Source organism: Crinia signifera, chromosome 7, assembly GCF_055691185.1.
Source record: "Crinia signifera chromosome 7, ASM5569118v1, whole genome shotgun sequence".
Taxonomy (NCBI): domain Eukaryota; kingdom Metazoa; phylum Chordata; class Amphibia; order Anura; family Myobatrachidae; genus Crinia; species Crinia signifera.
The window spans coordinates 131,338,404-131,470,302 of NC_139223.1; the positions used below are offsets into that span (position 1 = coordinate 131,338,404).

Below are 131,899 nucleotides of genomic sequence, written 5' to 3' on the forward strand. Positions count from 1 at the left end.
TAGGGTGTCAGCCAGGATAGATTTACTGCTTGATATTCGGGCTGCACGCAACATCTGTGATCGCGGCAGACCCCTTTTCAATAGAGGAGGATGACAACTGGAGTTTAATAGGAAAGTGTTCCTATCAGTGTCTTTGTGGAACACCGATGTACTAAAGGTGTTACCCTGTTTTGATATCTTTACATCCAGATAATGAATTGATGATGCATCCATGGTGGATGTAAATTTAATTGGGGTATCTTGGATGTTGATATTGTGGATAATGTCCCTTAACTCCTCTTGAGTGCCGGTCCATAGTATCAGGAGATCGTCTATGTAGCGGCAATACATGAAGATCTTGGCTGAAATCGTGGCATCATCAAAGAAAAATTGTTGCTCTTTTTCAAACATATATATATTTGCTATGGCCGGTGCCACTGGGGATCCCATGGCACACCCCGTGGTTTGGATGAAATATTGGCCATTGTGGATGAAATAATTGTGGGATAGCGTGTATTCAAGAAGTTGGATAAAAAGTGGAATAGGTATAAGATTGAATTTTTTCCGTATCAGAAAAGCCCGAGTAGCTGCCAATGCACCTGAGTGTGGGATAACAGAATAGAGGTTTTTGACGTCCAATGTGCATAATTGCAGGTCTGGAGGTGGAGCTGGTAGATTCTTCAATTTATTTAGAAGCTGTGTCGTGTCTTTGAGAAATGTCGACTCCTGTGTCAACAATGGTTGCAGAAAAGAGTCCAGCAGGTATCTGCGTGTCCTTGCGGGCTTCACAGGTGTCCGCGTCCCCTCGCGGGGGTAGCTGCGCTCGCCACGCTTCGGGCTCGGTGGCTCGCTGCGCTCGCCACACTATTCTATTCTCACTCCACACCCTAGTGGATAGTAGGGCATGAAAAGGTCGGAGGACGCGTACCGCCGCCCCTCGCGGGCTCGCTACGCTCGCCACGCTTCGGGTTGGCGTCAATAGCGGGGTGGCGTTAACGGTGGTGGGGGGGCCATGAAACATTTATTTTAAAAACATATTGGCCAATTTCACATTGTAATTTTATTTTAACATTGCTGTCTATGGGAAATCGGGTCCATCGCGTCTTTTAACATTACTGTCTATGGGAAATCGTGTCGGAAATCGGGTCCATCGCGTCTTTTAACATTACTGTCTATGGGAAATCGTGGGCATCGCGTCGCGGCTCCTTATAACGGCCACGACCGACGCGATGCCCCCGATTTCGGGCGCGATGAAAAAATCGGCAGCCCGGATAACTCACAAGTACCGATTTATTTGTTGTATCATGCAAAAAAAAAGGATTTGCAGGTTGAATACGTGAATTTGCTTTTCATTTTCTTCTGTTTAAGGTTTGAATGAATAGGTCATAACTTTATATATAGTGTCGGATGCCTTTATTCAAGAAAAGAATATGAGAATTTGCTTTTCATACCCCCACTATCCACGTCGGCGTGGGGTTGATTTAATATAGCGCGGCGAGCGCAGCAAGCCACCGAGCCCTAAGCGTGGTGAGCGCACGCGGATTACTTTACATGTTTTCCACGTCCCCTCGCGGGGCTCGCTGCGCTTGCCACGCTTCGGGCACGGTGGCTCGCTACGCTCGCCACACTATATAAAATCAACTCCACGCCGACGTGAATAGTGGGGGAATGAAAAGGTCGGCAGGACACGTTCCGCCGCCCCTCGCGGGGCTCGCCACGCTTCGGATTGGCGTGGATAGTGGGCCAACGCTGCACTTGCAACGCTATGGGGTGGTTTGGAGACTGGGTGGGTTACTATGGGGTCGTATTAATTAGTAATATCGCATCGCGCGCATACTGTGACACTAAAAGTGCACATGTGATGCGAAGCAATTTCCTTACGCAGAATAGCCCACTAAGCAAATAGCTTAGTGGGCGCCCAACTAACATATAAGTACCAGTTAATTCACAAGTCATGTTGGAGACGATGCATGTGGGTATCTTAATCTTTGCACATGGACGCAGGCTACCACACCAGAAGAAGTGCTCAGTTGCACATTTTAAGAGATGCGATGCGAACAACAGACGCAATGAGTGCATGCCGCAGAGTCCGTCTCTGAATCTGGTTAGTTAGGCAAGTAATATAATAACGAGTTCAATCTAGCCTAGGGATGGCCATCACATTGCATTGTTTCACTACTATCAATGCTTTTCTTTCAATGGTAGCAGTTTTACCATTCGATGCTTTCCAATGCTTGCTGCCATCAAATGGTAAACTTTCCATGTTGTTCCGATGGTTCCCTGCAGTGCTTCTGCACATGCACAAAAAAACACGGTTTTTTTTTGCCAATGTGCAAAAAAAGGGCTTTTTTTTTTTTTTTGCACGTGCGCCAATCATATGATTTTTTTCGATAGAATTCTTTTGACACGATGGTCAGTGACCATCGCATCGAAAGTTTTGATGGCGGATGACCAGCTATCATTTGACGATGGGCTTCTGATGTCCATTCCGAGTTCAATCAACAAAGAGTTAAACGCATCATTGTCGCAGTATTGCTGCATCTGTTACCTAGACAACGCACAGGCGTGTTTCTTCCATGGGACTCACAGGTAGGCAACATGCCCGGGGGCGTGGCCTTTCGGGATCTGAACGTGCTCCGTCATGACGTCTTCCTGCGTTACGGTCCGTCCGTTCTGCGCTTCGTCATCGCCGTGTGTCTGGATCGCAGTGACAGCCGCCTGGCCTTGGGAGAACTCCAGGCCGGCGACATGCTGTGGTTTCAGGGCTCCATACCGGAGGCCATTGCAGCGGCCAAACAGCGGAGCTCCGTGTTTGTCGTATTCGTAGCGGGTGAGGAGACAGATGACGCTGTGCTGCAGCCTATCAGGGGCCGTGTGTCCGGCCGGCTATACAGTATATCTGAATCTAGAGTGATTGGGTCTAGATGCTGTGCTTGTCTGTAGGGATTGGGGTCGTGTGACAGGTGCCCACCTTGGGGCAGGGGTGACCTAGTGGAGTGGCAGGTGACTGCCTTATCGCAGGTGTTACAGTTTAGGGGGGCCGGCCTGGATTTGGGGCAGGCATTGTTGGGTGGTAGGGGTCCTGATTGGGTATGGGTAAAATCCGGAATCGGATAAGACACCGGAATGCCGGACTGGACTTCAAACTCTGCTTTCCGGAGCATGTAGTATCCGGTCCGGGGGTGTCCTGTCCGGGGGTGCTCCATCTGATGGGGCTGCTCTGACACCTGTAACCTGGGAGAGGAGAGGGGGGAGAATACAGCCTCACCGCATGGTCCGGGGGTGTAATAAAAACTGGAACGGTCCAGACCACACGGGGAGGCTGTAATCTCCCCTTCCCCATGTCCCTGGTGTGAGCAATCACAGGCATCCCCCCGGACAAGACACCCCCCGGATGGGACACCCCTCGGACCAGACACTATAAGCTCCGGAATGCAGAGTTTGATGTCTGGTCCGGCGTTCCGGTGTCTTATCCGGGTCCGGTTTTTACTTAGTCCCGTCCTGATTTGTGGCAGGGGGGACAGTGTGGGTTAAATGGCCTGCTTTGGGGCAGGCATTGTGGGGTGACAGGTGTTTTGCAGTGGGCAGTGTTGGAGCGGTAGTGCTCTTGGAACCAGGTAGTGATTATTATTTATAAGGCCTCACAAGTGCAGTACAGTACATATGGCACGCATTAGAACAATACAAGGTGATGGGGTTACATGGGAAGAGTGGGGTTTGGGAGTAGAGGATCAAAGGGAGTGTGGGGGCTGGATTCAGGAGTCAAGAGATGGGGGGGGGGGGTCTTGGGAACTGGTGGATGAGGAGTGTGGGATGTCATGGGACAAGGAATATGGGGTATTGGGGGGGGGGGGGGGGGAGGGAGGGTTGTGGGATGGGGAAAGTGCAATGTCAGCTGTGTTTGGTATGACAGGGGTGTACACACGTTGCGATTATTCTAAGCAATTTTTACTACATCACTAAAATCGCTTAGGTTCGCTTGAATTGCCCCGTGTGTACACAGGCGATAGCGATGCGTCGCCCTGCCAAATAGTGCAGACAAGAATATTCTTTCTACACTGTGTATTTGTCCTCGGCTCCCTTGGCTGGCAGGATGTAGTCCGCCATCTTTCTGATGACTTATGCCGCCCATACACGCTGCGATCCCGGCGGTGCGATGTGTGCTTTGAGGTGCGCGCTCCCGTGGCACCTCATCGCACAGTACAAAAAGTATGTGCTGCACATAGTTTTTGTACTTGCTTTTCATCGCATCGCATGCACAAGGCATGCAGTGCGATGTGATGGATGCTATTTAAGCCCACAATGCACGCCGGGATATCAGCGTTTATGGGCAGCTTTAACTACATCTTGATACACACGGGGCTCAGCCAAAATCGCCTGTACTAATCCCAGCGTGTACATGGCTTAAGACAGGCATGTCCAAACTATGGCCCTCACACTGTTGTGAAATTACACATCCCAGCATGCCTTGCAATAGTTTCAGCATTAAATAATAGCAAAACTGTGGCAAGGCATGATGGGACTTGTAGTTTCACAACAGCTGGGGGGCTATAGTTTGGACATGCCTGGCTTAAGGATAACTGTGCTTGTTTCAAGACTTTCATTTGTAGCACACAATGCAGATAAAAGTCCCAGTGCCTGAGTGGTGACTATGATTATATTTGGGTGCTTTTAGTGAATGTTGTTAATGCATTTCAGGAAGCTAAGCTGCGTATGTGTAATTGTCATTTGTATCCAGTTACTAATTTATGGATTAATATGCTTATTCTGTTGAATATATTTTAAAAAGAAATGAACTCTATATTTTTCATAGTTTGGTGTAAAAAATGTGATCCCGGGTATAGGGTAGCACAGTCTACTGCCATTGAAATGAATTAACTGTCACTTGTTGACTTGTAATAGTGGCTATTACAATAATCATCCAACTTCTAAAAGCAGAAAAAACGATCCCCATTATTTTTGCCATTTTAGAAATTGTGCTGTTTGAACAAATCTGGTGCAGCAATGGGCTCAGCACACAAACGTCCACTGTTCAATCTTATTTCATCTACCTAGAAATCTTTTTCGACTTTCCCATAAAGTTTGGTGTTCTGGTATTTTTTTTGTTTAAATTAGATTTTTTCTTTTTTGAAGCATCAGAATTAAACATTAATAACATCCAATTTGGATCAGTATATAAGCAAATAATCACAGTCCATGGCAATGTTTAGGGTAAAAAATAATTACAAAATCACTGTACTGATTATACATAATGTGACAAAAGCTTTAGAACCAAGCTAACCTATATCCCTTAAAAGGAAATTGGGCTCCTGGATTTAGAGTATTTTTTGTTATTTCAAGCACATGAACACAAATAACAGTTATCGGGCCTACGTGTAGATGAGCGTTCCGCTCAGATTTCTCAGCACATAGCGCTACATAGAGTTATGTGCCTATTATTTTTTTGAAGCGTCAAGCAGAACTCAGCTCTTGGGACGCCTCAACATAGCACGCTCAGTACAAGACTCGATTAGCTGCTTTGCGCATCTAAACCCGGTGCATTTGGGTATGACCTCAGCAATATCTTATGGGTCACATTAGATTGTTTTTTTTTCCCCCGCCTGATCTCTAATCTAATTGGTCAGTTTTCTAAAGGGCGTACACACATGGCGATTTCTGCCAGCGACTTAAGCTATGCTAAGTCGGGCAGTTCTACGCCTCTGTCGCTCAACACACAGAGCAGACAGCCCACACACAGAGCGAGCTGACAGCGCCAGTGTTCTCCGGGGGAGAACACTGGCGACCAGTGAGATTGATGGACACTGCTCATCAATCTCGGCCAGCGTTAGCGACGCGCATCGCTCTCGCTATAACCCCCTACACACACACCGATGTAGGGGCGTTTTCTCAGCAACTTTGGCAAACTAAGCAAAGTCGCTTAGAAAATACCTTAATATCGGCATGTGTGTAGGCCCCTTTAGTGAATCTGCAGCAATCTTATATACATTAACAAACATGTAGTCTAGCACATTTAAAAACAATATTTTTTTCAGTAAACATACCCTTACAGTATAAAATAAAAGATGCTGACTTCCCAAGGGTAATTTGAGCACACAGCACCAATGTCTGCTTGTTACAGGAGATGATGAGCAATCCAAACATATGGAGGAGAGCTGGATGAATGGTGACGTTGTTCGGACAGCTTCAGATGGGATTGTTGCTATAAAGATTGACAGTCAGAGGTTTGTAGATGTCTTTCTAGTTTACATTGGTGTTTAAAAAAGATTTTTAAGCTCACAGGCTTTATGCCGACCATAGGAACTTGGACACATTCAGAGGTTGGCGCATTTGAGTGATTTATTTGCTACTGTTGCTTTCACAGCAGAAAGTTTAGGAAACCCTCACTGCTTCATAGGCGTTTCAGAGTATAGACCGCGAGGTGTCATGGCCATATTTCGGCCTGTTTCTGCATTCTCTTTCGCAGCCATAGTTGCCATATCTTCAGAAACATACAAAGTAGGCTCTGTGCCAGCAGGGGACGTTGCAACAGATGGCGCATCAATGGCGGAGTGATTGGATCCGCCAGCGCAGTTGAGCATTGTTCAGATATGCAAAGCAGGGTCTGATTACTCTGTCACAGGGAAGTACACAAGGAATGCACAAGCTGACACTTGCGAAATATGCACCTTTGGAATCCGGTTACCTAATAAAGTTAGCGCCACCTTGTCCCCTCTCTGGTAATGCTCACTTTTTTTTGTTGTGTCGAACAACAAGTGGACACATTAGCAGTTTTCTTTCAGCAAATACGTCACTAATAGATTTCACATGTCTTATTTTAGTTAACATGATTTCTTCTGTGTCCTGTCTGAAAACTCCAGAAACTGTATGTTCCTATAAAGCCAATCTGTTTGATTATTTGGGGAGTGCCATCATTGTTTTACTTTTGCTCTTCTAAAGCACATACAAATCAGCTGCTTTATCATATTTCATTTGTTTTTCCTACAGTGAGACCTGCCTTCAGTTTTCCCAGATCTGTATCCTTTTCTTGTTTATGATTTAGTAAAGGTCCCACTTGAGTTCTTTGCAAGAACACAGGATTCCTGCAAAGCAAATAGAATTGAGTGTTCTTAAATGTATGCCTCCTCTCATGGGTTGATCAGCATAAAAGCATGCTAGTTGCTAAATTCTAGTGGGCTAAAGGACCTTCCAAGCCCAGGGGGAGGGAGGAGCAAGGCTAGGGGGGCTTGCTCCTTCACTATCCACGCCACCACTGGTTGCCTTTAGTAACCAGGTAGCAAGCGGAGCGAGCCATTGTGCCTGAAGCGTGGCGAGCATAGTGAGCCCACTAGGATCTGTTTGAGTCCCTTGTTTCGACCTTGCTCCTCCTCTCTCCACCCCTTCTCCTCCCTTGTCATGTCAGGAGGTCCCTTAGCCCACTTGAATTTCGACCTAACCTTACAGCATGTCTAAAGCTGCCCATACACGCTGCTAAGCGTGCTGAGCCGATGTGTGCTTTGAGGTGCGTGCTCCCGCGAAACTCATCGCACAGTACAAAAAGTATGTGCTTGCACATACTTTTTGTATGTAAAACAAGACATTCTTTCCCTCAGCACACTGGGTAATGTTAGTAACCAATCTTGAACACTACATGATAATAGAATTCAGAGATATTGGTTACATATACCTTCGCATGTGTATGCTATGCCCCCAAGCCGCGTCAAGGCTTCTCTGTATATTGGGGGTCCCTAGCGCTATATCTAGGGGCAGGGTGCGGCACCCCAAAAACTATCATAAGCTGGGAAGCCCAGTGCGGCATGCCAGTGAGATACTAAGTGTTAATAATTAGTGATAAGAAGCCAAAGCTATATAAAAGGGAGAGATAAATGAATGTAATTAACATAGGATAGAGATAGTGTTAGTGAGGAAAAAGTGTTAATAGAATGTAAGGGCATGCCGCACTAAAGCCACCCAGCCCAACCAGTCCAGGAGCACCGCACCCCACACCACCATTACCCTAAATTGGGTCTACGATTAACCAGCAAGGAGCCACATGATAATGGCTCCTTACTTGATATATCCAAACTAAGAGCTACCTACCTTGGAGCAACCCCAGACTACTCCATGTGGCATATCAGGACCCACATCTCCTCCTAATATGGGCTCCCTTCTGCCTCTAACAACATACATACAGATAGTGGGAGATGCTCAATTAGTTCAGTAACATTACCCAGGTGCATGAGGGAGGGGTTAATTATTAACCCCTCCCTCGTGCACCTGGGTATTGTTACTGAACTAATTGAACATCTACCACTATCTGTACATACTTTTTGTACTTTCATCAAATTGCATCGCATTGCATGCACATGCAATGCAATGTGATCCCTGCTATTGCAGCCCACAATGCACGCCCGCATCGGGAGGTGTATGGGCTGCTTAAAACTCATTGAACACATTGGGGTTGATTCTTTTCTGCACTCTGTGAATAGAGCCAGGAGGGAGCTCTTGGAGCCATTCCAATCCGTTTGTTGCTATGTTGGAGAATGCCAGTACTCGCGAATATCTAGCCCTCGAGGGGTGTCAGCAGAAATCCACTGGTTAGACTTAGCGGTGAGCTGATTCCCTGTGCTGTTTACAGCCCGCTGAATGGAATCGTCCCCATTGACAGCCTAGATATGATATACAGTACCTGAGATTTCATAATCTGCATACATAAACACTTCTGAATGTTATAGTTTTAAAGCATCTGGAACCACAACTCTCAAGGTCTGCAAAAACCATAAGTACCATCATGGCCTGGCAGTGTGTGCTGGGACTTGTAGTTTCACAACTCCTGGAGAGGGGATGTGAAATTACAATAATCAAGCTTGTATAATCCTATTTCTGCAGGCTCTGGGCCTAATTCCTACTTGTACACAGTGCTGATCACGCAACTGAGCAATGGTTCTGGGATAAAGGGTTGGTGATGTCGAGGTCAACAATCTCTAGGTTGACCACTTATGGTGGACTGTGAGTAGGTTGACACCAATGAATGGTCACATACACTATGTTGACAGTAGGTCAACACAAGCAAAAGGTGTAAATGAACATGGTCAACACAACTTTTTCACAGTTTTTAGGTGTCTGTCGACATGGGCACGTGTAAGTGTACCATGTCCCCTTGCTATGCTTGCCATGCTTTGGGCACGGTGCCTCGCTGTGCTCAGCACACTATTATATCCCCCCTCCACATACATTGGGATGGTACAGTATTAAAAAAGTTGGTCAAAAAAGTAAAATCATGAAAAATTCATGTCAACCTTTTCACGTGTCGACCATGTTTATGTCGACCTTGTATAAGTGTCAGTCTAGTATATGTTGACCATTCTTAGGTGTTGACATACAGTACTGTCGACCATGTGCGATGAGAAGCATGGTGGCCTGGGAGAACGCTCCTTCTGCCCAGAACATCCCAGAGTAATCAGGGGAAGTAAAGGCCAGAGTGAGTCGCACTATCACTGCCCTTTATATGACTTTGTGTATACTGTATATTAATTACATAAAATGAAATGTGAGGGTGCACATGTAGTATTCTTGTGCTGATACCAAGAAAAGTAATACTAGCACTCGTTCAATGGCGAGCACATAGTGGTGCTACTCTTTCTGACTTACTGCCATCGGCAGGGTTTGTGCATGTTTCAGTGTCATGGTTCATGCTTTGGGCCCTTAACTTGCTGTTTCTCAGATCCTGTGGTGTGCGTCCCATCCAGCTTCTTCATTGGAGAGAGTGGAATTCCGCTGGAAGTGATTGCCGGCAGTATAGCGGCAGAGGAATTAATAGCAAAGATAACCAAAGTTAAACAGGTGCTGTTTGTCTGTCGTAGTTGATGCCAGTTATATTTGTCACGTTTGATCTTGGCTGCTTTGTAGAGCAGCCAGGAGCCGAGCCAATGCCGCAAAGCCTCTTATTCTGTTTCATATAGTGGCTGACATTTATTTACGGATTTATATTTGTGCCTTGCTTCAGATTTTAACTCTTTACCACATGGGCCTATAAAGCTGCCCAGGTCCTTTAATAATCAATTTATATTAAAATCAATTGCATTTAGTAAGCTAACTAGAAAAATCCCACTTGCATTCAGGCTTTGCTAATAGTTGTTAGTTTTATTAGGTATGCCGTTCAGGGGAAATCAGATGCTACCTGATGGCTGCACATACGATTTATCTTATGTGCGGCACATCCGATCCGATGCGCAAGGGACCGTGCATCGGGTCGATTCGGATGTCAAGCACCTGCGATTTGGCACAATTTCATCCAATTTCTTGGAATCCGGTGAAAACAGGCCAAATGGCACACGTGAATGGGGGTCGTTAGTAAGCCCTCGGTGATTGCAGAATAGGAAGGCAACAAAACTTAAATGAGCATGCCCATTTATATTTTTCAGGAGCTGTGTAACTAATACCCCATTCACACCACAAAACAAATTACCGGGTTAAAGCTTTTCAACCCGGTCATTTGCCGGGGAACCCGGGTTTTTTGGTGGTGTGAAAGGGTCAACACGGGTCTTAAATCCCGGCAGTCCGTCCCTGCTCTTGACCAGGATCGGACTGCCGGGATTTAAGACCCGTGTTGACCCTTTCACACCACCAAAAAACCCGGGTTTTGCAGCAAATTACCGGGTTGAAAAGCTTTAACCCGGTAATTTGCGGGTGGTGTGAATACGGTCTGGCTGCACCCAGTAAATTTACCCGGCACTTAAAAATGCCGGGGTAATTGCCGGGTGGCTGGTGTGAAAGGGGTATAAGGTGAGAGTTCCTTTTTATAATATAAGGTATATTCAATGCCCTTAAGGCAAGCTATGACGTAGCAGTGCTGATAGCTTTCTGTCGGTATTCAACTACCCCCAGTTCACTCGCCATTTCCACCTCGCTAGTTCTTTTCATCGAGGTGGAAACTGCGAGTGCGGCCATCAAAATGGCAGGACTCGACAAAAAATGCAGTGGTCATTTGTGGCGAAACTCACCGTGTAGGGGAATCCTTTCCCCAGAACATTGAATACAGCAAGCGGCTGACGAGGATGGCTTGTTTTCTTCTTAATCCTATGCTCCTCCTAATGAATGAAATCTTCATAGAAGCACAGGCTATTTCAGTGTATGAATGTGCTGATCTTGTGACCATTTCTTAGTGTGTTCTTTGTAAGTGAGGAAATGTGAGCCATCATGTCACCAAGGCCCTTTTTCTGGTTGGTGCGGTAATATCCGCGTGCGTTCGTGCCGCCAATGTTTTGTGTCTGCGCATGTGCAGAGGCGTCTCTGCGCATGTGTGAGCGGGACGTACGGCAAAATCCCGCATGAAATGTGAACACTCCGAACAGGGGGTGGAGAGGGGCGTGAAGGGCTATTTGGGCTCATTACCCTATGCATACGCCCCGCGTTTCATGGGCGTTCCCATGCAAACGCTGGGCGTACGTATGGTAATGCGGCCGTGACGCACGTGTAGGGGGCGGACATATGACATCGCCGGATGTCAGCTGCCCGCCCAGATCCCTGCTTTTGCACAGAAAAATGTCCGTGTGGTCTGAGGTTGCGGGAGCTGGTGGACCACTCGGTCCTGCATTCGATGGTCTGCAACCATCGAATGATGGGGGAGGTTCCCTGAGATGGAGGAGGCGTATTCCATGAAAAATACACGTGCGGTCCGTTCGGCCAGCTTCTTACCGCGTACGGACGGAGTTGGCGATCCGTATGGAAGGCGGGGTTTCGCACGCACGGTCCTGGCCGCATATTCGGATCCGGCCGCACCGATCAGAATAAGGCCCCATGTGACATCGCATGCCAACCAACAAAATCTAGGCAAAGTACACCCTGACTCACCAAAAGCCATCTGATTTGTCCTAGCCCTGCTCTTAGATGAATACACACATAGCAAGTATGGTACAAAACCAATTTGTATATGTATATACAGGTTTAATTATAGGTTTTAACTCGCATTCGATCAGGTTGTATTTTGTTACTATTTCAATGTAATCACTTTGTTATTGTGGATATAATTCTGCCTGCGTTCTGTTTGGATCATTGATTGTTTCCATCTACTTGTAGATGCACAGTGGACAAAATGATAGGTTACCAGAAGACTCAAATCTGTCTAGCGATTCTCAAGTGAGCTCTACTGAATTGTGTTCTGCGTCGTGTGATCTACAATCCGCAGATTTACCACCTGCAGCGACACAGCCTAATCCCCCAGTAACTCCATCAGGTCAGGTTCCCATGATGCATCGGAGTGCCATAGCAGTCCTCCTTTAAATAATGTGTGTTCATTTCATGTTTTATTGCTATATCTATTCCAGCCCAAGGCGACGGCTCCCCTGCTGACCAAACAGAGCAGCTTCAAGAAGGTGCCAGCGGTACGACATCCAAAGACTCAGCAGAAGAAATACATAGGTTGGCTTTTTCTTCTTCAAAGCATGTACCACTTTGTGTCCATATACAATTTTTCAACACATATAAAACTGTATGTATTTACAATTCCTATTTGTATCTACAATGGACACCATGAATTCAGCCTGCTCCATACTCCTTTTTTTTTATTTAAACTTGACCACCTGAAGCTGAACATTTGGAGACTTTAGGTTGAGAATGGTCGGAGTTTCCCATCTCCGCATCTGCAGGCGTAAAAAGCAGATAAGACTGCAGCTTGTGTGAGGCCTGAATCTACAATCAGGTTCAATCCATGCATTGCACATGAGAACTCGCAACCGATGAGGAAAAGGAAACTAACATTTTTTTCCTCTCAAACAGTAATGTGTCTGCAATCTTTGCCTGTCCTGTATTTTGTGTGGGCTTTCAGGAGTGTAAAGCACAGCAAGGCGCTGTTCAGGGATCCCATTCTCCCAGAAACATGTTCATTTTCCTTGTGTTGTTATTGTAGCTGTTTCCTTCCATTGGAATGGTTTGTTGCTTTTTTGTCAGTCTGCAAACAAATGTTGTAATTGCTTTATACGTTGCCCATAGCCTATATATGCTGAGCCCAGCTACATGAATGAATGGAGCTATTAGTTATTTTATAAAATAATATTTATATGGCACTTTCCTCTAATTGTATTGTCAGAAGTTGATGACTGCTGAGCAAAGCTCTTCTAGAGAGGCACTGAACCTGTGTATAGTGATTACAATCCCATTATATGCAGACACACGTTTTATAACCTGGATTAAAAGACTCCTTCCTATATTTAACCCTTTGAGTGCCAACATTGCTGTGAGCGATCCTCAAAATATCTGCTTAAAATGCCAGCGCCGCTCACAGCGACTGTTCTTTTAGTATGAATAAATAAATATAGCCAAGTGTATTCATTGAAGTTTAGTTAAATATTGCACCCAAAAAGAACAGTCGCTGTGAGCGATGCTGGCAATTTAAGCAGATATTTTGCGGATCTCTCACAGCAACATTGGCACTCAATGGGTTAATACACAATAGTTCTGAATATACAGTCCAATCCAATCTGTTTATCCCTCATCATTTGCTTCCTTTTTTACTTATGTTTTTATTTTTCCGGTAGTATATACTATATTCTTTTTCTTCTTTAGTGATTTGCATACGTGTTAAACGATACTTAGTCCTGTTTACTTTTTACTCAGTTTGCTTCAGTCTAGAGCCTGTTATTGTTACTTAAGGCTATTTATGATTTGGATTACCATTGTTTTACAACTTATTGCTGAGGTTTGCTAGTATGGCTGACTTTTAATTCTTTTAGATCGTAAACACAGATCGGACCTAGGACCGGCGCATTCACATTAAACCCGGGTCGCCCATTATACAGAGGGCGAACCGGTTTTAACCCTGTCTATTATCCAGGGTTAAATTGGCGAGTTTGGGGCTTTCACGCCGCACCTTGACCCGGCTTGTTGCATAAGCAACCAGGCAATATCCCGGCTCCGAGGTGCAGTGTGAAAGGGGCCTTTTTGAGTTTGTTTGGAATTCAATAAATATAATTAGCTGTAAACAGAATACAGTTGTAATGATTTTGATTTGTAGACATTTAATGTTTAGGTAGTGATGAGCTTTCTGGAAATCTGTATTCATTTTGTTTAGGCTAACATCACTGCTGGAGAAGAAAACAGAACAGAAAAAGAAGGATGAGCAAGAGGTAAGAATGTTCTGGCATCTGCTATTTTGCATGATATCGAGAAGCGACTCTCAGCGTGCAGCTTTGTCTATTGTACCTGTGTAAAATGTCTTGACATTTTATTTTCTTCTTTAATTTCAATTACATTATAGAAATTGAGACTTACTGTACTACTAATGCTCTGTAGCACTAGATTAGTTTGCAATATGACAGATTATCCATCCCAAAAGTAAGTGATGTGTGTGCTTGCTGGGAACCTTGCTAAATGTTGAATCATAGGCCTGTACAGTAGTTGAGTCAGATGTGCTGCTGTGGGGCTTTCCCCACTCCGTCATTGTTATAGACCACTTTTCCCCCACACCTCCAGGACGTAGACTACACGCCTGGGAGGGTGTGCAGTCTATGTCCCATATCAATAGGTGGAGGTGTTGATCAATAATATGGCGGAGGGGAGAGGATGGGAGTCGCACATAACAGCACACCAGACTCGACTCCTGCACACACCTTTGCATAGAATTATCGATCATCGCCTTTCTCTGATTTGTGCAGAAAGAGATCAAGAGAGAGATTGACAGAAGAAAAGTGGGTAAAGATATGCTGGAGTATAAAAGAAAACAGGAGGATGAGCAGGCCAAACGGGTGCTGGAGGAGAGGAACCGGGAGAAGGCCGAAGATAAAGCTGCATTGGAACGGATTAGACAGCAGATAGCGCAGGTAGCTGTGCTTTCAGATTTTTCTCCCATCGCTTGTTGTTTACCACAATTGAGGCTAGGTTGTATGGTATCATTAGATTAACGTATTCAAAAAAAGGACGTTTTATATTGAGGGTACAGATTTTTCATGTGAAATGGTTACTGTCAGAGGCAAATACTTGGATTTATTGAATGGCTTGGTCACCTGTCTTGTAATTCCATTCTAGCCTGTATTTGCCTTTATGGGCATGCATCCTGATGGTAATGGTTGTCAGATGCAGGTTGGATTTGCATGGATTGGAGGATTAAGTTGGCGGGTGTGTGGTGGGCGTCCCTGTGTCAACTGACATCAGCAGCCAAGTCCGATAATGCGGATGTTTGCTTCATGGTGCCCCTTGGTGTGTACCACGGAGGATTAGAGTTGCAGCCGGTGGCCACTTTATCGATGCAGCATTAACAAACGTTTGCAGTAGTGGCTGCGACAAAAGTGGCAGCTGCTGTAGCTTGGCCTCCACCTCTGAATCAGACCCTATATGTGCAATACAGACATAACCTGTTGCTTTAAATTACTGTTCATTTCAGCTATTTTATTTTGTAATTTTTTGTTTTAAGTTATACAACTGTACAGAATAACCAAATACAGGGTAACCAGATGGCTGACAGTCAGTCAGTAGGTTCACAAAAGCAAAAGATCGACATTAATTTTTGGGTTAAAAATTTTGAAGCTTTCTCTAAGTTACCACCCATGTGTCCTTCCGATAGGGAATGTCAGAAGTGTCCAGCAGTAGCTGAGCGATGCACCTGGCCCTAAGTATTGCGAGGGAAGCAATACACAAATTGATGGTTCATGTACTCTGGTGTCAATATTAACACCAAAATGTGCACGTGGACGACGACCTAATGACTGTCAGCCATTGTCTAGGCATACCACCTCCTAATGTATATTAGTAAATATATTTTCATTTGATCGTTTAACCGTAGTTTCCGTCAAGCATTGTTCTCCTTAGCAGCCATTTTTGCAGAGGGAACATGCATTTTGGGGAGTTGATATTTTTCTGGAGTGTACGGCTTTAGGATATGTCTGTTTTTTCAGGACCGCGCTGATCGAGCTGCTCGCTTTGCAAAGTCTAAAGAAGAACAAGAGGCAGCAAAGGCAGCAGAATTCCAGGCACGGCAGGCTGAGATGGAAGCCCGGAAAGAGGCTGCACAAAGAGAGAGAAGGTTAATGTGATCCCTTGTCTCTGTATTATACCTGCGCTACACTGTCCTATTCTTCGCTCCCTAGGAGACACAGGGCTGAGGCTGAGTGTAGGTTTGGAGTACCAGCCTAGCGTCAGCCCTTTGTCTCCTATGCATCTCAAAGGAAATTATTTAGATTACACATAAATCTCATTTATGTTTAACCTAAAGACACCGGGCTGATGCTAGATTGCTACTCCAACCCTACACCCAGCGTCAGCCCTGTGTCTCCTATGGATCCCGAAGAAAGGGATTTACCAGGTAAGACCTAAACCTCATTTACTCCTACATTCCAGGACTGTCGCCAGGATACACTTCAGGCTTCCTGATGGTTCTTCCTTCACTAATCAGTTCCCATCGGAATCGCTTCTGGAGGAAGCACGGCAATATGCAGCACAGGTAAATGTCTTCCCTTCCGGGCAAGTAAGACTGAAGAATGGTCTCGCTTGCTCTGTTATGAACAAAATGTAAATCTTAAAATCTGCTTGGCTACTGATTAGCGCCTCTGTGGAGATGTGTATAGTATATTTTTGCACAGGCATTACCTTGAAATACAATTTTTTTTTATTATTATTATTTTTTTAAAGTTAACTTGTCTCCTGAAGAAGGAACCCATTAAAGTGCCACATGTTCTCACTGGTTCTTAGTGCTCTGTGCATGTCACGGGTGCATTTCAACTTTTTGTTTTTGGTAGAAGATAGGCACAACTTTCAATTCTGTAATGTTCTAGGGTAGGCTTCCAGTCTTATCTGTCATGCTTCAGCTACAATTTTCAGACCAGCAATCTTTGCATACATTTTTGCTTAAACTATTCGTATAGATAATAAGAAATTATTTTTATTTTATTTTTTTATTATTTCTTGTTCAATAACGAAGCCCTGCTAGAGAATGATTACCTATCTGGTACTGCTTTATTTTCCCTTACTAGTTTTCAGGGTGAAGGCAAAATATGTTGCTATAAGTTTGTAATATCAGTTTATGGCTGGTGCAGAACTTCAGTATGGTTTCTGTCTTGTGCTCACAGACTGTCGGGAACACCTACGGCAATTTTTCCTTGGCAGCTATGTTTCCTCGAAGGGACTTTACCAAAGAGGATTTTGGGAAATCTTTGCTGTCTTTGGAACTTGCACCCAGTGCATCCATAGTCATCTTGCCAGTAAGTATACTGTAAATTGCTATCCTTTTTGCTTTTTTCTTGATGTTCTTAAGTCTTAAGAGGCCAAGTCGGGATCAGCTGTGAGCATTTCCTATCCGCAAAAGCTATGGCAAACTGGGATGTATAGTTCCAAAGAAGCTGGTATGGCCAAAGCTGTCTACTCCTGTAGCGGATAGTTAGGAAAGGGTTTGTTTGTGTTTTCTTTTTCTAAAACGATAGTAAATGTGGTGTACAGGTAGGGATTTTTATATCCGATGTTTTGACAAGTGGAGAAACTCTGCTTATTTTTGCTGCCTGTGCTGGGTTAGGAGGATCAGCACCGATTCAAGGGAGGGATGAGAGATGATGCCTTTTCCCTATTGCATGTTCATGAACTTAAGGAGAAAACTGAGCTGTCAAATTTGAAAATGAAAATTATTTTACTTTTAAATTTGACTGTTTCGTTTTTTCCCTTAAGTTCATGAACATGCAATGGGGAAAATGTGTGCCAAATCTTCAGCATGGTAGGCACTGGGGCAGGATGTCCATATGAGTTTGATAGCTGCAGGAAGACTATAATCCAGCAACTGCCAAACTCAGTGGCCGCTGCTTCCCACCATGTATAGTGTAAAATGTGTCAGTCGGTAATGAATGCACCTGTAGGGTGACCTGGAAAACTTGAATTGTGTGGGGTCCTGAGGACCGATTTTGAGAACCACTGGATTATTCTAATTCTATACATCAGAGTTTGGTTTTAGCCATAAGCTGCCACTTGTTAACAGAGACTGTGTGGGAAAGCGATTTGTATTACATAACCTTGGGTTCTGATTATGTATTTAGTTTTCTACTTGTCTTTTCTAATTGCAGGCTGGGCGGCCAGCACGGTCCATTGTATCATCATCAGATACTGGTGTCTGGGGACTATTGGGTACGATATTGTATCCCCTGCTTGCGGTATGGAGGTTTCTGAGCAGTTTCTTATTTACCAGCCCACCACCAGCACAACACTCAGACAGAGCTGCTTATCCACAGCAGGATACGGCAAATTCCCCAGCTTCCAACAGTTCAGAGTCAAAGAAGTAAGTGTAAATGAGGGCTTGGAGGTGTTCCTTCATGCTTGGTGTTAATGTGGACACTCAGAACTTCTCAAATATGCACAGCTTAATGCTGAAATCCTTGCCTTCTCCCACTAATTTGAGAAGTAGGGGACATCCTTATGAAGGTATAAAATAAAGGACCATTTACATAAGGCATCTTTTTGTCCAGTAATGTGACTTATTGTGCATGTGGGGGCCAGACCTCTCCGGTTTGTCCCACATGAATTTTACTGACCGCTTCTTCTTTTCTGTGTTCTCCAGGGACGCGGTTCGGAAACGAGTACTTGATAAACGAGCAGATGAATTTAAAAAAGAAGGCAAAATCTACCGGTTGAGGACGCAGGACGACGAGGATGAAAACAATACGTGGAATGGGAACTCGACTCAACAGATGTAGGAGCAGGAATGATGGATAATTATTCCGATTTTTGGTTTGTTTTGCCACATTGCGCAGTTGGGGGGCTCCTGTCTTTTAATCACAGTCATACTGCCACTGATTACTTAGCTCTATGCATGAAGTTAGGTTCCTGAATTATCATTTCTAATTAGGTTTTGTTCTTACAGACGCTGCTCCCTGTAGAATAAGCTTACCTAGTAAACACGATTTCAGGATTTCTTTTTTTGTTGGATAAAGGCTAAACCACCCCATGTCGCCTTCTCCGTTCCTTTTAGCACACTTTTTCCACTGCAGCTGGAGTTTTCCAGAAAATGGTTTTGATACTGTAATGTCTCCGCAATTTTAAATGCCATAATCCATAACTTATTTATATTTTATTGGTTGTCTTCATCGATGCAGGAAGATCCCAGCCGTTTTGCCACCAATTTCAAATGTTGCCAATAAAGTTTTTTTGTTTTTTTTCTTCAATACGTTTTTTTTTCAGGGTTCCTAGAAGATTTGTTTTTGGTTTATAATAGTTGAACTGTTCCATAAAACAAAATTTCAGGACTTTATTTTCATCTTTTCAGATGTGGTGTGCAAAGAAAATATTGATTTATATATATATATTTGTAACATGTTACTTCTATATAAACATTAATACTATAAGATTAATGACAGACTTGGTTGTTTTTTGTTTTGTTTTTCTGAGTTATTTATTTGGTTAAAGCAGATAATCTGTACAAGTAATACAAAGAAACGTGCAATAGTGAGGATTGATGAAGTTTATATTTGAGTTTTGTAGCATACAAATGGGAGTGACGTGTTTTTTCAATTACAATTTTGACAGCTTGTACTCAGTCTATTATTATCACAGATTTGTAAATGACCACAATTCTCTGAATCACTGGATTCTAATTGAGGGGTAAACAAGGAATACATGAAGCATGGACATACTGTATAAGCTAGATCAAATATATACACTCCTGGAAATAAGGCATATGGGAGAGTCCTACACATGGTAGAGCATAAGGTGGCCATACACACGCAGATTTATCTGCAGATCTGTCTGGTTGGAACAAAAACCTGGTTATGGATGAGAGCAAATGACAGTTGACCATTTGCTTGGAAATGCTGGAAAACTGACAAACTGTCACTCATCCATAACCAGGTGTTTGTTCCAACCAGCCAGATCTGAAGATAAATCTTACTAGTGTATGGGCACCTTTACACTCTAGTTTGAAGAGGGCACAGCTGAAACTAGAGGAGCGAGTCTGGCAGTTAATCACTGAGGATGGAGGCACGCTGCAGCAGATGTACTATAATAAGCCTGGTGAAGGTAGAAAGCAGAAGGTGATAACGCACCAGCCAATCAGCTGTTTAAAAAATGACTGTTGGGAGTTGATTGGCTTGGTGCCTTATGACCTTTCACTTTATCTCTTTACCAGGCTTAATACATCTGCACCAATGTACCTTGATTTCTAGTAAATTGATGTTTAGAGTTCCAACTCTGTGGTAATCCCAGCCTACATATGTGTCCTTATTCTTTGCTGCAGGCTTACCAAACGGCCCCTCTTGGCACACCAAGTTGTGTGAGAACCTTCTAGTGCTTTTTTTTTTTTTTATATATATACATCTTGGTCACACTATAATGTGACTAAAAAGCACCAAGAAACTGCTGATTGATTTGATATGTGACATATATGTGAGTGCGATGGTATAAGCTAAAATAATTGAGAAAATTTTAATTTCTTGCGCAATTTACTGTACAGAACTGAAAATACAATGATGCCCAAAGCAGCAGCAAGTAAAAGTCCAAACTCCACATATAGAGCGATTATCGCGTCTGACGTAGAGATGTCTAGTCCAAGGAAGTTAACAATATCCGCTTCTGTGTGACTGGTGCTGTCTGTAGTGGCTGTTCTGGCTGTAGCGGTTGTTATGGCTGTAGCGGTTGTTATGGCTGTAGCGGTTGTTATGGCTGTAGCGGTTGTTATGGCTGTAGCGGTTGTCATGGCTGTAGTGGTTGTTGTGTCTGTAGGAAAGAGGATTCTGTGTAAATGGTTCTTAACCTACATGTGACATGAGTTACGATGATAGGTGTTGCAGTTCAGCGTATACTCAAAAGAACATTAAGCACAAATACAGTTTGCAGTAATACGTGTTTTGTTACATTCAGAAAAAAAACATAGTAAACCTATTATCTTAGATTCTAATAGTAGTTTACTGTCAGACAGGTTGTAGCTTATGCCTGTAGCGGGGAGACATCTGGGTAAAAATCTGAAATATTAGAGCTACCAGAAAAAAATGTCTTGTATTATAATTGCTGGTATTGCTCAGTATGCCAGTTTCCTTACAAGGGAAAACTGAAAACGAATGTAAGTTGGGGGTCAGGAATAATGTTAAAAATGTTATTCTCTTACAAAAATAAGTTTTATGCGGATTCCTTTTTCAGAGAAGCCAATCATTCAGCAAATGTTTTACTCATTGGGAGTGCTGCAACCAGATTCTTACAGATTGTACAGTATATCCCTTATTGAAGATAATCAGGGCAGCATAGGGACCTCTGCATCCAGAAGCTGTCTGCTGAAGAGGCATTACCTAGTTTCAATAATAATACTAGATTCTCTTAAAATGCTGCCCATCACTTTTCATTGGATCAGTTGATTCTAGAGTGTTTTAAAGTTTGCAGTGTGGGTTAGCGGCAAAACCTTACCCTACACTTGAAGGCCTTTAAAAAGGGCCAAAAAGTCATAGCCATGTTCATGGTTTCCCAAAGTCACTGATACGTGTGACTGAAGTCCTCTTGTAAAGGTATTTATGAATTGGAAAATGTAATTCTATATAGTTCTAAAGTCTATCCAAAAGCCTTGCAAGTAACAACTGACATAACTTCTGGATAAATGCCTATGCAGTCTCAACTGGAGGAATTCTGGTAGGTTCTGGAATGGATAAACAAAATAGCTTTTTTTTTTTTTTTTATATCATGCCTCCCTCTATTATACAGTAAACTTCCTTACCTTCAGTTTCTGGCTGCAGACAGGGGTGAGAGGTATTTTTCGGATCCGGGAATCCGTTGCACTGAATGAGCTTCCGGTAATACTTTGTAGACTCTTTAGGAATACGAGACAGATTTGGATCTGTGTAATTGGTGTAGTACAAACCGAACCGCTCGGCATACCCTGTCGCCCACTCAAAATTATCCATTAGGCACCAAGCTGTATAACCGCGGATATCCACCCCGTCGTACTTGACAGCTGTGTAAAAGTAACCGGAGAGAATTCTATTTATCTGAAAGAATTTTTTTTTTTTATAAATACTGTTCATTGTCAAGTACAGAAATGTGCATTACAGTATATTAAACTGTCCCTAAGTTGCACTACTGCATATATATATATATATAATTTCTAGCAAAGTCCTGCAGAGTGTCCGCTTTATAGTGACAAAGCTACCCTCTTCCTACCTGTGATTGCTGTGACACAGCTATTCATTCTGCATCTAGCAGTACCTACTCCTGAAAAATATTTATCCTAGATGGCCCACTCCCATGCAGTACTCATTGCAGGCCTCCTATGACCCACCTTTATCTTTGTCACAAGGTTTTACCTGTTGTAAATGACATTTTTTACCTTTCAACGCCTCGTTAACATAATGCTTATAGTAATGTTCTCTCCATATGTCGTTCAGATTGGTCCCCCGTTCAGATATACCATTCTCGGTAATATAAATAGGGGGGTTGTTGTACTCTTCCTTTATCCAGTTTAGTATTCTCCTGAAACCAAAAGGCGTCACCTTCAGCCAAAGGGAGCCAGAGCCGAGCCAACTGCGGTCAGTCAAGGTTCCCACACCCCTGTATGGAGTCATTCATGCTATTAATATCCACACAGTACAAATACAGTATATTAACATTGTAATTTATATTTAGGTTAAAAAAAATAGTCCTTCAAAGCACATTTATTCCCTACTCAGTAGAGGCTGAAATTCCCATATCAATGAGGAAATGTACAACCAGTATTCAGGAGGGTTTCCAACTTGAAGCGTTGCTAAGCTACAGTCTCATGACTATTCATGCAGCCATCAAAATGGCTGCCTTCATGGGGTGAAGGCAACTTGGAGCATTGCTAAGCTACAGTCTCATGACTATTCATGCAGCCATCAAAATGGCTGCCTTCATGGGGTGAAGGCAACAGGTGGATGTTAAGTCAGCGCTTTTCCAAACCCTACATTTTCTCTCAAAATAAACATTTAACCCTTTAGACCACTAAATAAATTGGTAGATAATGATGGTAACTTTTTATAATGACAGGAGCACTGAAGATTTTATATATAAAATACCTGTATTGATAATGTTGCAAAATCTTAGCACGGTCACAAATTGTATCAGAATGTAGGAAACCAATTGATCAAAAGTTGTAGGTCATAGTAAGGGGACCATTTATCATTGCATAAGATAGCATATTGTATGGAGAGATGTGTTACATGGGGAGAAGGCTAGGTTCCCCACTGTTCCAGAACTACCAGTCTCTGCTGCCAAATTGTGTGCTATGCAGTGAATGAGTGGTGAGAGAGCTGGTGGATGGAGGAAGATATAGAGTAAGACATGTCTGCTATTGAACATAAGCTATCCAAAGGGGAATATATACATACAATATCCTGGTGGTCAAAAAGCCTTTGTCAGAGAATCTTGATATACCTTAACCCTGTTTTTCCTACCATCCTAACACACACACACACACACATCCCCCAAGCCTCACCCTATCCCTAGACAACAAGATGTGGATCTCCACAGCGCTACCTCCATAAGTGTTTCTTGATTCCTTATGTAAATATGGATCAAGACTCCAACAACATGGACAAGGAAAAAATATAACAATACAATTTAAGATTAGTGAAGGTCCATCAGGTGTTTTAAAGGATTATTCAACTCTGGAATGACCCCCTATCCACTGGTGTGCTACCATCTACACTACCTGGACTTTATCTCTTCCATTCCGGGTGGGAGAGGGATTTCCTTGTACAGTGGGAGGGTGAACGTCCTGTTATTAAGGAATAAAATTGTGACTTTTGGATGACACATATTGTCCTGTCGCTTTGGATTGAAAATAAAAGATACCTTTGGATGAAAATAGGGCACTGCCCTCTGGTGAGTTTCCATTTTCTACATTACTTATAAAGAAACCGTTATGGGAACATCTCCTAGCTAGACTAGGTGAGTCACTTCGAGATTTGGAAGAAGTTGAGATCTAGTTGATGGACCTTCACTAATCTTAAATTGTATTGTTATATATATTTTTTCCTTGTCCATGTTGTTGGAGTCTTGATCCATATTTACATAAGGAATCAAGAAACACTTCTGGAGGTAGCGCTGTGGAGATCCACATCTTGTTGTCTTGTGGTAATTCTTTTTTGGGTTTGGTATCCCAATTCTGTGGCATTTCCAGCAGCAATCTCTGTTTGTGAGCGCGAGTAACTTGTGTAATTTTTTGTACCAACTCACCCTATCCCTCCCCGCTAGTGCCTAACCCTAGCCTCCATAACATACCACCTAAACATAACCCCCTCACTGCAGCCTCAAACCCCCCCCCCCCTCACACACACACAGCCTAACCTTGAGTTCCTGCAATTTGTCTAAACTTAACCCTATCCGTAGCTTGACTCTAACCTACCCGGACATACTTACTGTACGTTCGGGATGTCTGTATTCCGGCATTGACATACAGATAACTTTCGACATTCTGGTGCCGTGTTCTGACCGCCGTCGGAATGCAGGCATTGGTATACTAAACACCAGCATCCTGACCGCATCCCATCTAGGGGACCCTATTATACTTGGACATTGCAGGCTATCTCTTGTAGAAAGTTCAGTGAGACATGCTGTGAATTATTGAAGAGATGGAACCTCAACTTATGAGTAAAACAGCAGTTGTTCTGTTGTGGATAAACGTGTTCAAACAAAGCAGCCAGAACTTGTGTGCGCAGTACAACAACCTGGAAGTGTGGGGTGATGTGCGTTTCACTTGGGCTTATTAGCAATTTCTTTGTACGTACATACAGAGCCGGCCCTAGCCTAAATGATGCCCTAGGCAAGATTTTGGCTGGTGCCCCCTAGCACCGCCACTAGTTCCGCCTCTGACCCTGCTCCCCTTTCCCAGCACCATCAACCCTCATCATAGCAGTCATAATTTTGGTGCTCCTACCCGCAATATTTTAAATAGAAACAGTGCACACATTCGGTGCGCAGCCCAAACAGGGGTGTGTTCTTGCTGGGAAGGGGCATGGCCACCCAATAGTACCCCCAATTCAAATTATGCCACTCAGTAGTGCCACTTTATTCACATTATATCATGCGATGGTGTCCCTTATTCACGTTACATCACATAGTAGTACCACTTTACCTTATATACATTACTCCTCACATTATTCACATTATAACCTTAGAAAAAAATCCTGAGAAAATATTGTATTTTAAGCACCTCCATGGCCACACTGCAACCCAGCACAAAGCAGTGTGTGCTGGGCAGAGGAGAAGAGCTGCAGCTGCTGCTGTCACTTAAGGGGAGGGGGCCCGGGGCCCCCACTGGGCCCTTCCATCAGACTTTGGCCTGAGTAATTTGTACCCCCAACCCCTTTACCACACAGTAATGCCCCTTACACATGACACATATTATTAATGTCCTTATAACCATAATGCCCCTTACACATTATGCCAACCTTTATTAATGCCCTTCATACACATAATGACACACATAATGCCCCTTACACATATGTTGCACATTAATAATACCCTTCATACACATAATGACACACACAATGCCCATTACACATATGTTGCACATTATTAATGCCCTTATACACATGACACACATAATGCCTGTTACACATATGTCGCACATTATTAATGCATTTATACATGACACACATAATGCCCCTTACACATATGCCGAACACTATGGCACAACCAACCCACCTACAGACAGCACTCGCACAGCCGCTAACACTGTGACCTCTGCCTCTGCTTGGATACAGATGTTTCCTCATATATCTTGACTCAATAAGCCATGCAGCTCCTGGCCAGTTCTGCTAACGTTGGGTGCATTTTTTGCTGAAAATTCCTCTTATTTGCATTGTTATGTGACCAGAACACACAAGGAGCTTTCGATGATTAAAATGATATGCAGCATGCCTATATTCTGTGTGCAACTGTGGCTGTACCTGCATACAGAATGCTATGTTACAGTGATTTCCATGATTACACTATTTCATATGCAGACAGGGGCGGATCCAGGATAAAATGACAGGGGGGCACCATGATAAAAAAGGGTTTGGGTGGGGGAGGGGCGGTGTTAGTGGTGCCAGTGTACATGCTAAGAGAGCGGCAGGAGAGGGTGGGAATGGAATAAAAAATAGGCCCTGGCATTTAAAGTACACAGGCCCACCATGGCGACAAAAGTGAAGGATGTAGTTGTGCGCGCGCCAAAGGCGCGCTCCGGAAAAGGATGTGTGGCCACTCAACAGGGGGCGTGTCAACACCATATACAACTTCTACACATTATGCAACAAAATACTAGACCCCATTATACTTGCCCCTTACACATGACTTGCCCCTTACACATGATGCCACATGGATTGAGACAAAATTCAAATAATGCCACATGGATTGTGTCAAAATTCACATAATGCCACATGGATTGAGCCAAAATTTACATAATAACACACACGGATTCAGCCAAAATTCACATAATGCCAAATGGATTGTGTCAAAATTCACATAATGCCACATGGATTGGGAAAAAATTCACATAATGCAACACGGATTGAGCCAAAATTCCCATAATGCCACATGGATTGAGCCAAAATTCACAAAATGCCACACGGATTGAGACAAAATTCACATAATGCCACATGGATTAAGCCAGAATTCACATAATGCCACAGATTAAGCCAAAATTCACAATACACTTCATAAACAGGGACATTGTCCACCAAAGGCTCGCATAAAACATTTACACCATAATGTCCATTACACGTTAAGTTACAAGCCATTATGTCCATTATGTGTTATGCCAAACACCATAATGCCTATTAAAAATTATGCTACATAAGTGCTGCTTCTCTACATGCTCATTGCCAAGGGGGAATACATGCTCGTGGTAAATGGGGGACAGCCGCCGCCAGGCAGAAGTGATAGTGTGAGGGGGAGAGAAAACCACCCCTCCCCCCTTTAACCAGTTATCTCATTTAACCGGCTATATCTTTGGAACCAACTGACCCATTTACATTAGACAAGTATTATATTGAAGAACTTTTGAGTGGGCTTTGAATGATTTTGGTCCAGTGAAACTGGAACGTTTGGTTCCAGACTAATCTGTCCTCAAAGAACATGAACAACATGAAATTACATTTCAAAAATAAAAAAATCGGTTTACAGGCAATATCTCTGGAAACGATTGACCGATTTGGACCAGCCTGGTATCATATTGAAGGCCCAGCGATTTGGAATTGAATGAAATCAACCACAAGCTTCTGTGATGCCAGGGTGGGAACTGGCAGCCGTTGGAATCGGGTGGGGGGCGGAATTGACGGGTCCCATATATCCTATGGGGAAAAAGCGTTACAGGTTTGCCATACAATATCTCCGGTTCCCGGGGGGCTAGAGACACAGGGCTGGGCTCGTTGGAAAGCCCTGGTCCTCAGCTACAAAATAAATTACAGGGGGGGCACGTGCCCGGGTGCCCCCCCCCCTGAATCCGCACACACAGAACATAGGCCTGCTGCATATCATTTTAATCAGCAGAAGCTGCTGATGCCCCTAGGCATTCCAAATGCCCTAGGCAATTGCCTAGTTTGCCCATGCCTAAGGCCGGCTCTGCGTACATATACCAGTTTTATATAAGACCTACCGTGTTGCCGTGTTGATATTTTTAATTCATGGTTTATGCTTTGTATCAACGTACTGTTAACTGCATGTTTTTAGCACAATCTTTCACAATATTCCAGCTCCATTGAATCTATTAAGGTTTTCTCCTTAAAGAATGTCACTAATTATACTTCATCGTACAGTACTTTGATATCTTAGTAGGAAAGACCTTCCAGTATCTGAGGCAGCATCCCCTGTTCAACCCAAATGAACAAATATGGAGTGCAGTGCACCTCAATTCAGGATCATCATTTTCAAACTACCTTTACATTTATTGGGAGAAAATTAGAATAAATATTGTTTACCTTTAACTTACTACTACATAGTTAGCTAGATAAACTTCCCTTTGGCAGATGTATTAAGCCTTAAAAAGAGATAAACTTGTGGGTGAAACAGTGATATCCAGCCAAACAGCTACTTCCTGTCATGGTATAGGCTGTGTTTGAAAACGGTAGTTAGGAGCTGACTGGACGTTTGTCTGTCTGTCTGTCTTCGCATTTACCTCTTTTTAAGGCTTAATACATCTACTCCATTGTGTGGAAACCTCTTACCTGTCTGCATCAAATGATTGCATTAATGTAGGGAATTCAAGGGGAGATACCAAGACGGTCGTATAATGATTAAATCCAAAATAGTCGTAAGTCCCCTTAATGCGTTTCTTCTCTTCTTCTGTGAATTCAGGAAGCCTGTTGATGATTAAAATATCATTGCTGCCATATTACACATTTCATTTTAGTGAATACTTCTTGAAAGCACATTGTGATGTCATTAATTATGACTTGTAAATATATAAGCTCTGAACATTGTCCTATTCATGGTGTGATTAGGGCCTTATTCAAGTTCACTCTTTCTGACAAAATTCTTCTTAGATGGACAAAAAACATGTGCACTGCAGGGGGGCAGATGTAAAATGTGCAGACAGAATTAGATTTGGGTGAGTTATTTTTTTTCTGTGCAGGGTAAATACTGGCTGCTTTATTTTTACACTGCAATATAGATTTCACTTTGAAGTAAAACCCCGCCCAAATCTAAATCTCTCTGCACAAGTAACATCTGCCTCACCTGCAGTGCACATGGTTTTGTCCATCTAAGAAGGAATTTGTCAGAAAGAGTTGACTAGAATTACCCCCTATATTCCATTATTGATAATAGTAGGTTTAGTGTCAGTCAGTAATGAATGGCACTACTGCACTATAGTGACCCATACAAATGAATGGGAGGCCGCTGATTTGCCTCCCATTTATTTGAATGGAGTTTTACTTCCTGCAGCCTGGCTCCCGATTGTGAGTATGGCTAGATAGAAGTCCGTATGTGCTTCATGGCTGCTTCCAGGTACTGTAAGTACACCTGGGGGTATATTTACTCTTAAGTGCGGGTTTACAAATGTGAAGATGTTACCCATAACAACCCGATTATAGCTTTCATATTAGAGCTTTTATCTTCTAAAAATCAGGTTGCTATAGGAAACCTCTGTATTTCTATAAATCCTCCTTTAGTATATATAATCCCTAGTGATAAGAGTGTGCACAGTCAAATGGTATTTTGTGTCTCTATATTTAAAACGGCTGAGGTATATAACCTCTACGTCAAGCATGTCCAAACTCTGCCCCCCCCCAGCTGTTCAATGTTGTGAAGGTCTCTAGTGTAAAAATCATTAAAAACACTGGTTCCCATTAGACTCCGAACTCCAGGATAGCCAATGGAAATCAAAAGTGGATCCACATCTGAACTAGTGTTCATTCTAGAATCCTGCACCTTTTTAAATCCTGAGCAGTTCCTCTTTTCTGAATGGGTTGTTGCTCTCTGCTGTGGTGCTTCTAGCACAGTGTGGTCTGTATTTCAGCATTGATATGCAAACCATATCTGTGCTAAAAGTGACACCCCAGGCAGGAAAGAGGAACTGCATGGGTTTTGAAAAATGCAGGATTCTATAATTAACCCTCTCTGAACTGTTCCCTTACATGTATCCCCCAGATTGCTGCTCATTATATCTCATGTTACATAAATGCTGCCAGTAAAAATGGTTGGTACCTAATGGGGATCATCAAAAATATCATACAAAACTAACAAGAACATATCAAGTGAATAGGATCTCTGCTTATATATAAGACATTTTAAATTAAACAGCAGAAAGTACATTAAAGAAGCACAGTGTATAAGAATGGGTGAAATAATTGTTTTTACCGAGATTTTGGCAGTGACTGAGCAAGACTTTTCTCCAGCACTCTTGATTTCATGATCTCATTGTAGTCGCCATTTTTAAAAATGGGGTTTGCAAACCACCCACCATAAAACTAAACAGCAAAGAGAAGTGTTAGAGTTACTTAGGATGCTGATGCCACTTAAAGACAAACCATTCGTTTTTTTCTTTGTATTATGCTTCCATAAGATGTTTAATTTGTGTCCATGACACTCCGAAACACTGCCATCTGTTGGCAGCGAGTGAAACTACATCTACTAGCTTTCAAACCATTTGCTTCGACCGGGCTTACTAGTTACAGAACATTCTTCAGACATTGGCCCTTATTCAGATTTGATCGCAGTACAAATTTGTTCACAAAATGGGCAAAACCATCTGCAGGATGGGCAAATGTAGCATGCAGAGAATTTTGGGTGGGGCGTGTTGAAACTGAAATCTAAATTGCAGTATAAAAATACTGCAGCCATTATTTACCCTGCACAGAAACAAAATAACACACAAATCTAACTCTCTCTGACCCAACTGCAGTACACATGGTTTTGCCCATTTTGAGAACAAATTTGTACTGCGATCAGATCTGAATAAGGGCCTATGTGTGTATGTTATATATAGGATATAACACATATGTTAGGAGGACTTTATACTGCACTTCTATTGCACTGTTTATTCAATAATGAGATAACGAGATGAATGTAATGTGCTTATCTAAAGTTTATAACCATGGACTGTATAAAGTCCTTGTGCAAAGTCCCAATTTTATAGACTGGAATCTTCTCCTGGCTCCTAAAGAAGGAATCTTCCTTGTAAAAATTACCAAAAGATGGAAGTTCTTAAAAATGCAACTTGTACTCTATGGGTTGTGCAATGAGACCCTCATACCAAAAAACTCCAGAAAGAAAGACGTTATGTAAAACATTTAATCATAACATGATGTTCTATAGCAGGCATGTCCAACGTTGACCCTCCAGATGTTGTGAAACTACACATCCCAGCATGCTTTGCAATAGTTTTAGCATTCTCCTAATAGCAAAACTGTGGCAAAGCATGCTGGGATGTGTAGTTTCACAACATCTGGAGGGCCAACATTGGACATGCCTGGTCTATAGCATTGAAATAAGTGCATTCATAACACTTTTTACACGGTGCACTTTTTGTCCTCACTTGGGGGTCAATCTTCCTTATATGTGTTTATAGGTGCGATTAAGTGAAGCGCTATTTACATGAACAGCGGCTTTGCTGCCCTAATTTACATCAATTTTATATGATTTTACTGATTTGGCATGTGCATTTTCCTCATCACATTGTAACGTTTAAATACATCAAATGTCACCAAATATTTGGCAATATATTTTTCCCTTTCCCCTTTAAAAGACTTTGGGCGAGATGTACTAAGCTTCAAAAGTGATAAAATGGAGAGTGATAAGCAGCCAGCCAATCAGCTTCTACCTGCCATGTCACAGACTGTGTTTGAAAAATGTCAGACAGGAGCTGATTGGTTGGTTGTTTATCACTCTCTATTTTATCACTTTTGAAGCTTAGTACATCTCGCCCTTTGGGTGGCTATCTGGATCATACCATCATTAATCTTCTTGCTGCATCAACGTCTTCCTGCTTGTACGGATTTCTTGGCTCCGCCCAATCAGAATTAATAGTGATGGAAATTAGGCCTTTTTGTTTTTCCCTGTATGTACTGTTGTAGAGGTGCCAGGCCTCCGCATGTGCCTTTATGAGATTATGTCCAGCTTCATACGGAGCACGTCCAGCCCTGCCAGCAATCCCTTAATGGAGTTAAACAAAATATCAGATGTTAAGCAAGGTCTGTATAATCTGTTTGGGACATATGCTTCTAGACAACAGTGGTACGCAATTCGGAAAGCAATATGTGCAATATAAAGACAGGTGAGGCAGATCATCTAAAAAGAAAAGAGCTTGCATTCAATAGATGGAGTTGAATATTCTGAAAGGAGATCAGAAAGGAAAATGATAGCTTGATTTCAGTGATTAAAGTTACAGTTGCATTCCTGCTATAAATCATAAAACAAAAGTCTGGTGTGTTAAACATAGACCAGGCTCCTCAGGGTTGCCGCCTGAGACTGGATGCACCCTCTTGATCATCAGACCAGCAATACCTCTTTGATGTTCCCTGCCGTGTCCTTTCTTCACCTCACTTCTTCTACTGTCCTATTGTACCAATATTATCCGTCGTCTCAGTCCATCAGTCTGCTCTCACCTGGCTCACCTCTTTAATCTTTCCCTATCCTCTGGGATCTTCCCTTCCTCCTTCAAACACGCTCTTGTCTCCCCAATTCTCAAAAAAACAAATCTGGACCCCAACTCTCCATCCAACTACAGGCCCATCTCCCTCCTCCCTTTTGCCTCCAAACTCCTAGAACGTCTGACCTATAATCGTCTCCTAAACCACCTTACTGCTAACTCCATTCTAGACCCCCTCCAATCCGGGTTCCACCCTTTACATTCCACTGAAACTGCCCTGACCAAAGTCACTAACGATCTACTATCGGCTAAATCCAAAGGCCTCTTCTCTATCCTCATCCAGCTTGATCTATCGGCTGCCTTTGACACTGTTGACCACCCTCTCCTGCTCAACACCCTCCGCTCCTTTGGCATCACTGGCACGGTCTTCTCCTGGTTCACCTCATACCTCTCCGATCGCTCCTTCTCCGTCTCCACTCCGAGCTCCTCCTCTCCTACTACCCCCCAGCCAGTCGGTGTTCCCCAAGGGTCAGTCCTTGGCCCTCTCCTCTTCTCCCTCTACACCACCTCTCTGGGCACCCTCATCAGCTCCTATGGTTTTCATTACCACCTTTATGCTGATGATACCCTAATCTATCTCTCCTCCCCCGACTTATCCCCATCACTTCTGTCCAAGGTCTCCGAATGCCTCACGGCCATCTCAGCCTGGATGACCCAACGCTTCCTGAAACTAAACATGGCTAAAACTGAACTTCTAATCTTCCATCCCCCGAACATCCCCTCTTCTCCCACTATCTCCATCAGCATTGGTGAAACCGAGATCACGTCCACCGACCAAACGCGCTGCCTCGGTGTCATCATTGACTCCTCCCTCTCTTTCACCCCCCACATTCGTGCTCTCTCACAGTCTTGCCGCTTTCACCTACGCAACATCTCACGCATCAGACCATTCCTCTCCACTGACGCGACCAAAATTCTCATTCACTCTCTTGTCATCTCCCGCCTTGACTACTGCAACATCCTTCTCTCTGGGCTACCTCTCACCCGCCTCGCACCTCTCCAATCCATTCTTAACGCTGCTGCTAGGCTCATCTTCCTCTCCCGCCGCTCTACCTCCGCCTCCCCCCTCTGTTTATCTCTTCACTGGCTCCCCATTCCTTTCCGAGTTCTCTTTAAACTCCTCTCCACCACCTACAAGGCTCTCTCCTCCTCCACAGCTCCCTACCTCTCTTCACTGATCTCTATCCACACTCCCTCCCGTCCTCTTCGCTCCATCGCTGACCGCCGACTGACCTCTCACCTAATCACCTCCTCCCACTCCCGTGTCCAAGATTTCTCTCGCGCTGCCCCCCTGCACTGGAACAACCTCCCGCAACCCATCAGGCTATCTGATTCCCTTACCTCCTTCAAGCGCTCCCTCAAAACCCACTTTTTTCGACTAGCCTATCCCTCCTCCTAACCTCTTTTGATCCTCCTATCCTGCCTCCGTTCCCCTCCGTTCCTACTTATCCTATTGTATTTCGTTCGTCCACCCACCTATTTTTAGTATGTTAACTCTTATGAGCAGGGCCCTCCTTCCTCACGTACTCACCCTACCTCATTACCTCACCTGTGCTCCTGTCCTGTTCTTCCCTTCCTCTACTTCATCTTCGGTCTCCTTGACAATTTTGACACCTACTTCTGAACTAATGCTGATTTTAGTTCTACCAGCTATACCCCTATTTATACTGTATCTTTCTACACACCCTGTACGTTACCTTGTAATTTTTTTTTTTTTTTGTCTGCTATGTACGGCGCTGCGGACACTTTGTGGCGCCTTATAAATAAACGTACTACTACTACTACCACTTCTTGTGGTTATTAGGGCTGTTGCTATAGGCTGGAGCACAGTTTGGGTTTACTTCTGAGTTGCGGTAATGCAAAAAGAGCAAGTAACTGTGCACATGGGCAGTCTATGTTGGCATGCCAGGGTAGCAATTACATTTATTTTTCTGCATGCAGGGTAAATACTGCCTTCTATTGGGAATGTAGGCCGTAAATGCTAGATCACTTTAGTTGTACACTGTCATTAATTTACATTTCAGTTTGGACACGCCTCACCCACAGTTACTTGTTATTTGTCGTTTCACTTCTACCTAAGACTCAGGCCCTTTATTTCCTTCTGAGGCTTCCATTATCTCCTGCTCCCTTGCTGGATGGTAAGCATATAAGGCCTTATTCTGGTTCACTCTTAAGGTGTGTACACACAGGGGCGATTTTGTCTTATATCGCGGGAAATATGGTCGCTGATATATATCGCCGAGTGTGCACGCCGAGTGTGCACTCCCGTTTTCTTAGGGTTACCACCTAGTCCCTTTAATTCCGGACACATATTAATTACACAGGTTCTGTGGCTGGCTGACTTCAAGACTCCACTTCACCTGATTTTAAACTTCCACAGAACCTGTGTAATTAACATGTGTCCGGAATTAAAGGGACTAGGTGGTAACCCTACGTTTTCTCCCCCGTAGTGATCGCTGGTCGCAGGAACATGCTCCTGCGACCAGCTGATGTCCACTGCTGGGCTCCCCCGGCAGTTTCTTTTTCGTCAGCGACCACCTCTGGTCGCTGATGCAAATGAAACACTGAGCGATATATCGACAAAACCGTGGGCACTGCAGGTGGGGCAGATGTAACATGTGCAGAGAGAATTGGCACCAAGCATCTGCACATGTGCAAATTATAAACATCGCTCCCCCATGTGAATGTGCGGGGAGGTGATGAAATCAGAATCACCTCCTAAGAGCTAAGAAATAACTGAGTTATTCTCATCAAATAAAAATACAATTGTTTGACATTTCCCTGATACATTGGGTCCTATTCTGACCTGATTACTACATTTTTTCTGATCGCTGCCCATTTGCAAGGTGATAAACAGGAAGTTCTCTGTTTCATGGGAGTGTCAGGGAAAATGCAGGCGTGCCCAGGCTTTTGGAGGGAGGGTGTGTGACGTTAGCTCCGGCCTCAATCAGGCTGATTCCATTGCAGCTGCTGAGTAAGTCCTGGGCATTGACTGCACACACTGGGAAAATAATTAAATGGTAAGGGGCTTGCGAATGGATTTGTAGGCGAATCCCAAATCCATCTATTCTTCCCAAGCCTCGCTAAGCCATTCACAAGCTTGCACGTGGCAGGATTTCACACTGGCAGGGTGGCGTATGCCTGATTGCTGGGCTTTGAAATTTAGCAGCCGTATGATCAGGCCATTGTGTCTGAAACCCCAGATCCCAGGTAAATATGTAGGTTAATACTGTATCTGTTTATTTTGACAAATAAAATGCAACAAAACCATTAGTAGTAGAATACACAAAACAAATTAAATTGTAACCAAACATACAGTATGTATAATTCTTTTAGGAAAGGAAATAATGTAATATCTGTCATTGCACATCCTAGGGTGTAGCTAGATATACATTCTACATGTAATTCTCATTTTATACATCCAGTGAAAAAGAATCCCAGACTTTGATCTCACCTGGAGCTGCTGTACCATATCCGTACCCCACATTGGCGATGATATACGGCTCGTTCAGTGTGATCCAGAACTTCACTTTATCTCCCAGTCTCTGGAAGAGCAGTTCTGCATAGTCCTTATACCTGGCCACTATAGTCTCATTCTCCCACCCTCCGACGTCTTGTAGAGCTTGTGGTAGATCCCAATGATAAATAGTTACCTACATAACAGAAACATGTATATATTCATCAATAAAATGGCTGAATAATAAATTAATCTCTTTCATTTCCTTACAGGGCTAGGGGTACTTCTTTACTTTCACGGCGCCACTAGATAGGACAGATAGGATACTAGATAGGATACGATTTTGTATGCGATTTGACATAAGATATCGCATAAGATATAGGATAAGATTTACTATCCATTTCATTACCCCACTATCCACTAGGGCGTGGAGTTGATTTTATATAGCGTGGCGAGCGCAGCGAGGGGACACGGAATGTATTTTATGGAATTGCATGCAAATGGCATGCAATATTGGGGACTTGCTTTGAAACAACATCCGTGTCCGCTCGCCACGCTTCGGGCTCGGTGGCTCGCAGCGCTCGCCACGCTATATGAAATCAACTCCATGCCCTAGTGGATAGTGGGGTAATGAAATGGATAGTAAATCTTATCCTATATCTTATGCGATATCTTATGTCAAATCGCATACAAAATCGTATCCTATCTAGTATCCTATCTAGTGGCGCCGTGAAAGTAAAGAAGTACCGGGCTAGGCTTACCAGTAAACACTCCATGTACTGGTGCTTTTTCACATTGGGTGTACATAGAGGCCTTAAAAGCAATATGTTGCCATGCATACATAAATATGTAGTAAGCCCGCACCAACACTCTTTGGTTATCTCATATCTCTGCCTCATTTGACACTCTTATCATTAGACTTTAATCAAAACTCTCACATTACCCTGTTATAAAACTTTAGTCAAGATTCTAATATTATCTCTCAACATAATCTTAGGCCCTTATACTGGTTCACTTGCATAGGCAAATTTCTTCTCAAATGGACAAAACCATGTGCACTGAAGGGGGGGGGGCAGATGTAACATGTGCAGAGAGAGTTAGATTTAGGTGGGGTTTTACTTCAAAGTGAGATCTATATTGCAGTGTAAAAATAAAGCAGCCAGTATTTACCCTGCACAGAAACAAAATAACTCACCCAAATCTAATTCTCTCTGCACAAGTTACATCTGCCCCACCTGCAGAGCACATGGTTTTGTCCATTTGAGAAGGAATATGCCTTTGTGAGTGAACCAGAATAAGGGCCTTATGTCACAGATAAGGGAGTCATCTGTATTTGCTGAGAAGCATAGCAATATTCTGTTTTGGGAGCAGTAATGCTTTTCCATCCCCCTGTTGGACTCCTTGAACGACCAAACTGGGCCTTTCGTCTAATGATCAGAAGAGCAGAGAGGCTGCTGGTCTGGCAGATGGAGAACCATTGCCAGGATTACCATCACAGCCAGGCCCCATAGTTGTTCCATTCCCTGCAATGGCCACACTAGTACTGTCCCTGGTTCTATACCATAAACTTTGTTCTGTTCAGTCCTGATGTGGGCTTGCTATAGATGTGCTAGGCGATAGCGCTAGGTAACAGGGGATGCAAAGCATCATGAGAACCTGTTATCACCATTGATCCTCATGATAGGGTGATGTGAGACACTCCGCAGTAAGCAGTGTTCTATAGAGCTTGCCGCAGATTTTAGTTATTATAATTACTTGCACATCATTACTTGCGCGAGTGTTTGAGTGGCTCAACAGATATAGTGACGGTCGTGAGGATGTCGAATGTAAATGTAAAATAAGAATGGGTACTCTTTACCTAGAACGGCGCCCATCGCGACCATCGAATGCACTAAAAAACGGGTGCGATGCGATGCCCGCGATGGCCGCGATTTCCCATAGGGATCAATGTTAAAAGTGAGATTGGACGCGATTTTAGTGTTCAATGCCTCAATGCCCGCGATTTTTACATAGGAAACAATGTTAAATGGGCCACAGAGCCCAAATAGTCACCGTGAAGTCTGAAATGGCCCCCACAATTGTTAATGCCACCCCACGATCAACGTCAACCCGAAGCGTGGCGAGCGCAGCGAGCCCACGAGGGGCGGCGGTACGCGTCCTCCGACCTTTTCATACCCCCACTATCCACGTTGGCGTGGAGTTGAGAATAGAATAGTGTGGCGAGCCACCGAGCCCGAAGCGTGGCGAGCGCAGCGACCCCCTCGAGGGGACGCGGATACCTTCACAGATATACGCGTCCCATCGCGGGCTTCCCAGGTGTCCATGGTGACGCAGACACCTGTGAAGCCCGCGAAGGGACGCGTTTACCTGTGAAGGTATCCGCGTCCCCTCGTGGGGCTCGCTGCGCTCGCCACGCTTCGGGCTCGGTGGCTCGCTGCGCTCGCCACACTATTCTATTCTCAACTCCACGCCAACGTGGATAGTGGGGGTATGAAAAGGTCGGAGGACGCGTACCGCTGCGCTCGCCACGCTTCGGGTTGACGTTGATCGTGGGGTGGCGTTAACAATTGTGGGGGCCATTTCACAGTTCAAGGGCACTATTAGGGCTCTGTGGCCCATTTAACATTGTTTTCTATGGCCAAATCGCGGGCATTGAGGCATTTAACAGTAAAATCGCGTCCAATCACAGTTTTAACATTGATCCCTATGGGAAAATCGCGGGCATCGCGTCGCACCCGTTTTTTATGTGCCTGCGATTTTTTACCCCCGACGCCCGCGATGCCAATCGCGGGCGCCGTTCTAGGTAAAGAGTACCTAAGAATGCACTGGTGTGTGGAAGTAAAAGGGAAGTGCATAGAAGGAGAACAAAGTTAAAATGTACTTAATATAATTAAAGGTAAATTATAGCATCAGTCTCGTTATTTAGTAGCCACACCTCATAGTTATGTGGCTGAAAAGTTTGTACTGAATTCCAATCTGTGGACTCCGAATCATTGGTCACTTTTGTAGGCATTTCCATTTTATCTTACCATGATGTGCCTCTTCTCAGTTCCTCCTAAAATAAACTAATGATCTGCTAATAATTACAAGCTTGTGTGTCATCTGACACAGCCGCTAGTGATCATTTAGTAGATCATCTGTCTTCTACTGTATTTATTGTTTAATAAGTCTTGTACTTTTCTTTTCTGTAGGTGTATTTTCATATTTGTAATGTTGCTACAACTGTATTAACAAGGCCATTGCTACCGTTAGTTGAACCTTAGTGGTTGCCTATGACGATGGGCTACATTAAAGACCTAGGCCCTAATTCAGTGGGGTTTTATTTTTAAATTGTTACAATGCATACGTCACACAGTGGCACTTATTCAGATCTGATCGCAGGGCAAATTTGTTCTCAAAATGGACAAAACCATGTGCACTGCAGGTGGGGCAGATGTAACATGCACAGAGAGAGCTATATTTGGGTGGGGTGTGTTGAAACTGAAATCTAAATTGCAGTGTAAAAATAATGCAGCCAGTATTTACCCTGCACAGAAACAATATAACTCACCCAAATCTAACTCTCTCTATATGTTACATCTTGCCCCACTGTGGTAAGTTTTGATGGTGTGACTAGGGGTTGAGTCTATGCACATTCAGCCAAACAGATATACACAATAAAAGGCGTATGTAGTGGCATCTGCGTAAACTCAGAATCAGGCCATTAATGAGTAACATACGTCACTCATATGGAATCTTGATTGTCATCACCACCTCCCCACACTGAGCACCAAGAAGTAAGAAATTGTAACCTCACCTTGAAGTAGAAGTGCTGCCATAGGTTTATGATGGGCTGCCAACACTGCTTCTGCTGGTTCTGATGCTATAACCAGCAGCTTATTATACTTAATGAGGATTAGCTGGTGAGGGGTATACTGAGTAAATCATGGTATGCTAGAAAACAGCACCAAGCTCAATTATTTTAAACAATAATTCCCAGTATAATAGTATGCGGATGTGGTCAGGATTCCAATGGGCAGAATGTTGACAGATCCTGATGGTAAATTTTGAGGGTTAAAATACTCATGTGATCCATCGGGATTTTGACTGTTGGGATGCTGCTGTCGATATTCAGGAGTTTGATACCGACTTATATAATACGATGAATAATCACAAATGGCCTTCTTGATATAATGCAGGGAAATGTATTTATTACTGATATACTGTAGTAAGACCAAGTCATGTGTAAGTGGCATTGTATTTTGTGTTTGTAAATTGCAATTGTACAAAAGTATTAATGTATTAATTAGAAATGAGCATTTAGTCCAAACTTTGAAAAACAGAAGCATACTCAGGGTTTACTGCTCGCTGCCAGGGCATTCATGCTCCACGGCAGCGCCAGTATTCCTGATATCCTGGCACTTTTGGGTAACACTGTATGTGTCATGCTTCCCGGACAGACCCTAGAGGTCCAGTAGGACCTCTAGTATCTGTCTCCTTCTAGGCATCGATCATTTTTGAAGGTACATTTTCAGCAGATACTGTATGCATGCGCATGGCCAGACTGCATAGAATCTGCAGCGTATTTTGGCAGACATCCCTTAACAACCAATTGGAACAAGATACTGCATTATCAAATGCAGGCATAGGATCCAAGGAGCCAGCAGTGATCTGCTGAGAACCAAGACATAGCACCCATACACAATGCGTACACCTATGAAGCGGGCCCACAGAGCTTTAGAACAGCAGAAAGACTTTTGTGAAGAAATTACCAGATTGATAATAGCAATTTTGGATGGAAAGTAGCAAAATCAAGGAGTGGAAGGAAAGAGAGAAGGAGGTGGAGGGCAGCTGAGGGATTTGAAGGCAGCAAAGTATAGGCAGTGGTAGCTGATTGGGAACAGATTAGAGATTTAAAATAACATTGATAACAGAAAAGGCAAACTATAAGAGGACAGCAGGATTTTTAAGTCTGAGAGTGAGCAGGATTTTTGCCAAGGCTGTTGTGTAGTAAATTAACTTTTAGAGGTAGTGGGTTAGCCTAGAGTGTTTATTTCCTTAATACAGTTATATAAATAACAGATATTATTATGTCTGCAAACAGACCTGGCAACCAATGACAGTAATAACTTCATACCTGAGGTGTGATATTGGCAGCTAGGAGAGCATCAATAAGTCGAATGTAATAATTGAGTCCGGGCTCATTCACAAAGTTCAGCGTTCCATCTGGGAGAACCCGAGGCCAGGAGATGGAGAATCGGTAGTGTGAGACTTTGAGGTCTTTTAGCAGTGCAACGTCCTCATCGACCCGATTGTAGCTGTCACAGGCCACATCGCCGTTCTCATCATTTGAGACTTTAAATGGTGTATGTGTAAATTTGTCCCAGATACTCAGGCCTTTTCCATCTGCTCTCCAGGCGCCTTCAATCTGAGAGTCAGATAGGGAAGAGGTTTGTGTTAGCAGACTCGGGAGGTTGCACTGATATCTGTAAAGCTTCCATCATTAGTCTACTGACCACTACCTAATGAATGCAGTAAGTATACTATAGTATATAGTAGATGCATCCTCTGTACTCTCATACTGACATGTTTCTCCACCAGGTAACTAATACAGCAACCACCGCCCTTATGTCACGTCTCTGTGCTTACTATATTGTGATTTATTGTGAGCTCCTGATATGTTCTTACAAGTATTCATTGCTTTGTGGGACGCTTTGCATACAAAAAGGAAGAACACCTAAAATTACATTTTTAAAAATAATTTTCTATAGTCTGATATATTCTAAAATAGAGAACACCATGATTTGCAGCATATATTACTGTACACATATGCTGCGCTAGTCAGATGTACTGTACTTGCATGCTTTTTAAAAAGCAATTTAGGAAGATTGTAAAGGTGGTGCCTAGAAGCACAGATGGGCACTGCTATATGTGAGGTGCTTCATAAAATGACTTACATCCAAATGTAGATGATCCCCAAAGCAGTTAGTAAGAGATACTATACTTGTTGAAGAGAATACACTGATATGTGTCAGGGCTTGCTTATGTATTGTGGTTTACAAGTAGTTCCATATAAATGGCTATGAGAATCCTTATTGAAAATGTAGCCATAGAGATCTTTATTAAGCTCGGTGAAATGATAAAGTGGCTTGTATTTTGGCCATCACAGCTTACTGAGTGCTTGAGGCGCCCCCTGTCCGAACGCCCGCCGCCGCCGATTCCCCTTGGTCAGAATGCGAGGGGATGTGTAACGAAAACACATCCCCTCGCATGCTTCCAGGGCTGCCACCAATAATTGTGGGGCCCGGGACTGACCAGATAGACAGCCCCCCCCCCCCAAAAAAAAAAAATCAAGCACACACACATATATATATATATATATATATATATATATAGATATATAAAAAGTACTCAGCTGCTGGCTCGTGAGGCGCGACGGACAGCTCCTGTCGTCCTCTGTGTCGCGCGGCGTGACATGGGCGATGGGGGTGGGAGGTCGGCTCTCGACTCCCGGCTTCCTAGATTTTGCAGACAGCACAGCTTGTCAATCAAAGTTGGAGCGACCGCGCTCCGGCCATGGTACTCGTCTCTGTCGCGGGTGGGCTGCAGACTAATCGCGACCTGCCGCCGCCACTGTTGAATGCGGCTCAGGTGTGCTAAGTGCAGGGGGTGCTGGCGGATCCACAGGGAGAGCTTCCCGGGCCCTTACCCACTGTCAGAGTGGTGGGGTCCAGGACAATTGTCCCCATAGCACCCCCCTGTCGGCAGCCCTGCATGCCTCCACTAGCAGAAGAAAGCATTCAATGGTTGGCGACCATCAAATTAATTCTCCAGATAAAAACTGACTTTTATTTGTGAGTGCTATGACATAGATGGGGCGGGTAGCTGACATCCTGTGATGTCAGCCGCCCGCCCGCGTACCCATGGGGACACCCATAAAACGCTGAGTGTTCCCATGGTCCACCGCCATCATCGCCCCCCTTCCTCCTCCGGCCCTCCCTCCCTACCCACAACAAACGGCCTGGCAACCGTGTAACTCGCAAAAGTAATTAGTTGCCTGGGTCTGCATATGCCCAAATACGCTCATGCGCAGACCCCATCACTATCAGAACGGGGCCAAATGGTGCTGAATTGGCCCCTTTATCACGGCTAGTCAGCTCCTAACAGTCAAGTTTTACCAGCTACATTATCACTTCATAGGCACTTAATAAATCGGCCCCATTTTCCCTTATGACCAAAGCAGGGAAATGATAATTTCAATTGTTGGTATATATCTGTGATTTATTTTTTATTTTCTCCCCCACAAATGTAACTGCTGCATAATAAGGGTCAGGTGAAATTATGGAGATTGCTAGACTCTTCAGGGAGAAAGGGAGATTGCTGCTAATTCAGGGAATCTCCTGCAGAATGGCAACTATGCAATCGGGGCTATCACGGGCAATCGGTGTATGTTGTCAAAGCATGACTGCAGGATAGATGATTGATGTTTATGCATCCACTATCTAAGCAATGTATACAGTTATGCTTGTCACACACACACAAATGATAACATTGATCAACGCTGTAACCTATGAGAACAATAGTATGGGCCAGATGTATCAAACTTCAAAAGTGATAAAATGGAGAGTGATAACATCCAGCCAATTAGCTCCTACCTACTATGTCACAGGCTGGGTTTGAAAAATAAAAGGTAGGAGCTGATTGGCTGGCTGTTTATCACGCTCCATTATTCTGGTTTTTATAAACATAAATGTTCTCTGCAGGTTACAGGACTACTTTGTGAACAATTTTGCATAAGGAAAGTTTTATATTTTATATCCTGCTCTCAAGATGTATAACCTGATAGGCTGCAGAGGCAACGCTCCATGCAAAATCACTGCGGAACTCTCCATATAAAAACTCATCCTCCTTCTGTAGCGGGATACCATTGTTGCGTATAACTTCAGCATAATAAATAGCAGATCGTTTGGCTGTTCTTGGACGGTTAGGATTCATAAAATCCACGTGGTGCAACCCAAATCGCACACTGTATCCTGAGTTCCATTCAAAATTGTCCATGAGACCCCATGCAGTATAGCCTTTAAGATTTACATTGTCAAGGCTGTAAGCTGAACGAAGAAAAGAAGCAAACCAAAATTAGATATTACACTGCGAGGGGGCAATTCAATTGTTTTATAGCATCTGATCTCCTGTCTAAAGTGATGGGAGATAGGGGGAGAGGGCGGAATTCGATCAAAGATCTAGGTATGATGTGGAAAGTGCCAGTTTGGTGCCCAAACGCATCACTTTTCGCACATACTCTGCCCACCAGTATTGGGGGCTGTAAGCTAAAATGTATCTCTCTGCAGCTAATTGTGCTTAACAATTGAATTGCTTTGTTGGGCACCATACAGTGGTGGCCAAAGGGGAAAACAAATTGATTCCCCTAAAAGTCAAATATTAAAACTGAATGAAAGACAATAATAAACAATGCTTTCAGTATCTTCAAAATATTTTGTTATTTATTTCTCATTTCTGTGTATTATATTATACATTGATGTTTAGACTTATTTAATCAGCCTACGGGATACAGTTAAAATCCCGGCGGTCGGATCCCGGCGTTTAGAATCCTGACGCCGGAATCCCAACCGCCGAAATCCCGACACATTCTCCCTCCAGGGGTGTCCATGACACCCCTGGAGGGAGAATAAATTAGTGTGCCGAGCGTAGCGAGGCACCGGGCCCGCTGCATGGCGAGCGCAGCGAGCCCGCAAAGGGGGGGGGGGGGGCGATCCACGTCCCCCCCCTTGTCGGCATTTCGGCTGTCGGGATTCCGGCGTTGGGATTCTGAACGCCGGGATCCCGACCGCCGGGATTCAGTACTGAATCCCAGCCTACTGTATGTTGATTCCCACTGCATATCATACAAACATACTATTGTATACAATGTCATTAGACCTATTGCTTAGGAATTTACGTGGTTTATATTCTAAACAACTCTGCATCAGCCCCTATAAGCTCTTTGTTCTACCCCTTGCAGACCAAAATCCTGGGATTTGAAACAAAGTTCCAATTCCGGTCAGAATTGGACAAATTTCGTTCACACTGTGGCACTGCTCTGGGTTATTCCCAGGTTGGAGCTGTTTAAACTGCAGGTGATGCAGCCCATAGAATCCAAGCTTTTGTGCATGTACTGTATCTGCACCGCTATTATACATGTGTTTGGCCCAGGGTCTGTAAACTATATTGTACAGGTGTCCGGGACAAGGCAGTGGGAACCCGGTAGCACCCTACTACACCCAGTAGGTGTCTCATGAAGCTGGCAGTTACATTTCATATGTAGAGTTTGACACCTCTGTCATTGGCTGATGGTAAAGGATTGCACAATTGGGGTCATTCAGGGGTTTTCTGGGTGTGTATACATTAGTAGCTGCGATCACACTTGCTACACAGCTCACCCTGCATGTCTACATAGACACTCTGTGGATTATGAGATCACAGTGGGTGTTCTTTTGCATGGTTAGCTTGTGCACATATTGGGGGAAATTTACTAAGAATACAAATATGAAAATTCGTATTTGTAGTCTTATTACGCCTGAATATGAATGCATATGGCTGTTATAGCCGTATGCAAATTTGTATTTCGGAGGAAAATTTACTAATCAGTCGTATTTGATTGATTCGTATTTTCTGATGGCGTATGGATTCACATTTTTTGCCAATACGAATTCATATTGTTAAAAAAAAAAAAAAAAAAAAAAATTTTAAAAACGGCATGGGGCCCCCCCCCCACGGCCTTGTAGTTCCATAGCAATAAACAAATAAATAATAATAATAATAATAATAATAAATAAACAAACACACACACCAGAATAATAAAACTTTATTACATACATAGCCCACTCATACAGATATTTACCTATATTGAGCCCGTAGGTAGCCCCCCGTCCATCCATTGGTGCCGCCCAGCGGCCAAACAGGAGGAGCCATCTGAGGTAAACAAACATCCTCCGGCTTCTCCGCCATAGTCAGTGGGGTTCGCGTGCTTGTTTGTTTTTCTTCTTCCCTGGATGCTACTTGGAATGAAGAGGACCAGATCTACGCCGAAGGAGACTTGTAAGTATAATTTCCTTCCACAGGTACCCCTATGGATTTCTTCAGGACGCACCAATGGACAGACGGAGGGCTACCCACGGGCTCAACATTAGTAAATTAGGAATCACCATTCTTTTGAATGGTGATTCCTATTCGTATTCTATCGATGGTGTATACATTTGTATTTGTAAATACAAATACGAATGTGCCATGAAAAACGAATCAACGTATTTTCAGGACAGTAAATCCTGAAAATACGAACACGCCTAAATAAAATCGTATTTTGCAGTACAAATACGATTTTTTTAGACATATTTGGCTTAGTAAATTTCCCCCATTATCTCATAAATGCAATTGCATACAGCAAATCATTTCAACATGAGTAGGAAGAGCAATGGCTCCTGAATGACCCCCAACATAAGTGTTTAATTGAATCTAATTCCTGGTTATCTGCATAACTCCTATGTTTCAGTTCAGAAATGAATAAGCATATCTCTAACTAAAACAATCATATAAAAAGAAGTGAATTCTAGTTCACAAAGAGAATGCCAACCATAATATATGTCAGGTATAGAAACTGTACAAATATTGTGCAACTATTATATATTACTACTAACCTTTCAAAGCTTCGTCAATATATGTTTTGTAATAGAATATTCGGTTGGTATCATCAAAATCAGCGCTGCTATCTGTAGCAACTCCATTTTCAGTGATGTATATAGGAACATCTCCGTACTCTTCTTTCACCCAGTTAAGCAGCCTCCTGAGCCCCCAGGCCACCGCTCTCTGGACGCTAACAGCAGTTGATGGCCAGTTTGTATTAACTTCTTCTGCAATATCAATATCAGTATCGAAAGATGGGGGACTTAACCTTACAGTTTTATGTTGAACTATTTTTGTAGTGTAGATGTTAATGGAGAAAACATCAGCTGTTCCCTGGATGTAGGCCTTTTCTTCATCTGTGAACATTGGAAGTCTGGAAGTCTTGAGACCCTGTAGCTCACTTTTATTTGCTACCTGCCATTTCATGGCCTCTGGGTAGTCACCGTTTTTGAAGATAGGGTGTGCAAACCACCCTAACGTAAACTGCAAGTAGCGGTCAGCAGCTTCTATGTCTCTTGGTTCCTTGTGATCTTTGGGCTCCACCCATTCTGTGTTGAGGCTAAGTGAAATAACACCTCTTTGGATTCCATGATACTTCTCATGATAGGTGTGATAGACCCTGGCATGGACTTTCAACAGGTTGTGAGCAACTCTGTATGGGGCTTCGCCAGGGTCATCCTTCACTTCTGGTGGAAACACACCATATCCATAGCCAGCTGCTACAATACTATGAGGCTGATTAAACGTCATCCAGAACTTGACTCTATCTCCAAATGTTTTAAAACAGAAATCTGCATAGTTATGAAATGCATCAAGTACAATGTCAGTCTCCCATCCACCCAAATCTTGTAGAGCTTGTGGAAGGTCAAAGTGGTAAAGAGTCACCATTGGAGCGATATTATTTGCCAGTAGGCCATCAATAAGTCTATTATAATACTCCACACCCTTATCATTGACTGTGCCTTGTCCAGTTGGGAAGATTCGAGACCATGAAATGGAGAAACGGTAACTATTCACTCCTAGGCCCTTCAGCATGTGCAGGTCAGCATCCAACTGGTGATAGCTATCACATGCTATATCCCCATTGGCATCGCCAACAATATTTCCAGGAACATGTGTGAACGTATCCCAGGTACTTGGTCCTTTTCCATCTGCGTTCTTTCCACCTTCAATCTGATAAGCAGAGGTTGAGACCCCCCATTTGAAATCATCTGGAAATGTGGAATAATGGTACATGTCTCTTTGAAAGGCAGTTTGCCCTGAAAACTTTTCCCATACAGCCTTTGCCTTAGAGGGAACATGAGATGCTAATAGCGGTGTTAATTTCTTAGTATGTGACCATCTTGGACTCGATGCAGCAGATGTAACTATCTGTCTACTTGGGAAACCATTATTTTCAACAATTGTGGAAAAGAAATAGGCTGATTTTTTAGGGGTTCGTTGTCTATTTGCATTTTGAAAATCCACATAGTGTAAACCAAATCTTTGGTTGTATCCTTGAGGGCCCTCAAAGCCATCCAGTAGTGACCGGACTACATATGAACTTGCAGACACATTATCAATTTTGACAGCTGCAAGGAGATAAATATACAATTAATTGTAAACATATTTCCACTCTAAATATAATGTAATATATTTATTTGATTAATTGAGCGTACATTGTAACATATTTCTGTTCCAGAAGTAAAGATTGATGCAACTATATGTGTTTTATAGGTACTTGTTTAGTTTCACGGCGGCAGCATGGCCGCGCGTCTGAGTCCCCTTGCGGGGTTCGCTGTGCTCGCCCACGCTACGGGCTCGCCACACTATCTAAAGTCATCTCCATGCCAACATGGATAGTGGTGGTATGAACCATCCACGTTGGCATGGAGTTTATTTAGATTATTTTAGAAAGTTTGGCGAGTGCCGAACTCGGAAGTAGCACGCGGCCATGTTGCCGCCGTGAAACTAAACAAGTATTGTTTTATATAAGTCAACTCTTCTATAGTATCCATAACTACTTACTCTTGGCCCTGATTCAGCAAGGCTCACTAAGCAGCGGTTGTTCACTGTTTAGCGAGCCCTGAAACGACGTCCACCGCCTGGCCGAACGTCCGCCCCCCCACCATAATCCCTCAGTAATGTGCGAGGGGATGTACGTGAACACATCCCCTCGCATGTGGTCGAAATGGAGAGAAACCATTGGATAGAGCTCTCATGTGGTCGAAATGGAGAGAAACCATTGGATAGATCTCTCTCCCCTTTGGAAATAAAAGTTAGTCTAAAGTGACTTTTATTTCCCTTGGAGTCCTCAGAGAGGAGGCGGGCTCTGACGCCATGTGATGTTACCCACTCCCCCTCCCCCCGGTAGGTATCAGCCTGCCTGGGTCCCCAGAGGAACACCCAGCGTTTTCATGGGGATGCTCATAAAAAACACTGGGCGTTTCCCTGGTCCAGGTCCAGGTACGTTTCTATCTCACTATCCTGTTAAAAATGTTCTGAATACATTACCTTTCAGAGCCTCATTGATGTAGGCCGACAAGTAGTCTATGCGTTCTGTGTCATTGAACACCTCTCCAGTATATGGTGTTGGCATCCCATTTCCTGTAATGAATATTGCCAGATTTCCTTTGATATACGCCTCCTGTATAAAATTCAGAATCCTTCTGAGGCCCCATGGGACCACAGAGATCCATGGAGAGGAGGTGACCGGCCATGAAGGGTCAACATGTGATGAAAAGCCTCCAATATTATCATACTCAGCTATACAGGTGTTGCTTAGCGAGGCATTGACCAGGCGGGATGTATAGTGTGAGATACCCAGGAAGTCCGCAGTGCCCTTGATATTAGTCTGCTCTAACTCAGTGAATGTGGGCAGCTGAACCACTGAACTAGAGCACTGGTCATTTATCTGCTGCACTTGTGCCTTAAGAACCTCTGGGTAGTCCCCATTTACCAGAATTGGATGGGCAAAACGGCCCAGCATGAAGTGGATATATCGCTCAGCTGCCCTTACATCCTCGGCATTAGTGGGGTTATATGGCTCAGCCCAGTCCGAATTCAAAGAGATTCCCACCTGACCTTGCTGCTGTGCACGATAGTGGTCATTGTACACGTGCCAGGCCTTAGCATGTGCTTTCACCATGTTGTGAGACACCTGTGGAAAAAAACATGTTTACAGTAGAAGATTCATTCTGGAACTGTTCACCTTTCTATCTGCAGACTCATCAGCTTACCACATGATTCTGATAAACATTTATGGCAATATAATAATTGGCTTCCAATCTTCATTATCACAGACACTCCTCAGTATTGCAAGGGTGACGTTCAGTATCAACTGATAAATATTTTAATTGGTGACCACTTATTCTTGCCCAGTTATATTTCCCTAAGTCTTAAACCTCATTATTTTCATGACAGATAATAGGCTCAAACAGAAGAACTTAAACTACATAATAAATTCTATATGCAGGAACAGTGAGTGGAGGATGGCGAATGAAGTAAGATGACCGGTTAAGGCTTGGCACCTGTGGATTATATTTCCTCTGCAGATAACATGCTGCTTCTATCACTCAACAGACATTTTGGGGCCCAGTAATAATGTGTCTGTGTCCCCCTACTCAACACCTGCAGAAAGGTTACTGATACAAATACAAAAGTAAATTATGGACTCATTGCATAAAGTACCACATTTATCATATAAAACCATTGAACGAGTACTCAGAGATGCACTATGCAGAGCTCAGCCAAGGGGAGTAAACCCAGGGGATTTGCAATGGATGGACCCACTTCCAAAGACTCTCCTGTTCTCTTAATACACTGCCACTGGCTACCACTTATTGTTTTGCAGCCATGGGAATCTTGGGCCCCTCGAAACTTAGGGCCTGTTTCAACCGTAGTCCCCCTATGCTGCCGGGCCTGATCCCAGACTGGTTGAGAAATATAACAAAAATGTGGTTCTTTGTCCAAATGTACTATATTGAAACAACACTACTAAATACTTTTGTAGTTGTTGTTGTTAGCAGAACAATTTGGCCCAGAGTGGGTAACATAGATGGCATGGACAACCATAAATGATCCAGCAATCCATGGGTTGTACCACAGATAAATGTCAGGCACAATAGAGGTTTCTGCCGAATGTTTTTCCTCCTGGAAAAGTACTATTGTTTTTTTAAGTGTCTAAATTCATTCATGGCAATTTGGACAGAGAGACAAGTCTACATTCCCCAAGGAGCATCAGGGGGAGTCTCTGGAGATGGGTGCATGGGCAGTTCAGAAGTCTGGAAGATTAGGTTTGTTTCGGGGAGGGTTTCAAAAGCACAATCTAGGAACCAAGTTCTTAGCCCATTAAAGGAAAAACAACAACAGGTAGAGGCAAGGGTGTAACTACCATGGATTTAAGGAGTACAGCTGCTATGGGGCCCAGAGCTGAATGGGGCTGTGTAAGTTATATGTGGTATATACACTTATCACTATTTAGTTAGTAGATAGGGGCCCTTAGAAACTTTTTCTGTGGGAGCTACTGTATGAATATCTAGTTATACCCCTGGAATGAGGAATGAGTCTTGTCGCTATCCTAGGACAGTGGATCAAGTAGGAGGGGGGGGGGGTTGGCCAATAAATATGCCAGTGTGATACACAGTTCACCGCATGTGGGAGTATTGTATTAAACAGATCCCTACTTACTGCATTTCCAGCTGAATGTGACTCTCCTTAAGACTTTAGTAAACAATCCATGTGTTAGAATGGACAATGCTTTCAGATAACCTGCATGTACAGTATACTGTATGTTTGACTAATTATGGAACTGTGTTATTGTCTATATACAGTGATACAATCCCAAAAAGTCTAATATAATTATCCTAAAATCAATGACTAAATCTAGTCAAATAAATCTATGTTTGATGTACCTTGAATGAGGCATTCCCTGGATCCTTAATCCCAGGAGCATGTTGCCCAGTGCCATAACCAGCGTAACTAACAACCCATGGCTCATGAAACGTTATCCAATGTTTAACCCGATCTCCAAAACTGCTGAAGCAGAAATCTGCATATTCCACAAATGCATCAGCGATGCTCTCATTCTGCCAACCACCGAACTCCTGCAAAGCTTGAGGTAAATCCCAGTGATGCAACGTCACCATTGGCTTAATGTTTTCTTCCATTAATCTGTTAATTAATGTATTGTAATATTTCACGCCGGCTGAGGGGATTTTGGATTTGAACCCTGTTGGGAATATCCTAGACCACGAGATGGAGAAGTGATAGATATTAGACTTTGATGCTTTCAGCAGATACAGGTCATAGTCAATCTTGTGGTAGCTGTCACAGGCTACGTTTGCAGTTGCATTGTTATCAGTGTGGCCATGCTGTCCAAACACATCCCATATAGATTCTCCTTTTCCTCCCTCAGCCCAGCCTCCTTCTACCTTGAAGGCTGAAGAGGATGAACCCCACAAGAATCCATTAGGGAACGAGTCCTGTAAGAAGGAATCTCTTTCTTCAGGTGTCTGATTGGCAAACCTCTCCCAAACAGTGCTGTATGCTGTGCGTAATGTACCTGTGGGGTTCTGATGACTGTAACATAAGAGACAACAGAGTGTGATTCACTGCAAATGATTTTTACATATTAGAACATCAGTAGACATCACACAAGTAGGATTTACAATATCACCGCACTTATCTGCTGAAATACTTTGCACTGTTGTAACATTCCAATTCTCTGGCTAGAAATTGGGCCTCATTCACATTGGTTCACTAAGCAGCGTAAATTTGCTGCTTAGCAAATGGGTAAACACTGCATGCCGGGCTTGCTAAAGGCCGCCCCCCCCCCCCCTTTGCCAAACGTACGGCCGCATTTGTATGCAAGTGTACCTGTGAAAAATCATTCGATGATCAGCAACCATCGAATGATAGCGCCAAAGGTTTGCAAATAAATAATATTTGTGAGCGCCTGGATGCAGACGGGGAGGGCGGCTGTCGTCCTGTGACATCTGCAGTCCGCTCCGAGCAGGCTCGGCGTGTAATACTTGCCAAAGGCGGACGCACTGTGGGTCTGCACATCCGCATTTTTGCCAATACGCATGTGCAGTCCTGCAACTTCGGACCCTGCTGCGACTTCGCCAACTTGAATCAGGGGGGCCTGTGGAAGTCTAGGTACACACACGCCATTTTGTGATAGTATGGCCGCCATTTTGGTTCGCAGAGTTGCGCAAATAAAGTTTCCTTACCCGAGTATGTGTGACAATGTGGACCAGAAGAGTAGACATACTATCACACATAAATTCATAATAACACACTTACACGAAATGAAATATAGTTAAAAGGTTTAGAACGCCACACATAGCTTAGTTAGCCCTGCACACACCTGTCTGTATCGTGTTTAGTACCGTTCCGTTCAGCTCATTATGCGAAGTATTCCGGTCATTGCGAATATTTCGCAATGTACACTGCCCGATAGTTATGGACATAATCCATATCTCAGAGACAGTTTCTGTTGAAAGTAGTTAACAAAGGAAACTAGATAAAACCGGTTCTTATCCTTGCTGACGCCGATACCACCAAACAAAAGACTCTTAAAGTTCACTCCCCTGCACCTGGTCAGACCAGGTACAGCGTCTAACCTCCAATCACAGTGGACCGGACATATGATCTCTGACCAATGAGAATGGCCTTTGACCTCCCCTTTCTGACCCTATAAGATAGGCGACCCGGAGCAAGCTCGGTCACTTCGGCACATCTACCTTCCCTTGACCTTCCTACCGGACTATAGTTCATTCCTGAACGATAGTGAGCTCTGACCGGACTGTGCTTCGTATACTTGATGACCACGGGTAACGGTTGCATTTCACGGTATTTATTCTTAAAGTATTGTTGGCTGGTTGTGTCTTGTATCTGTATTCTTTCCCCTTAGCAGAGTCTGTCTAGTATTCATTGTTAGTATATTGTATTACTTGTTATACTTGTTTATTCTTATTTCTGTAACCCCCTTTTGTCCATTAGGGACTTAAATACAAACCTTTTTACGGAGTTCTAATCTCCTTATTTCTATTCAGTGGTCGTGTCTGTTTATTCGCATAATAGCGATAAGGTATATTACGGACGCTGTCCTTTAAGGTATATTCGCAGAATAGAGACAAAGTACTGCGAAAGGATCTCGTATTAAGGTATTGTTTCTAGGTGCAAAATACTAAGTAAAAGGTACGCTACGCTGCGCTACGTTTTGTTCGCACGTAGTTAGGCATAAAGGGTAAGCAGGTTACGGACACATTAGGTAACCTGCGCTTTTCACTCATTGTCTCTCTGGTCATAATCAAATCGCCATTAACAATTGGGGGCACGTCCGTCCGCTCCACATTCCAGAACTCAGTACCAGGCGTGCGACCCGACCAATACCAGCAAAAGGGTGGAAGTATTATCCATTGCTGGATAGGCCAGGTCCGCGGCGGTGCGGGGTTCGGGAAGTGCTAGCGCTGAACCCGGAGTACAATGAGTGAAAGCCACGTGTTTTAAAGTATATCATACCTAAGTGTTTAGTAAACTGTACTTCTGCCTGCCACAAGTAGTTTAACGGGGTATAGTGTCTTGGGTTGCTTGTTTATTACAGTATATGTACCACGTGCGATAAGGTTCGCACACGTGGAATCTGTGTTTATTATAGTACATAGAGGATCCCCTCTGTGCAAAACTATAATTGTTTATTGTTAGTTACCGCAAAAACAGGGACCACGCCACGTGGCGACAAGTCCTGGGCCTTTTGCAGTAACGTAAAGCGTCTATTGTGTATTACGCAAGGTGCGCGCGCACGTGCCTACATCGGGAAAGTTTCGCATCTTTGTACGTGGTTTACGGATTAAGTACGGGATTTATTTCGCATCTTGATACGTAACTCTCGGACAGAGTTAAGGGATTTATTCCACATTTAGGCGCAATTACTGCGTATAGCGAAACCCGAGTGCAACCTTGCAAATATACTATAGAACACGTGGGTGGCCGGTTCATCGGCGGCCTGTGAACAGCGCATGTACACAGAGTGGCTGTTCATTGGTACTGCACATGCAGCACACATAGGAACTAAAAGGTGAACAGTATTAAACCACTAGCCTTATTTAAACAGTATAGTAATATACTGCGAATGAGGCGGTGATTAATAAAAGAAAATAAGTTTTTTTTTCTTTTTGTTCATTTTTTTCATAAGCAAGCAACTCAAGCATTATTTTAATAGATTCCTATAGTTTATTATAAGGGATTTATACCTGCATAAGAATCTAGTGAAAAGCTACCGGCCTGGGAAAATTTTCTGTACAGAAATATTTCAAAAATAAGCATAAGACCGAGGTGTAACTAGCGCCCAGTGTGAAAAATAACTGAGGCGGACGGGTGTGGGACGGACACGACCCAAGCGCAGTGTAGTCCAGTGTAGGACAGGTCCAGTTAGGACAGGGTGTACGTGCCGACGTACACATAGGAACTGCCCCTTCAGTGGAATTAATTCCGCTAGGAGGGTACAAGAAGATATATCGGAACGCACTTGTTTCCGATTAGCTACTTTAGAAATCCGATTTTTTGGGGTATAGGAAAACAAGTTTGTTATACCCTGGAAAAATTGTGCCGCACCAAGCAAGTTGGCTAGAAGTTCGCTGCTAGTTGAAAGACTTGGTGATTGAGTACGTTACCTCGCATTGTGGGCTCTTCGCTTGATTGCGTTGTAGTGTCGCTGTGTGGAGAAGTGAGTGGTTGGGGAGCTTTCAGATAAGTAATAACCCACCGATTATCTATTAAGCTGTGAACGTTTATTCCTGTAACTATGGGTAATAACGGGTCACGCTGTGATAACGTGCAGGATAGGGAGGAAGCAAGCCGGCCAAGAGGATCGGCTGCTTTTATTATGTGCAGGAAGCACGGTGAACTCGCAGTTGTTTACCAAAATAAATGGAGAAAAATGACACAAGGCAGCAAGCTAGAATTTCCCAGTGTTGGTAGCTTCGATCCAGAAATCTTATCGGCAGTAAAAGATGAAATATGTCTACTCTCCAGTCGTAAGGAGAGAGTGAAACATATAAATATTCTTAAATTGTGGCAGAAGGAAGGACAGGAACAATGGGGAACCAGAAGTCTGGCAATACCTGATGCAATCAGCCACAATAAAAATGCAAATGCAACCGCTGCCACAATAGAATCAGCTCCCCCACCCCCATATGTGCCGAAGGGGTTAATGACTTATAAGAAAGACATAAGTAAGAACGTATCAGTTGCTAACTTGTACCCTGTTTTATCCCCTTATAAGGAAACCCGAGAGGAGAACGAGCAGCTGTTGGCATTGGCCGTCTCCCATGCAATTAACATGATTGAGGGAAAAGCTCAACCCGCTGTTGAGGCCCCAGCACAGGAGGAGGAGACGGCTGATGCCAACAGCGTAGTATTGGACTCAGGTAAGGATGCACTACACAGCACAGACACAGACGATTCCCAAGCAGGTCCCAGTAATGCAGATGTGGTACAAACATACCCTGTACGCACACTGGAGGTTCCCTATGGTAAGGCAGACAGAGAAGGTGTGATACCTACCAGAAAGATGACCATGCTAAACCCATGGACACGGTTAGAGCTGCGGTCCATCATTACAGATTTCCCTGATCCTAGGAAAAATCTGGCTCTGTGCCGGAAATTTGTAAGGGATCTGGGAAACTCTGATGAGCCCACCAACAAGGATTGGAGAATCCTGTTGAGGGCCTGTCTCCCCACTCACATTGACATCCCGAAATTCATTCAGGATAGTGGATTGAAAGTGGACAAGGACATAAATGATGAGATCAACCAGGAAAATATACGCCTGATTAACTTACAGTTGGGAGTGTATTTTCCTGCAGCAGTGGAATATAGCAAGATATTCACTATCAAACAACAAGATGGTGAAGTAGCTAGCGAATATTTCAACCGGGGTTTGATGGCGGTATCAAAGTACACTGGTGTCTCCGAACCTAAGGACGACCCCCACCTGAGGGAGCTGATTGTCTCTGTGCTGGTGGAAGGGCTTAGCGAAAACCTGAGAACCAGAGTCCAAACTTCTTTCCCAAATTGGCGTGGAATGACAGTGGATGCCCTACGGGAATCTGCTGTGGACCACGACCGCAACATTAAAAAGCGCAAGGAACTGCAAACTGAGAAACTGATGATGGTTAGCATCCAAGCCCTTACTAATGCCCCAAACAAAGCTGCATACCAACAACGAAACACCAGGGACACAGGTAGAAAGCCAATTATCTGTTACAACTGCAATGGGGAAGGTCACTATGCAGCTCGTTGTAGGTTAGGAAACCCCAGGAGTTATCAGACACATAAGCGAGAATGGGAATCTCACAAAGGTGAGACACGGAGATACCCAGCCCCTAGACAATGGGAGGAGACAGACAGGTCACGCAACATGCCTCCTCCCCATCTGATGGCTGACACTGTGCTAAGGGCAACCCAGGTCAGACCATAGGAAACAGGTCATACCTGTATCCTACAGCCAGTTAGACTAACACAACACCTTGGAGAGGAACCTCAGGTGAAGGTTGATATAGCTGGAGTAAGGCAAACCTTTTTGGTTGATACAGGGGCGGCCAGATCTGTTCTCAACACTCCTCTTCACTTGGGTTTCACTAACCAATCAGTAGCAGCAATTGGGGTAACAGGAAAAATACAACATTACCCACTGACGAAACCAGCGGAGGTTACAATCGGGCCTCTGCATACCAAACACTCTTTTCTGTTGGCTGCAGCGGCCCCGACTAACCTCCTGGGTAGAGATTTACTATGTAAAATGGGATGTGTCATCTATTGCACCCCCGATGGGGTATTTTTGGACACTCCTAGAAATCTTACACAAGAAGTGCAAGATATGCTGGATAGTCCTCAGAGGCTAATGTTGTGTTCCACTGTTGTAGAATCAAATCCATCTAGGGTAGCTGAAATTACAGCACAAATACCGAGTTCCCTTTGGACTAAAGATGGACAGGACGCTGGGCTAATGGCAAATGTAGCTCCAGTAGAAATCCGCTTAAAAGAAGGCAGGATAGCCCCAAAAATACCGCAGTACCCTTTAAAACCTGAAGTTGAGCTAGGAATATTTCCAGTGATCCAACGATTGCTCCAACAGGAAATCCTAGTTAGAACTTCCAGCACGGCCAATAGTCCCATCTTTCCTGTGAAAAAGAGCGGGGGGAGGGGCTACAGACTAGTGCAGGATTTAAGAGGGGTAAACAAGGTAGTTGAGAGCCAATTCCCCGTAGTGCCAAACCCAGCTGTCATCCTAATGCAAATCCCACCTCACTGTACTCATTTCACAGTCATTGATTTGTGTTCAGCATTCTTCTCCGTCCCTTTGCATCCTGACAGCCAGTATCTGTTCGCCTTTACTTACAGAGGAGTACAGTATACCTGGACACGACTTCCCCAAGGGTTCATAGACAGCCCCAGCATCTTCTCCCAGGCCTTGCATGATTGTTTACAATCCTTTCAACCCATGAGTGGTTCGATACTGATACAATATGTCGATGACTTGTTGTTGTGTTCTGGGTCACTGGAGTCATCAGTGGATGACACTAGACAGCTACTGATGCATCTCTCAGAGACAGGACATAAAGTATCAAAGGATAAGCTGCAATTATGCCAGACCAGGGTTAAGTATCTGGGACACTGCCTTACCCAAGGGCTGAGACACCTCACCGACGACAGAATCCAAGCGATTCAGAACATGGTACTGCCACAGACCCAGCATCAGATCCGTACGTTCCTAGGCATGTGTGGATACTGTCGCAATTGGATCCCAGGATTCTCTATTCTGGCATTACCACTGCAAGAGATGGTTTCCTCAACTAAGCCTGATCGGGTCTCTCATACTGAGGAATCTGAACTGGCTTTCGAGGAACTAAAGGTGAGCCTAACCAAGGCCCCAGCACTGGGAATGCCAGATTATGGGAAACCCTTTGAACTGTACGGAACTGAATCAGGTGGGTGTGCGGCAGGAGTGCTTGTACAAAAACATGGTGATGCCAACCGACCAATAGCGTACTACAGTGGCCAGCTGGACACAGTAGCACGCTCACTCCCAACTTGCTTACGAAGTGTGGCTGCAATAGCACAACTAGTAAGTAAGAGTGAGGACGTAGTGTTGGGACACGATTTAACTGTTCATGCTCCCCATGCTGTCTCTGCCCTCCTAAATTCTGCCCAAACACGTCATGTGTCCTCAGCACGGTTCACTAAGTGGGAACTGGCGCTGATGGCCCCAGTAAATATTACCATCAAAAGATGCAACACACTAAACCCAGCCACATTCCTTCCTCATGTGCCTTCCAAGGCACAAAGGGTGGAGGGTGATGGGAATGTTGCTGAATATGGTAAAGCAGAGTTTAGTGAGAGTGAGGACAAACATGATTGCATGACCTACCTGAATCAGACCTTCACAGCACGTCCTGACATAAGCGACAGCCCATTAAGTGAGGTAGACATAACCTTATTCACAGATGGTAGCTGTCATAGACTGACGGAGACGGGAGAGCTGTGCACAGGCTACGCGGTAGTAGATGGAGAAGGTATTGTGGAAGCTGAACCCTTAGGACCACCTCACTCAGCGCAAGTAGCGGAACTGGTGGCACTGACCAGAGCATGTGAACTGGCCAAAGGGAAATCAGTTAACATATATACCGACTCCAGATATGCTTTCGGAGTAGTCCATGATTTTGGAGCCCTATGGCGCCTCCGAAATTTCATGACGGCGGCTGGCACACCAGTGGCGCATGCGACGTACATTAGGAGACTTCTGGGAGCTATCCAGCTTCCAGACAGAGTGGCTGTTATCAAGTGCAAAGCTCACACATCAGAGAAAGACCCGGTGTCACTTGGTAACAGCCGCGCTGATGAGGCAGCGAAAAGGGCCGCATGCCCTGTAAATATTTTCACCCATCCCACCAACCTTTGTACACTGAACATGGTATCCACATCCAAACTGATAGACATGCAGAATTTGTGTTCCCCACAGGAAAGAGCAGTATGGAAGTCGAAGGGATGTGGCCAAGAGTCCACCGGACTTTGGAGAGATGGACACGGGAAACCAGTGGCCCCCAGAGCATACCTTCCTAGTCTAGCCGAGGCGGCCCATGGGCTGACACATCTTGGGAAGGAAGGTATGTGCAAGCTGGTAAAGGCCTACTGGTGTGCACCAGGGTTCGCTTCTCAAGCAGGTAGAGTAGCAATGTCATGCCTCACCTGTTTGAGGAAGAACGTTGGAAAAGCCATCCCAACAGAGCCATCCCACATCCCTCCTACAGAAGGCCCTTTCCAGGTAATACAAATCGACTTCATACAGTTACCACCCTGTAGAAATTTGAAATATGTATTGGTTTGTGTTGACATGTTTTCCAGCTGGGTGGAGGCTTTCCCCGCTGCCTCCAACACTGCTACCTTTACAGCAAAGAAAATATGTCAGGAGTTTGTCTGTAGATATGGTATCCCAAAGGTCATTGAGAGTGACAGAGGCACTCATTTCACAGGAGAGGTCTTCCAAATCATGTGTAAACTCCTGGGGATTAATAGTAAACTTCATACTCCATATCGTCCCCAGGCGAGCGCCAAAGTTGAGAGAATGAATGGTACTATTAAGAACAAATTGGGTAAAGTTATGGCTGAAACAGGGTTGTTATGGCCAGAGGCACTGCCTATTGTGTTGTATAGCATTAGGACCATTTCCAGGACTCCGCTCAACCTGTCCCCCTTCGAGATATTGTTTGGTCGGCAGCCACACATCATGATAGACCCACAGGATGATCTAAAATGTAATAATGAGCTAACTGTACAGTATATCCTAAAGCTAAACAAACAGCTAAGGGAGCAACAAAAGCAGCTGAATTTACTGAACCCTGATATGCCTACCGAGAATTGTCATAATCTTAAACCAGGAGACTTTGTTATGATCCGAAATTTTTTACGCTCAGGTTGTTTGATAGACCGTTGGGAAGGACCGTACCAAGTTTTGTTGACCAGCACTACATCGATTAAAGTCGCAGAGAGAGAGACTTGGATACATTCGTCCCACTGCAAGAAAGCCAGTAACCCAGAATCCCAGTGTACAGAGAGCGAGAGAGAAGAAGTGTCGCTAGAAGCATTGTTTCGGGAACACTGAGAAGCAGCCAAGGTCGAGCAACCTGAGCGAACAAAGGTCTAAGAGCAGAGCAAAATAAAAGTCCCCTGGTAGAGATGATGGAAGGACTCCAAGCAAAAGGTTCACAGTTATGCATATATGTCTTTGTTTTCTTTCTGTGTTCTTCTCTTCATCCTAAAATACTCGGTGGCTGCCACATTCTAGAGCAATCGGAGCGGAGTTCTGACAGTGTAATAATGGACCCAGATATGGGTGAGGTAGAATCCCTAAACCAGCTTGACACTTTGCCCATGACAGGAGAAGGTAAAAGGTATGAGGGAAACGTAGTTCAAGGGCTATGTGATGAGTTATTGTCTGGTGAGTACTGTGTCTGTAGATATTGTCAACCTAAAATGGAAGAAGAATGCATCCAGCGATGTCAGTCGACAAGTAAGGCAACTACAGGCCGACATCCTTTGAGTGATTACCACTCACTAGTGGGTAAGGTCTTAAACCAAACAGAATGCTGGGTGTGTTCACAAGTGTTACATAAAAGGAGTAGTGTAGGCCTAGTCCCATACCCGCTTAATATTACAGAGATAAGCGTATTAAATAAGGGGAGGCCATTGGATAAGAGATACCTGTATACCAGGTCCCCTAGTCTTAGATTACACCCATACCAAGTGGATAAATCCCTGGTATGTATGAACTTCTCGAGTTCCAGAGCGATTGGTACTTGGGAAGTGACATGGCATAACCAGACAATAACTTACTCCCAGCGTCCAGATGGAGAGCCTATTGATAAAGAATTGTTGTTAAAAATCCGAACCAGTGGGAGACACTATAAATATGTCTACACGGTGAAGAGAAGTAAAATGATGGCCGGCAGAGTATCATCCGGCTACTGTAATGTAACCCTACAGCCAGAAATCTGTGAGGAACAGGTCAGGGAACAGGGGACAGGGATGTTCTTATGGATAATGTGTGACAAGATCATGAAATACTCTGTCCCTTATTTTCTCCCTGACGATGTTTATTATATTTGTGGTAGGAGGGCGTACAAATGGCTCTCCATGAACTACGTTGGTATTTGTTATCTAGGCAGAGTGTTACCAGAAGTGATGACCCTCACACACGATGAGATGATGAACATACACAGAGGTATTTCTCCTCCTTACACTCATACCCATTATGACCAAATCCATAAAAGGGATTTAACAATAAGAAAAGAACCCCTAGCTTCTGAAATGATACACGAGTCGTTCGGTATCCAACTCCTAATTGCTTTAGATATCACCCATACCGCCAGAGGAGTCATCAATTTTAAATATATACAAGCATTAGCAAGCTTGGTAGATAACATCACTGAGATTTATGATGACACCTTTAGGTACACTGGGAAGGAGTTGCAAGCGTATAAAAGAGAGCTAGTCCAACATCGGATGGTGTTGAACTATCTGACAGCTATGACAGGAGGATATTGTGTCACCCTTTCTACACAGTTTGGGGTGAAATGTTGTACATATATCACCAACAATACTGAAGACCCAGAAGAAATCATCGATCACCGGATGGATGAGATTCTTAAGCTTAAATGGGAATTTAGAAGGGAACATAATATCAGCCTGGCAGAAATAGGTAACAAAGTTAGCGAATGGACCTCCTGGTTGAATCCAATGCACTGGTTCTCTGGTTTAGGAGAATGGGCGCAGGGGATCATAGCTAGCATAGGAAAACTCCTTCTCTGCATCGGTGGTGCCATCATAGTCTTTGTGCTATTGTTCAAATGTTTAAAGGTGGTGACCCGGGGAAAGACAAAACGTACCGAAATCATGAGTGTAAGAACGAGAGATACAGAGGAAGACCAGGGTTTGGTATATGACCCTAAAATCGAAACCACCTCCCTTTAAAGAAACCATATTTGTGAACGTGTATATGTTGTAACCACCCCTGTTTTTATTTTTATCCCAAAATTGTACATTATCCTTCGTGACCCTGAGTAGGTTGTTCGATAAATGCGGCCCATCGTTTATCCATGATCCTGGATCGGCCGAGAGCAGATGGTTTACTCCCCTTATATGTTTAATTCACGTATCCCAATTTCTCTGTTAGGATTATGAATTTCTGTATTGTCGTGTGAAATGTTTTGTATTGTAACAGTTTTATAATTACTGTTAAAGGGTGGACTGTGGAAGTCTAGGTACACACACGCCATTTTGTGATAGTATGGCCGCCATTTTGGTTCGCAGAGTTGCGCAAATAAAGTTTCCATACCCGAGTATGTGTGACAATGTGGACCAGAAGAGTAGACATACTATCACACATAAATTCATAATAACACACTTACACGAAATGAAATATAGTTAAAAGGTTTAGAACGCCACACATAGCTTAGTTAGCCCTGCACACACCTGTCTGTATCGTGTTTAGTACCGTTCCGTTCAGCTCATTATGCAAAGTATTCCGGTCATTGCGAATATTTCGCAATGTACACTGCCCGATAGTTATGGACATAATCCATATCTCAGAGACAGTTTCTGTTGAAAGTAGTTAACAAAGGAAACTAGATAAAACCGGTTCTTATCCTTGCTGACGCCGATACCACCAAACAAAAGACTCTTAAAGTTCACTCCCCTGCACCTGGTCAGACCAGGTACAGCGTCTAACTTTCAATCACAGTGGACCGGACATATGATCTCTGACCAATGAGAATGGCCTTTGACCTCCCCTTTCTGACCCTATAAGATAGGCGACCCGGAGCAAGCTCGGTCACTTCGGCACATCTACCTTCCCTTGACCTTCCTACCGGACTATAGTTCATTCCTGAACGATAGTGAGCTCTGACCGGACTGTGCTTCGTATACTTGATGACCACGGGTAACGGTTGCATTTCACGGTATTTATTCTTAAAGTATTGTTGGCTGGTTGTGTCTTGTATCTGTATTCTTTCCCCTTAGCAGAGTCTGTCTAGTATTCATTGTTAGTATATTGTATTACTTGTTATACTTGTTTATTCTTATTTCTGTAACCCCCTTTTGTCCATTAGGGACTTAAATACAAACCTTTTTACGGAGTTCTAATCTCCTTATTTCTATTCAGTGGTCGTGTCTGTTTATTCGCATAATAGCGATAAGGTATATTACGGACGCTGTCCTTTAAGGTATATTCGCAGAATAGAGACAAAGTACTGCGAAAGGATCTCGTATTAAGGTATTGTTTCTAGGTGCAAAATACTAAGTAAAAGGTACGCTACGCTGCGCTACGTTTTGTTCGCACGTAGTTAGGCATAAAGGGTAAGCAGGTTACGGACACATTACGTAACCTGCGCTTTTCACTCATTGTCTCTCTGGTCATAATCAAATCGCCATTAACAGGCCCTAGTTCTATCAACATCCATTGCAAATTGGAGACGTATGAGTATGCAGGAAATAAATAATGCTAATAATAAAAATGTGTCCGCACCTTATAAATGTAACAAACTGTACACATAATTCTTCATATGACTTTCGTAGCGAAAGCATTGCAATTATCGATGTATTTGTAGATCCATTTGATAAAATTTCCATCAGCAGCAGTCTACAGCTTCCACTAATCTGCTCCAGAATCAGGCTGGATGTGGTCATCGCTGACGTCAGAGACCAACCTGAAAAACCCTTGGGCACGTCTGAGTTTTCACAAACACACCCAGGAAACATCATTTTTCCACCCCGGACGCCAGCTTCCTGTCAATCAAACTACGGCTATCTTCTATGCGTATGGATATTTTTTAGCTAATTGTCCCCGTGCATGCACAATCATTCGATAATCGCTCTTTAGCGATCCGTGCTGATTGAGGGCCAGTGTTTGCAATGTTTACTATACAAGTTTACATCCTGTCCATAGGTGTTTTTAGCATTATTGCATGGCATTTGCAGACTGAATATTGGAAAAGGCACTAGGAATGGTAAGTTCTAAATAAATGTATACAATTTGTCAGTTTTAGAGATGAGTTTAGGGCATACTTGCCTACCCTCCCAAAAATGGGCTTCCCCTCCTTGGCCCCCCGGATGTGTGGGCAAGCCTCCCGGCATTTGTGGGTCTTCGAGGAGGGGGCAGGGCTTAAATAACACAAATCGCTCCATCCTCGTAGAGAGGAGAAAAAGATCTAGGCAGATATGGTTCAGGTAGCAGGGCCTCTGGGTTGGTGTGGCCCTGCTGCTTTGGGGCATCATAATGTAATGCTCTAATCATTACATATAACGGTACTTGTTTCCTAACACAGCGCCCAGATTTTCTACGTACACAAACGTAGGGAAATCGCATTGCATTGCATCACATGGGCCATTTTAGTGCTGTGCGATGCAATGCGATTTCTTCATGTAATTTATTCACTGCTCTGTGTGCCCCAGGGGATTGCATAAGCCCCACCTGCATGTTACATCAGCCCCACCTGCATGTTACATCAGCCCCACCTGCAGTGCATATGGTTTTGTCCATTACAGAGGGATTGTGCCTTTCTGAGTGAATCAGAATAACTCATATAGCGTGTACAAACTAGATGATATGTGCAAGAATATCATTAACGATGGTCGTTATCGTACATATGGTTTAATGTACTATATTGTCTACTGTGTACGCACCTTGAGGTGAACTAAAGATAATTACTATCTTAACATTACAATATAGGAAGATAAACAACACAATACTGCACTGTAGTAGACCTATTAACTTGGTTCTGGATTATAAAATGGATAGCTAAAACCCTTGTGGAACAGCAACATCTATTAGTACTTTGTCTACAGGACCCCAACGGGACTGCAGTTATTGGAGATAATTATTGATAACCAGGGCTTATCTGAGTAACTGTATTATTACATGAGCATAACATCACTTTACTGAAGAAGATAAAATAATGACTGAGAAGAGAATATGCACAATGGGAACTTTACTGAAGAGATAGAAGACTAAGGAGATGGGGGAAAACCCCTCTGTTTATCAGGTAAAAAAACGACAACATCCTCATTTAGACAACACAAACAATTATAAATAAAAGAGTAGAAATTGAACCATTAAACTATCTTTAGTTAATATAGGTCACTCAGTGTATTATATAGTCTTATGCATTATTTCCTGATGAATATATACATACTAGGTGATTCATCGCGCCCTACGGGCGCTCTTCACACCGTCGTAAGGGGCTGCGCCCCCATAATTTGTGAACGTTTGTATATGAGAAATATGGTTAGAACTGTATGAAAGATGCCCTGTATTGCAACTTAGGTGTCCGCGAATCGCGGGAGGGGGGGTTGTGGGGGGGTGGATGCTGCGAATCGCGGGAGGGGAGGGATTGCAGAGAATCGCGGGAGGGGGGTCGCGGGGTGGGTTGCCGCAAATCGCGGGAGGGGGGTTACGGGGGCGGGGGTTGCGGCGAATCATGGTAGGGGGGTCACGGGGGGTGTGCCGTGAATCACGGGAGGGGGGTCACGGGGTGGGGTGGCGAGAATCGCGGGGGGTGTGTGTGTGCCGTGAATCGCGGGAGTGGGGGTTGCAGGGGGGGTGGGGGGGGGGGTGTGACGCGAATCGCCACAAGAAAAAATCAACACAGAAAGGTCAACACATGTAAATGTTGACATAAGTGTGGCACTTCATTGGTGTCCATGTCGACACATGAGAATGAATATGAAAACATTCAAAAAATGAAAAAAAAAAAAATTCAAAAACTCATGTCAACCTTTTTCATTGTCGACCATAGCCATTTCAGTGTTTCCCATGTGCAATTTAATTCTGGAGCTGCCGCGAATCGCGGGAGTTACGGGGCGGGGGTTGCGGCGAATCATGGGAGGGGGGGTCGCGGGGGTGTGCCGTGAATCACGGGAGGGGGGGTCATGGGGTGGGGTGCTGAGAATCGCGGGGGAGGTGTGTGTGTGTGTGTGCCGTGAATCGCGGGAGTGGGGGTTGTGGGGGGGTGTGACGCAAATCGCCACAAGAAAAAATCAACACAGAAAGGTCAACACATGTAAATGTTGACATAAGTGTGGCACTTCATTGGTGTCCTCGTCGACACATGAGAATGAATATGAAAATATTCAAAAAATGAAAAAAAAACTTCAAAAACTCATGTCAACCTTTTTCATTGTCGACCATAGCCATGTCAGTGTTTTCCATGTGCAATTTAATTCTGGAGCTGCCGCGAATCACGGGGGGTGCCGCGAATTGCGGGAGGGGGGGGGGTCGCGGGGTTGGGTGCCGCGAATCGCGGGAGGGAGGGGTTCACAGGGGTTCCGGTGGGGGGTTGCCGCGAATTGCGGGAGGGGAGGGGTCGCGGGGGGGGTGCCGGGGTGCCGCGAATCGCCGGAGGGGGGGTTGTGGGGGGGTGTGACGCAAATCGCCACAAGAAAAAATCAACACAGAAAGGTCAACACATGTAAATGTTGACATAAGTGTGGCACTTCATTGGTGTCCTCGTCGACACATGAGAATGAATATGAAAATATTCAAAAAATGAAAAAAAAACTTCAAAAACTCATGTCAACCTTTTTCATTGTCGACCATAGCCATGTCAGTGTTTTCCATGTGCAATTTAATTCTGGAGCTGCCGCGAATCACGGGGGGTGCCGCGAATTGCGGGAGGGGGGGGGGTCGCGGGGTTGGGTGCCGCGAATCGCGGGAGGGAGGGGTTCACAGGGGTTCCGGTGGGGGGTGCCGCGAATCGCCGGAGGGGGGGGGTTGGGGGGGTGTGACGCGAATCGCCACAAGAAAAAAATCAACACAGAAAGGTGAACACATGTAAATGTTGACATAAGTGTGGCACTTCATTGGTGTCCATGTCGACACATGAGAATGAATATGAAAATATTCAAAAAATGACAAAAAAACTTCAAAAACTCATGTCAACCTTTTTCATTGTCGACCATAGCCATGTCAGTGTTTTCCATGTTCAATTTAATTCTGGAGCTGCCGTGAATCATGGGGGGGTGCCGCGAATCGCGGGAGGGGGGTCGCATGGGGGGTGCCGCCAATCGTGCAAGGGGGGGTCGCGGGGGGGTTCTTTTTGCCGCGAATCGCGGGAGGGAGGTCGCGGGGGGGTGTGTTTTCCGCGAATCGGGGGGGGGGGTCACGGGGGAGGGTTTGCCGCGATTCACGGGAGGGGGGGGTCGCGGGGTGGTGGTTATGCCGCGAATTGAGGGAGGGGTCGTGGGGGGGTTCTTTTTGCAGCGAATCGCGGGAGGGGGGGTCGCGGGGGTGTTTTTGCTGCGAATCGCGGTAGGGGGGGTCGCGGGGGAGCGGGTGTTTTTGCCGCGAATCGCGGTAGGGGGGGGCGCGGGAGGGGAGGTTTTGCCGCAAATCGCGGGAGGGGGGCGCTCACCTGGTGGCTGTGGAGTAGCAGTGCTGGGCAACATGGGAAGGCAGTGGGTGTCTGGCACTGTCTGTGGGCTCACTGGGCTGGTTCTCTGTCACATACCTCCCAACATGACCCTCTCCAGGAGGGACACAATGCTCTGTTTCTAGACTTCCCCTTAATGTATGATTGCCATCACCTGTTTTAAACAGGTTAATTTCTCAGAAAGGTGTTCAGCACAGATGAAGGCAATCACACATTAAGAGGAAAGTCCAGGAACAGAGCGTTATAGACACAGACACCCACTTTGAGTGACAGATGTAGCCAAATATATAGGAGACTAGGTGATTCATCGCGCCCTACGGGCGCTCTTCACACCGTCGTAAGGGGCTGCGCCCCCTTAATTTGGGAACATTTGCATATGAGAAAGATGGTTAGAATTGTTTGAAAGATGCCTGTATTGCAACTTCAGTTGTAGGTGAAATGCGTTAAATAGAGAGCATATGATGTGGAAGGGGGTGTGTATTGTTTTGTTTAATTAAAAAGCGGTTACAGAGTAAGATGTACATTGATAGTGTGGATGGTGCAGTGACATTTGTGGGTGTGGGGGGGGGGCTGTGTGTGCGTGTTGTTTAGGTGTGTGTGTGTGCAATAGTATAGTAGGGTGTTTCTGAGTCAGCGGCTCCCCACTGGCGGAGGTCACGACACAGGAAAACAGGAGGCTGGGTAGTGATAGGGGTGTGTGGGCATAAGGGGGACTAAAGAGGAGGGTGGGAGATACTGTGCAGCTTCTGCCAGTGGGTGAGGGTCCAGCGTGGCAGTACAGGAGTACAGGATGGTGGCCCTTAGTCAGTGTCTCCTCCTACTGGGTGGGAGTTCGGGTGCATGAGAGCAGGAGGCTGGGCTATGAGGCATGATAGGGGCATGTGGGCAAAACAGCGTCAGCGACTCCCCAGTGGTGGAAGTTACGGTTCAGGAGAGCAGGAAGCTGGGTAGTGATAGGGGTGTGTGAGTATACGGGGGACTAAAGTGGGGCTTAGGGGTGCTGCCGTGGGTGGATGCCGTGAATTGTGGGAGGGGGGGGGTCGCGGGGGGTGGGGGGGGGTACCGCGAATTGTGGGAGGGGGGGGGCGCGGGGGTTGAAGTGAATCGCGGGAGGGTGGGTCGCGGGGGCGGGGGGTTGCCGCAATGACAGGAGGGGGGGTCAGGGGTGGGGCCGCGAATCGCGGGAGTCACCGGGGGTGCCGCGTATTGGGCGGGGTGTGCTGCAAATCGCGGGAAGGGGGTCGCGGGGGGTGCCGCGAATCGCCACAAGAAAAAATCAACACAGAAAGTTCAACACATGTAAATGTTGACATAAGTGTGGCACTTCATCGGTGCTCATGTCGACACATGAGAATGAATATGAAAACATAAAAAAAAAGAAAAATAAATCTTCAAAAACTCATGTCAACCTTTTTCATTGTCGACCATAGCCGTGCCAGTGTTTTGCATGTGCCATTTAATCCTGGGGTTGCCGTGAATCGCACGCGGGGGTGGGGGGGAGGGAGTAGGTGAGGTGTGTCCGCGAATCACGGGAGGAGGGGTCGTGGGTGGATGCCGTGAATTGCGGGAGGAGGGGGTCGGGGGGGAGGGTTTGGGTGCTGCGAATTGTAAGAAGGGTGGGTCGCGGGGGGTTGCCGCAATGACAGGAGGGGGGGTCAGGGGTGGGGAATCGCGGTAGGGGGGGTCGTGGGGGGCACCGTGAACCGCGGGAGGGGGGGCCCGGGGGGTTGGCACGAATCGTGGGAGGGGGGGGTCGCAGGGTGCCGCGAATCGCAGGAGGGGGGGTGTCACGGGGTGGGGCCGCGAATCGCGGGAGTCACCGGGGGTGCCGCGAATTGCGGGGGATGTGCTGCAAATCGCGGAAGGGGGGTCACGGGGGGTGCCACGAATTGCCGCAAGAAAAAATCAACACAGAAAGGTCAACACATGTAAATGTTGACATAAGTGTGGCACTTCATTGGTGTCCATGTCGACACATGAGAATGAATATGAAAACATTGAAAAAGTGAAAAATAAATCTTGTCAACCTTTTTCATTGTCGACCATAGCCATGTCAGTGTTTTGCATGTGCCATTTAATCGTGGGGATGCCGTGAATGGGGGGGGAGAGGGAGGGAGGTGCATACCTCCCAACATGACCCTCTCCAGGAGGGACACATTGCTCTGTTTCTGGACTTTCTTCTTAATTTATGGATTACCATCACCTGTGCTTAAACACCTTTCTTATCAATTACCCTGTTTAAAACAGGTGATGACAATCATAAATTAAGATGGAAGTCCACAACCCAGCGTTACAGCTCCAGACACACTTTGAGTGACAGATGTAGCCAAATATATAAGAGATTGTGCTCACCTTTCCTTATAGATACGAGGTTGGGATATAAATTCACTGATGTCATAGCCTATGAGTATGCCACCGAAGCTTACTAGAGCTGCAAATATAAAAATACAATTTGAATAAGACACAGTACAACTAGTGACTTAAATATTTAGTTATTTAGAAATATTGTTGGCTTCTCTTCCGAGCTTGTTATGTAACTGTATTCCTGACCACATGACCAGAGGTCACAAGAGGGCGAACCGGCACTGGATGATAAAAGCTTCCACATCCACATTGATGGTCTGCATGCTCCAAAGATGCAGGAAACTAGTGTACCGCCCCATATAAAGACTCCCCTATATTCACTACTAACACCCCTGCAGCACCAGTCATACACTCCCGCCCAGAGGCACTTCTAGAGAGGAGGAGGCCCGTGTCCAGACTCCATCTAGCCCCTCCTCCATACCTCCCAGGAAGGACGCAATGTTCTGCTCCTGGACTCCCTCTTAATGTATGATTGCCATCACCTGTGGTGAAACGCCTTTCTTATAAGATAACCTGTTCAACACAGGTGACAGCAATCATAAAGTAAGAGGAAAGTCCAGGAGTAGCTTGTCCCTCCTGACATGGGTCATGTTAGGAGCTATGCCCTCCTCTATAGCCGTCAGTGCTGCAGACTCTGGATACTAGGGTCGCTAAGGGATCCAAGTGCTGTCCCAGGCTCTACTGCGCACGCGCAGGTCCCTGGTAAAATGACACGGTGGCCATTTTCCTGGTGATTTCTTACTGGCCCTTGTTAATGATCAACTCTGTACTAAAAATAGACTGTGTCTGCACAGGGAGCAGTGTTTAATATAGACATTTCATTCCATCACATGTGTATATCCAATGCACATGTTACATGCATGTGCATTTGCTTTCTTGGTACTTATGTAGTATCTGGGCTGCCGATTTCTAAATCGGGTCGGATCGGGAGATCGCATCGCATCGCACGTGACCATGCGATTCGATGCGATGCGATGCGATGCGATGACCCGATTTTTCCATAGGAATCAATGTTAAAATGGACTGAGTCCATTTTAACATGGAGTTCAATGGGAAAAATGGGTCCTTTTCATACCCCTACTATCCAAGTGGGCATGGAGTTGGATATAAACCTGTGGCGAGCGTAGCGAGCCACCGAGCCCGAAGCGTGGCGAGCGAAGCGAGCCCCGCAAGGGGACGAATACCGTCCCCTCGCGGGGCTCGCTTCGCTCGCCACGCTTCGGGCTCGGTGGCTCGCTACGCTCGCCACAGGTTTATATCCAACTCCATGCCCACTTGGATAGTAGGGGTATGAAAAGGACCCATTTTTCCATAGGAATCATTTTAACATTGATTCCTATGGAAAAATCGGGTCATTGCATCCGATATCGGATGCGATGCGATGCGATGCGATATCGCATCGCATCGCATCTGATTGTATGCCTTAACTTAAGGCATACAATCAAAAAATCGGCAGCCCAGATACTACATAAGTACCGCTTTCTTTTATGCTGCTAATTGGATCCAGCTGTGAGAGAGCTGTGAGAGAGCTGTGAATACTAAGAACATCAACCACCTGTATGCGTGTATGAATGATGGATATTAACACTCAGAATAGACCGTATTTAATTTTATGGTATCGAATGGTCCCAGTCTAAAAGGTCCGAATATTTTATATATTAATTATATGGTTTTTTTTTTTCCGGCTGGTATATTAATGAAATGGTGATTATTTTAATTGTTTATTAAATGTGATTTGCATCAATCTCAATAGCGCAGTCTTTACTATATTTGTTATGGTTATTTGCTTTTTGACGGCTGAGTACCCAATTAAGATGGCAGCAGATTGATACTGTAAAACGAGCCCATCCTCAGTTATTTCCTTTTTCTTCTGTATGTTCAATTTCCCACCCGCAGCAGGGGCCAATATTGTTAACTATATCAGCCGGGTGCTGGCCGTCTAGTGTGTACAGGGCTTCACTGTAGTTTATTCAAGAGATTGTACATTTGTTTCCTGCATAGGTCAGGGGTAGGCAGCCTGTGACACTCCAGCTGCTGTGTAACTGCACATCCCAGCATGCCCTAGCAGCAAAACTGTGGCAGGACATGCTGGGATGTGTAATAGAGAATATAGAAAAGTCTCCTTACCTTCATTTATTTTATAGATTGGGACATATATGCTGTCCTCTGGCAGGGAGTCACAATCATTCAGTGTAAACCTTACAATCAAAATCTCCAACCCGCTGCTGATGTCCTGTGAAATGACACAGATTTTGAACAGACATAAAATACCAGAAATTGTGGGTCCCAGTACTACTTCCCAACCTCCCCCCCCCCCCGACCTCCTTCATTAGCTGCTGGCCCTGTTTATCTATGGCTGCCTGGCGGTGCGCCAATCTTCCCTCAATGATTTAAAATAAAAATCGACATGACAAGTTAGCATTGAAAAATGTTGGTAAATATATATATATATATTTTTTTTTTTCAAAAACGTTTTTATTGAGGTACTGTGAGCAGGCAATAAGTTACAACTTTTACATGCACAGATTGTATAGTGTCATCATTTCAGTGGAACAGAACTGATATCATAGATACATGCATAGGTATAATTTGGTGTTTAAACTTGATATTATAGTGTACCATCCACAAGTTTTACATTGATATATTGAGCATTGGAATAGTGAATGATTTATAATATATGTAACGGTAAAGATAGGGTCCGTTATTGTATCATATCAACCTGCGTCTGTGATAGAAATATATTAAACAAGATATTGCATTGAAACATTTCACAATGATAAAATAACCTAATAAAGAATACTTAGTAATTTGTGACTCTCTCTCTCATCCCATAACCCCCAACCCCCATCCCGCGGCCCAATTTTTAAATGGTGAGATCGTGTTGTTATCTCATCAAATGTAATGGGAGGGTCGTTGGCCACTAGGCGAAGTAGATACCAAGATGTGTTCTGTAAACTTTGGTGGATTTGTTGTCTCATATCTATATATATTTTTTTTATTCAGTGCTCAAGCACACATAGCGGTATAGATATGCAGTATCTCCCATGTGCTCCCCCCAGCCCTATTCCCCTGCAGCAGCAGACAGCATCTCCCGCCAGCACCCCCCCACCCACAAAAAAAGAACATAAATGATAATGCAGCCATTATGATTTCTGTAGGTAGGGTATATATCCCTCAAAAAAAATATGGAGTCACGAGTGAGAGGCACATCATGCACCCTCCTCCTTTAAGCTCTTGCTCCTGCTAGTGCCTGTCAGGGCTGCTTCCTGGTGCAGGATAGGGCTGTGGTTGGTTCGCCTGTAGAGCAGCAGGAAGCAGGGGTGTCCAGAGCCTGTGTGCGCTGTCCGCTCGTGGCTGCATCCTTCCCGGCCACTGCAACGCACTGTGGAATGCATGGTGCTGACTTCTGGAAAGCCCGTTGCATGCATCCGGTATCCTTTCAGCACTACCCGGATGTGCCAACCTGGGTTGGGACCGTTTACACCGCCCACTACCCAGGTCCTACCAGTGTTCCACCCTGTTCAGGAGCTGGGTAGGATTACAGTGTAAATGGACCTGGGTTGGCCCCCTTTTACACCGATGCAGACCTGGGTCCACGTGCAAAAACCTGGGTTTTTGCCTTGGTGTAAGAGGGGTATTAGACAGGGAATCAGGTGAAGGATGCTCTCTGTATTATAACCACTTAGATTTTTATTTCATACCTGATTTATATTCCATTTCTGCAGTTGATCACCATCCTGGCAGTTATATTCTATATTCAGTGCAAGGAAGTCAACTGATTCCTGAAAAAAAAAAACAGTGAAACCAAAACAATGAAAGAAGGTTGGGTATCTATGAGTTTCGTTTCTTGTGAACCATTGCTATGTATGGGTCGATTACTGTTGGTCGACACATTGAAAAGGACGACATTCATTATATCGACATGGTCAAAAGATTGACACTAGTAAAAAAAATTGCATATAAAAGGTTGTCATGAGTTTTCCATGTTTTTGGGTATCAATGTCGACATAAGTGTTCTGGGAGTGTCAATAAAAATGCAGGCGTGCCCAGGCATTTAAAGGGAGAGTCTGTGACATCAGCGATGGCCTTGATCTGCCTGTCTCTGTCACAGATTGGTGGAAGGGACAGAGGTACTCACATTTTCAGACTGGAAAAACCATTTGATAGATTGGGAATTGCGTATGGATTTGCGAGTGGATGGCGGTCTGTGATAGTTTTGAGACTCTCATGCAAATGTACACAGGTGCACAGGTGACGATTTATGTTTTTGCTGGTGGGTGCTCAAGCAAAAAATATAGTGGAGTGGCTTCAAGGGGAAGGGATGTGGCCACAAAATAATACCAGTATGCAGCACAGTTGTCTCCAATATTCAAATTACGGCAACAGTGTTCCCCTTTTTACACATAACTTGTGGACCTGCAGCTGTTTCTCTATGATAACTGTATGTACCCCCATGCACAGGAATGCTGGGAAGATGCTTCTGTCAGCAGGGCCGTCTTAACCATCTAGTGGGCCCCTGGGCAAAATATTTTTTAGGGCCCCCTCTCCTCCTCACAACACCTCTCCACCCACCTATGTGCAGCAGCATCAGGGGGCACTGGGGGCTTGAAATAGCTACCTGGGCAGCATGTGGCGGGGATCCAGGCACAACTGTCAGCGGATGTCCAGGCAGAGGCAGTGGTGACCCAGCAGTGATCCAGGCAGTGAGAGAGCTGGGAGCTTGATTTAGCTATCCAAGCGGCATGTGGTGGGGATCCAGGCAGCCACTGTCAGCGGACATCCAGGCAGCTCGCTCAGACCTTGATGTAGCGCTATTTGCCACCGGACGGGAAGCGCTGCAGATTTTGAAAAGACTGCCTGGACACTAATTGGCTGAGCATCCGGCCAATCAGCGTCCGGACAGACTTTTCAAAATTAACAGTGCTTCCCACTCAGCAAATAGCGCTACATCAAGGTCTGAGTAGCCGCTGCCTGGACAGCCACTGACAGCTGCTGCCTGGATCCCAGACACACGCTGCCCTTATTGCTACGTAAAGCCCATGCTGCCTGGATCACCGCTGAGTCGCCGCTGACAGCTGCTGCCTAAATCCCCGACATAAGCCACCCGGATTGCTACATCAAGCCCCCCACTGCCTGGATCACTGCTGAGTCGCCGCTGACAGCTGCTGCCCAGATCCCCGACACAACCCACCCAGATTGCTACATCAAGCCCCCCGCTGCCTGGATCACCGCCGCTGTTGCGTCACCTCTGACAGTCGCTGCCTGGTTTCCCATCACCCGCCGCCATTCCCCAGGACAGTGCTGTCTTCCCCATTGGGGTGGGCCCCTACAACCCTTGGGCCCCTGGGCAACTGCCCATTAAGCCCAATGGGAAAGACGGCCCTGTCTGTCAGCTCTGTTAATGCACTGGGCAGCATCTTTTATTCGGCAGCCGCCGGGCCACTATAGAGCGGAATACACTCTTCCCGGTATACTGTTTGCCAGGCGACAGGGCTGGCGATGCGGGTGCTGCAGCTGCAAATTAGCAAGTTAATATGGCGGCCCAGCAGCGCGACTCGGGCTCGTGGGTGCTCATCAATTTCCGTGGTTGCTCGGGCCCTTGAGCACCCACAGAATCGGCACAGGTGGGTTTTCTCTCTGTCTGGGCATCGGCTAACTACTTGCAGTCATCTGCAACTTTGCACAATAACGGCCTGATCTGAATGAGGCCCAGTGTACATAATTTCTTTTAAAGACATAGGGGCCCATTTATCAAACCATATTTGTGGCTAAATCCCCGAAAACGCACGTTTTCGGGGTTTAGCCGCAAATACTAAGTATCCCCTTAATGTATCATAGGGGGACCGCAGCAGGAATCTCCGATCCCTGCTGCGATCCTCCCTGCAGCGCCACCGGCCACATCCCCCATAGGTTTTCAAGGGTGGATGCGAACCTGCCCGATGTATCAACCCGGCTTCGCACCCCTGGGCTATCGCCATTCTGGGATGGCGATAGCCCATTGTAGCCTATGGCTACACATCGCACTGCCCAAGCAGGGCAGTGCGGTAAGAGGGGTCGGCGGGGGTTAGCGCATAACCGCGCATGCGCTGACCCCTCGGCTTCCGGCTTAGCACTTCGCAGGGACGGGTTCCTTTCTGAGCCCTGTCCCTGCAGTGCCAGGGATGATACATCCCAGTGATCTGATCGCATTATACAATGCAATCCTGGGCGGTAATATTCCACCCAGATCGCATTGCAAATGCGATCATGATAAATGCGCCCCATAGATACAAATTTTTTTTTGGCCTCTAATATTTTTCTTCTTAAGGAAAGTGCCTCTTTTACTTTGCCCTTGAGCTCTTCCTGCCTTTATGTCTCATTGGCGATATCTCTGTCTGTTGTTTTACAGCAGAGTGTTATCTAGACTGAGGGCAATAACAGTTGCAGGTCATGTGTGTGTGTGGATTTTACTTCAAAAGAAATGTAATGCAATATTCCCATGTTGATACGAAGCAGATTAGAACTTCAGCAAATTATAAACATAATTAACAAACTTAATGATAGCGGCCCTTTAAATATACTGCAGTGTGAATGTATAATTTGCTCATTCCTCCCAACGTTTTCAGAATACGTCAGACCTGGTGCCACAGTAAAGCTCCCCAAATTTATGTGCACCCAAAACAATGTTAGTGATTTTATATACAATTTTATATCATATTATACACTGCTGTAAGAATCTCTTCATACAACTGTTGCTATGAATCAAGTAAAATAATCACATACAGTATATAGTAAATATATATAGAATCTGACTTAGCCATCTAGTCTGCATAGTCATAGGCAAACGTGGGGGCGGGGGAAGGGGTTTCCGGTTGCACAGAAACCCTAATCCTCTTGGCAAGTGGTTCAAATTATGACAATAGCAATGGAATATAATTTGATTACTAGAGCTGCCACCACATCATGCAGTGTAAGGGCAGAGCAGAGCAGTGCAAATGCCCAGTGGTAGCAGCTTCTTCTACTAACGTTTGCTGTGTGTGGATCTGAGTCATCAAACAGTGCACTTAACCAGAGAGTAGCTACCAGCAAGAAGAGACAGGAGCCTTACCATGAGGTGGGAGAATGTGTGCTTTGAAAATGCAGTACAGTACTGGTTCCGTTATGTTTATGTATTTATTCATTATGGTATGTTTAACCTTTTTATTGACAACTTATTTATATTATTTAAAAGTTTTATACAGCCTATAATATAGTATATAGTTAGACATATATAGTGATAAATATTATTACTGTATTCCATACAGTATCCATTGTATAAAAAGACCAGTGTGTACATTACTGTCCAGGGTCGGTATTAGGTTCCTCTAGCGCTCCCCCAGACTCCCGCTCTTCTTATAATGTTCCACAGAGTGATAATTTGTGTACTGCATTTGGAAACCCCCCTCTAGTAATTCTCTATCTATGGAAGAGAGGCTCACAAGAATTGTATTTACCAGGAAGTGTGGTCTCAATAAGAGACAAGTGCTCAGTTCTGCTGTTCCCAGGGCAATAGACAACTTTCCACCTGATGGAACAAATACATAAAATATTTTTAATCAATATCAGTAAATGGTTAGAAAATGACTTATAATACAGTATTCCTGTTTCATCAGATGTACCATTTGTTATTTTCCTTTAGGTTACAGTGATGGCTGCATATAATCCATGCCAGTGGCGTAGCTTTGTTTGGGGCGCCCCCCTGCCGTTAATGGGGGGGTGGGGCTGCCCGTGCCCCCTGTGCCCCCTCCCCCCATTGCCGCATGCTTACCTGTCCGCACGTCCCGGCTCCCCTCCTGGCTTCAATTAACTCTATGCAGACGGACCACGATAAAATGGCCGCCCCCATACCGCAGACAGTTTCAGAGAACAGTCTGCTTTATGGGGCGGCCATTTTATCGTGGTCCGTCTCCATAGCATTGATTGAAGACAGGAGGGGAGACGGGACGCGCGGACAGGTAAGCCTGCGGGGGATGGGGGGCAGGGGGATTACTATAGCACCGCAGCCCCCCCGGCGCCCCCATATGCACAGCGCCCCCCCCGCGACCGCATGGGCTGCGGTGCTATAGTTACGCCACTGATCCATGCAACCTGTATGGTTATATCGGGTGTGGTATATTAGGTCGGAAATGAAAAAGTGGACAGTGTCTACAGATGGAGTCCCGCTCATCCATTACACCAGTGCACCTAGGCGAGAGTTTTGGTGCGCCACTTGGTGCACCACTGGGTGAATAATCCAGCGGTGGATTATTATACAGTACAGTACAGATGGAGCTTTCGTCATTGGCTGAGAATGGGACGCGTTTGCGTATGAGAAACTTGTGTGTCTCATTCTCGGCGAATGGTTCTGCGGCTCCAACTGTACTGTACAATACAAGCTTGAGAAAATGGGCCGTGTAAGGTACAGTGGTCATATGGAGCATCCGGGTCCCCTAGGCAACATAGCATCCTGCAGTTCTCTAAGTGACAATGTTTTCTTTCTTTTTCTCTCTCAAACATGCTATTTCATTAGATTTATATATATTCTTTTACGCTATATCTGTATTATTTATATATGTACTGACATTTTAATTGTGAATTGTTTAAATATATGTTATTCTTTATATAAAATTAGAATATAAACAGTGTGTCCAGTGTACATTTTATTCAGCATGGTACAGTACACTCAGAATTTAGTGTCCACTTAGCAGCACATGATGTACATCCTATGAAGTTGCTCACTCCATAGACGTGAGCTTCCAGGAAGCCCTGGTTCACGCTCGGTAGCCATTTTTTGAATCGGCTCAATGCACGAGTCTGGCCTGCTCGTACTCTATATCATTCATACTGTAGCGTAATTCTGTGTTTAACCAATGTTGTGTAATGAGACACACATACATCAGTGCCCTTACACAACTGTAACCTATGCCATCAATAGCTCCATAGAAGTGGGCTCCCAAGAAGCCCTGGCTGACACCCGCTAGCCATTTTTTTAACCTCCCTTGTGCTCTAGTCTGGCCTGCTTGTACTGTATGACATTCCTGTTGTAGCGTATATCTGTGTTTAACCAATATAGTGTAATGAGACGCACGGACAGCAGTGCCCCTACACAAGTGGAACCTACACTACACTATGGATCTGCGGTTGTCTTTGCTGCTTTCGTGCCGCAGCATCCCATCTCGGTGCGCTGTATGCTGAGAATGGGATGCACGAGCGTCTTACACACGCACCCCATTCTCGGCGAAAGTACTGTATATTCACTCACTTATCCCATAGCTCACTGTAAATAGCATAATGAGACTCACATCTATGCAATAGTATTTTCAGTAAAAAGTCTCTACCACACTGAACAGCACAGTAATGTACAGTAAAGTAGTTATTGCGCTATTGTGCATTTCAATGGACACTTCACACACACGAAATCTGTATTATTTCACTATAGGTTTGCATTAGACATCTGACGCATGCGCAGTGGTGATTTTAAAAAGCAACACCTGGTGGATGATTGCTGGTATTGCGCTCATACTGTAACGCCATAAGCCAAACGCCAAGTTGTGCTACTTATTGCATTGCTGTGCGACTAGGCTCGCTGTGGCAAGTTGGCGGGCCAAATGCCATAGGCAGGCTAGATGAGCGTGGCTCCATCTGTAGGTCAGGGGTGGGGAAACATTGGCTCCCAGATGTTGTTAACTACACATCCCAGCATCATACATGCTACCATTTAATGTCTCTCCCGAAGAGTAGAATTTCCACGGCTATTATGGGGGCCAGGACAGTGCCCTACATAATCAAGCCCCGCCCCAATTGAAAAACAATCCTGTGATTCATGGGTGTATGTGTAGGGGCGGGGCATGCTGGGATGTATTGTTCAACAACAGTTGGGAACCAAAGCAACACCCATGTATACTGTAGGTTGATCCTGAAAGGTCGACATGAAAATGTTCTGTACCGGAAAAGGGTTAACATGAGATTATTTTAGTGTCAATTTGTACTGCGATGTATCATTTGCAACTCCCGGGGAGCTACAAGGTGGAGGGAGCAGGGGGGCAAGGGACATCCAGGTGGCAGGTGGAAGACGCTGCAGCTCCCGGCTCCCCCTGCCTGCCTCTACGTTACTGCCGCCTGTGTCCCCTGCAGCGTCCGCTGCCTCTGTGCTACTAGAAGCATCCCCCGCCCCCCCTGCTCCCTCCACCGGACGGAGCATTGACAGCTCCCTGCTCCGGCTCCCCCTGCCCATCTCCCTCGCCAGCATCCGCCGCCTGTGTCCCCTGCCCGGCTGCACATAAGATTTAGCAAATCTTATGTGCAGCCGGTCCGATCTCCCGACTCTGACCCGATGCGCACGGGACCGCGCATTGGGTCGGACCGGGTGTCTATACCTGCGATTTGGCCCGATTTCACTGCCCGATCCATCCGAATCGGGTGAAATCGGGACCAAATCGCATAGTGTATGGGGGCCTTAAGACTGCACAATAACCACACTGTGTTCAGTTTCTTTCAGTGATGTCATTTTTATTTTTTAAGCGGAGATATGGCTAAAGTATATCTCTATGTCTGTTTTAAATCTGAAAATTTCAAATAAAAATTTACACAAGCAAAAAAAATAAAAAAAAGCAGCCAGTATTTACACTGCACAGAAACAAAATAACCCACCCAAATCTAACTCTCTCTGCACATGCTACATCTGCCTCACCTGCAGTGCCCATGGTTTTGCCCATTTTATGACCAAACTTGTCCTGCAATCAGGTCTGAATTAATCCCAGAACATGCAACACTAATGTAGGGTACACACCAGGACGACCTGCTCACGATGCACATCGTGAGCGGGTCGTCAGTGTCTCGTCCGACCCGCTCACGATGACGCGGGAGGGCACGACCCGCTCACGATGTGCACCGTGAGCGGGTCCGATCCGATGGCGACCCGCACCCGGTTGTATGGTCGTCATTGAGATCCTACCTGCAGCAGGTAGGATCTCAATAACGACCGACCGACCCGCGGGACCGCGCATCGGATCGGAATCGCTCCACACCAGCTCAGAAAAGGGCCCAATCAGCACACAATCTGCATCCAATTGATCGGAATCGGATCTAGATTGTGCTGATCGGGCCCTAGTCGTCCTGGTGTGTACCCAGCATTATTGCTGCAGGGGTATAAAAAATGATGAGGATACAATATGTTACAATACTATTGTGGGATGCAATCACAATTTGAATGCTATGCATCCCACCACTCATCATAAGAATAACGGCGTTTATTTAAGACTGTATGCTTGATGAAAATGTCAATGGACATCTGACCTGGTAATACAGGCTCCCGCCACTGCCGGGGGTGCAGGGAGGGATCTGATTGGATCACTCTCGCAGAGGGGCTGGTGTCGGGGACACACAGAGACTAGAGCCATCTAAAAGTGGTGTTACCTGCTGCATCCAAGCTCCGGAATATATTTAATTCTGGAACTTGGGGCATATGCAAATTACTGTATGCTTTCGTGCATACCTGCCCTGTATATCTTATTATCCAATGGGAAACATGAATACAAATTTCATTCGGCAGTGCATTAACTTTTTGGAGGATATTTAATCTCAAATATTTCATGTCCTATTATTTAGACTTTTGCTGAACTGGTTCAGTTCTTCACAGCAAGTATCTGATATGTACATAAATGTTATTTGTTCTTATCACTTTAAATTAATGATTTATCTGTGTTCGAAATTGACTAACAAAACAAGCTTTATCTCAGTGCAAAGTTCAAACGTGATCTTGCCAAAAATATGTTATTTTCGTTCAACCCATAGACTCATGACAGACTTCATACTAGAACCAGGGGCAGCTCCTCGAGTTAGTTATCATATGTCAACAATTTTGATAGTGTAATGTCGACCACATAATGCCAACACAATAATACAATTATTACAAGAATTTAAACTATGTCGTCAGTTTAACTTTAAAAGTGATGTAAAGAATCATATTTAAGTCTTACCACCGACAAGGTCAAATACTTGTAATAACATAACTATTATATTGGCAGCTATTCTATGGTTAGCGTTACACTGTCGGGATTGTGTTATCTACACGCAAAAAGATTAAGGAATGAACAACCTACCCAGTCACACGTACTAATAGGGCATTATGCCATAACCAGATTGCATATTTTACTTAATCACTTAACTAAAAATGTTTTTCTTGTGTACCAAATGGCTCTTGAAAATTGTAGAATTTTCCATTTATGTTAATAAACCTATTTAGAAACTTAATAAAAATGTTTTTTTTGCAAAAGAAAAAGAAAATCTGTCTACGATGTGTCCTGTATGCAAAACCTTCTTCTACCTCATTCCATATTCATAGGCCCCACTGGCAATAGCTACTTCCCATTGGCTACTGGTCCCCTACCCCTCTATTGGTAATACATTCCCAGTTGCCTAATCCCCCCCCCATTGTAAGAAGTTCCAGCTTTTGCACCTGACCCCCCACCCCCTTTCCACAGTGACTAATGTGAATTTTTAATCTAATTTGAAACCACTTATTTATTTGGGGCATTACACCACCTCCCCGCCCACTGCTAGTACAAAAAGAAATGGGTACTTGTGTATTTTCACGGCACCCGATATATCGGATGCGATATCGGCCGATTTATCGGATGCAATATCGACTGATATATCGATGCGATCCGAACCGATTTTTGACCTGTTCATAATGATTTTATATAGTGTGGCGAGCCACGCTCGCCACGCTTCGGGCTCGGTGGCTCGCTGCGCTCGCCACACTATATAAATTCCATGCGTAGTGGATAGAGGGGTTAAAAACAGGTCAAAAATCGGTTCAGATCGCACCGATATATCGCCCGATATCGCATCTGATATATCGGGCGCCGGGAAAATACTCAAGTACCGGGAAATGTGAACAATTCAGACAAATACGTTTGTATATTCTCCCGTGCTTGCATGGGTTTACTCTGGGTACTCCGGTTTGCTCCCACAATCCAAAAATATACTGGTAGGCTAATTGGCTCCCAACAAATTAACCCTAGAATGTCTGTGTGTGCGTGTACATGTGGTAGGGTTCAAATATTCTCTGTAAGGCACTGCGGAATATATGTGGGCGCTATATAAGAAACTGTTAATAAATAAATAAATATGAAACAAGTACACCTTATAGTGTGTACAGACGGTAAGATTTGGCCAAATTGCATGCAAATCAATATGCACTCCCGTATGAGCGCATATCGGCAGCCAGATAGAGAGGGCAGGCAACACTATATAGTGCAGATCTGCACTATAAAGTGTAAATTGTGCCCCTCTAGCATGCCGTGAGATGCGAGTCCCGATGCGATCTGATCGTGTCGGGACTCGCATCTCACGGCAGGATCTGCCGTGTGTACACACCATTATGATGCTTTATCTTGTAGGCGCATATGCTGCCAATGCAGAGTCAGGTGTAACAGGACACAGAAAGCTTTCTATGTGTCCAGAAATATTGTATTTTTCTGAGCATGTCTCTTGGGTTTTATCAGCCCTTTTTACTTCCAAACCTCTATGTTTAATTAAATCATATTCAATTATATTACAGGGATCCTCCCTACACCCATTGAAAGAGAACAGACACTGTACATGTGCTCAATATAACTACAATATCAAATCCTATCAACATCTGGAAACATTAAATGAATGTTTATATTTTGGTTAGGAATTCTGGTACAAAGATCCAAAACATAAAAAATAGTTAATTAAATTCATTTATTTAATTACAGAAATCTCTACAAGTGCAGGAGGATAATTCTGTCACCAGTATTGAGCAAAATAACTTACCAATATGATTGTACATTCAGGGGAATGGTCTGGCTGGATTTTGGGCGTGAATTCTGATGCACTCGCTCCCCTGCGCTCCCCCGTGATGTTTTCGTAATGCGCAAGTGCATACGCTGGGTGCTAACAGTCATAGCGAACTGATAGTTTGACGTCCTGTTTGCACTCACCAGTGCGGCTGGGGGAGTGGAGCACCGGCGAGGGGACACGCCCCTGAGAACGCCCAGAATTTCATGGTAGTACCCATGAAAACGCTGAGCGTTCCCATAGAAATGAGGCAGTGATGCGGCTACCGTGGGCGGGCAGCTGACATCACCGGATGTCAGCTTCCCGCTCTATTCCCGAACAGGGAACACACAAAACTAGGCATCAGTTACTGCATTGTTCCTATTTGGAGGAGTTATTATTATGTTCTCTTCAAAGATATACATTTGCATGACAAATCCTGTGAGGGGTGTGTACTGGATGCAGATAAGAGTGTATCCCGGTGATTGGTAGGGAGTGATCTAAAGATGGCATTTAGTCTACGCATGCAAGATCCAACAAACTACGCTACATATACAACATCCAAATGCAACCCTTTCCAGATTATGTTACATGCTGTTCCCAAAGGAAACTATGGGGATGGCTGCTCTGACGGTGGGCGACGAGAAACAAAATCTACTGCTTTCCATCTTATTGCTTTGTTTAGGGATACTAAAAGTAATTATGCCCTTAAATAGCAGTTTAAGTTTATCAAGGACAGAACTGCTTTATAAATCTAACCCTTGGGGCGGGATGTATTAACCCCTTGAGTGGTATGGTCAGAAATTTCGGGGCATACCACAAATATGAAATAGGTGCGCGCCAGTGGTATCCAGGTGTGCACCACTGGTGCAGCACCTCTAGAGCCCCCCCCTCCCCAATCACCCCCCCAACCCTCCATCACCTGTGCTCCGGCGATCACACACCGGAGCTCTTCTAACACCGCTCCCCCCGCCTGCCGCCCTACTTTTAGTAGCAGTGACGTCGGCAGCAGGCTCGGGATGTTCGGGGCGGCTCGGGGGGGGGGGACTCGGGCACCTGAGTCCTCCCGAGCCGCCGCAAACTTCCCCCAGCCTGCTGCCGACGTCACTGCACAATGTGACAGGCGGCCGGCGAATGCAGCGGGGACAGCGGCGGCAGGGAGGGAGGGGGGGGGCTGCTTCCCACTGGGCTTCCCACTGTGGTTGGTTTTGCTGGGGCAGGACAAACCTGCCCTGGTAGGTTTGTCCTGCCCCAGCAAAACCTACCACTCAAGGGGTTAATATACATCGCCACCCCTCGCCGCAATGCTACCGCATATGCGGCTAGCATCGGGGTGCGGTGACGGAGACCCCCGCGATACCTGTAATGTGGTGTGCGGGGGTCTCCATCACATCCCGGCGGCTGTTAGTGTCCCCGGCGTCTCCTCCTCCTCCCTGCAGCCCGATGTCCTCCCGGATGTGACACCTGCTGGGGAGGAGGAGATCGATGGAGGACGGGAGGGGGGGTGGCGCGGGCAGTGGGCGGCGATAGAAGCCCATAGGCTTCTATAGGGTATCGCCAGGGTATCGCCAGAGGTGGCGATACCCTGCCCGGCGGAGACGGGGCAGACGGGTAATGGTACATGGGAAAATGAAGTAAAACCCCCTTTGTACCGCATTTTCTCTTTAGTACATCCCGCCCTTAGTGTCTTATGAGATGCCAGATTGGGGACTGCTTTGTTTACTAGTCACCAAAATTAACTCTGCTTTGTATATTATTATTATTGTTTATTTATATGGCGCTACAGGGTTTCCGCAGCGCCCAGCAAAACATAAATGAGCACAAACAATACAAGGCAATTTAAGAGAAGTGTGTGGTAAATGATGAAGACAGTTGCATCTTGGGACGAGACACTGAAGCAATTATTAGGGTCAGTGTGGCAGAAATATATATATATAAAGTTCGCTCCACTTTCGATCCCCCCAGTAACAATGCGTCCATAGACACATTTATGCGTCTTGTACGCAATGAAGCACTGCCTGAGGTCAAGAAGGCTCGGATTCAGAGATCCAACCTCTCACGTGAACAAATGTTGGCCCTGGGATCACTACGTGATAACAAGGCCATCATTATCCGCCCCGCCGACAAAGGCGGGGGGATAGTGGTGTTGGACCGCGACAAATATATCGAAGAGGTCCAAAGGCAGCTTATGGATGCTACTTGTTATAAAAAACTGTGTTTTGACCCAACCTCTAAATATAAGATCAAAATTGATTCCATCATTGGCCTGGGATTAACTAATGGGTGGATAGATGAGGGGATTTCCGAGTTCCTAGTACAGGAATATCCACGGATTCCCCTCATCTATATTTTACCCAAGATCCATAAATCTATGATTTCGCCACCCGGGAGACCCATCATCTCCTCCATAGGGTCTTTATGCCAGCCCATCTCGCAGTACATGGATTACCATCTCCAGTCAGTAGTACAAAACACCCCATATTGGTTGCGTGATACTACCCATTTTCTTAAAAAACTCATGGAGCTTGGCGGGCCACCACCTAACAGCATGCTGGTGACCATGGATGTCACCAGCCTATATACAAATATAGGTCATGAGGAGGGAGTTGCTGCCATTAGACGAACTATCTCCTCTAGTAGACACTACACCGGTCCGGCCACGGAATTTTTGATTTTGTTAATCGAGGTTATTTTGCATAAAAATTATTTTCTTTTTGATAATAGTTTTTATTTGCAGTTAAAGGGGACTGCGATGGGGTCCAACATGGCCCCATCGTATGCAAACCTTTTTATGTATGATTTCGAGCAAAAATTCATTATGTCAGATGTTAATTTTTCCAAATTTATTTCGATGTATGTTCGATATATCGATGATTTATTTTTTGTTTGGACCGGTGGAGTGGAGCTTTTGGAGAGGTTTGTCACGCAGCTTAACAACCTCCCTGGTTCGATCAGGTTCACCCACGTAGCCAGCCATGATTCAATTGATTTCCTGGACGTTGCTGTGTCGATAGTCGAGGATAAATTTGTAACCAAGCTTTTTAAAAAGCCCACGGATAGAAACAGCTTACTCTTGGCATCTAGTTTTCATCCCCAGCCCCTCAAAGCTGGACTGCCATATGCTCAATTACTGAGGGCGGTGAGGATTACCTCTAAACCAGAAGACCTTGAGAAGACCCTCAAAGAGATGGGCATGTGCTTTATACAGAGGGGGTATGATGCCAAGGATATTGAAAGTGCAAAACGGAGATGTCGAGCACTTAACCGCAATGAGCTTCTTAGTATGACCGAACAGAATAGGTCTAAAGAAGAGAGGATGATGTTCTCAAATACCTATTCAATTATGTCTGGCAAACTCAAGACAGTGATGATGAAACACTGGCATATCCTACAGATGGATCCTCTGATAGGTGGGATGTGCAAACTACCTCCAATGTTCTGTTACAAGAGGAGTCAGAGCATCAGACAACGTATAATCTACTCAGATATTAGCCCGAGAGTAGACAGACCAAGCACATGGTTGAGTACAAGAAAGGGCTCGTTCAGATGCTCGGGCTGTGTCAATTGTGGGCACATCATCACTGGCAGCAGCTGGCAGCATGCACAGACGGGTCAGAAATTTGAAATAAGGCACCGTATGGACTGTGACACCAAATTTGTGGTGTATATGGTGACCTGCCCATGCCACAAAATATACGTGGGCAAAACAGTCCGCTCTCTGAAAGAGAGAATTGCAGCCCATCGGTCATCTGTCAAGAAAGCATTGCTTAAAGTCGACAATACCACCCCGCCAGTTGCCAGACATTTTGCCTATTGCGGTCATAAGATTAATGAATTTAAGTTTATGCCTATCGACCATATACCCCCATTGAGAAGAGGGGGGGACAGACACAAGCGTCTACTCCAACGTGAGAGCCATTGGATTTACAATCTTCAATCACTGGCTCCCCAGGGACTTAATGAGGAGATCAACATGTCAATTTTCATTTAGTATGGCTGAGTGGGGTGTCCCTGATCGGACACATGTGGTCAGCATTTGACCATGGACCTTTATGTTATATTATTGCTTTAGCTTTTTATTTCTTGAATGTGTCTATATATTTTTCTGTATTTTTTCCTGTATTTTTTCTTGTCTGATTTTTTTGATATGATGTGAGGTTTGTGGGTTGGCTGACATTACATATAAAATATACTCTTTATATAAAAAAGCATTTTGCACACTATTATTAATAGTGGTGCGATGCAAGTAATTTATGGTAACATCTATTATCCCCTTTTAGTGAATATTTGGATCAGCCGCCTCCATGCCTCCTCACATACATACTTTATGTGTTTATTTAATATCTTTTTCCGATTTGTATATTTTGCTCTGTATGAGCTTTGGTGTTTATCATCTGGCCGGCAGGGCATTATTGCAATTATGTATATATCATTGATGTTAATGTAAAGGTGATGGTGTTATTCACAGGTTAACTATCAGAAAGGCGTCCTGCTCACTTCCTATCCGTACGCCCGCTAATACAGCTCCCCGGGTCTGCGGCCGGCGTTTTTTGTTCCACTTCCGGTTCTTTGGTTCCGGAATGAAGGGCAATGGCGCGGCTGTGAGATACGGCGCTGATATGGCGGGAACGCGGCGGGGGAATGCGGAGAGATCGCCCTATGCGTGGTAAGTAGTGGTACATTCCACTGTGTTATAAGGGTCAGGTATACTTACATTCAGTGGTTACCCTTTGAAAAAGGCGTTTGATCGCCGAAACGGCCCGTCAGGGTGCTACTCGTGGATGGGACATTATTGTGCTGCTACCACTTTGGATATGTGGATGAAAGATAGCTGCTGTCCGCCAGTGTGATGAGTATCATGACCCTTTACTTTCTTCTTTTCTCATCATTGGAAGTATTGGATGTGCTGGTCTGTTCAGGTGCATTGGACTTTTGGTTTGCTGCATTTGTTTACGAGATTATATATATATATATATATATATATATATATATATGCAAATAAAAGAAGAGGAGAGAGGGCCCTGCTCCTGATAGCTTACATTCTAAAGGGAAGGTGCAGACAGACAGGAGTGTCACAGAAGGTATAGAAGTGAGCATAAACAGAAGGTTAGGATGACAGATATTATATATTAGAATTGGGCTGTTATGCTCAGACTTGGCTCAGATTTGTATAGAAGCCACAAGGTGACTCTTATGTGTACAGTGTCCCTCCCAGGAGAAGACTTGATTAAGGTTTGTCAGGCACAATTTAACAAGTTGCAGTGAGGCCCAAATCTTTTGAAACTAGCTCTGCTAGGCATTGTGGATTTCCCGGCCTCCTGCCACTGCCTAAACAACACATCCTGAAATCGCATGACATTACTGCCCTTTCACTGTGGGTTTTAGTTTTTTAAAACAGATTCATGTTGTAACTAGATCAACAGGTTTAGCTGGAATGGGTCATACAGTATGTATGTTGATACATGTGTCTCGAGGGATTGTACAATCATGCAATGCGCGGTCCGGCGAGTCGAATGTTTGTTCCTCTAATCACACGTGCTTTTAAGCACATGCAATCGGTCTTTCGACAGCTTGTAGTACATTGTGTGTCCAAAAAGCACCAATTCATGAGTTTGGGACTGCCAGGTAGTTGAAGGGAAATCTGGACACAATCATGATTGTGAGCAGCTTGTTCTGATGTATGGCCAGCTCCATTTCGCTTAGCAGTTTTTTTTTTAAAAGCTACCAACCAAAACGGGTCGGTAACCACTTGCACAGACACCCATCCATTTGGACATCCATCTGCACCCATAAAGTGTGACTGGAGCAGCTTTCCAAAAATTCCCTCCAGCCATTTGCAACCAGGATTTGTTAAAGCCAGCACCAAAAGAGGGACCCTCCATAATCAGGTGTACCCTTGGCAGGAGAGCGCTGTCTCTTCCAAAAAGTCCTACCTGCCTACACAGAATCGGCTATCTTACAATTGAGACCTACTGTAATAAGGAAGCATACCTAGGAACGGACACTCAGCAGGAGCTCTATTGGACATATTGGGTGACTATATCTGTGCAATTGACTTTTTCATGGTACCAGATACTTTATTTTATTTGTACTCAATTTCTATATAATTGTTTTATTATAATGATATAAAATAAAATATTATTTGCATTTAATTAAAACACCTGTTGCATGTATTCCGGTATAGCGCAGTTTAAAAAAAAAAACCTTTCTTTTATTTGTTTATTTTATTTGGGTGTGACACCCTGAATTTCATTTAACTACAGCTTGGCATTCCAACACTTTTCAAGGCGCCCACACGGGATACTCCCTCTTTCTCTCTTACTTGGTATGCACCTAGGTGTAAATTTACTAAGATGGGAGTTATATTGAAGATGGGATGTTTCCCATCGGATTCTACTGCTCCTGGCCCCAATTCGCACAAGAATGACCAGGATAAAAGTCCAGGCTTACTTTTCTCTGGGAAGAGAGGAGACATCAATCCACGGTGAGTAACCCTCAAATGAATTCTCCTCTGTGCATACACATTCGAGCTGATGGGTAAGTGCACACACATCAGCTTGCACCGTAGCGCGAGGATTCAGGCGGCGGGGGTGCATTCATCGGAGCGGGGTATACCTGCGAATATACGCCGCCTATCGAGCAAGCCTGAATCGGGCTGTTACGGCTGTCATTTGCATAAACAACCTTCTGGTGAGGCAAAAAGTCTCCAAACAATGTAAAACTTTAACATATTATATTGCACTTTGTTCTGTTTTTTTTACATTCTAGCTTTGTAACTGTTGTTTAGCACAGCTGAATAATGTGGTCAATTGTCCGCGACACAACAGCAAAACAATATGCAAAAGTTTTAATGCAGATTTGTAAATGCAAATTAATTGCAATTCCAAATTCCATACTTAAATGATAACTCTAATTCATGATTGCCATTACTATGTGTAACTCACCAGCTGTAGAATATGTGTTGTGGTATAAAGTATAGACCTTCTCATGTGCATCTAGTAGAAACTGCAGAGACTGTGAATCCATCAGGCCATCTGTAGGAACACTGAAGGAAATCCAGGTATCGACCAAATCCCCAAATGCATGGAGGGCAAAATCAGCATATTCTACATAGAGATCTATTGGCTTTTTTCCAAACTTGGTAGCGGTTGCACGAAATCCACTAAGGCTTCTTCCTTCTAAAATCAGAACTGGTTTAATACTGGCTTTAGCTAGGTCTTGCAGCAGGGTTCTATAACATTGCACTTGTCTCTCATCCCAAATTTTGCCATTCTCGTTGATGGACAGAGAGGTCCAGTCTAGTTGTATCTTGTAGTGGGTGACACTGTTCTTCTGCAGAATAGGTATCTGGTCAATCATGTCCTGTTGGATCTTCTCATGACATCCAAATTGTTTATCTGACCTCAGTTCATTAGTAGGACTGCCTACATTACTTTGTAAAGGTCCAGCAAGTGCTATAAAGTTACTATCTCTGACCCCGGAGAGTCCATAACAGAGGGATGAGAGGAGAACCAGGAGGACCCCTCTCCAGGCTGGCTCCATTCTGCTCCGTCTGTGTCCAAACATACATGTACAGTCATTTATAGAAAGATAAAAGTCATAAAATTAACATTTACATCTTATCTCAAAGCCAGATAAAGAAACTGCAGAAAAACTATTTATGAAGCGATAAAGATACAGCTATGAGAGTACAATTAATAGAACCAGAAACTGCATCATAAATATGAGTAATGTAACATGGTTTTAAATATTAAAATACTTTGTTCTCTACATGATTTATCTTTGACCTGAAATCTATGATGATGGAAATTTTCCTTGAATCAAGGTTATGTGCGCATTGCCGATATTTCTGCGATTATCTGTATACTTCCCAACTTCTGCGCATGTACCATGTCGCAATGTCGCTCACAGTAAAGGTTTAATCGCAAAGTAATAAGTTGTTGCAAATCATTTGGGGGAGATAATTGTGAGTAGTGGCAAGAATGCAGGCAGATTGGTACAATTTTCATGGGGGTGTTTCTACACCCGCAATCCCATCTGCGGGAACAAAGGCTGCGGCGTCCCACTTCCTGCTGTGCAGATGATTGTTTATTGAAGCCTCTACGAGCGATGCTGCATCTTTGTACACAGCTGCTGTTGGCATCTCCATGTAAATCCCGGCGCCTATCATGGTACATTTTCGTACTATACTGTAGCTACGGAGGCGCAGCTGCGACCTCAACAGCATACAAGGCTCATAGTGAGTACATTGTCATTATACCAATTTGAAGAAATTTCGTTGATGGATTAAACTAAACAGAATAGTAGTCAGAGTGCTCCTGACCCTGGTTATTGTAACTACTGTAACTACCATAGTTTATCTTTGTGTGCCAACGTTGCAGTGAGAGATGTGCACAATATCCGCTAAAAATTACAGCATCGTTCACAGAGTTTTTTGGGGGCTCAATATTTAACTAAACTTTTATCAATTGATCATTTGCATCAATAACTAAAGTAATTCATATTCCTTGACTACAGATCTCTCAGGTAGGTGCCATGTAGCCCAAACACTTTTGGCAATGGGCTTAATTCAGCATGGATAGCCAGTTAGAGAAAAAGCAGTGGCCGCCATCAAAAAGTCACCGCCCCGGAATAAAGAAGAGACACCCATTGCAAATTTGTGAATTTGGTAGCACCCCCGCAGGTTGTACTCACCAACTTTGGCTGGCCCGAGCCTAATTTTTTTTTAAAGCAAACATAGATTTCGGCGCCCCTCACTGTGAATATTGTGGGTGGAGCTGCAATGTGGGTGGAGTATAATAATAGTACCACTTCACATTACACCATACATGTGCCACATTGCACCAGGTCACCACTGTTTTTCCCTGTAACACTTTGGGCGGTATTCAATGAGCCAGAATCGTTGGTCACAGTGATCCTGATTTAACATTCGCCTGCCAATCGACGGTTTTTAGCTGTGAATCGCCATGCATGGGGATTCGTGGGGAGTCGCCAAGTCACCCTATTCAACGTGGCTGAGAATCGCCGGCCCTAACGGCGATTCTCAGCCATACCGGCGTTTCCCTATACAGCCGCATTAATGTAGTCAGTTGTTTAAAAAAATGCAGAGAAATGCAAGAAAAAAGCAAATTACCCTGGACAAACGCTTCCCATACAGCATACGGCAAACGCTGGGTAATCTGCTCAAAGGGCAAACGAAGGAGTGAGGTGGGGAGGAGAATCATGGGTAAGTGAGGTGCACCATGGGTAAGAACAGTGCTTTGTGGGAGAAAAAAAAAATACCTCAAAAAATTAAATATATATTTGTATAGCACTTCTACGACCATCACATCACACAAGGGCAGCAAATAATAATACATTACACTTGCACAGTTAAATAGAACACTTAAAACCAATTATTTGACATGTTCCTATCAAAGTTCACCAGAAAAAAATGACGAGGGACACTCGGTGAGGAACGGCGATATGTAACAAGAAAAAGGAATCGCCAACTTCACATTGAATACACTTTTGGCGATTCCCCTCGACTACCGTCGATTCCCCATGCAAAATCCTATAGACTAAAAACGGCGATTTTTAGAGAATTACATTTGGCGATTGGTGCTTCATTCACCGGTCCTCAACGGCGATTATAGGTCATTGAATAGGGTGATTCGCTTATACAGCTCATAAAATCGCCGGCACACATGAAAAAAACACAGAATCGCCATAAAACTTGGCGATTCTGGCTCATTGAATACCGCCCTTTGCCTCTCCCTGTCACCTACTGCCTTGTTGCATATTGTGAACTTGGGTTGAGGTGGTGGCGGGGGGCCCAAATGATCTTTTTGCACCTGGGCTCACCACACACAACTACAGTCACTGGATGGAGCATTAGATCACGGTCAGTCTGCACAAGCCAGGGGCGGATTGGGATGAAAAACCAGCCCGGGAAATTTCTGGGAGCAGCCCTAATGGAGGCGGGATCTGTTTAGGTGTGGGGTTTGTCACGAGGAGCGGGATCCCTCCTCATGTGGCCTTTGTTGGACACAGTCGCAGCTGTCCTAGCATCTTTTGCTGCAGTTGCATACAGTATGTTACTATAATAATGCTGCTACTAAACTCTTCCCTGACACGCCCCATGTCACACGCAATGTCCCTTTATGGGAAAAAACTATTTGCTGATACAGGAAAAATAAACAGATATATTGGCCTTAAAAGGAATAAATAATACACACTGGCACCCGGAAGGAAATTACAAATAAAAATATTGGCCCCTACAGGTAAAATAAAACACATTGGCCCCATTGGTCCCTTCTGGAATGATTAAAACGTATCGGCCCCACACTCTGTCCCCTGTTCTACTATATATCACACTCCCTCCCACTGCATCCTGTACTCTATCACACACTCCATCCCACTGCGATATATGACTTTTCCTCCCCCTGCGCTATATCACACACCCTCACTTGTGGCCTGCACTCTATCACACACTCCCTTCCACTGCACTATATTACACTCCCTCCCCCTGTGCTATATCACACTCCCTCCCACTGCATCCTGTACTCTATTACACTCTACCTCCCCCTGCGCTATATCACACTCCCTCACCTGCGGCCTGCACTCTATCACACACTCCCTTCCACTGCACTATATCACACTCCCTCCCCATGCGCTATATCACACACCCTCACCAGTGGCCTGCACTCTATCACACACTCCCTTCCACTGCACTATATCACACTCCCTCCCCCTGCTCTATATCACACTCCCTCCCCCTGCGCTATATCACACTCCTTCCCCCTGCTCTATATCACACTCCCTCCCATTGCATCCTGTACTCTATTACACTCTACCTCCCACTGTGCTATATCACACTCCCTCACCTGCGGCCTGCACTCTATCACACACTCCCTTCCACTGCACTATATCACACTCCCTCCCCCTGTGCTATATCACACTCCCTCCCCCTGTGCTATATCACACTCCCTCCCACTGCATCCTGTACTCTATTACACTCTACCTCCCACTGCGCTATATCACACTCCCTCACCTGCGGCCTGCACTCTATCACACACTCCCTTCCACTGCACTATATCACACTCCCTCCCCTTGCGCTATATCACACTCCCTCCCCCTGCGCTATATCACACTCACTCCCACTGCATCCTGTACTCTATTACACTCTACCTCCCCCTGCGCTATATCACACTCCCTCACCTGCGGCCTGCACTCTATCACACACTCCCTTCCACTGCACTATATCACACTCCCTCCCCATGCGCTTTATCACACACCCTCACCAGTGGCCTGCACTCTATCACACACTCCCTTCCACTGCACTATATCACAGTCCCTCCCCCTGCTCTATATCACACTCCCTCCCCCTGCGCTATATCACACTCCTTCCCCCTGCTCTATATCACACTCCCTCCCACTGCATCCTGTACTCTATTACACTCTACCTCCCACTGTGCTATATCACACTCCCTCACCTGCGGCCTGCACTCTATCACACACTCCCTTCCACTGCACTATATCACACTCCCTCCCCCTGTGCTATATCACACTCCCTCCCACTGCATCCTGTACTCTATTACACTCTACCTCCCACTGCGCTATATCACACTCCCTCACCTGCGGCCTGCACTTTATCACACACTCCCTTCCACTGCACTATATCACACTCCCTCCCCTTGCGCTATATCACACACCCTCACCTGTGGCCTGCACTCTATCACACACTCCCTTCCACTGCACTATATCACACTCCCTCCCCCTGCGCTATATCACACTCCCTCCCATTGCATCCTGTACTCTATTACACTCTACCTCCCACTGCGCTATATCACACTCCCTCACCTGCGGCCTGCACTCTATCACACACTCCCTTCCACTGCACTATATCACACTCCCTCCCCCTGCGCTATATCACACACCCTCACCTGTGGCCTGCACTCTATCACACACTCCCTCCCCCTGCGCTATATCACACTCCCTCCCCCTGCACTATATCACACTCCCTCCCACTGCATCCTGTACTCTATTACACTCTACCTCCCACTGCGCTATATCACACTCCCTCACCTGCGGCCTGCACTCTATCACACACTCCCTTCCAATGCACTATATCACACTCCCTCCCCCTGCGCTATATTACACACCCTCACCTGTGGCCTGCACTCTATCACACACTCCCTTCCACTGCACTATATCACACTCCCTCCCCCTGTGCTATATCACACTCCCTCTCCCTGCGCTATATCACACTCACTCCCACTGCATCCTGTACTCTATTACACTCTACCTCCCACTGTGCTATATCACACTCCCTCACCTGTGGCCTGCACTCTATCACACACTCCCTTCCAATGCACTATATCACACTACCTCCCCCTGTGCTATATCACACACCAGTGGTGTAACTAGGGCTCCGCAGCCCCAACGGTGGCAGAGGGTGCCGGCGCCACCAGGGCGCAGGTTCACAGCGCTCTCACGGAGGCTGCCAAAGGCCAGGAGTCCTGTGTGAGCTCTGCAGCTGCAGCCAATAAGGAAACGCAGACTTGTCCGCCTCTGGCAACATGGAGCTGGTATGTGATGAGAATGACAGGGGAGCGAGGTAGAGGGGAGAGAAAGTAGAGGGTTGGGTGGGATAGAAACCCCCTGAAGGGGGGATGTTAGGATGCCAAACCATGGCAACTCGGAACATTAGTGAGGGGGTAGTGGATGAGCAGGCGGGGAACCACCACACCTGGACATTTGATCAGAGTCCAGAGGATGGATGGAAAAGAAGAGAGAGAGGACATGGAAGAACAATAACCTGTCTGAAATAAAGATACTTTCAACATTGAAGATATATGGTGAGTAATGAGTCTCTGGGCCACCCAGGTTTCAGTACTAAATACTGCGAGGTATTGACAGACCGTATGTCTGGCGGCAATATCTTGTCCTACAGGGAGGCCCCATCAACAATTTTATGAAAATAAACTAATAGAACTAACTTTACTAGATAAATTCAAGTTCTATATCTAGCGGTAACAAGCCCATGAGGATCTTAGGAAGAAACATAACATAAGATACCACTTCTAGTGATCCGTACCCGGGGCAGACCAGTCCAGCTGAAGTCCACTCCCAGACGGATGGCCTGGCGATGGTCTAGCAGGGTTCAAGGTTGAAAGAAAGTGCTTCCCTTCTTCAATAGTTGAGAGAACTACTGTGGAGCCGCCTCTATTAATCAGCAGTTTGGTAGGGTAGCCCCATCTGTAGAGGATGTTTTATTTTCTGAGAGCAGCAGTGATAGGATAAAAGGAACGTCTTTTGGCCAGCGTGTCTCGGGAGAGATCCCCGAAGATTTGTAGGGAACCTAGGACTTTGGCCGATTCCTCCGCAGGTCTTGCTGCCTTGAGAATTGCTTCCTTTATGTGAAAGAAGTGGATCCTCATGAGGACGTCGCGAGGGGCTTCAGACGGGGCACCTTTGTTTTTGGGCAGTCTATGGATCCGATCAATCAGTAGATCTGAGGATGAGGTGTTTGGAAGGAGTTAAGTAGCCTAGTGAATATGTTGCTTGTACTCTAATAACTGCATAACGGCCTAGAAATAACTTCACACGTAGACACTTATCTAAAATAAAGACGCGACACCAAAAGCTTAGATTAAACTGTCATACTTATTTATTTAAGAAGTGGTATGACCCCCGATAAAGGGGATGGCAAAGACCAGGCACCTGAGACCAGAGACCGTTCAGGGGTGTTGCCCCGGGCAACGACCAGGTCGTTCCCAAATTCCTACACACCCCTTACCAAAGGCACAGCCCGCCCTGCGTGGACATCCCCCCGCCTCTAAGGCCTGACGCGAACATATCCGCCTAAATGTTCGTCGCCCCACCGCGCTGAGTCGAGGCCCGTCCGCCCTCCTGGCAAGGAGAGGGGTAATACCACGCAGGGACCACCTGACGCCCTTCTAGAATCCTGGTCGAGGGTGCTGTCCCGCCAATTTTAAACTTATAATAGCCAATTGATTCAAATTTTTGTGAGGCAAAGCCTTTAGAAGGAAGGGAAGGGAGGGTGGGGATCAAAGAATCAAAGAGGGCGCATACCCTTGCTGCCCTAACCTATATACCCTTGACCTGGGGTGCAACCCCCTTTGCCCCCCATTGGTGGGGGCTTCCCGCCCTGGGTTAACCCCTCCTTCTATGCCCTATCACTATCACTGAACTTTATTTACACAGCCCAATTCACAGGCTCTTAACTGCACTTGGGCTTATTCAGCCCTCTTTTAAACTAAGTAGCCTAGTGAATATGTTGCTTGTACTCTAATAACTGCATAACGGCCTAGAAATAACTTCACACGTAGACACTTATCTAAAATAAAGACGCGACACCAAAAGCTTAGATTAAACTGTCATACTTATTTATTTAAGAAGTGGTATGACCCCCGATAAAGGGGATGGCAAAGACCAGGCACCTGAGACCAGAGACCGTTCAGGGGTGTTGCCCCGGGCAACGACCAGGTCGTTCCCAAATTCCTACACACCCCTTACCAAAGGCACAGCCCGCCCTGCGTGGACATCCCCCCGCCTCTAAGGCCTGACGCGAACATATCCGCCTAAATGTTCGTCGCCCCACCGCGCTGAGTCGAGGCCCGTCCGCCCTCCTGGCAAGGAGAGGGGTAATACCACGCAGGGACCACCTGACGCCCTTCTAGAATCCTGGTCGAGGGTGCTGTCCCGCCACAGCAATGGTACTTCTCTACTGCCCTGAGCACCTAGTACCAATGCCCCGCCATACCCCACAGTAGTGACACCCACTAACATAACTGTTTAAAAATATCTTCCAGAAAAACTGCCATGCCCTCCTCTGAGAGGTGCACCCCGTCTGGCCTGTACAAGCCTGGTTTCTCCGTCACAATGCCCGGGTGTCTGACTGCCCTTCCCCCTTGCCTTAAGACAAATCTAGTCACAGCGTGATTCAGCTTTTTCCTAGCCTTCTCAATTGCCACTAGGTTTTTGGCGCCTCTCCATGAAAAACGTGGTACAATGTCTGACCACACCAACTTCAAGCCGTTCCACTTGCGCAACAAAACCAACAGATCCTTCTCCATTTTTATCCTTAGAGCAATGCCTGTAGTTTTAGCCAGGTCGTTGCCCCCCAGATGTATAATTAAGGTATCTGGCTTGACAAAACCGCTGCTCTTCTTTTCCAAAAAACCCCAACAAGTCCTTCCATAACATGCCTCTAACACCTAACCACCTCACCGATTTTGCCTTTGCTAAAACTGGCGCTGTTCTGGCTAGGATATTTCTTTCTGCCCAGAAAACGTATGAGTGACCTACAAACCAAATCACCCCCGTGGGGCCAAGGGGAAGGGGAAGGGCTGAAAAGAAAGCAGAACCTAATGATTAGTAACCATACTTATGCTCTATAGTAACAATTAACTGGTTTAGACTGAGGTCCAAGTGGAGGTGAAAAACTCAAAAACCTCTAGAGGGCTTCTTTGTTTGGGGCCAGATTGAATTGAGCACCTCTTAGAGGAAAAATAAAAAATTCACTCCACACCGACGATTGCGGAACGCTAGCCGTTCCCCAACCGTTTGTAAACGATACGTTTTTGGACCCGCGCAACAGGCGCATGCTATACTTAGCTTATAATGAACTTATATTACTGTACTTAACTTATGATTAACTTATACTTATATTTATAACTAAAGCATTTCAACTCTAACGTATTTCCTAAAGCTGTTGGATTTCCACCTGCCCACGGCCTTGATTGCGCTTTGTGGCAAGCCCGCCACAGCTGCTGACGTAGCTGCGCCAATCCTGAACGAATGCGTTCCGAAATCCTCAGGCCTTAGCCCTATCGCTGCTAAGCCCTTTTTCATCACTGCAGTGAATTGAAACTTAGTTAGCGGCGATCCGTCAGCGTGCGCTAAGAATTGTGCGGCTGCACCCTGTCTCAATGCCACATACTCCCCAGTTAGAGTGACTGGGCAAATACTTTTCACCAGGTGGGGTCTTAGCGTGATCCAGGAGCCCCTGCCTAGCTGGTCTGTCTTAGACCTCTTCAGCTTGCATAGCACCTGATCCTTGCCAACCACCACATCCTCCCAAAGTATTCCTGAGTGTACCTTCTTATTGCGCGCGGTTAGCTCACTAACCCTAAATGCGCCATGGAAAGCCCAGGCGTAAGCCACTCTAAAAAGTGCCAGCTCCGTGGCATTTTCTGCCACCGATGCCAAGCCCTGTAATAGCTCTACCAACTTCGCCTCGTCCAATGGGCGTCTAGTATCCGGTTGAACTGGCTGTACCCTAGACCAACCCTTCATCGCTTTACTTAGGATAAAAGACTTCGTTGGGTCTGGCATGTTAAATAAACGGCAATGAAAAGCTATTCCCGCCAATGTCGCCGCCATAGCCGACTTGGACCTGCCATTATTGTAGTTGCCCCAAACGAAAGCCAGGAGGCAGTCGTCAACAGACTTACCCCTAGCCTCCGGCAGCTGCTGGTATCTACACCAATCCTCCCAGGCTTTTTCGTATGCCCTACGAGTCGCCGGCGCCAGTGACCGAAATGCCAATTCTGTCATGCCGGCTCTATCACCTGCCAGACAGAATTTGGACAACTTAGGCCGGTCTCGGCTGCTGTTGGAGCTAGGGCGCGGAATCTAGTGAACTGAAATCTAGATAAAGCGTCTGCCACTTCATTGTCCACCCCTGGTACATGCTCAGCCCTGAAATTGATGTTGTTCTTTAAACAAACAAGGACAAGGTGCCTCAGCAATCTCAATGCTTCCGGCGCTGTTGCCCTTTGATTGTTCACCGCGTGAACAACCCCTAAATTATCGCACCAGAAGATGATGTTTCTGTTTGCTAGCTGGCCAGCCCATAGCTCTACTGCGACTATAATAGGGAAGAGTTCCAGTAATAACATGTTCACCGTGAACCCTCTGTCAATCCAGGATTGGGGCCACTTCTCACAGCACCACTCCCCCTGAAAGAAAGCCCCAAAACCAGATGATCCCGCAGCGTCCGTAAAGAGCTGCAGGTCCCAGCTTGAGGCCGCCTCAGACTGCCACATTAGACGCCTGTTAAAGTCTACCAAGAATTCGGACCATGTCCTCAAATCCTCCTTGATTTCCTTTCCCAAGCGAATTGTGTGGTGCGGGTCCCTGACCCCTGCCGTGGCCCTTTCCAATTTCCTACAGAAAACCCTGCCCATGGGTATGACCCTACAGGCAAAATTTAGAGAACCCAGTAGGGACTGGACCGTTCGTAGCTGGACCCTCTTTCTAACCTCGCAATCGTCTATCAGCTCCCGCAGCTTGTGGACCTTGTCCGCTGGCAGCCTACAGCAACCTTCCCCGGTATCTATTTCAATGCCGAGGTACGCCAGGACCGTCACCGGTCCCTCTGTTTTGTCGTGGGCTATGGGAACTCCTAAAGAACTGAAAACTCTTAAAGCTACTTGCAATGTCTCCCCACATTCTGCTCGACCTGCTGGTCCTGCTATGAGGAAATCATCCAGATAGTGGGCCACCCCTCTGGAGCCAGCCTCCCTCTGGATGCACCATTGAAGAAAAGTACTAAATTTTTCAAAATATGAGCAAGATATCGAGCACCCCATGGGGAGACATTTATCTATGTAATAGGCCCCTTGCAACTTAAAGCCCATAAATCTGAACGATTCCGGGTGCAGTGGAAGCAGCCTAAAAGCAGATTCTATGTCCAACTTGGCCATAAGGGCCCCTGGGCCGAAACTTTTAACCAAACTAAGAACTTCCTCAAATAACTGGTAGCGAACGCTTGCCAATTCCTCTGGAATGGCATCGTTGACGGAATTGCCGGGTGGGTGGGACAGGTGCTGTATCAGGCGAAATTTGCCTGGCGTTTTCTTGGGCACCACACCCAGCGGTGATATGCATAGGTCAGGTATGGGGAGTACCTCAAATGGTCCCTCCATCCTGCCCAGCTTGACCTCATTTAGCACCTTGTCCCTAACCACCTCCGGCAATTCCCTGGCCGACTTTAAATTCTTATTTGTGGATGTGTAAAAACTTTTTGGGATGGGTAATGAAAAACCATGAACAAAACCCTCCAACAAAAACTCTGCATCGGGCTTATTGGGGTATTCCTTTAAGTAAAGGGCCAACTGTCTTATGATTATAGGGGATTCCGCCTTATTTAGAGCTAGCCGCTCCCTCTCCGGTGTCCCCCGACTTACCACCCCCTTTGCATGACTTGGCAGGGTGGCCTGCTCCACAGATCTTACATTCGTGCTTAAAACGGCACTTGGCCCCTCTGTCGCATTTACCGTCGTTGTAAGCGAAACAACGCCCTTTCCCCCCTGATTTTCCCGATGCTTTTCCCCCCTGAAAGGACTTCTTCCCGGCGGGTTCTGTCATGGGCTGGCTTTTTCCTATAACCTCCCACCAGATCTCGACATGCTTAGAGCCCATGGGCATGATGGGGGTGCCCTCGTGACATAACCTGAACTTCTCATCATATTCCCTCCACGCCGGGCCCTTATAACTTATAAAAGTCTCATTTATGAGATGCAAGTATCTAATCACGTTCAAGTATTCGGTGGGTCTTAGTGTTAAGTAACATGACGAGAAGGCCAGGAAACCCCTTAACCAGTTATGGAAACCCTTAAAGGCAGCCTCGCCGTTGGGCGTGGCCTTCTTTGCTTTATCGAATTCCTTCTTCATTTCTGTTGTTATGGTGAAGAAATCGATAAATTTCCCTTTGCGGATTTTTTCCCTAACTCCCTTCCTGAGCCCTCGAGCTACCGCCGTATTAGAGCAGTGCGATGCCTCAGTGTCCGCTGGCGCTGCTGGTGTGCTACGCTTCCTCTTGCGCTTTTTTCCCTGCACCTCCTTTGCCACTTGTTTCGCGACTAGCTTTGCTAGCTTGCGCGGGCGTTTGGTAGCGCCTGATTCATCACTACCCCCTGACGATGCTGAAGACCCTGACTCACCCGAAGACGACCCTTCTTCTTCACCATCTCCCTCTTGCGACGTGTTCTCGTCAACTTCAACCACTGATTCGCTCGCCGGTGCTTCCTTTGCGGCCGAGGATTCTCCTGCTTTCCTGGGTGCCTTGACAGTTGATGCTTTCTCCCCCAGAGTCGACCGCGGAGTAACTGTACGTGTTGACCCCTCACGAGACCTTGACCCCAAAGACGGCACCGGTGAAGTTGGACGTGCTTCAGAGGCTGAAATAGAAGGGGCGTCAATGACTGTGCGACTGGGTGAAGGCGCAGCCAGATCTAAAACTTCCGCTGGCGCTATGTCTACCTGCACTGCCGGCCCGCGAGCGCTAGACCTATGCATTTCTGCCGCAACCTCCCCCTGCCTCAGTTGACTGTCCGTGTTCCCCGCGAAATGGCCCCTTGGCGGCGGCGCCCAGCCCCCGTACGGCTGCATTTGATATCCCGGGTACCCATATCCCCCTTGCTGGATGTAAGGGTTGTATGCTGGCATGCCTATATTGACAGAGTGGCCGGGCCCAGAACCCCAGTAGGGGAACTGAGGCCCGCCGTAACTCCCAAATGTCTGGTACTGCATGGGCCATTGCCCCTGCCCCTGTTGCCCCATGAATTGCTGAGGTGAAAAATGTGTTGGGCCTCCCTGGGCCCTGTTAAATTGTGGGCCTGACTCATAATTGTGTTGAATATGGGTCCCATAATCCCTTAAACCTGGAGCCACACTTCCCTGGGGATGCTGAAAGCCTGTTCCCCGACCCTGTTCCTCATAAAACATCTCCGTGGCCGGGGGGTGTGCTGCACCCTGCCCGTAATGTCCTCCCGCCAATGGGGGTTGCATACGCCAAAACCTGGGCCTCGGTGCATTAAAATGCCCTGGTATGGGGCCACCTGTGATGACCATCATGGGGCTAGGCCCCCTGCCCGGGCGACCCTCCCCCACTTCCACTAAGCCAGCTTGGCTGCTGGCACCCTGTGAGCCTGCATCCCTGGCCTCCCTTCCTGGCTGTTCATATTCCTGTGCCTGCGCTTCTGCGGCCTGGCCAGCAGGTGGAGCTTCTGCCCTTATGCTGCCGCTATATCCAGGGGAGCCAGCAGGGGGAGCTGCTGTCCCCCTGTCTCCTGACTGAGGCACCGAGACCGCGCAGGGAGCCGCGCGGTCTCCGTCCCCGCTGACACTCCCCTCCCTCCCTGCTGCTTGACGCGAGGGGGAAGCCAGGCTGCCGCCGTCTCCGGCGTGCAGAAGAGAGCCGGGTGAGCGCGAGGGGACAGCTGACGCGCCTCCCGGCTCTCCCTCCCTGCAGACCGCGGCCGCCATTCCGGACGCACCGGCATCCCCGCCGCCCGCCGCCATTACGCTCCCAGGACCCTGGGACTGCAAACCACCCGCGGAGGGAGCAGGAGGGGGAGTCCCTGCGCCCGACCCGCTTCCACCTTGAGCGGCGGGTGACACAGGCCGCGAACCACCGCCTCCAGCTACCAGCACCACCGGGCGGCCACTCACATCCCCACGCCCAGGGACATGGCTGAGCGGGCGCGCGGCGTCCGCCAGCCAGCGCGGCGGTGGGGCATTCCTTCTGGGTCTGTTAGACATGTTTGAGGTAAGATGCTGCAAGCTTTTACTTATCTTTATTCTCCGTGACGCTGATCCCTGCAGATCAAAGAATCAAAGAGGGCGCATACCCTTGCTGCCCTAACCTATATACCCTTGACCTGGGGTGCAACCCCCTTTGCCCCCCATTGGTGGGGGCTTCCCGCCCTGGGTTAACCCCTCCTTCTATGCCCTATCACTATCACTGAACTTTATTTACACAGCCCAATTCACAGGCTCTTAACTGCACTTGGGCTTATTCAGCCCTCGTTTAAACTTCCGGAAAATATCCGTGGCGAAATCGCTCAGGCTGCTGTTGGAAATTGTTTCCGGGGCCCCTCGGAGTTTGATGTTGTTTCGACGAGACCTGTCCTCCAGATCTGAGAGCTTGTCTCGCAGGGAAGCGACCTCGGCCTGCAATGCTTCGTGGAAAGAGATCAGAACGTTGTGTGAAGAGGCAAATTCACCCATTTTGGATTCCATATGATCCGTACGGTCCCCCAAGTCATCAATCGATTTCTGGCATTCTTGTAGAGTGATCTTAAATTCCTCCGATACGTCTTTCTTAAATTGAGATAAAAGAAGCTTCATGGTGCCTACTGTAAGGGCTTGGTTGTCATCCAAGGCATTAGCATCTGAAGGAGAGTGATCAATCGGTGATGAGGTGGGCTGCGCAGAGGAGGAAGAATGAGGTTTAGGTGAATGTGACCTCGTTTCACTTTCTTTCTTAGAGCCCAGGGAGGGGGACTTAAAGAAGGCCACTTGTGGCACCGGTTTGGGTGTCTTGCAGCGTTTGCTAGGCATTCTTGAGGCCGACAGCGCTTCCCCGGCTGGGTTGGGGGGAGATCAGGATCTAGTAGATAGAGGCGGGTAGAATGGAAGTGACAGGTATTGGTTCACATAGAGGGCATATCCAGGTGTATAGGTATCCGCCTAGGGCATAGCTTCTAGAAAAGCATTCAGTTTATAGGCCGCAGTCATGACCAGCACCTCTAGGTGGCGCCCCAGCCCAAGGGATCTCTGGGTCAGTGATAAAGTAATAGTAACAATGCGGGCAGTATGGAGGTTTGCTGAATAAGAGAATATTCAATGGAGGTGAGGAACACTGACCTGGTTAGAGGCAAGTACCTCACTGAGTCCAGATAAGATCTAGGTGAAATGAGCCAGCATAAGTCACTGGGATACTGCAGAGATTAATGGAGGGCCCTGGGGGGCTATAAGTGCAGCCTGAATTAGAAGTACCTGGATGCTTGCAGGGCTCCTGTTAAGATGAGGTCTTGTGTGTCTCCCCAGGACGTTAGGTATGTGCCAGGGGTCCCCACAGGTCTGGGCAGGTGTCCGCTGGGCCTGGGGAGTAATATGAAGGCTTGGGGTCTCCCTCCAGCCTCCCTGGGATGGTGGAGCTCACGCGGCGGCTGCAGGTGTTAATCCAGGCCCCGGCTTCAGCTCTGAGGTAGGCCTCCGCCTCCGGACCTCCGCCGGACAGCGCCCGATTCCTCAGCGCCCTTCTCCACACTCCGGAGGGCACGGGGGTGGCCAGGGGAAGCCCCCAGAGGCGGCGGGGAGCCCCAGAAGGGAGAGCCGTATCGGCGCGAATGGCCGAGTCCAAGATGGCCGCCGCGGCTTGTGACGAGGGAGGGCGCCCCCGCACCTCCCGTCCACGGAGCTCTCACGCCGGCACAGCAGCTAGGAGGCGGCGGGGACTCCCACCGCTCACCGTCCCCAGAAGAGACCGCCCGACAGGCAGCCCCGGGAGCCCGGTAATTGCGTCGCTGGGATTGCGGAGCTTCTCCTCCAGGCTCTGAGTCCCACCTGAGGCCGCGGTCTCAAGGCAGATGAGGGCCGCAACCCGCAGGGAGAGATTTCTCCCCCCCCGGCTCCGCAGCTCCTCCTGATGTCTATCGGAGGTCACCTGGGGTATCTCTGGGCTGCAGGTGGTGAAGTTTACAGGTCTGCTGGGCAGCAAAGGGCACTTTTTAAGATATATTTGCCGGAGCTCAGTGTAAGGGCGTCCTGTCGCTTACACAGCTAGGCCACGCCCCCACTTCTGGTAGTTTCACTACATTCAGGATTAGCCAGAAATAATTGATCTATACTAAACATAGCAATAAATGTACAACTACAATCCTTATTTTGTTATCGTGAAAAACCCATGTCGACCTTACGACCTCATGTCGACCTTTATGCAAATTCGACCTTAAGTCATGTCGACATTGGCCCATGTCGACCTTAAGTCAGGTCGACCTTCCTGCCAGTCGACCTAGTGGGGTCGACCTAATGACTGTAGACCTAAGTTCATTCTGACAGATGTACCGATTCCGTGGGCCACTATGTGCATATTGCCTTAGAAGGGCATATTGAAAAACACAGCCATTGTTGCACAGATAGAGGAGTACATTACACCAGTGATAAGAGATCATTGTGATAACACCTTCCAGTTTAATAAACACAAATTCCATTTTAATCAACAAAGTTGACAAAGTGAACATTAAAACTCTTTTCCTAATAGTTAACTGACTAAAAAATAACTGCACAACACAGTATGTTAAAAAGAAGAGGTGACACCCCAGAGGAGGAAGATGGCATTGGGGTACTTATGTATTAGGCGCCCTGCTAATACATAAGTACCCTAATCCCGAGGATGCTAATACATAAGTACCGTAATGCCGAGGATGCTAATACATAAGTACCCTAATGCCGAGGATGCTAATACATAAGTACCCTAATGCCGAGGATGCTAATACATAAGTACCCTAATGCCGAGGACCAAATTTGGGATTTGACAATGAATGAAGTGGATCCATACTTATGGCCATTGAATTTCATATGATTACACCAACATCTTTATTATTAGTAGTAGTAATATAATAATAATAACAATAATATTTCCCCATTTTACTTCCATATCACTAATATTTATATAGCACAATCTTTTAATTTACTGTATTAATTAATTCATTCATTCATTGTTGGTACCTGAATATGGTACAGTACATTAACCCTTTGTGTGCCAATGTTGCTGTGAGCGATCCTCAAAATATCCACTAAAAATGCCAGCGCCGCTCACATCGATTGTTCTTTTTTTGGGTGCAAGGTTTAACTAAACTTCCATTAATTGACTCAGCGTAATTTATATTTATTTATACTACAGGAACAGTCGCTGTGAGCAATGCTGGCATTTTTAGCGAATATTTTGAGGATCTCTCACAGCAACCTTGGCGCCCAAAGGGTTAAAATGTAGTTACATGCCAATTACCTGGTATCATGTGCAATAACCTGGGAAATATTTGTCAGTGTGAAAGGGTATTATGCTGAAGCCCTGAAAATCTGACCTGTTGGAGATGCATCCGGACTGGAGTGGAGAATCATTGCTCTTTGTAAGTGCAGGAAAAAATAAATTGTAATTGCAGCTGTGAATTTTAAAAGGAGTCTGCTGATACCCATATGTAACGCCCCAATCACCCCCTCAGGTTACCAATACCTGGTAGTGGCAGCTGCTCTCCAATCACAGCTCTTAAGGCAAAGACGTCAGCAGGTATGAAAAATGCTAATTCGTGGAGGGCAGCTTGTCACCTGAATATTGTATTGCCGCTGTTCTGCAGCTTAAGCTGGGCACTCACTATGCAATTATCTGCCAGATTGGGGTACCCAGGTCAGTTTGTGGAATTTTAGGTACATTTTGTTTATCTCTGTCCCATCTTACCATCTGCGTGGTCTACAATTGGGAACATTACTCTGTGCCTAGTGCAGGAACGCACCTCTGCGGCGTGGCAAGGCAAGCAGTACACTAATTGGGGTATTATGTGCTCAAACCTACAGTTTGACACCCCCCAAAATAAAAAACTTTGTGTTGAGGTTTTAATGTGTTTACTTTTTCTGTCATCCTTTTTCACATGTCGACTAATTACCTACCTAGACAGTGTAATCCTTTGCTGATGACTTTTGGAACCGCACCCGCAGCTTGGACAGATGGTCTGCCAGATAATTGTATAGTGTGTGGGCCCAGCTTTAGCTATGGCTGGAGGCTACCGTCTGCAGTGTTAATCACACTGTAATAATTTATGTTGTACTGCTTTAGCCAGAATCACTTGAAAGGCAAAACTAAGTTGGTTTTGTCTGGTAAATTGGTACTTATATGTTAGTTGGACGCCCACTATAGTTAGTACGCTCATACCCCCACTATCCACGTCGAGTTGATTTTATATAGTGTGGGGAGCGCAGCGAGCCACTGAGCCCAAAGTGTGGCCCCGTGGAAAACTAAGCAAATAGCTTAGTGGGTGCCCAACTAACATATAAGTACCGGTAAATTATTCCCTCTGTATAAATCAGGTGGAAACACACAGAATCCTGCGTCTCGCATTCTTGCATTTCTCCGTACAGCGGTGTAAAAGATGCATGTCCCCACATTACTGTTATAATTAGTGGTGGTCAACGACTGAAATTTTTAATCGCATGAAATTTTCGCAATTAACTACGATTAATCGCACTGATAGGCACTTAAGTGCCGCTTACCAAAAAACCTTGTTGCTAGGTGGGATTACATGCTTGTTGCCAGGGGAGGTTTACTTGCTTATTGCCAGGGGAGGTTTACTTGCTTGTTGCCAGGGGGGATTTACTTGCTCCATGCCGGGGGTGGGGGGGGGGGGTGTTACTTGCTCTTTGCCAGGGGTTGCATGGCCACAGTGCTCCCAGAATCCGCACTTCCGGGTAGCGCTGGGCACTCTGCACTTCCCAGGCAAATGCTAGAGTTAATGGAGCACCTCTAGCGTCTGTCTTCTTCATAGCGGTGGCCATTTTTGGAGGGGCAAAGGGTCTCCGTCTGCATGAGCTATATTGTACATGCTATTGTCCAGTGTTTACACGTTGAGCAATGAACAATTAGCATGCCCAAGGGTTGGTATTGACACCCTCACCCCCGTTGCCTGTACATGCATGCCAGTCTGCCCAGTACTATTGCATCACGCCAATCTCCTAAGAAAAGCTATTCAGTACTATATTCTACCTAACAGCTCCCATAACCTCGCACTCACTACAACAGTGATGGCTAACCTTGACACGCCAGCTGTTGTTGAACTATGCATCCCAGCATGCCCAGTTTTACTATTTGGCCATGCTAAAACTGATGCAGGGCATGTTGGGATGTGTAGTTCAACAACAGCTGGAGTGTCAAGGTTAGCCATCACTGAACTACAATAACCAATTTGCTTGGGAAAACAAAGGGTCTTCCAGATCATCTCCACAAAATCTCCTTTGCTTAGGAAAGATGGAAAGCAACTAACCAGAAAAATTGTCCAACTAGCAAACCCGCTGCCTCCGCAATATGTGCACTTCAAACGGTGCCTGGCTAACCATAGGAGTAACAATATGTAGTCATCTTTCTAGGTTTTAATTTTTTTAATTTTATTAGAATAGCTCAAGATCCACATTAATGTCCCTTGGATGCAGACACCAGTCTATCATACAGCACAACTGCCTATGTAATCTGAGGAATCAGGTCTGCAGGAGTACTGATTACGTCACTTGCAAGGTCGCCAATCACAGCTTTGGCTGTAGTTGTTGCCGTGGGATACAGATGATGCTCTTGTTCTTCCTTAGGTCAATTAATTTGCTGTTGGTGATATTCTGCTGTGAGTGCCACCCAGTGGTAGAAATTGGGAACAGCTGCTAATCAGTCCTATCAGTGTTTCAAATACAGGCCAGGCATTGCATGCCACCGGGCAACTGGGGAAGTAGTCTCTGGCTCTGAGTCTCTCTCTTTTGTTTCTATTGGATAAAGAACAGAACAATAAATCCCCTACTTAGATAATAGCTGTACACATTTCCTCTGTAGCATATCCTAATAGTAAAACTGTGGGCATGCTGGGATGTGTAGTTCCACAACAGCTGGAAGACCACATACTTACCAACTGTTTTGATAACAGCGGGACAGTCCTGCTAAGTGGACACTGTCCCGCTGTCCTACCGGCAGGTTGCAGTGTTCTACGGATAGGGGGCGGGGGACAGTTGGGGGGAGCCTAGGATTACCGCTGCTCCGGTGATCACTAAATAGATTATGCACACATGCACGAGGCATCTACATAACATGTCCCCAGTAGTGCCAGTTACATAACATGTCCCCAGTAGTGCCAGTTACATAACATGTCCCCAGTAGTGCCAGTTACATAACATGTCCCCAGTAGTGCCAGTTACATAACATGTCCCCAGTAGTGCCAGTTACATAACATGTCCCCAGTAGTGCCAGTTACATAACATTATTATTATTATTATTATAATTTTATTTATAAGGCGCCACAAGTGTTTCGCAGCGCCGTACAAAGGAACAATACAGGGAGACAAAGCTTGGCATAACATTGAATAAATAACAAAAATACAGTACAAATAAAGAGCGCCACAGATCAATACACATTACAGCTTAAATATAAGTAGTGAGGACTCAATCAACATACAACTAGAGGCTTGAGGCCAATGATGGAGATGAGTATGCGGACAAAGATGGTCACTGAGTGTTGGAGTATAGGAGAGCTGTGAGTGACATGTGAAGAGAAGTGGGCTTTGACAACAGGAGGGAAGAGGGCCCTGCTCAGAGGAGCTTACAATCTAGTAGTAATAACATGTCCCCAGTAGTACCATTTACATAACATGTCCCCAGTCGTGCCCGTTACATAACATGTCCCCAGTAGTACCAATTACATAACATGTCCCCAATAGTGCCCATTACATAACATGTCCCCAGTAGTACCAGTTACATAACATGTCCCTAGTCGTGGCAGTTACATAACATGTCCACAGTAGTGCCAGTTATATAACATGTCCCCAGTAGTGCCGGTTACATAACATGTCCCCAGTAGTAGCAGTGCCAAAGGGCTGAAAGTGTAACCGTTTGTGACATCACCCCTCTTTGTGACATCATCACACTGTCTGTGACATCATCACAATGTATATATATGGGCATAGGCTGAGCTATGACCATATATGGGCATAGGCTGAGCTATGACCATATATGGGCATATGCTGAGCCTAACAGGGTATAAATAAGGGTGCCCAGACTGCTGGACCTCATTCTGCTGCAGCCTCTCGACAAGATAAGTCACAGTCTAGAGAAGTCAAAGCAGAGAAGCTAACATGCCGGTCTCTCAAGGGCCAGCCACACCATCCCGGCCTCAGTATCGGCCTGTGGCACCAAAACATGTTGTGCGAAGGCAGCCAACATCTGAGCAGGCCAAGCTGGCGACATCTGGGCCAACATCTGAGCGGGTCAAAGCGGCGACCCAGGTCAAGGCCAAGCCGCCGAGCACATTTCATTACAGGGTGTGCAGTCTAGGGCCCCCCTCTTCCTATATAGACACACACAAACCAAAGCTGGCAGAACCAATCAAGCCAAAAGCCCCGGTCAAACCAAAGCTGGCAGAACCAGTCAAGCCATTGAGCACCCCTCCTTACAGGGTGTGCAGTCTAGGGCCCCCCTCTTGCTATATAGACGCATTCAAACCAAAGCTGGCAGGCCCTGTCAAGCCAAAGCCTGCAGCCCCGATCAAGCCTAAGCGGGCAGCCCTGGACAAGCCAAAGCTGGCAGACCCAATAAAGGCCAAACCAACAAACCTGGTCAAGCCAAAGCCTGCAGCCCCGGTCGAGCAAAAGCTGGCAGACCCAATCAAGGCCAAAACAACAGACCTGGTCATGCCCAAGCCGGCAGACGCGGTCATGCCCAAGCCAGCAGACGCGGTCATTTCCAAGCCGGCAGACCCGGTCATGCCCAAGCCGGCAGACCCGGTCATTCCCAAACTGGCAGATATGGTTAATGCTGCCAAATGCACACCCCTGTCTGTGGATGATTGCCCAGCCCAGCAGAAGGAACCTGGCTCGTTCAGGTCAAGAGTCTCCAAATTCATGAGACATGTGTGCTGCAGGAGTTAGACAACAACAGACTCCTGCAAAAAAAACAAATCCCTCCCCTCCCCCCTCCCTCCCCTCCCCAACCCACCTGAACTATACTAGGCTATTCTATGCTATGCTTAGCTATGCTAAGACTTCGGTCTTAGTATAGCATAGCTAAGCACAGCATAGAATAGCTTAGCATAGATAGTCTTAGCTAAGACAATGTTAAGACTAGGCTATTCTATGCTATGCTTAGCTATGCTATTCTAAGACAATGGTCTTGGTATTGCATAGCTAAGCATAGCATAGATTAGCATAGTCCTAACATAGTCTCAGCTAAGACTATCTATGTTATTCTATGCTATGCTTAGCTATGCTATGCTAAGACTATGGTCTTAGTATAGCATAGCTAAGCATAGCATAGAATATAATAGCTTAGCATAGATAGTCTTAGCTAAGACAATGTTAAGACTAGGCTATTCTATGCTATGCTTAGCTATGCTATTCTAAGACAATGGTCTTGGTATTGCATAGCTAAGCATAGCATAGATTAGCATAGTCCTAACATAGTCTCAGCTAAGACTATCTATGCTATTCTATGCTATGCTTAGCTATGCTATGCTAAGACTATGGTCTTAGTATAGCATAGCTAAGCATAGCATAGAAAAGTATAGCACAGGCTCCTCCCCTCCTTCCCCCTCCACCCACCTGATAAAGGTCACCTTGACGTGGTAGGTGGGCTCACATTTTTGTGCCAAGAACCTCAATGTCCCTCATGTTCATGTTATTGGTTTCTCTGCTTATTGTGTACCTGCATTTTCTGACATCCCTCTTCCAGTGCCTCGCTGAGTGTTTCTGTATGTATATGTGTAATGAAGGTTAAATTGTTTTATACAGTATGTGAACTTTTCATATATTATTATATGAATCTACTGTACATTACTGTAATGATATTTCTTGTCATTTAATCTTTTTGAATAAATGAAATAATAAAACTAATGTCATATAGAAAATAAGTTGCTGTAACCAAAATAACTATTCCCCAGAGACATTGTCCTACAGAAAAGTCACAGCCCCTGTATTACATACAAATGTATATTACCGATTTATTTCCATATCATAGGTATCCTAGTGCCGGTTACATTATATGTCCCCAGTACCTGTAGTGGCAGTGCCAAAGGGCTGAAAGTGTAACAGTCTGTGACATTACCCCTCTTTGTGACATCATCACACTGTCTGTGACATCATCACACTGTCTGACATCACCCTGGACTCAGCTGCATTGTTATGCTCTATGTAACAATGACAGTTAGGAAGTGGCTGGAATATGTGCAGGGAAATTATAAACTGATGTGTTTTAAAAATAACTGGCAGAGATTAAAATGCTGTTATCACATGAATGTGCTGTTAGCTCACAGATGCTATGTCACATGGATGATTATTCTTGTGGTTTATTTATTAATGATTTAATAATGGTTTAATAATGATTTTTTTTAATGTTTTTATTGAGATTTTCACATATACATAGCAAATATTCCAAAAGGAAAAAATATGTAAGCAGTATGGTAAAATGGTACACAATGCAACATCGACAGAAGGAGGATCTCGACGTCAGAGTCGAAGTATAAACATTCCTCGCAGATTACTCTTTTCATCATCAGGAAAATTACTGAAAAATATGAACCTTAAGAGTCCAAAAAATAAATAAATATATATATATATATATTGTGATGCCTAGAAAATTGCTAAGGTACATGTGATACCATCAATGTCAAGAGTGTGTTATAAAGCTTTGGACAAATATGAAATCGCAACGTGCACCAAAACCAATTCAATAAATAATCTGAGCTAGTTAAACATACAAAATAGTAAAGACTCATTCATCCATCATTCACACCGGAGGGAAATAAGGGGGGGGGGGGGGTATATTATCTCAGAGTAACCTCAAGTATATGTTCTCTAAATTAAGGTGATAATGTTTCAATTAGCGGGGACCATTTAGATAAGAATTTCTGGGTTTTACAGTCAACATCTGGGAGAGTAGACTCGTAACAAAGTATTGTGGTCAGCTCAGGTTGTAAATGCTCAAGCCTGGGGGTACATGGGAAATCCACTGCTTAAGTATGAGCTTTTTTGCAACTGTAAGGATTATTATCTGAAGGGGGATCATTGGGTGTGCGGACTGGGGTATCTGCCAAGCAGCAGTTTGTAAACCTAAAAGAGCTTTTATATTGAACGGTAGGTCAATATCAAATGAGTTATGTATATACCATTTCACTTTGAACCAAAATTTTGCTATTTTGGGACAGTGCCAAAAGTTGTGTAGAAATAGGGCATTTGGAGAATGACACTTAGGGCATCTACCGGAGTCTGAAGAAACCATGTGCATTCTCTGGCCCGGTGAAATATATGCTTGGTACAGAAATTTCAAATGGATCTCCTGTAATTGCGCTGAGTGCAAAATTTTAAATATGGATGGTATAGAATGAGTTAGGTCTCGTCTAGTCACAGGGGAAGAGAATTCCGAAGACCAAGTCTCGAGGAGGGGGGACCATAGCTTATCCATGTTTATAATGGAGATAAGTATGTCGCCATATAGCCATTGCGTTTTATAAAGTGTTTTGCTAATTCTAGTAATCAGTGAGGTGAGAGGGTCCGGTGTTTCTTCATTTGGCCAGGGGATTGGAAGAGACTGTATATAGTGTCGCAGTTGTAGGTACATGAAAAAATCTGACCAAGGTAAATCAAAAAGATTTACTAAATCAGTGAAAGAATATAGAGAACCACCTGGGTCAAACACATCTCTAATTGCAGAGATTCCTTTAAGCTTCCAGACAGTGAATCTAGAATTGGTAAGAGTTGGGGTAAAACAAGGATTGCCTCCTATAGATATAAATTTGGAATGTGTAGGGTTTCTGCCCCAAGCTTTAGGTATGGCCCCCCAGGCCTGGTATGTATCCCAAAACAGAATATTATTTTTAAAAGTGGGCGGTATAAGGGATTTCGGGGTATGTAGCAGGGCTTTGAGATCATATGGGGCCACTAGTGCTTGTTCCAAATTATAATTAGTATAAATAGACGAGTCTAATAACCAATCCAAAATGTACCGAAAGGCGACGGCTCTAGAGAAGGATAGAAGGTTCCGGCACGGCCAGGCCACCATGCTCCTTATGGAGCTTCAGTTTTGTTAAGGCTATACGGGGTTTTTTATTATTCCATTAAAATTTTGTAAATCGTTTATCGTAGGCTGAACAGTCTTTCCTGCTGGGTCTCAGAGGCAGCATCTGTATCGTGTAAGATATTTTTGGAAATATGATACTTTTTAAAACCGCCACGCTCCCCAGTGACGAAATCGGTAAGGAAGACCAAGAGGTCAATAACTGAGAGATTTTGGACATAATCGGGTTATAATTTGTCGCGTATAATTTAATCAGGTCGGCAGGGACAAAGACACCTAGATATTTTAGAAAAAAGGGGGGTTGTGACCTTGTCCTGCGCTCTTAGGGAAGCAGCACTACTCTGGGGCCTCGCTGTTAATAGAGGTCCAAAATAGAAAGAGATAGCATGAAAGGTGTAGAGGTGCGCTTCGATATGTTTCACCAACAATACATTAAAATCGAAAATGTTTATTTCAAACAATAAAATGTATAAAATACAGCAAACAGTGGTTATCCTATAGTTGTCTTCAGAGGTGTATACATTCCTGGTTCGACCAATAGTAAGGATGGTCTGAGATACCCTACGCGTTTCGTCCCTAAGGGACTTCTTCAGGGGTAATACACGTGATCTAAAATGGTGAAACAATGCCATAAATAAAAATGATGTACAATATCCTTTAATCTTGAATGAATAAGGTATGAGGACGAAATGTATGAAAGGAGGAGGAGAACGAGGAGGAAAAAAAGGAAAAGAAAACGATATATATCTCTCTGATAGCACCAATGCTTTTTTATCGTGGCAGGTAGGAATTAGGAGATAGCAGTGCAAAAAAGGCTTATTAAAACACCCAGGGGCCGATGGTCTGATACACCCTGGTGAATAGAAGTAATAGACTTAGATGAGTGGATAACATACCAATCTGTTAAGGCAGTTTTCACTCATGTGAGAGAAAAAAACTTCTCTGATGTTCAGATTTCGGATAGTGGTCAGAGTGGTCGTAGGTCGTGATAACGCCGTTATTCGTATATCGTGACGTTTTAAGAATGTTAGAATTCTCTAAAATGGGGTGTTGATAAGGTACAAATGAGTGTACTCTAATAATGCATCAGTGTGACCCCCAGCTAACATCATATTTACTGTTATAATAATGGCTATTATTGTGTGTAACCATAATTTCACATATACATTCAATATTTACATTAGAGCCCAATATATACAATCACGTACTTCCTAAATAACTTTTTAAAATTTCCGGTTACATAGCCATTCCCATTTCAGACTGTTAATCGTTCATAAATGCATAATTCACAATGCCCTATTACAATACAAACTGGTGCTAAATGAACATTTTATCTATCATAATCTTGTATACATTTCCTAGTCTGGTAGGGACCATCATTGGCATACTTTCTCATCTCTAAGCGCGGAATGTTCATACCCACAATTTGAATAAATTTGTACATACCCAGGGTGATACAAAATTAGAACAGCTCTCCGGCTGAGTTTCTCAATTCTGCGGTATGCACTACAAATAATAGCAGTAGACAATAAATCCTAATCCAATGAGTACATATGCATCAATCGAAAATACGGTGGCTTTCACATTATTACATATATTCCTGTTCACAGCTTTGGGTAAGCTATTCTACAAATGCAGTTCCTCACATAGTTGCAAGATGTTGCTATTATTCATTATGCCAAACATATATTCAATAGCCTGGTTTCTACACAGTGTATATTGCCACATTGTAGCAAAACAGTTTGACAGGCTGTAACAGTGCCTCTGGGTCATACTTTACACAGAGGATAAAGTTAAACAATAATCTATACATAGTGGTATCCTTTTAATAGGGTTACCTTTTAGATATATAAGACCAATCTAGTGCAACCTACCGGAATCAATATGCAGTGAGGTGTCCGCAGTCCAGGTGGAGAGATAATCCCCGTCTGGTGCACCGGGTTAAAATACCCTATGGGGGTAGACGTCATTTCCTGTATGCAGGTAATGCATACAAAGATGATCTTTTATTAATAATGCGTTATAGGTTCTAATAGTGGACCCCCCGGGTGGGCTATATATATGTCCAGTGCCACTATTACTTAGCGGGTACACTATGTTGATAAAGTACTAGAAACGGACCAAGAACAGCCGGCGGGGGTTATTTCCGGGAACGCTGTGCGTTCCACCCCTCGTCGTGCGTTCCAGCCCTCTCTGTGGAGCCGATATGGAGCTGGCGCTGCGGCGCGCATCTAAACACGCTCAGCGTGTCAGACTGTGTTTCACCTTTACTGATATGGTGATCATGTGGCAAGTGGGGGTGGCTCAAGTGGCGCTCCCTCAATGACATCATGCGTGTCAGTGTGCGTTCCAAAGCGCTGCTTTCAATAATACAATAAATGACTGTGATCGTGTTACCTACACTCTTCTAAGGAAATAATAGTGATTTTCAATGAGGAATGTGCAAGTGTACACGGATCCTCTAGGCCATATGTGACTAGTGGATATATTAAATGGTCCAATTTTATTAACTATTAGAGTGCACTGTACATAAATTTCCACTAATGGGGAGGACAAATTACTGTGTCTATTCTAGTGTCTATATGTGTGGGTGAGTTTATACTAGTGGTGGGAGTCTAATATTGACCTTTATAGGTTACTTCTCCGCTAATGGGGAAAAGGTGAATAAGCTATCTAAATGCATAAATTTTAGTTTATGGCTCAATCGGGATAGAGGTGTGTGGGGGGGGGGGGGGGGATAATAAATAATATCTATCGGTGGTGGTTATTACTAGTGACTACTAATATATGGTGTGGAATAATAGGTGGTATAGTTCTGAAGGCTGTTAGTAGAAGGGGCAGAATCCTACCTCTATAAGGGCAAAAAGGATATTCTAAATAATGGCTGAAGTTAATCCAGTCTACATAGTTAAATTTGGAACATCTAATGGTTTAGCCATTTGGATGTTAGACTATCAGGTTTCTAACTAGACCGGTCTTATATGTACATATGGTTTTGCCTACCCGCATCAATCCATAAGCTATTTCGGAACTGGTCAATTCTTAATGTGTGGGTCAGTTTAACCCTACCCGGAATGTGGGTAGAAAGTAGAAAGAAAAAAGGAAAAAGAAAATATTTGTAACTTTCTAGATTAGGGAGAAGAAATGAAGTTTTAGGTGGATCTATAAAAAGGAAACAATATCGATGTTCTCATTGAGTCCATTGGGGGATAGTGAGCCTAGCGTATAAATCCAGAAGGTCTCTCGTTTAGATAATAGTAACTCTCTGTTGCCTCCTCTGGGGTTCGCAAGTATATGTTCAAGGGCAGTAAAAGAGAAGTTATTTTTGTCTGGATTAGATCCATGTTTTTCCAAAAAGTGGCGGGGTAAATTATGAGTGATAAGTTTATTCTTAATATTTCTTAGATGTTCTTGTATTCGAATTTTTAACATTCTTTTGGTCTTCCCTATATAGAATAGGCCACATCCACATGTGATCCTATAGATGACAAAATTAGAATTACAGGTACATGGTTTGTTCAAAGCAAAGGATTTGTTGTCTGTAGTCTTCCATGTGAATGGTTGTTTCTCCATCAACTTGCAACAAATGCATTTGGTGCAAGGGGTGCACCTGATGGTATCATTCAAAAAGTGTTTGCCTTTTTTGGGTTTATCTACCACGGGGCGAAACTGGCTTGGCGCGATAAGGCTCTTTAGGTTAGGTGCTCGTCGGAATACAACATTGGGTCGGTGAGGCAAAGTCGGTCCCAATAGTGGATCTCTCAGTAATAGATGCCAATGTTTGTCAAGGACTTTTTTGATGAGATGGTTTTCCTTGTTATATTGGGTTATGAACGGGCGGTATTGTGTTTTAGGTTCTCTTTCCTTAAAACGGAGCATTTCGTTTCTATCCGACTGTTCTGCCTTTAATCTTGCCTCCTCGATTTTTTTCCGGTCATACCCCCGTTCGATGAATCTCTCACTTAGTATTGTTGACTGGTGTGAAAAATCTCCGAGGTCCGTGCAATTCCTCCTAAGCCTAAGAAATTGGGCGTAGGGCACTCCATTCTTCCACTTGGGGTGATGACAACTGTTATAAGGTATAAAACTGTTGGCATCTACCTCCTTAAAAAATGTTTTCGTGTTAATCGGCTCTCCGGGTATACCTTTCAGGGTGAGGTCTAGGAAATCGATTTCACTGTTGTCAACTTTAGATGTAAATTTCAGATTGTAATCGTTGACCTGAAGGTGAGCATTGAAGTCAGAAATACTGAGGAGGTCTCCTTGCCATATGAGGATCAGGTCATCAATATATCTGTAAAAAAATTTAATATGCTGTTCAAATCTAGATCCATAGATATAGGTCTCCTCCCACCTTCCCATTAGGAGGTTGGCATAGGAAGGGGCGAATTTCGTCCCCATTGCGGTTCCATTTTGTTGGAGGTAGTATGAACCGTTAAATTCAAAGTAGTTGTGTGTAAGGATGTATGTAATACATTCTACAATGAAATTTATTTCTTTAGCCGACATATTTGGGTCGTTAGCAAGCGTCATCTTTACTGCTTTAATTCCTTTAATGTGGGGGATTGAGGAATATAGTTGGTGAAACATATCGAAGCGCACCTCTACACCTTTCATGCTATCTCTTTCTATTTTGGACCTCTATTAACAGCGAGGCCCCAGAGTAGTGCTGCTTCCCTAAGAGCGCAGGACAAGGTCACAACCCCCCTTTTTTCTGATTCTTTGTCTAGCTGTTAAGTGAACCTGACCTGCAGCCACTGAAAAATGCCGTTTTATGATAGATCAAAGAGATCTAACAAAGTAAAGAATATCTTTTTAGAGGAGGAACATCTATATGAGGAGGAGGATGACTACTATAATTATCTCAATTTGGTTGAGAAACTCTCTATGAGAGAACTTAGAAGCTGGTATGATATTTCCACCCTAGAAAAATATCTAGAAGTTGGACGCATACCAAGAGGATTGAGGATCAGCAAAACCCCAACAATGGGAAATAACAACGAGAACTTCATGACACAGTGGAACACAATACTAGATGAATGTTCAACCAAACTTATAACACTCATCGTGGAAGAAAGAAAAAGAGAAATTACTAAAATAGAAGATGAGTTGGAAAAAATTGATAAACTCTTGGAAAAATTTGGAGATAGTGAAGAACTAAAACGTGATATAGTAGATATCCAATGTAAATTGGAGGAAGAAGAAAACGACATTATACGTCGAAAACAAAAAAAGTTTATGAGGGATAAAAATGATTACACAAGTGGAAAAATAAGAAATTGGTCTAACTTCGAAAGAAGGACTGAACAAAACCAGTATTATGTGAAACCTAAATACAATGAGAGACCAAGGCAAATTAATTATCAGCAACGGGATAACCACTATACGGATGAACCAAAACAATATCGAAATACGAGAAGGGAAAACTACAATCGATGGCAACAACCTGTCTTTAAGAATGAGAACCGAAGTCAAAATAAATTTTATAGACACCCACGAGACCGATCAGGTGTTAGAAACCGCAGAGATGACTCTGACTCCAGAAATTATAGGGACCAATCAGAATCAAGGAGACCACGATTCCACCGTAATCGAGTACCATCCGAACACAATTATTACCGAAATTATAGATCACCTTCTCCCACCCCACAACACTCCAAACATTTTTTAGGAGGAAAGGGGGATCACCCACGCCCCATCTTACAAAGAGAAGAAGAACTATACAATTTGATAGACTCCCCTCAAGGCACAAAAAGGGTTCTGAACGGAGAAGACGAGGGTGCAGAGGGGGGAGAAAGAAGCCCCAAGAAAAGAAAAGCGACATCAGGAACAGCACTGCAAAAACAGGGGTTATTGACCTCACTTCGCGGGAACTATCTCCAACGCAGATCACAGTTCTAAACAAAGGCTTGAAGTTTGCACCCGATTCCCATGTTAAAAAATTCGATCTATACATAGATCTCAATAAGTTCACTAGAAATTTGACTCTACAAAGAAATTTTTTAAAAAATCCGTATTCGAGCACAGTGGATAAAACCAAAAACCCCTCTCGAGTAGCTCCTCCTTCCAAATTCTACCCGGTAGAATCAAGGGGAAGCTACATCGACATTTTTTATGACTCCGTCAATGAAGACTTTAAGAAACTTAAAGTGATCAATCACAAGTATAACAACAACTTAAACACCAAAGAAGAACAAGCCATCAAAAGTCTTAAAAAAGATAAGGAGATAATAGTGAAAGGGGCAGATAAAGGGGGAGCAGTGGTCCTCCAAACCACCGAGTCATACCTCAAAGAAGCCTCAAATATCCTTGACGACCAGTTCACTTATAGCAAACTCCAGGAAGATCCCACCGTCAAATTCCAAGAAGAATTACATACTTTACTAGTGAACGCGCTGAGAAACCAACTGATCACAAAAAGCGAATTCGAATATCTTTATGTGAAATTTCCAATCATGCCTATTTTCTACCACATACCCAAAGTCCATAAAAACAAAAATAAACCTCCTGGGAGACCCATTGTGGCAGGTGTGGAATCTTTGAGTGCCAACTTGTCACACTTTATCGACCTCATTCTGCAGCCTTATGTAGTGCTAAATAAATCACATCTCAAAGACTCAAAAAGTGTCCTACAAAAACTACAACCGATCAAATGGCAAGAAGATTACTACTGGATTACTGTCGATGTACAGGCACTATATTCCTCAATCCCCCACATTAAAGGAATTGAAGCAGTAAAGATGACGCTTGCTAACGACCCAAATATGTCGGCTAAAGAAATAAATTTCATTGTAGAATGTATTACATACATCCTTACACACAACTACTTTGAATTTAACGGTTCATACTACCTCCAACAAAATGGAACCGCAATGGGGACGAAATTCGCCCCTTCCTATGCCAACCTCCTAATGGGAAGGTGGGAGGAGACCTATATCTATGGATCTAGATTTGAACAGCATATTAAATTTTTTTACAGATATATTGATGACCTGATCCTCATATGGCAAGGAGACCTCCTCAGTATTTCTGACTTCAATGCTCACCTTCAGGTCAACGATTACAATCTGAAATTTACATCTAAAGTTGACAACAGTGAAATCGATTTCCTAGACCTCACCCTGAAAGGTATACCCGGAGAGCCGATTAACACGAAAACATTTTTTAAGGAGGTAGATGCCAACAGTTTTATACCTTATAACAGTTGTCATCACCCCAAGTGGAAGAATGGAGTGCCCTACGCCCAATTTCTTAGGCTTAGGAGGAATTGCACGGACCTCGGAGATTTTTCACACCAGTCAACAATACTAAGTGAGAGATTCATCGAACGGGGGTATGACCGGAAAAAAATCGAGGAGGCAAGATTAAAGGCAGAACAGTCGGATAGAAACGAAATGCTCCGTTTTAAGGAAAGAGAACCTAAAACACAATACCGCCCGTTCATAACCCAATATAACAAGGAAAACCATCTCATCAAAAAAGTCCTTGACAAACATTGGCATCTATTACTGAGAGATCCACTATTGGGACCGACTTTGCCTCACCGACCCAATGTTGTATTCCGACGAGCACCTAACCTAAAGAGCCTTATCGCGCCAAGCCAGTTTCGCCCCGTGGTAGATAAACCCAAAAAAGGCAAACACTTTTTGAATGATACCATCAGGTGCACCCCTTGCACCAAATGCATTTGTTGCAAGTTGATGGAGAAACAACCATTCACATGGAAGACTACAGACAACAAATCCTTTGCTTTGAACAAACCATGTACCTGTAATTCTAATTTTGTCATCTATAGGATCACATGTGGATGTGGCCTATTCTATATAGGGAAGACCAAAAGAATGTTAAAAATTCGAATACAAGAACATCTAAGAAATATTAAGAATAAACTTATCACTCATAATTTACCCCGCCACTTTTTGGAAAAACATGGATCTAATCCAGACAAAAATAACTTCTCTTTTACTGCCCTTGAACATATACTTGCGAACCCCAGAGGAGGCAACAGAGAGTTACTATTATCTAAACGAGAGACCTTCTGGATTTATACGCTAGGCTCACTATCCCCCAATGGACTCAATGAGAACATCGATATTGTTTCCTTTTTATAGATCCACCTAAAACTTCATTTCTTCTCCCTAATCTAGAAAGTTACAAATATTTTCTTTTTCCTTTTTTCTTTCTACTTTCTACCCACATTCCGGGTAGGGTTAAACTGACCCACACATTAAGAATTGACCAGTTCCGAAATAGCTTATGGATTGATGCGGGTAGGCAAAACCATATGTACATATAAGACCGGTCTAGTTAGAAACCTGATAGTCTAACATCCAAATGGCTAAACCATTAGATGTTCCAAATTTAACTATGTAGACTGGATTAACTTCAGCCATTATTTAGAATATCCTTTTTGCCCTTATAGAGGTAGGATTCTGCCCCTTCTACTAACAGCCTTCAGAACTATACCACCTATTATTCCACACCATATATTAGTAGTCACTAGTAATAACCACCACCGATAGATATTATTTATTATCCCCCCCCCCCCCCCCACACACCTCTATCCCGATTGAGCCATAAACTAAAATTTATGCATTTAGATAGCTTATTCACCTTTTCCCCATTAGCGGAGAAGTAACCTATAAAGGTCAATATTAGACTCCCACCACTAGTATAAACTCACCCACACATATAGACACTAGAATAGACACAGTAATTTGTCCTCCCCATTAGTGGAAATTTATGTACAGTGCACTCTAATAGTTAATAAAATTGGACCATTTAATATATCCACTAGTCACATATGGCCTAGAGGATCCGTGTACACTTGCACATTCCTCATTGAAAATCACTATTATTTCCTTAGAAGAGTGTAGGTAACACGATCACAGTCATTTATTGTATTATTGAAAGCAGCGCTTTGGAACGCACACTGACACGCATGATGTCATTGAGGGAGCGCCACTTGAGCCACCCCCACTTGCCACATGATCACCATATCAGTAAAGGTGAAACACAGTCTGACACGCTGAGCGTGTTTAGATGCGCGCCGCAGCGCCAGCTCCATATCGGCTCCACAGAGAGGGCTGGAACGCACGACGAGGGGTGGAACGCACAGCGTTCCCGGAAATAACCCCCGCCGGCTGTTCTTGGTCCGTTTCTAGTACTTTATCAACATAGTGTACCCGCTAAGTAATAGTGGCACTGGACATATATATAGCCCACCCGGGGGGTCCACTATTAGAACCTATAACGCATTATTAATAAAAGATCATCTTTGTATGCATTACCTGCATACAGGAAATGACGTCTACCCCCATAGGGTATTTAAACCCGGTGCACCAGACGGGGATTATCTCTCCACCTGGACTGCGGACACCTCACTGCATATTGATTCCGGTAGGTTGCACTAGATTGGTCTTATATATCTAAAAGGTAACCCTATTAAAAGGATACCACTATGTATAGATTATTGTTTAACTTTATCCTCTGTGTAAAGTATGACCCAGAGGCACTGTTACAGCCTGTCAAACTGTTTTGCTACAATGTGGCAATATACACTGTGTAGAAACCAGGCTATTGAATATATGTTTGGCATAATGAATAATAGCAACATCTTGCAACTATGTGAGGAACTGCATTTGTAGAATAGCTTACCCAAAGCTGTGAACAGGAATATATGTAATAATGTGAAAGCCACCGTATTTTCGATTGATGCATATGTACTCATTGGATTAGGATTTATTGTCTACTGCTATTATTTGTAGTGCATACCGCAGAATTGAGAAACTCAGCCGGAGAGCTGTTCTAATTTTGTATCACCCTGGGTATGTACAAATTTATTCAAATTGTGGGTATGAACATTCCGCGCTTAGAGATGAGAAAGTATGCCAATGATGGTCCCTACCAGACTAGGAAATGTATACAAGATTATGATAGATAAAATGTTCATTTAGCACCAGTTTGTATTGTAATAGGGCATTGTGAATTATGCATTTATGAACGATTAACAGTCTGAAATGGGAATGGCTATGTAACCGGAAATTTTAAAACGTTATTTAGGAAGTACGTGATTGTATATATTGGGCTCTAATGTAAATATTGAATGTATATGTGAAATTATGGTTACACACAATAATAGCCATTATTATAACAGTAAATATGATGTTAGCTGGGGGTCACACTGATGCATTATTAGAGTACACTCATTTGTACCTTATCAACACCCCATTTTAGAGAATTCTAACATTCTTAAAACGTCACGATATACGAATAACGGCGTTATCACGACCTACGACCACTCTGACCACTATCCGAAATCTGAACATCAGAGAAGTTTTTTTCTCTCACATGAGTGAAAACTGCCTTAACAGATTGGTATGTTATCCACTCATCTAAGTCTATTACTTCTATTCACCAGGGTGTATCAGACCATCGGCCCCTGGGTGTTTTAATAAGCCTTTTTTGCACTGCTATCTCCTAATTCCTACCTGCCACGATAAAAAAGCATTGGTGCTATCAGAGAGATATATATCGTTTTCTTTTCCTTTTTTTCCTCCTCGTTCTCCTCCTCCTTTCATACATTTCGTCCTCATACCTTATTCATTCAAGATTACAGGATATTGTACATCATTTTTATTTATGGCATTGTTTCACCATTTTAGATCACGTGTATTACCCCTGAAGAAGTCCCTTAGGGACGAAACGCGTAGGGTATCTCAGACCATCCTTACTATTGGTCGAACCAGGAATGTATACACCTCTGAAGACAACTATAGGATAACCACTGTTTGCTGTATTTTATACATTTTATTGTTTGAAATAAACATTTTCGATTTTAATGTATTGTTGGTGAAACATATCGAAGCGCACCTCTACACCTAGATATTTTAGTTTCATTTTATTCAGGGAAAACTGAGAGAGGATAGGATTAGAAGCAAGTGTGAGGGCGGGAGGAGTGAGTGGAAGCAGTTCAGATTTAGAGGTATTTACCTTATAACCGGCAAAAGAACTAAAGTTATCAATGACGGACATAATATTAGGGATGGGTTTTAAATGGTTGGATACAAAAAGAAGCATGTCGTCCGCAAATAAACTGACTTTTAAAATTTGATCCCCGACATGAACCCCTGTAAACGACTGCAATTGTCTTAGGGAAATCGCTAATGGTTCAATAGCAAGGGCAAATAATAGGGGCGAGAGTGGGCAGCCCTGTCTGGTACCTCTTTTTAGAATTCCTGGATCAGATATATACCCATTGCATATAATCCGAAAACTAGAGGCTGTATATAAAGCGTTTAGGACACTGGAGAAGCCTGGCGGAAACCCAGAACGTGTGAGCGTGGTGTACAGATGGTCCCGACTGACATAATCGAAGGCTTTCTCTGCGTCTCCTTCACCCGACAGTCTGCACTCTATCACACTGATGTTCTCCTTCACCTTCCGGCCTTTACCTACACTTACATGCTCCCTCTCCCCAAGTTTTATGCTCTATCACACTGGCACGCTCCCTCTCCCCGAGACGTACGCTTTATCACACCCCCTGAGCTTTATCACACTCACTTGCTCCCTCATCCTGCGCTCTATCACACTGACGTGCTCCATCACCCTATGGCCTGTGATCTTTCACACTGATGCACTCCCTCCCTTTGAGGCATGCACTCTGTCACGCAGTCCCTAACCTTAACTTACTCCACCACCTTACCCACCCTCCCTGCAGCCTAAGCCTGACTGCATCCTAATTCAACACCCTTGGCTGATTTACATGTGTCGCACACTAGTTTAGTTTATTAACGCAGACACAACAAAACCCAATATGGCAGCAGTGCAAAGCCAGTTGTGCCTCTCCCTGTAGATACTGACACACACATACACTCTGGGCAGCCACTTCTCTCCCTCTTGCTGTGGAATCAGGCCAGTTCTGTGTAGCTCCGCCCAGGGCCGGTGCAAGGATGTTTGTGCCCTCCTGCAAACTATAAATTTGAGCTTCCTCTCCCATACTTAATAAAGGGACAATGCCCACCGCACACTGCAAAAAAAAAGGAGGTATGGCCATACAATAGTACCAATTCAAATGACTCAGTAGCACAATCTTGTTCACATTACACAGCACATAGCGCACACAGGGTACTCAATGTCTGGATTCCCACATCGGTCTCCTAACCGCTTGGTTTCTGAACATCGGTAAATCATACAAAATCTGTCTTGTAACAAATTTGGCAGGCTGACAGCTGGGATTGCAGTGCTTAACTTACTGTACTGCCGCACATGGACCTGTTCTGCATCCGACATGCACGGCATCACTGGTGTGTGTAGTGGAGCTTCCTTCTGCTGGGTGGGGGCTTGAAGCCTCTTCAGTTGTACCTGCAGGCTTTCTGTAATGCAAGAAAGCTATGATGGGTAACGTGCTTAGGGGATGGGGCCACAAGTGACAAGTATACCCACAGAAAATCCTCCCACTATAGGTGACCCTCCAGTGCTCGAAGTAGCGGTATAACATACCACTGTATAATGCCCCACTATACATATATATATATATATGGCAAATGTTTGACAAAGGGGCTATGGGCTCTGAAACGTTGGCCGCATATGACCAGAGGTCGATTGGCAGCCATCCAATGTGTCTACCAGCGACCCCACAAAAGGCACATGCATCAGCTCTTTCATTCTGGTGCCCCTCTCCTCGCTAACACAACTCTGATATCCACTGATGGACCGGCTTAGCCGAAAGAACTTCACTGACAGCCGCTCTCATCAGAGGGGAAGTGCGGCATGTCAGCACGGCAGGGTACACACACGGGAACAGCTAACAGCCACTGTGCTGCAGAGGGGATCAGTGGCCACTCGCCTACTTGAGCCAGGGAGAGACTTGGGGCATCCAGCAGGGCTTGCGGTTACCATGCAGCAAGATGAGCTGACAGCCGGTGTAAGCAGAAGGGGTTGGGTGCACCTGGATGATCTGTCAAGTGCTTAACGCTGTAAAGTGGCTGTCAGTTCTAGTTCCAGGTGACCCCTGCCGCCCTGACACGCTGCTGATCTCCTCTGCTTACAGCAGCTGTCAGCTCCTGTTCCAGGTGACCCCTGCCACCCTTACACTCCGCTGATCTCCTCTGCTTACAGCGGCTGCCAGCTCTAGTTCCAGGTGACCCCTGACACGCCGCTGATCTCCTCTGCTTACAGCGGCTGTCAGCTCTAGTTCCAGGTGACCCCTGACACGCTGCTGATATCCTCTGCTTACAGCGGCTGTCAGCTCTAGTTCCAGGTGACCCCTGCCACCCTGACACGCCTCTGATCTCCTCTGCTTACAGCGGCTGTGAGCTCAGTGACTCTTACAGCTGCTCTCGGCTGCACTGACGCGCTGCTTAGGTCTCTGGCAGGGCACAGTCATAAGGGCAGGGAGATTTCAGTACATTATAAAATGGGCAGGGCGCTGCGCCCTGCAAAACAACAAAACAAGGCTACTGGGAACACTATAAATAAATACACACACAAACAGATAGATATCCACCATTACATATATGTAGATTGATATAGACACATAGATAGATAGATAGATAGATAGATAGATAGATAGATAGATAGATAGATAGATAGACAGACAGAGACACATAGCTAGATGATAGACAGACACATAGAAGATAGATATACAGAGACACATAGATGATAGATAGAGAGAGATACATAGATAGATGATAGATAGACAGAGACATATAGATAATAGACAGACAGACAGATAATCACTAAACTCACTTAGTTCCTCTGTACTGGTCTAGGGCAGTCTCTCTATTGTTCATGGCAGGTGATGAGATGGCTCCATGGATATGGGGACATCCAGTGGCTCCTGGCAGTACTGCAGTCAGCAGTAACTGCAGCACACTTCTCTCCTTTGTTGTCCTTGTAGCTCCGCCCCCGCCATGTCCGTGTAGCCCCGCCCCCAGCCAAGTCCGTGTAGCTCCGCCCCCCGTCGAGTTGCAGCAGGCAGCCTGACAGGCAGCCTCATAAGTGGGGTGAGGGTTCAAAAAAACAAAATGGTGGATACTAAAACAGCTCCAAAAAACAACAAGCATTAAAAAAAGTCCAATACATACATCCAAGAGTTTATGGCTGTTCGCTCCTCTCCAGTGGCCATTTTGTTTTTTTGAAAACGAGTGGTTTTTATGGTAATTTTGATGTCTTGTTGATACCCCTTATTGTGGGTCCTTTTTGTATGAACTATCTGGATTAAAATTGGTAATTTTTATACTTTCTCAAAAATCAATCTGGGCTGAGAGTTTTTTACGGGAACCCCCCAAAGAAACCGCTACATGTGTTGCACCGCCATAGAAACGGTGAGTAAGGTGCGCCACCTAAACCCTTGTTTTTTTCTATAAAAATATCAAGACCAAGAGAACCTTCGTTACCATTGAGGTTTTTCTTTCTTCCTCTACATGTTCATTGAACGAGAGGAATCCCATATGAGAAAACCCTAAGATTCTTTCCCCACAAAGATACCTTGATGAGCGGGCTGCTACATACTCAAGTGTGAGTTGGAGTACGCCCATCAAATCCCTTGCTATAAATACTTACACAACACGAACCCCTATATTGTTTATGTGTTTATTACATCTATTCTGATACACACCATATCGGTTTTCTTTGAGAACTCCTGGAAAAAGTGCACCATCAAGTGATACACGAAACCAGGGGAGCTACGAAAGAAACCTTTCAGTGTTTGAATACTACAAACAAACTCGTGAGTAGGGGTACGCCTATACCTATAAAAGATACCTTGATATGTGTAATATACATATACTTTGGTGAGTGAGGTATGCTAATGTTGTTGGCACCTCACAAATCATATCACTTTTTGTACACGGCAATTCTACACAGTTTGTATTTTTCTTTTTGTTTGAGCACATCGGAAAAAGTCGTCCTCAGCTCAAAGAGGGAACCACTATAGATCCACCTTCACAAGAAAAGATACCTTTATATGTTTCGTACCACCTCATTTAAACGTGAGTCTGGTACGCATAATTAAATTCACTACCATTGAAAAGTACTATCAGTATGGCACCATAAGGACTGAGAATTATTTTGAACACTCACCAAAATTTATTTTATTATCTTTATTACATATTTTTTCACGGACATCCATCCACACTTGAAAACGGAGAAAAGAAGAAAAAAATCCATATCAAGGAAGAAGACGTCAAGTAACACCTAAGTACCTCTTGCGCCTCTATATTCAAGTTCCACTCCCTTTCGTATTTTTGTATGATCATAAGGTGTTGGTGACATCTTGGGAACTGTTATATTAGGGCTGCATTGCGCCACACAACTATCCTGCCATTTTTTTCTAATCATTTTGAAGTAGTCTGATGCCCAGCTTTGTTCCAATAGCGCTTTGATACTTTGTAAATGATAATTCAGAGTGATCCTGGGTATTTGGCTATAGATAAAGACTTTATAACAATTGTAGGTGTCTCCATTCTGAATTCTGTCTCCATATTCTGTTTCTGATTGCAAAACTATAATTTGTTAAAAAAAGCTTCTATTTATAAATAAAGACACTATGCAGTTTATTCAATACCGATCAGGCAAGCTATGATGGCATGCCTATTGCTCGCTGTCATAGCCCGCTCTCAGTATTCGACTGACCCCCTGCACTCGCCGTTTCCACCTCGCTGATTCTAAAAAGCGAGGTGGAAACAGTGAGTGTGGCCATCAAAATGGCGAGGCTTGCGGCTATATGCAGCAGACTCACTGCATTAGCCACGAACCTCGCTGTTTGGGGGAATCCTTGCCGACCTCTAACGAGAATAGGGCGAGCGGCCGCTGAGGGTGTTAAACGGCAAGGATGGCTTGTTTTCGGCGATCCTCCCCAAAAACAAGCCGTCCTCGCTATAAAAACCCCCTTGCCGGCTGCATTGAATACACCCCTATGAAATGTGGCTGGAATGTTTTAAAAAAAAATCTGTAGTTTTGTGCTTTATTATTTTATTAATTTTATCGTTACTGAATATTACAATACGTTAACATTTTATTTTTTTAATTTTAAGTTATGTCACCTACTTATCTCCATTAATTTTGTATAATATTTATTTATGTATGTATGTAATTATTATTAATGTCTGTATATCATTGTTGGTTTTGTCTTTTTTGCATATGAAAATAAAAGAATTGAAGTTAAGAAAAAAACAAAAAATACGTTAAAATTAACTGAACAGCTTAGAATACATACAAAGTGCAGATCACATATATCTTTCTATATAAGCTATGTCCATGATTTCTGCTTCCATGCCTACAAAGAAAAACAGTGCCCGTGCCGCCCCCATCAAACATCCTGTGCCTAAGAAATGACTGTGATATATATTACAAGATCCCTACATCACATGTACAGACCCACAAACATTGGTTTATGTACGGCCTGATTCTGGTTCACTCGCAAAAGCAAATTCTCTTTCTAATGGACAAAATATTGTGCACTGCAGGGAAGGGGGAGGGGGGGGGGGGGGCAGATGTAACCTGTTCAGAGAGAGTTAGATTTGGGTGAGGTTTGTTCTTCAAACTTATATTTATACTGC

The 131,899-nt window shown here is 44.9% G+C and overlaps 2 protein-coding genes across 2 annotated transcripts; one reads left to right on the forward strand and one right to left on the reverse strand.

The window, feature by feature from the left end:
* The first annotated feature begins 2,638 nt into the window (after nt 1–2,638).
* Nucleotides 2,639–19,271, forward strand: UBXN4 (UBX domain protein 4). Its single transcript, XM_083153833.1, has 13 exons — nt 2,639–2,809; nt 6,098–6,200; nt 6,964–6,992; nt 9,680–9,798; nt 12,034–12,190; nt 12,282–12,375; nt 14,024–14,078; nt 14,607–14,771; nt 15,843–15,970; nt 16,285–16,387; nt 17,013–17,144; nt 17,991–18,202; nt 18,482–19,271. The coding sequence occupies exons 1-13, from the start codon at nt 2,728–2,730 to the stop codon at nt 18,615–18,617; spliced, it is 1,515 nt and encodes a 504-aa protein (XP_083009959.1). The 5' UTR covers nt 2,639–2,727; the 3' UTR covers nt 18,618–19,271.
* A 1,031-nt stretch (nt 19,272–20,302) lies between these two features.
* On the reverse strand, nt 20,303–91,216 carry LCT (lactase). Its single transcript, XM_083153834.1, has 17 exons — nt 90,679–91,216; nt 77,404–77,474; nt 73,633–73,713; nt 72,059–72,164; nt 69,920–69,998; nt 50,993–51,659; nt 48,594–49,239; nt 46,115–47,671; nt 43,263–43,531; nt 40,561–40,851; nt 35,442–35,640; nt 31,289–31,491; nt 29,698–29,807; nt 28,065–28,199; nt 22,226–22,446; nt 21,617–21,853; nt 20,303–20,631 (listed from the first exon to the last, which is right to left on the reverse strand). Exons 1-17 carry the CDS (start codon nt 91,091–91,093, stop codon nt 20,321–20,323), a joined length of 5,598 nt encoding a protein of 1,865 aa, XP_083009960.1. The 5' UTR covers nt 91,094–91,216; the 3' UTR covers nt 20,303–20,320.
* Between the last annotated feature and the right edge of the window lie 40,683 nt (nt 91,217–131,899).

Bases quoted from the DNA above. Each gene is read 5' to 3' on its own strand.
- UBXN4 (XM_083153833.1), top strand. From the start codon at position 2,728: ATGCTGTGGTTTCAGGGCTCCATACCGGAGGCCATTGCAGCGGCCAAA. The intron at 6,993-9,679 runs GTATCCTTTTCT...GCTGTTTCTCAG, and splicing joins CCTTCAGTTTTCCCAGATCT to ATCCTGTGGTGTGCGTCCCA. The intron at 12,191-12,281 runs GTCAGGTTCCCA...TATCTATTCCAG, and splicing joins TCCCCCAGTAACTCCATCAG to CCCAAGGCGACGGCTCCCCT.
- LCT (XM_083153834.1), bottom strand. From the start codon at position 91,093: ATGATTGACCAGATACCTATTCTGCAGAAGAACAGTGTCACCCACTAC. The intron at 47,672-48,593 runs GTAATGTATTCA...ATCTCCTTGCAG, and splicing joins CATCAATGAGGCTCTGAAAG to CTGTCAAAATTGATAATGTG. The intron at 29,808-31,288 runs GTATGATCCAGA...TTTGCTGTTTAG, and splicing joins CAGCAAGAAGATTAATGATG to TTTTATGGTGGGTGGTTTGC.